The sequence below is a fragment of the Herpailurus yagouaroundi genome, unplaced genomic scaffold (genome assembly GCF_014898765.1).
Source record: "Herpailurus yagouaroundi ecotype Mexico unplaced genomic scaffold, PumYag 198, whole genome shotgun sequence".
NCBI classification, from domain to species: Eukaryota; Metazoa; Chordata; class Mammalia; order Carnivora; family Felidae; genus Herpailurus; species Herpailurus yagouaroundi.
The window spans coordinates 14,473,079-14,617,257 of NW_024412429.1; the positions used below are offsets into that span (position 1 = coordinate 14,473,079).

The window sequence follows — 144,179 nt, forward strand, 5'->3', positions numbered from 1 at the left end:
CAACCCTGTCTTCTGGATTCCAGGAACGCTTTGTTCATTCCCCCATCAAAGTCCTTATATTGTAACATTATGAAGGATCTATTCCCATCCTTCTTCCCATAGGATGTTACCTCCCTGAAGACTGTCTTATTTTTCCTTTACATTTCTTAGACTTATCCAGGACATGGAAGATGCTTATCAAGTGTTAGTTGGATGACTATATTATAAGACAGACTCTGTGTTGTAGAGAACTGAAACTGATACATTCACATTTTCAGAGCTGAAAACAGTGTGGCACCTAAGTATTATTTGTAATTATTTGCGAACCAAGCTACAACTATTTCTTATAGGCTGTAAGTAATCAAGTGCCTTCCCATATGGAGAGTTATGCATCCCTTTTATGATTCAGCCAATATGAATAATATAGAATTAGATCATTTTTTCATAATCTGCCAAAACTTGGAGAAATGGCATTCTGGTACATGCCTTCCTCTTAAAATATTTATTTGAGAATTATTTGTGAAGTACTTTTAGAAATAGAATTCTGTGTCTCTATAGAATAGCATATATAATTCAAAACCCTGCTGTACCTCAAATTCAATGATTAAATGGATAGATTTTCCTAGAGTAAATACATCTGGCATTCAATTTCAAAATAATTTATTAAATTGCAGCATTCTACCAAAACACAAAGTAGAAATATTTAAAATTGTGAACAGAACATGACCCCTTCAGAAATGTTTCTCCTGTTTTATTCTTGTATTCCCTTTGCTGCTGCTTTTTTTTTTTTTTTGTATCTGTCACATGGTGGCCAAGATGTACGCCCTTAAATTACTTTTAACAGACTCTTTAATATCAAAGTATATTTCATTATGAAACATAATGATTTTCTCTCTCTGCTACTCAGAATCTTTGATTTGCCAGTGATTGGACAAAGCTGAATTTTGAAAATATTGTTTATGTACCCTTAGAAAATGGCACTTAAATTTGTATTTTCCCCAAATTATCTTTTTAATTTTTTTAATGTTTATTCATTTTTGACAGAGTGTGAGCAGGGGAGGGGCAGAGAGAGAAGGAGACACAGAATCGGAAGCAGGCTCCAGGCCCTGAGCTGTCAGCACAGAGCCCAGCATGGGGCTCGAACTCACAAACTGCAAGATCATGACCTGAGCTAAAGTCAGACACTTAACCGACTGAGCCACCCAGGCGCCCCTTCCCCAAATTATTTTAATTTTCCCTAAAAACAAATATATATATGAGGTTTACTAGTAGCCAGGATCAGAGAGGCCGACAGTGGGATGGTGGTTGTCAGGGCCTGGGAGGAAAGGTAGAATCGGGCGTTGTTATTTAATGGGCATAGAGTTGCAGGTTTACGAGGTGAAAATAGTTCTAGAGATGGATGGTGGTGAGGGCAGCACATCCTGCATGTATTTCATACCACTGAACTCTACACTTGGAAAAATGGTTTAGGGTTGCCTGGGTAGCTCAGTCGGTTAAGCATCCAACTATTTTAAGTTCGTGTATTGATTTCGAGAGAGAGTGAGTGGGGAGGGGCAGAGAAAGAGGGAGAGAGAGAATCCCAAGCAGGCTCCATACTATCAGTGTGGAGCCCAATGCAGGGCTCAAACTCATGAACTGTGATTGCACAGACTGAGCCACAACCAAGAGTTGGGCGCTTAACTCAGCCACCCAGGCGCCCCAAGCAACCAGCCTTTGATTTCAGCTCAGGTCTTGATTTCACAGTTTGTGAGTTCAAACCCCACTTTGGGCTCTGCTGCGCTGACAACACAAAGCCTGCTTGGGATTCTCTGTTTCCCTCTCTCTGCCCTACCGCTACTCACCCTCTCTCAAAAAGAAACATTTAAAAAAAAAAGGCTTAGAATGGTAAATTTTTATGTTTGTATATTTTATCACAATAAAATTTTAGAAAAAAAAAGTTATGACAGTCACCTCAAAGTCTTTTTATCCTGGAAAAAAATGTTAATGTGAATGAAATAAGAGTTCAATGAAATTTTACCAAAATTTTGTCAGAACTCCATCAAAAACAATTCAAGAGCATGGTGCTCTAATTTCAGTACTGGCATCATTAACTCAATGTATTTATTGAGTAATTGATCCAGCTTTCAACTTAGATCTTCGATCATAGTGTAATCAAAAATAATTATTTTCACACTCCATGACAGACATATTAATATGAATGTAGAAATCCATACACACAAAAAAATAGCATATCCATGATGAATAAAAATGATAGGCATATTCTAGAAAAATATAATGACTCTTTCAGAAATTTTCACAAACCAGACCTAACAAATATTAAACTCTTAACGGATGCATCTGAGGTTTTGCATTATTATTAAAATTGTTTTTTGGATATAAGTGTTTACCTTATTTAGTTTATGAAGATTATGTTAGCTACAAGATTATACATGAATGTAGTAACTATAAAAATTACCTTTTGAATATGGTAATTATAAAAAAAGATTATTTTTTTTAAATTGAACATTCTAATTCATAATTGTTTTATGGAGATTAAACTGATAGCAAAACAGGATATTCCATTTGGAAGAAGGTATAAAACTTCTCCACTGAAAATCTATGCCTGGGGATGGATGAGGAGGGGAAAAGAAAAGGGGGTGGAAAATTATTTTGAGACTTTTGTCCTTCTCCCATTTGTTTGCTTGTGCAGTTTTCAGTTTATCGATATATTGAAAACATCTCAAAAAACTACAAGAATAACAAAACCAACCTGAGAATTAAAATTATTAAGTTGAAGCTCATCTATTTCCTCATGATACAGAACCAGACTTCCTAAAATTGTTCAGTGCTCTGAATTTTCTGTATTTTATTGTTTTTAATATTGATACTGACCAATATTTTTTGTAAGTTTATTTATTTATTGTGTGTGTGTGTGTGTGTGTGTGTGAGAGAGAGAGAGAGAGAGAGAGAGAGAGAGAGAGAGAATCTGAATCAGGTTCCCTGCTGTCAGCACAGAGTCCATTGGAGGGATCGAACTCACAGATTGTGAGAACATAAACTGAGCTGAAATCAAGAGTTGGACTCAACCAATTGAGCCACCCAGGTGCCCCAAGAGTACTACTGATCTTTTTGCTAGAACACTTTGAGTTTGTCTCCAGAAAGCTAAATGGAAAAATGTTGTATATTTATCCTCTTATCTATTAGAACAAGATTGTGTTGAGTAGGTGCCCTTTTAATGTTTATTTGTTTTTGAGAGAGACAGAGAGACAGAGCAGGGGAAGGCATAGAGAGAGGGAGACACAGATATCTGAAGCAGGCTCCAGGCTCTGAGCTGCCGACACAGAGCCCGAAGCAGGGCTCAAAGTCACAAACCGTGAGATCATGACCTGAGCCAAAGTCGGATGCTCAACCAACTGAGCCACCCAGGCATCCCGAGTAGGTGCACTTTTGGGCCTCTCTCTGTTCTCCCTATCTCTGTGGACTCTAAAGAATATGTAGCATTTATCCTATCATTTAATTATCTTACCCAGATGTGTTGCAGTATCCCCATCACCTGTCCCCTTGTTTACTCCTCATCGTTGAAGGAGGCAAGGAATGGTCATGATTAATCAAGAGTTAGGTCCCTTGCTGGTAGTTAAGGGGTTTGTGGAAGATAAAGTGAGCTTTCTCCTTGTGGAAAAAAGAAAGATGAACCAAACCAATACTAAAGTCACAAGTGCGGGAGAGGAGGGAAGATGGCGGCGTAGGAGGACGCTGGGCTCACCGCGCGTCCTGCTGATCACTTAGATTCCACCTACACCTGCCTAAATAACCCAGAAAACCACCAGAGGATTAGCAGAACAGAGTCGCCGGAGCCAAGCGCAGACGAGAGGCCCACGGAAGAGGGTAGGAAGGGTGGCGAGGCGGTGCGCGCTCCACGGACTGGCGGGAGGGAGCCGGGGCGGAGGGGCGGCTCGCCGGCCAAGCAGAGCCCCCAAGTCTGGCTTGCAAAAAGCGGAGGGGCCTGACGGACTGTGTTCCGACAGCAAGCGCGACTTAGCGGCTGGGAGGTCATAAGTTAACAGCTCTGCTCAGAAAGCGGGAAGGCTGGAGGACAAAGGGAAGGAAAGCTGCTGAGCCCCCGGACGACAGAGCTCAGTTTGGTGGGGAACAAAGGCGCTCGCCAGCGCCATCTTCCCTGCCCATCCCCCAGCCAAAATCCCAAAGAGAACCACTTCCTGCCAGGGAACTTGCTCGCTCCGCGCAAACACCCAACTCTGCGCTTCTGCGGAGCCAAACCTCCAGCAGCGGATCTGACTCCCTGCTGCTGCCACAGGGCCCCTCCTGAAGTGGATCACCTAAGGAGAAGCAAGCTAAGCCTGCCCCTCCTGCCCCTGTGCACCTTGCCTACCCACCCCAGCTAAGACGCCAGATCCCCAGCATCACAGCCTGGCAGTGTGCAAGTAGCCCAGACAGGCCACCCCACCCCACAGTGAATCCCGCCCCTAGGAGAGGGGAAGAGAAGGCACGCACCAGTCTGACTGTGGCCCCAGCGGTGGGCTGGGGGCAGACATCAGGTCTGACTGCGGCTTCGCCCACCAACTCCAGTTATACACCACAGCACAGGGGAAGTGCCCTGCAGGTCCTCACCACGCCAGGGACTATCCAAAATGACCAAGCGGAAGAATTCCCCTCAGAAGAATCTCCAGGAAATAACAACAGCTAATGAGCTGATCAAAAAGGATTTAAATAATATAACAGAAAGTGAATTTAGAATAATAGTCATAAAATTAATCGCTGGGCTTGAAAACAGTATAGCTGACAGCAGAGAATCTCTTGCTACAGAGATCAAGGGACTAAGGAACAGTCACGAGGAGCTGAAAAACGCTTTAAATGAAATGCATAACAAAATGGAAACCACCACAGCTCGGATTGAAGAGGCAGAGGAGAGAATAGGTGAACTAGAAGATAAAGTTATGGAAAAAGAGGAAGCTGAGAAAAAGAGAGATAAAAAAATCCAGGAGTATGAGGGGAAAATTAGAGAACTAAGTGATACACTAAAAAGAAATAATATACGCATCATTGGTATCCCAGAGGAGGAAGAGAGAGGGAAAGGTGCTGAAGGGGTACTTGAAGAAATAATAGCTGAGAACTTCCCTGAACTGGGGAAGGAAAAAGGCATTGAAATCCAAGAGGCACAGAGAACTCCCTTCAGACGTAACTTGAATCGATCTTCTGCACGACATATCATAGTGAAACTGGCAAAATACAAGGATAAAGAGAAAATTCTGAAAGCAGCAAGGGGTAAACGTGCCCTCACATATAAAGGGAGACCTATAAGACTCGTGACTGATCTCTCTTTTGAAACTTGGCAGGCCAGAAAGAGTTGGCACGAGATTTTCAGTGTGCTAGACAGAAAAAATATGCAGCTGAGAATCCTTTATCCAGCAAGCCTGTCATTTAGAATAGAAGGAGAGATAAAGGTCTTCCCAAACAAACAAAAACTGAAGGAATTTGTCACCACTAAACCAGCCCTACAAGAGATCCTAAGGGGGACCCTGTGAGACAAAGTACCAGAGACGTCACTACAAGCATAAAACATACAGACATCACAATGACTCTAAACCCATATCTTTCTATAATAACACTGAATGTAAATGGATTAAATGCGCCAACCAAAAGACATAGGGTATCAGAATGGATAAAAAAACAAGACCCATCTATTTGCTGTCTACAAGAGACTCATTTTAGACCTGAGGACACCTTTAGATTGAGAGTGAGGGGATGGAGAACTATTTATCATGCTACTGGAAGCCAAAAGAAAGCTGGAGTAGCCATACTTATATCAGACAAACTAGACTTTAAATTAAAGGCTGTAACAAGAGATGAAGAAGGACATTATATAATAGTGACAGGGTCTATCCATCAGGAAGAGCTAACAATTATAAATGTCTATGCGCTGAATACCGGAGCGCCCAAATATATAAAACAATTACTCATAAACACAAGCAACCTTATTGATAAGAATGTGGTAATTGCAGGGGACTTTAACACCCCACTTACAGAAATGGATAGATCATCTAGACACACGGTCAATAAAGAAACAAGGGCCCTGAATGAGACATTGGAACAGATGGACTTGACAGATATATTTAGAACTCTGCATCCCAAAGCAACAGAATATACTTTCTTCTCGAGTGCACATGGAACATTCTCCAAGATAGATCATATACTGGGTCACAAAACAGCCCTTCATAAGTTTACAAGAATTGAAATCATACCATGCATACTTTCAGACCACAATGCTATGAAGCTTGAAATCAACCACAGAAAAAAGTCTGGAAAACCTCCAAAAGCATGGAGGTTAAAGAACACCCTACTAACGAATGAGTGGGTCAACCAGGCAATTAGAGAAGAAATTAAAAAATATATGGAAACAAACGAAAATGAAAATACAACAATCCAAACGCTTTGGGACGCAGCGAAGGCAGTCCTGAGAGGAAAATACATTGCAATCCAGGCCTATCTCAAGAAACAAGAAAAATCCCAAATACAAAATCTAACAGCACACCTGAAGGAACTAGAAGCAGAACAGCAAAGGCAGCCTAAACCCAGCAGAAGAAGAGAAATAATAAAGATCAGAGCAGAAATAAACAATATAGAATCTAAAAAAACTGTAGAGCAGATCAATGAAACCAAGAGTTGGTTTTTTGAAAAAATAAACAAAATTGACAAACCTCTAGCCAGGCTTCTCAAAAAGAAACGGGAGATGACCCAAATAGATAAAATCATGAATGAAAATGGAATTATTACAACCAATCCCTCAGAGATACAAACAATTATCAGGGAATACTATGAAAAATTATATGGCAACAAATTGGACAACCTGGAAGAAATGGACAAATTCCTGAACACCCACACTCTTCCAAAACTCAATCAGGAGGAAATAGAAAGCTTGAACAGACCCATCACCAGCGAAGAAATTGAATCGGTTATCAAAAATCTCGCAACAAATAAGAGTCCAGGACCAGATGGCTTCCCAGGGGAGTTCTACCAGACGTTTAAAGCAGAGATAATACCTATCCTTCTCAAGCTATTCCAAGAAATAGAAAGGGAAGGAAAACTTCCAGACTCATTCTATGAAGCCAGTATTACTTTGATTCCTAAACCAGACAGAGACCCAGTAAAAAAAGAGAACTACAGGCCAATATCCCTGATGAATATGGATGCCAAAATTCTCAATAAGATACTAGCAAATCGAATTCAATGGCATATAAAAAGAATTATTCACCATGATCAAGTGGGATTCATTCCTGGGATGCAGGGCTGGTTCAACATTCGCAAATCAATCAACGTGATACGTCACATTAACAAAAAAAAAGAGAAAAACCATATGATCCTGTCAATCGATGCAGAAAAGGCCTTTGACAAAATCCAGCACCCTTTCTTAATAAAAACCCTTGAGAAAGTCGGGATAGAAGGAACATACTTAAAGATCATAAAAGCCATTTATGAAAAGCCCACAGCTAACATCATCCTCAACGGGGAAAAACTGAGAGCTTTTTCCCTGAGATCAGGAACACGACAGGGATGCCCACTCTCACCGCTGTTGTTTAACATAGTGCAGGAAGTTCTAGCATCAGCAATCAGACAACAAAAGGAAATCAAAGGCATCAAAATTGGCAAAGATGAAGTCAAGCTTTCGCTTTTTGCAGATGACATGATATTATACATGGAAAATCCGACAGACTCCACCAAAAGTCTGCTAGAACTGATCCATGAATTCAGCAAAGTTGCAGGATACAAAATCAATGTACAGAAATCAGTTGCATTCTTATACACTAACAATGAAGTAACAGAAAGACAAATAAGGAAACTGATCCCATTCACAATTGCACCAAGAAGCATCAAATACCTAGGAATAAATCTAACCAAAGATGTAAAGGATCTGTATGCTGAAAACTATAGAAAGCTTATGAAGGTAATTGAAGAAGATTTAAAGAAATGGAAAGACATTCCCTGCTCATGGATTGGAAGAATAAATATTGTCAAAATGTCAATACTACCCAAAGCTATCTACACATTCAATGCAATCCCAATCAAAATTGCACCAGCATTCTTCTCGAAACTAGAACAAGCAATCCTAAAATTCATATGGAACCACAAAAGGCCCCGAATAGCCAAAGTAATTTTGAAGAAGAAGACCAAAGCAGGAGGCATCACAATCCCGGACTTTAGCCTCTACTACAAAGCTGTCATCATCAAGACAGCATGGTATTGGCACAAAAACAGACACATAGACCAATGGAATAGAATAGAAACCCCAGAACTAGACCCACAAACGTATGGCCAACTCATCTTTGACAAAGCAGGAAAGAACATCCAATGGAAAAAAGACAGTCTCTTTAACAAATGGTGCTGGGAGAACTGGACAGCAACATGCAGAAAGTTGAAACTAGACCACTTTCTCACACCATTCACAAAAATAAACTCAAAATGGATAAAGGACCTGAATGTGAGACAGGAAACCATCAAAACCCTAGAGGAGAAAGCAGGAAAAGACCTCTCTGACCTCAGCCGTAGCAATCTCTTACTCGACACATCCCCAAAGGCAAGGGAATTAAAAGCAAAAGTGAATTACTGGGACCTTATGAAGATAAAAAGCTTCTGCACAGCAAAGGAAACAACCAACAAAACCAAAAGGCAACCAACGGAATGGGAAAAGATATTTGCAAATGACATATCGGACAAAGGGCTAGTATCCAAAATCTATAAAGAGCTCACCAAACTCCACACCCGAAAAGCAAATAACCCAGTGAAGAAATGGGCAGAAAACATGAATAGACACTTCTCTAAAGAAGACATCCGGATGGCCAACAGGCACATGAAAAGATGTTCAGCATCGCTCCTTATCAGGGAAATACAAATCAAAACCACACTCAGATATCACCTCACGCCAGTCAGAGTGGCCAAAATGAACAAATCAGGAGACTCTAGATGCTGGAGAGGATGTGGAGAAACGGGAACCCTCTTGCACTGTTGGTGGGAATGCAAATTGGTGCAGCCGCTCTGGAAAGCAGTGTGGAGGTTCCTCAGAAAATTAAAAATAGACCTACCCTATGACCCAGCAATAGCACTGCTGGGAATTTATCCAAGGGACACAGGAGTGCTGATGCATAGGGGCACTTGTACCCCAATGTTCATAGCAGCACTCTCAACAATAGCCAAATTATGGAAAGAGCCTAAATGTCCATCAACTGATGAATGGATAAAGAAATTGTGGTTTATATACACTATGGAATACTACGTGGCAATGAGAAAAAATGAAATATGGCCTTTTGTAGCAACGTGGATGGAACTGGAGAGTGTGATGCTAAGTGAAATAAGCCATACAGAGAAAGACAGATACCATATGGTTTCACTCTTATGTGGATCCTGAGAAACTTGACAGGAACCCATGGGGGAGGGGAAGGAAAAAAAAAAAAAAGAGGTTAGAGTGGGAGAGAGCCAAAGCATAAGAGACTGTTGAGAACTGAGAGCAAACTGAGGGTTGATGGGGGGTGGGAGGGAGGAGAGGGTGGGTGATGGGTATTGAGGAGGGCACCTTTTGGGATGAGCACTGGGTGTTGTATGGAAACCAATTTGACAATAAATTTCATATATAAATAAAAAAAAAAATAAAGTCACAAGTGCTTCACTGACTTACAGAAATGATCACAGTATTAGGTACCAGTGAAAAGAGATCCCTGGAAAACAGGGAGTTTCAGAGGCACAGAAAGAATCAGGTCGAATTACCCTGTGATCCAAAATGCAGTTCATCTGCCTGTAGACAGCATGAATGTACCATTAAAAATACCCGTGTTGAACAACACCAGGCTAAAATCTGGAATCAAGAGGCGCCTGGGTAGCTCAGTCAGTTAAGCGTCCAGCTTTGGCTCAGGTCATGATCTCACAGTTTGTGAGTTCATGACCCACATCAGTCTCTGTGCTGACAGCTCAGAGCCTAGAGCCTGCTTCGGATTCTGTGTCTCCCTCTCTCTTCCTACCCCGGTCACACTCTGTCTCTGTCTCTTATAAATAAGTAAATGTTAAATTAAAAAAAAAAAAATAAAATAAAATCTGGAATCAAGACACCACATGTGCAATTTTTTTAAATTAAAAAAAAAAAAGTTTCAAGTACACAGTACCTGGTTGTGGGACTAATTAATTGCTGCTGATGACAACATTTCCTGAGTAACATCTTCATAGGAGAATGAAAATTTAGTATTTTGAAGCCCTGATAATGTCAGGAATTAGTCAGTCCATGTCCCCCCTTTTACTGCTTTTCAAATGAAAGCAAATCATAGAAGGAAATTGAAACTATAACTGCTTCTGCAACACTTAGTTCCTCAGGGGGTACTTGGACTAAAAGGAGTGCACAACAGCAAAACACAGTTAAGGTACAAGTTCTATGAGTCATCAAATGCTGTTTGTATAATTCCAAAACATTCATAAGCTAAATTGTACTGGGATAATTTGTGAGCAATGTTCTGACCTCTAGCATTTCCAAGTCCCACTTGACTTTGTAGCTTAGGGGTATTTTTTTTTTTTAAGCAGACTGTGTCACTTTAATTTTGTGATTCCCAAGTCCATTCTGCTCCAAGCCATGTATAATTGTACATTCTTTATTCCAAAGGCAGAGCAACTAAAGATGGAGAGTTGGAGGTGGGTGAAGACAAGAAATGCTGTATGACAAAACAGAACCAAATTAATGGATATTAATTTTTAGAATACAGATACCAAAATATTCTGGTTTCCTAGAGAGATCTTAATAAAACAGATACTGATAAAAGCTTTAGCGTCAAAAACCAAACCTCAAGAACATTTTGGCTGTCCTAAAGAAATGCTACCTACGTCTTCAACTGCTTGCCATGAACATTATGAGGTTAAAATTGCACCTCAGTATTTAGGTATATCAACAAAACAGCACTTTCTTCAGGCAGAGAAGACTTCTCCAAAGTGGACAGTCATAAACCTTGTAAAATTCTAACATAGAGCTTATATAGATGGGTTAAAAGATGAAGTATGTCTACATTTTTTGAAAGAAAAGAGTACAAAAAGGTAAATTCAGTAATCTTTTGAAAAATGTTTAAATTAAGATTTTCACGGAGTGGCAAATATCGGTCTCATGATATTCCCAGCTGAATCTGGACATTATATTTCCATCAATTTCCCTCATGTACTGTTTTTCATGTAAGAAGCTCATGGTTTGATCTAAATATGTGTTTTGCCAAATACCTATTGAAAAGTGATTCAGGTTTTTAATTTCCCCAAATTTACAGAATATTATTCAGTGGAAACAGTATTTTGGACTCAAATGTTTGTACTACAAACGTTATACTTAAATTATGGATTTTAAGTGTTGTATCTTTGCAGAATACATACCTATGGGAACATTAGCCCAACAACCATTAATATATTTCCTGTAAAATATTCAAGGGTTTACACTTGACAAAGTTATATGAGACAGTTCTCCAGAATAGCCACATTTTTCATGTTGAAGAGGTAAATTCAGTATCTCAATACACCAGTAGGAGACATTTACAATCAGTTGTGCTTTTAGACAGTTGTATTACTAGGCAGCCTCAACATGTGAATAACTAATTAGATTATTTTCATGCTGTTTCTAAACCAAGCTCCTTTTTCCTTATATCTTTCTGATCTATAGAATTAGGTAATTATAAATACTGAAGTATCTTTAAAATATTTTAAAAATGTTTACATTATTTAATCTTCATAAATTCTTTTATCCTTGCCTAAATCTTGTATTTATTATTGTATTACTTGTTAAATGGTGTTACTGTAGGCAATAGCAACCTGGGGGTGAAATGTTTATTTTTACCTCTGTCTATTGTAGAGTAAATACCCTTAATAATGAAGTTTTCAGCATCCCGGTTTTTCCCTTTTTATAAATTGATAATAATTTTTCTTTTACCTAAATTGATTTCTCTTGCACTATAGAACAAATAATATTTGTGAAAAGGAAAATTTAAACTAGAAATAACATGATTATTCTGAAAGCTTCATATACTTTTCCATTCTTAAAGAAAGGTAGGTCAGTGGTAGGATTGTACCTGCCAAGACAATCTTCTATTAAAGATTCTATGGGGGCAACCTGGGTGCCTAATAAGGCATCGGACTCTTGATTTCGGCTCAGGCCATCATCTTGAGGTTTGTGAGATCAAGCCCTGCATTGGGCTCTGTGCTGATAGTGCAGAGTCTCCTTGGGATTCTCTGTCTCCTCTCTCTCTCTCTCTGCCCCTCGTGCACACTCTTTCTGCCCCCCTCCCTCCCTCCCTTCCTCTCTCTCTGACTCTCAAAATAAACATTAAAAAAAAAAAAAAAGATTGTGTGGACTATATATTGATATCTGGAAAACATTTATTAACACTTTGTCTTTTACCTGAAAAAAGGGTTTCATCACACATTTAATAGACTCAGCCTAGATATATTAACCAGAATGATATAAAAATTATAAAATGAACACTTGAATTATATATACATATATATAATTATACATATATAAAATTATACATATATATATAAAATACTGAGACTTTTTTCTTTAGCAGACTGTAGAATGGACAGCAAAAGAAAAACAAAGTTTAAACAGATCATTAATGTGGGTAATTGCCTTGAAAAAAAGATGGTGTAATCATCTGTATCAGTTTCAAAATCACACCTTTTTGTATGCATCTACCCAGATTTTCTTAATATCACTTTTTTACACAAAGGTACCATACCTCTTTAATGTGTTGATGGCAGAATCAACATTCACCAAATGGCTGGACCATTTCCAAACTGTTCCTTTCAACCACTTAATCACAACATTATAGTTAGTTTAGACCCATTATTTTCAGTTTTATTAAAAATGGACTTTCTGTTTCTAGATGAAACCTTATTTAGAATTCTAATTTCGAGAATATAAATGTTTTTACTAATTGGATTCAGTTGGCAAGATGAGCACATAAATCTATTTCTGCCTACCCAGATCCCTTAAGAAAGAAATAGATGTATGCATATTTAAATATAAATATGTGTTTTATGATACATCCTTAACAATAATGAGGGAGGGGGAAAAAAAGGAGACAATTGGCCAGATCTCTGATTTTGAGGCATTCCTGAAGGAAACAAGACAAGAGGAAATCACAATCCAAAAAATGTTTGAGAAAACTCTTTCTAGGGGCGCCTGGGTGGTTCAGTCTGTGAAGCGTCCGACTTCGGTTCAGGTCCTGATCTCATGGCTCGTGGGTGCGAGCCCCGCATCGGGCTCTGTGCTGACGGCCCAGAGCCTGGAGCCTGCTTTGGATTCTGTGTGTGTGTGTCTCTCTCTGCCCCTCCCTGGCTCACGCCCTGTCTCTTTCTCTCCCTCAAAAATCAATACACATTAAAAAAAAAAATTAAAGAAAACTCTCTTATAGGTGGATGTAGTTCTAGAGATTCTGTAAATACATAGTCAAAATACATAAGGTAGTACATGTTTCTGGGAAATCACTGGATGAGCAGTGGGAACCATGTGTGGAACGGTTGAATTATTCCTCGTTCTTTTTCCCCTCACAGTAATCTGTGGGCAGCTGCAGTTTTTACCCCAGGCTAAAGTAGCAAATATGGCTTACAAAGACATGGTACTATCCCAGATGGCTTATAATCTGAAATATAAATGGGTAGGCCACATACTCCAAAGAGAAGCTACCTGCAGGCACCTTACCCCAGCATGGCACCCTCTGCACCCCACAGTCAGCAGACGCACCTGCAGATGGGCAAGCAGATGGGAGTCTCACCTACCAAGATGAGTAGACAGCCAAGGAAGACCAAGAAAGACAGATGTCATGAAAGAAGTTCAATAATGCCAAAATTGAAGGCCTAACAACTGACAAAAGTAAAAACTTTAAAATAAAAATAATGATGTCCTCAGGAGTTCATATACGACATGAAATATTCATAGAATAAAAATAAATGGATGAAAAGGAAACAATTAGACATTGGAAATAAAAAATACCTTTACTTATAAACTTAATAAGAATGATAGGTCAGGTTTAATACATATGAAATGTTTACTGAAAACAATAAAACATGAATTTAGTTTTATATTGTACTAGGCATCTGTACTAGTTATTTATTGTTACGTAAAACTTCTCTCCCCAAAACTTAGTAAGGAGTGCAACCAGCACGTATTATCTCATAGTTTCTGGAGGTCAGGAATCTGGGCACAGTTTATCTGAATGTTTCTGGCGTAAATGCTCTCACAAGGCTGCAAAGAGGGGGCCACCTGGGGCTTCAGTCATCTCAAGGCTCAGCTTGGGAAAAATCTACTTCCAAAGTCAGTCATGTCGGTGTTGGCAGAAGCCTTCTAGTCTTTTCTGGCTGTTGGCTGGACACATCAGTTCCTTACCACATGGGTGTGCCACAAATGGTAGAGTGAGGGATGAGAGAGAGGGCCAAGACAAGCCACAGTCTTTTCATAACCTAATCTCAGAAGTGACACCTCATCACTGTTGCCTTATTCTCTTCCTTAACGGTGAGTCAGTGAGTCCAACCCATATTCCAGAAGAGAGAATTGCACGTTTGTGTGACTATAGGGAGGCAGGGCTCATTGGGGGCCATCTTAGGATTCTCAAAAGTGTCCTCCCCTCACATCATAGGCTCAAAGCTCAGAATCTCCTCTAAACCAGATCCAGGTGTGGTGCTGCTTAGGCATAGTTCCTTAATTAGAGCTCACGGAGTACTCCATCTGTAAGCTGAAGAGACAGGTTACCTATCTCCCGTACATCCAACATCCAGTGGTGGGACAGGCAAAGGAGAACCACTGTAGACATCTCTCCTCAAAAGGTGGTGGGGAATGGGAAACTCAAAAAGTCACTGCTACACAGAAATTCTGGAAAATGTTGGAAGCTGGGAAAATGTTGGTAGTTTTTGCTTAAGTCTCAAGGGCTAGGACTAATTCCCCGTGCCTCTCAGCTCCGCATCTGGGTCATCTTTCCTTTTCTTTGAAAGGTAGCATGTGTTTGCTGCTGAGTAGCATGTGTGAATGTTTACATTATGAAAGACTAGCGGATACGCGTATGTGTGGACACACACAAAAATAGTTAAGAGTTGTTTCTAGGTTATGGAATATTTTTCGTTACTGTGAATATCTGTGTTTCCTAAATTTTCTACAGTAAACATCTTCAATTTTTGTAACAGACACACACACATAAAACGTTTTTAAGCATGGAAGAAAATCACTTAATTCAATACCCAAAGGTAATCTAATGAATTCACTTTTACTACCAGAACACAAGACGCAAAATGTATAAATCACATTGCCAGTTTATTAATTCATGTTAAGAAATAGTAGCTAGCAAAAACTAAGTCAGAATGAGAGGGTTGCTTGGTGAACACTCAATCGGAGCAAAAGATAAAATGAGTAACTATATCCACACGCTGTATGTTGATCGGTGTTTCCACTGTGGTACAAACGGTGACACTGAGTCCGTCTGTCAAGTGATACATGGACTTGAGCTGAGCCGGGTTTGCCTTTCAAACCTGCTTCTGTTGTGAAAAGATCATCCCTCTTCTGTTATCCCAGTTTTCCACACGGAGTACAATTCAGCAGCTTAGATTTCAGTCTTTTAAAACACAGTTGCATTTGTATTGTCTCCCAAACCACTTTATCTCTGTATTTATAAAAAAACAAAACAAAACTGGGGGGTCATTCTTGCAAATGATGAGCACCTTTATGTTTGAACTCTTGTTGATTTTACTCTCAGAGTTCTGAGTTACTTCTTTATTACTTCAGGTACTGACTAAAAATATTTTGGGTGCACTTTCCAAATTAGTTTTTTAAGATGTAGTCACTTCAACACTGGTAGACTTTTCTTCTTCTAGAAACCTACCTACCACCTAAATAATAAGTAGTGCCTGCCTCCCAATGAAATGATTTCACGTATTTAGTGTGTTTAGCATATTGCCTGCAGGCATTAACTGTGGTAATAAGAATGCTGAAGCATTCTAAATTATTCTGGAAGGGGCATTCTAGGAGTTCACCCTCCTTCAGGGCAGCTAGAAATATGGTATCCATCACAGTGAATGTGGCATCGCCGCTTCTTCTAGAGCTCCTTCAAAACAGGATTCATAATTTCAGCATAATTGATGTGCAGGCTGATTTTTGCAAAGTGAGAAATAAAATCAGTGACCGCTAGTGTTCTGTTTTACCCTGTTGATTCAGTGGCCATTTTTCTCATACTTAGGATTAACTTTCAGATAGCTTGTAAATTATAGTGTATTTTTTAAAGCACTATGTCCAAATTTGTCATTTGTTCTGAAAATCAATCCATACTGAATATGATGAATCATGACATCATGCTGTCATATTATATATACATAGTCATTTCCTCCTTTTTGGAAGTGGGGGTGGGGAGTAGCATGATCCTAGTGCCATGGTGCATTTAGTGATTAAATCCATCAAAGAATTCTTGAAACAATTATTTTCATGTAGTGGTCAGGAACAACTAAAGGCTGTGAGTTAGCAGGCATATAATTATCCTTCAGGGGTTGAATGTCTTAGACCAATGCAGGAGAACATGGATCCCAAGAGCTCTACCAGATTATCAAACAATAAAATTGACCAGATGAAAAGGACAGCCCACCTCCTTTACTCTCCATTTTCATGTGTGAATCCCTCTAAATAAAGTCATGTAAACCTGCACAGTAAGCATATAATTCTCATGTTTGCAGATTCAGTATGAGTGCCTTTTTTCAGAAGGTCGATCTCCTGGGCACTTATGTGATTTTGTTAGAGAAGGAAATGTAAGAGTAGTGAAGTAAATATGGCTATGAAAATCCAACATACTAATGACATAGTAAATATACTAATGCCATTGATAGGTAGAGAGAGAACCAGACATTTTGTGAGTGATTTTTTTTTTCCTTTCAGTTAGAGCGGTACTACTCAAAGCATAACCTGTGGACTGATGCCAATAGGTGAGCTGAAACTACTGATCAGTCAGAGAATATAAATCAGCGCACTGTTTTCCTTATTCTTTTGCAAAACCTTGTCTCAGTGTGGACTGGTAATAAACATTTGAGACTAGAATTTTGAGAAGCAGTCAGCTAGAGTAGTAGTTCCAGTCAGTTCTGCTAGCCTGCTGCCCGTGTCATGGCCTAGGTGCGTGGTCTGGACTCTGTTGCTCATCTACTATGTGATTCTGATGGGATTCACTTAGCTGTTTTGCCTCTGGGTTTTGCCCTCTTTGTGAAGGATGTGGCACCGATAATCCCTGAGCTCCTTGTCAGAGATGTAATTCAAATTTATGCAGTGATTGAGTTTGAGTATAGAGAAAAGGCTAGGTAAATAATGGCAATTAAAAATTATACTATTAAAATGGTGTCTGTGAATGCTGTGTAAGATAACATGATTATGAAAAGTGAAACAGTCCGCCCTATAGTATTTGCATATATACTGTATTTCAACTATGTAAAAACATACACAAAAAAGGATGAACATTATTTAAAAAAAAATTAAAGCATTGGGAAACTCTGAAGCCTAGGTATTTCTTTCTCTGTTACCTAAATTTTGATAACATGGTTATATCCTTCACAAATAGAAGTGAAGAAATAGCATACAAATGTATTCAGTTCAACAGAGTACACCTCCAATTTTGGGTCTTTTTCTATATTTCTTAATGAATGTAACTGCTCTGTTTCCACCATTTGGGATATCCATCCTATGGCATTTCTCAGTTCCTTCTTCCTACACCAGGCAAGGCTCTTCCAGTGCAAATATTTGCATACTTCCAGCCAGTCTAGAGTCAAAGAAGCTGTTCATTGGACAGTACCTACGTAACCTTCTATTACATTAAAAGCGGCATAGCTTCTAGCTAAAGCATTCTCCACCTGTCCTTTGTATTACCTTCCAGTCTTCTCAGGAACCTTAAATCACTTCTGTCTTTAAAAATGAAAGTTTCCTCCCTTGACTCTACACCCTTTTCCAGCACTTCTTTACCATTCCTCTCCCTTTCACAACCAAACTTTTGAAAGAGTTGTTGGAGCTAGTTGGCCTTCTTGTCTCTCTTTGTACCTCACCCCTTCCGATCAGTCTGATGTCTTAGACTATATATATGACCATCTTCTGATGGTCCTTGACCCCCATGTATTTAAATCCAGTAAATTTTCTTGATTTCTGTGTCAATCAGATACAGAATCCACTCTACAATAAAACAGAAAACAAATTGGCTAAGGGGTCTTACATAGCTCACAGAACTCTAAGAGTGCCCGTGAGACAGGCTCGGTGGCTAAATGTCGAGGAGCAAGGCTCACCTGGGGCAGCTGGAGAGAAAATATCATTGCTGCTTCTGGTCAGCCTTGATAAGACTCTGGGCTGGATGACAGAACCTCTGCTGCTCCCCTCCATGAATAGCCAAACGCTTCTCCCACCTGACATGCAGAAAACTTACTCTCTGCAATGTGGCCCTCTTTCCCCTCTTATACGTAAATAAATCTGTCATTCATCTAAATTCCAATGAGTTATTCATCACTACATTCCCACAACCTAAGATCATATATCATACCTGAATGTCATACATCAATATTATCAACATTCCTATTTCATGATAATGAGGTTTACAATGATATTTTCAATATTTGCATGTGTGTGTGTCTTTAAAAGTAACCCCTTAATCTGGAAAGCTATCTTATAGTTTTTAGTTATGGGAAAGCTAACATTGTCTCCTCAAGAAAAGCATGCCAGGGGCGCCTGGATGGCTCATTCGGTTAAGCGTCCGACTTTGGCTCAGGTCATGATCTCACAGTTGATGTGTTCGAGCCCCACGTCAGGCTCTGTGCTGACAGCTCAGAGCCTGGAGCCTGCTTCCAATTCTGTGTCTCCCTGTCTCTCTGCCCTTCCCCACTCAAGCTCTCTCTCTGTCTCAAAAATAAATAAACATTTAAAAATAAGTTTGAAAAAATTAAAAAAAAAGAAAAGCGTGCCATTTTATAGTTTGTAGCATTAACAAATTCAAGCAATTATAACTTAGGATCTTACAGTGTTAGCTTAGAAGTCTTTAGGTTTTTGTTGAAATGCAGCCCTTTGGGCTTAAATTCAATTTATGTTGTAGCAGTTCTTACATTTCAATTCCAAGATCTAGCCCTAGAGTAATATTTACTGGTTCTGTTTCTTGTTTGTTTCCCCTTCTCTGCTCCCCGATCAGTATTGTCCAAGAATTAATGAATCGTGTCCATCAAAGATTAGTACTAATGATCTTATTTCCATAAAAACAGACTCACCACTCTGCCAGCTTTTTCTTCTGCAAGCTTGCTTGTAGGAAATGATCCATTAGTTAACAATTTAAAATAAACTAGAAAATGTTTGTCTTCCATAAATCTATGACCTAGGCCTTAATGTGTTTCAGTATTTTCCTAAAAGATAAATTTTGTAAAAATCTGTAATGAAAGCTATAATGACTACTTTTTAATCTATGCTCTAAAAACTGATGAAGAAAACTAGCTTTCTTAGTTTCATGAGATACTCACTATAAATGAGACAAGATATTTCCTCACCACCAGAATTCAGATAAACATTTAATTAGAGATACAGTCCTTGTCTTGGAGGAGATGGAGACGGAATTTGTGGGGGAGAGTCTAGAGAGGAGGTAAGTTTTCAGATAAAGAGCTGCGGAAATCTGCACAGGATCTACTTGAATTTTTGCTAGATGCTAGGCCATGAATGCATAATGTAAAATTCCACAAAGTCAAGCAAAGAAGAAGGCAAGAGCAGTATGCGAAACAGTTCCCAGGGCTCATAGTTAGGCAGGAACCATTCAAGCTCCAACTAGCCAGAGTAGATGGATAGTCCATGGTAATCACCTGGTGCATCTAGTGGGGATCCTGGTGGGGTCAGGCCCTAGTAGGAGAGCTGGACCGCATTTGGAGTGATGGCTACTCTAGACCCACACTAGCAAAGCTTGAAAAGGGGCCTTAAACGGATCATGCCAGTCTGCAGGTGGCTCAGTGGCCTGCCACAACAAAGTCCAACTACCATTGAGAGAAGAAAACAAAATTTCTTATTTAAATATGTGAGTGGATTAAGCAGCTATTTGGGCCTTATTTGGGAGCAGTTTTAAAGTTATAAATTCAGGGGCACTTAGGTAGCTCAGTCAGTTAGGTGTCCTACTCTTGATTTTGGCTCAGGTCATGTTCTCAGGGTTGGTGAGATCAAGCCGCACCAGGCTCTGTACTGACAGCTTGGAGCCTGCTTGGGATTCTCTCTTTCCTTCTCTCTGCCCCTCCCTCCTCCCTCCCTCCCTCCCTCTCTCTCTCTCTCTCTCTCAAAATAAATAAAGAATCTTTAAAAAATAAAAAATAAAAAATAAAGTTATGAATTCCATGCTTTCATAATTATGGGAACATTTAGATTTCCTGTTTCTTGTTCTTTTGAGGAATTAGTCCATTTGACCTGAGCTGTCCATCATTGGCATAAAGTTGTTGCTAACATTCCCTTATTCTTTTAATGTCTATAGGACCTGTCAGGGTACCCCTTTTTTTCATTCTTCATATTGGTTATTTGTCTTCTCTTTCTTCCTTGGCTTGAATTACTTCAGTTAACCATCCCCCACATTCATGGATGTTTGGGTCATGCCCAATGTTTTCTTACTATAAATTATGTGTTACTGTATAACCATGTGCACATACCATTGCATATTTGCAGAGCTGAATCTTCATGATAGATACTTGGAAGTGAGATTGGCTAGATCCCAAAATACCTATATACTTCTATTAGATATTGCCAAATTCCCCTGCATCATGGTTGAACAATTTTGTTTCCCTTCCAGTAGTATATGGAAAGTAGCTCTTTCTCCACAGCTTTTCTGACAGGATATGTTGTCAAGCTTTTGATTCATAAATCTGATACTTGAATGATGGTATATCAATGTAATGTAATTTGGACTTATTTATGCATAAGGTTAAACGTCTTCTTAAAGTGCAATTATGTGTTTCCTTTTAGTGAATCTGTATACATTTTTTGTCCATTTTCCATTTTTTATTAGGTTTTTGGTTTTTTCTTCTGTTTAAAAGAGCTCTTTAGATCAGCAAACTGTAGCCTTGCCCAGACTGAATACTCTGATCATCCTCACAACTCAGTATTTGTACCTTACATGTCCTCTTGGTACAGTTGTACCTTCCTGTGGAAATTAACCCTCTAAAGTTTAGCATTTGCTTAAACATTTGTCTAAACATTTGTCTATTGACTCTGCTTATGCTTATTGATTATGATTGTTATTTTTGTTTTGTTCTGTTTCTCGCCATGCAAAGTCATTTATTTTTTTCTAAAAGTTGATCGTGGCTGGCAAGATTTACCCTTCTCCCAGGTGATAAAGAAATCCACCCACATTGTCCTGTAATACTTGTATATTTTCAACATTTGCTTCTATGTCTGGAATGTGTTTAGAGTATATTCTGATGTATAATTGGAAGATTCGAGGAATATTATCCCTTTCTAAATAACTATTCATGTCTTATAACACTACCTTTTCATGTTTATTCTGTACTAAATTTCCATTCTTCTCCTCTGTAAATAGTATCAATATTGAATAGGTTCATCAAAGAAGAATGGAATTTGCAAAATAAGGAGTCAAATTATTTTCAGTTTATTTAAAGCTAGGTTACCTAATTTGAACTATGTAAATAACTTTTGGATTTTTTTTGAACTGTGTAAATAATTTTTTTGTTTTTTTGGAACTACGTAAATAATTTTTAATACAGCACAGGGGTGCCTGAGTGGCTGAGTCAGTTAAGAGGCTGACTTTCGGCTCAGGTCATGATCTCACAGTTTGTGAGTTCGAGCCCCGCGTCGGGCTCTGTGCTGACAGCCCAGAGCCTGGAGCCTGCTTCGGATTCTGTGTCTCCCTCTCTCTCTGCCCCTCCCCTGCTTGTGCTCTGTCTTTCTCTCTCAAAAATAAACATTAAAAAAAAAAATTTAAATACAGCACAGAATAAAATGTATGAACTCATTTATTTATATTGTTACTTATTCATCATTTTGTAAGTTCATGTTGTTGAAATCATCAGCCCAGTTTTGCTCTCTATTCTGTTCAGCACCCAGGTCAGGACAGGACGTGGTTTCCCACTAATGTGGGATCAGATGATGGCCCCTACCTCGCCAGGCTTCTTCTCTCTTAACTGTACTTCAAAAGGAAAGCTCAAAGAATGGATTTTAGTTCTTTTCCCAAACTGAGGTTTCCTTATGAAAGGCAAACAATCAATCAACTAGTAAACAATCTATCTTTGATACCAGCCATGGATTGCTGTATATACAAAAATCCTTTTTAAAATATCACCAACCCAATTAGTGATAAGACTATAAATTGCTGACAATATCCAATTAACTAAGGCTAAGGAGGAATTTCTAATAAATTGTATCCTGTTTGTAACATCTATACACCTAGACTGGGAAGGCAGCCTTTTTCCTGCCAATTACAGAACTAAGGAAACATTTTTTTTTGTTCCATTCTACTCTACAGTCATTTCAAAATGGTAACTGGAGAGTTCCAAATATTTCTGTAATCCATTCTGCTTTGACAGGGACTTCTGTAATGAGGAAGCTGTTGAAAATGAATAGTGTTCTGAATAACCTATTTTATGTGACCAGTTAAAACAAGGGGTGTAGAGCCAAACACAATGAAGGGGATGGGTTACCAGGAGAAATGCTCATGTGGAATCAATTTTGTCTGCCTGTTAAAACTCAGAAACACTGACTTGAGACCAGTGGAACACTGCTGACTTCTGGTTGTGCTGACTTGTGTATGAATGAACCGCCAAAAGTTAGTTATTATCCAACGAGCCCCAGAAAACATGATCGCTTGGGAAATGGAAGAGATTGTGTAAATTTGCATCACAAACAGGGACAGCTCTTTTCTTAAGGATAATAACATTCATTTCCTCCTTAAGAATTCTTTTAAATGTTGAAAAAAAAAGTCCTTCTGTTTATATTTCAGGAGTGACAAGAAACACTCATCTGAATAATCTTTTAAGCTATATTTTAATATATCTCAATTCTGACTCACCTCTTGAGGTGGGTCTGAGTTTCATCTCTGTCTTAGTTTAGGTCTGAATGTCGTCCTTAGCAATGTTCAGTAAGGGTCATTGAACGGAACGCCTTTCAGTACCTGTTGTCGTCAATCAGTGAGTACACAGAACACACATGAACACGGAGCAAGAGAACAGCCCTCGATGCTGGATGACCACCATTTGTCCCTCTAGAATATTCTCTTCTCTTCTTTAGCCTCTTTGTCCCAAGAGACTGATCTGTTTGGCCTACATTGATGAGTTTGGCCAACATGGAGCATGGCAGGGAGGGCAGAGGGGGTGATTGGGATATTTGCTTCCTGCACAGTTACCTGAGCTGCCTGCCTCTCTGGGTCTGCCTCAGATCACAGCTTTGCTCAGAAGACCTCTCCCCACATAACCCCCTGTGTCCCTACATCCTGATGACCATTTTCTCTCCTTGTCCCTGCATGACTAGGAGAGGTAGCATCACCTGTAATACCTACACCTATCACCTGTTCCTTAGGGTGCTCCCTCGTGCCTTGGGGCTTCCCCACTTTCCCCCACACCCTTTTTAAACAGCCCATTGTGAAACACTCTTTAAACCTGACTGTGCCATCAGTTACCTCCCGGGACCCTGACTTCTAAAGCCTCTTTGAAAATTTTATGGAATATCCTCAAACTGTCACAGACATGCCTGGGGCACCTCAAGCTAAGTCTGGAAAAGTAGCAGATGCTAATAAGACTTTCTTAAGGGGAGTGAGCCTGTTTGGATAAAAAGCACGTCACTGCCTTTTCTGGGCAGGGCTTGAGGAGGAACTGGAAAAGAGGTCTGGAGCAGAAGGAGATGGTTGCATAGGAGACTAGCGATACCTTTACTTATGGTAATTCTAGTAACATTTTAGTGAAGTATTTTAGAAGCCCCTTGGGCGATGTATTTGCAGTGAAGGGGATGCCCTTTTATTGCAAACCAACCTACAAACTTTCACTGCAAAGCAACATAATGAAAACTGATGGGCCATTAAGATGAAAAACAAGACACTTATCTTTAGACTGATACATAACAGGAGCTGTACATAATAGGAATGTAATGTATGCATGTTCATTGATTTTTTGGATTTGTAAACCTTCAGTTGCAAATCACAATTTTATATATTTTAAATGTTTATTTATTTGAAATTGAGAGAGAGAGAGAGAGAGAGAGAGAGAGAGAGAGAGAATATGTGTGCAAGTAGGGGAGAGGCAGAGAGAGAGAAAGAGACCCAAGCAGGCTCCATGCTGTCAGCACTGAGCCCAACGAGGGGCTCGATCTCACAAACCGTAAGATCATGACCAGAGCTGAAATCAAGAGTTGGTTGCTTAATCGACTGAGCCACCCAGGTGCCCCAATAATCTTTATATTTTAAATTTTGAATCAAATATTTCACAGCCCACATGAAATGGAAACCAAGTATTATAAATGTATTTATATAATGAACAGTATTCCTAACTGATATTTAAAATAAATGCTGGCTTTTATAGGCTTTCTCACTGAATAAAACTGATTATTTCAAGTTAATGGGGAAAAAACAGAAGTCGAGATGATGACAAGAGATTGACAAAATCATGCATCATGGATGGACTGAGCTATCCAGCCTTTCTGGAACATCTGGGATATGCCCATGCCATAGCCTGGCAGAGAGATTGGCATGAGGGCTACTACTGCAGGTTATGATCACTTCTTGGGTCCTATCAGAGCTTTGCCCTAGAAGTCTGTGCTAGAGCACATTGCCAGGAATTATTAACAGAGAAAGAAGGAAAGACTCTGGAGATAGGCAGTCTTAAGTTTAGACCTTTACTGAGTATTAGGTGGATACCAGGGGCTAATCTTTCTGGTTTCAGTTTCCCTATATATAAAATGGCAGTATCTACATCATAGGTTTATTGTGAGGGTTGCATGAGAATGTACGTAAAAGCTCAAAAATAATGATCTGATTGAGTGTATGATGGCACAGCCATTTTGGAAGATACTTCAGCAGCTTCTAAGTAAACTAAACATATTCTTACCCCATGATGCAGCAATCACACTTGGCATTTATCCAAAGGAGTTGAAAACTTATATATATATATATATGTAAAAACCTGTGCACGATGTTTAGAGTAGCTTTATTCATAATTGCCAAAACTTGGAAGCAACTGAGATGTCCTTCAGTAGGTGAATGGATAAACATTCGCCTATCCATTCAGTAGGTGAATGGATAAATCCATACAAGGGAATATTATTCAGCTCTAAAAAGAAATGAGCCATTAAGCCATGAAAAGACATGGAGGAACCTTAAACGCGTATCACTAAGTCAAAGAAGCCAATCTGAAAAGGCTACACACTGTATGATTTGCACTATAAAACGTACTACAAGAGGCAAAACTATGGAGACGATAAGAAGAGTAGAGGTTGCCAGAGGCGGGGGGTGAGGGGAGAGATGAATAGGCAAAGCACAGAGGATTTTTAGGGTAATGAAAATTCTCTTACGATATTACAATGATGGATATATGTCATTACACATTTGTCCAAATCCATAGAATGTGCAACACAGTGAGTAAACCCTGAAGGTAAACAGTGGACTTTGAGTAACCATGATGTGTCATCAGTGTAAGTTCATCATTCTGGTGGATGATGATGGTGGGAAAGATGTGCATGTGTATTGGGAGTGGTGGTATTTGGGAAGTCTCTGTACCTCCCTCTCAGTTCTGTTGTAAACCTAAAACTCCTCTCAAAAAAATAGTCGTCTAGCAAATTAAAAAAAAAAAAATTGTCTCATCCCACTTCTATCTAATTATATGATCCATTTCTCCCTAAGTCAGTAACACAATGTCAGAAGCCCTGTTTCATGAGGCTGACTTTTGCTGAGACCTGAAATGTGTGTTTTGTTTTGTTTTTTTTAGTATTTTAATGCCTTATGAATTGTATGGAATAGAGCAGTGTAGGAGCATTTTTTTCCCAACAGTATGTGAATTGCTTCTACTTTTCACACTCCTAAGTATACTAATATTTTCTGTTCCTACACGACGAATCATTATCATCAGTATTACCTGAGCAGCTAGTGACAGTCGAGCACTGCCTTAGATGCTGAAGATACATATAATAATTTGGCAGTTCCCTTATCTTCAAAACATTCGTATAGAAAGGATACAAAAGCATACAAATCAGTTCAAGTACTGTAAATTGAATGCTCACCGTGTGCCCAGCACTTTGCTTATTACAAAGATCTTTTCATTTAATCTGACACCTTTTGGTAAATTACTAGGTAATGTTATTGATTTCATAGTTGTGTGACCTAGAGCTCAAAACAGTTAGGTAACTTGCTCATACAGTAAGAGAGCAGTAATCTGAATTTTCAGCTACTGCCGTAGAGTATATACTCCCTGACAATGCTAATTCTGACATCGGGTACAGACAGTTAAGTGTTCGAACATTGCTACTCGATGTGTGATTGTGTGTGAAAACCTTTCTTATCGGTCCATAACAAGCTAAATAATGAAATCGAGAGTAAGCTTTTACAAATGTTTACAGCAAATTTGACAGAGTGATTTTTATGTCTATTAAATCTAATAGTAAAAACTAATTGGTGTTTTGTATTTCATCTTTTCTCCATCTTATTATTTATTTTTATTGTATTTGACCAAAGTACTGCTCCATGGCTGATTGGAACGTTACAAACCAAAAAATAAAACAACGGTACCCTAGTCCTTCGCTACCAATAGTGTGAGTCACTCTTCTAATCCAGAGGATTAGTGGCATGGGAAAGGATCAGACATGAAGTAGAAATTATGATGACAGTGAGAACAGCTAATAATAATTGAGTACTTATTAGGTGCCAAAGATTGTGGTTCGTTTCTCTCTCTCTCCACGCTACATACGCACACAAACCATATAAACCACATGTATGCCATACACGTGATATATACATACCTGTGTGTAAACATACATATGCATACATGTATAAGTATGCACACACAGTACCATATATAGGTACATGCATATATTTCTTTGTACAGAGAGAGTTCTCATTTAATACCTGCACAACAACCCTAAAACATGGAAGTAGGTATCTACCATGGCCATTTTACTTGATTATGTTCTGGATATTACTGCTAACATCTGCTTCTCCCCCGAGTTATTCTTAGCTAAAACCAAATGAATGGAGTTCCTTTCATTACCAGTGCTCTTCTGTGAATATATGAGGATGGAGAATAATTATGCTTCCCCACCTCTCCTGTCCCCCTAAAAGTAAAACCAATCACTTTCGTTCTTATCTCTTTTCTATATTTCAGGGGGTACTTAGTGGGAGATTGGAAGGAGCTGTGTCAAGAGCTTCAGAAGAGCATGTATTCCTTCACCATGCTTAGCTTTTCTAGTAGCTGCTACTCACTCTTCCTGGAATGAGTAAGAATGTTCTGCTGTGTGAGTGAACGGTGCTGACTGAATTGATTCCATCACTCGTGTACTTCCTGGAGTTTGGTGTATTTGTTAAAAAAAACAAAACCAGGGCACCTGGGTGGCTCAGTTGGTCGAGTGTCTGACTTCGGCTCAGGTCATGATCTCACCGTTCCCGAGTTCGAGCCCCACATGGGGCTCTGTGCTGACAGCTCTCCCTGTGCTCTCTCTCCCTGTGCTGACAGGTTCTCAGAGCCTGGAACCTGCTTCGGATTATGCTCGCGCTCTGACTCTCTGTCCCTCTCAAGAATAAATAAATGTTAAAAAGACTTTATAAAAAAACAAAACAAGAAGATTGAGGTGGTATGAACTTTATAATGGGACCAGTTTGCTGAAAATGGTTACATTAAAGGCAGAGTAGAAAACACACGGGCTTTTGAACATTTCCTGGTTACTAGATTGTGTCTTTTTTTTTTTAAGTTTTATTTATTTATTTTGAGAGAGAGCATGAGTCGGGGAGAGGCAGAGAGAGAGAGAGAGAGAGAGAGAGAGAGAGAGAATCCCATGTAGGCTGTATAATGTCAGCGGCAACTCAAGGTGAGACTCAAACTCATGAACCATGAGATCATGACCTGAGTGGAAACCAGGAGTCGATGCTTAACCAGCTGAGCCACTCGGGTGCCCCTATATTGTGTCTTTAAATGTTCTTTGTTTAGATGTCTATTAGTGTGAGACAATATACTGAATGTAACTTTGGAAAGAATAGATAGGATATTACCTCATATTCTGAATATATCTGAAGAGGTGGCAGAGTTAAGCTGTTATACAATATAGAAAGTATTGGGAAATGCAAGAGAGAATCAGAGGCAACCTACACTGGCTTGGTTGTAGAAAAAAGATTTGAGTAGCCTATAGGGATATTACATTAAACACAAATGTGGATGGGGTATATTTTGCGTTGTAGCTGTCTTCTGGAGATGCTGGCACATAATATTAATCCCTTTGTTCCCATTTAATGTGTTTATATAGACATTGATCTGTATTGAATTTCCATAGCAATTATCCCTGTTTGTGGAACTATCTCAAATAATCATTTGAATAATTACAGTTAGGAGAAACGGTCTCTGGCGTACCCTTTTTCAAATGTTGTGGTTTTGTTTTCTCTACTGACCTTTTTTCCCTGTTTACAGTTTGTCTTTTTTTTTCTTATGTTAACTTGCTTTTTTATCTGAATTGAAATAATAAGTATATCTGCTCTCTGGAAAGCAGTTCAATGATTCTCAAAATGAATATGTCACATACATTAAAGTGCTGTCTTTACTTCCCTAAGCCAACACATGATGATTCCATATTAATTGGTGGAATTTTCTAGAATGGCATGATGAAAGTAATAGAACCATGCGAAGGATTCTCCTTGTCACCATGTGGTGTTTAGGGCAAAGATTTAGTTCCATTTCTAAAACATTCACCCTAAGCTGATGCTGTTGTTCTAAACTAAAGCCAAGCCTGAATACGTCAGGTAAAGAGTGGAGTTTTTTTTAAGGCTCTACTTTACTGTATTGGTATTTTAGCTTTCTGATATTGCCAGGTAATTGAATGACCTTCCTCTTCACCTTAACAGAGCAAATCTGGTTTATGTTGGGGAACCTGTCTGCTCACCTATGCTAGAAGGACACCTTCTCCTTGTCTTGTGTCACTTACTTGACACACGCTGACTGAGCTCCCTGGTTCTCAAGCTTATTCATATGTGATGCAGTTCCTGGAAGACATGGTGCTTTTCACCACATATCATTCTGATGATGTTAACATTGAAATAATTAATTTTTAAATTTGTGTGTAAAGTTAAATACTGGCTTATATTAGATTCCATAACACACAAACATTAGTAGACACCAACATTTTAAGAAGGAAAAAAAAAGGGGATAAACTTTATGAGACATTTCTCCTCCTTACATTAACTTTTCTCCTCTGACCAAAAGAAAGAGATGGTTCTCTGTGGTTGGAATAACTTTCTCCCGCTCACAAAATTTCAGTTCTTGGTGGGAGCTTAATTGAGACACATAATTACTGTTTCGTGTGTTTCGAAATTACTAAGATGAATGGCCTGGCCTCTGCCCTCAAAGAGCTCATACTCCCGTAGGAAAAACTCACAAAAGGCAAAACTATAAAACAGTATGAAATCTGAGCTACACTAGGTACTTTCCCGTAGGCTGGTCGGGCAAAGACGGCCAAGTTTAGGAAGCTCCTCTGCGAGGGGCTAGTGACACCTGAAGGGAATGAGACTCTTGAGGGTGTCAGAGTCCAGTAATGTACCAGACTTGGGCACAAATTACAAGTCAGAGGGGTAGGTTCACAGTACTGTGTCAGCACTGAGAGGGGAGTGCTTATTTCTGCCCCAAGGAGGTAGAAGGCAGAGGGCATAAGCGAGGTGAGCACCAAAGGGGTAGAACTTCAACAAGCTCTTTGTGATTCTTTCCTCCCACTTGGTAGTTAACTAGAACGTACCACGTCTTTCTGACTCGTGGACATAGCTCCTTTACATGCCAGTCACAATGCCCCATGTTCACAACTTAGTGTGGCCTGAGCCAGTGTTTCTCAGACTTTGCTAGTTATGCAGATAACCAAGGAATCTTGTTAAAATGCAAAATCAGATCCAGTGAGTCTGAGGTGGAGCCTGAGATCCTCATTTCTAAAGACCTCCCAGGGGATGTGGTTCTGCTGGTCCATGCACCACACTGTGAATGGCAAAGGCCTGAGTTCTAACTCTTTTAAATTTTTTTTAATGTTTATTTATTTTTGAGAGAAAGAGAGAGACAGAGTGTGAGTGGAGAGGGGCAGAGAGCAAGGGAGACACAGAATCCGAAGCAGGCTCCAGGCTCCGAGCTGTCAGCACGGAGCCCGACGTGGGGCTCGAACTCACGGACCGCGAAACCGTGACCTGAGCTGAAGTCGTATGCTTAACCAACTGAGCCACCCAGGAGCCCCCTGAGTTTTAACTCTTAACGTGAGAACTGAAAAGTGGAAAGTTGGTAGAAGAGCAGAATCATAAGAGAAATTGTGATGTTCTGTGGAATAAAACGGCAGAATGCTCTGAGGACAGAAACTAGCAGCAAACTGTCCACGGTGCCCTTATCAAACAGCCCTGTTAAATAATGCTTTCACATGCGTCCAGTGAGTGCACATGAGCCAGAGCAAAAAGAGGCCCTGACTCTGATCTGCTTCTATACTTTAAAGGTAGAGGAAGACACAGCAGTAATTATATTTTAGTCTTACATATTTATATACTTATAAATATGCATGCAAATATTACCAACGTGAAGAGAGAACTGCAGCCTCAACATAGTGACATTTTAGCAAGCTTTATATATCACCTAGGAAAAGAAACACATGGACATATTCACTGATGGACTCAGACCTAACCATTCCAAGTATGCACCAGAATCACATTCTTAGCATTATTCATTCTGAGTGCACAGACATTATTTCTTGAGTTCTTCGTAGTTTTAATGTAATCATAAAAACGGTGTTTTTGAAAACAGCATGCTAAAAATTAGCCCGGTACCCCCACTCCCCCCCCCGCAAAAAGGCAAAAACTAGTTTGGATGCAACTCCTTTTAGATAAACATGTCATGAGACGAGAAATGACTTTGAAAGCTTGCTCCATTACACAAATAAATGTAGGCTTAGCTGAAGCAGAGTGGTTATCAGAAATTTTAAATTGAAGAGTGAGTTGTTTTCCTTCATGGGGAAAATACATCACAACCAGGAATAAATGTCTGTCCATGTTGAATTGCTTCCTTGTCCACCCCAGTGCTAAAGAAGGCCTCATAACTTTGGCTTATTTAGCAAATACCTTTTTGGGGCTAAACACTGAATCAACAACTATATGGCAAATCTGAATGCTTTCACTAAACATGAGAAGATGGCTGCAATTATAATGAAGTTTGATTGTTGGATAAGGAGTTGATTGTGGGGACTCTGAGTCACTTGAGACTCCGTTCATTTACATGTGATAAAAATTACAGTGTTAATGGTGAAATGGAAAACTAGACTATTTGTCTTCTTTCTTCACTGAGTAAGCCTTTATGCAGATCCCTGAGATAGGAAGATTCTACCCAATGGATACAAAAACTTTACCACCCACCCTGTAAGAAATGATCTCTCAGCAAGAAGATAGTGATGGAAATCGTCAACATCTGTAGCCTGAAAACATCATACCACACCAGCTCTCTGGCAACACTGGAACAGCCCTCTCCAGTATTATCTTGAGAGTATCTGTCACTTATTGAGTGCTGGCTATATGTATAAAAATTTGTTCCAAGTTATTTTACATAGTCAATCTGTTTGACCTTTACAGTAATAATGATATACTATTCTATTATTGTCGATCCCGAAGGGATACTATGTGAAAGGATAAAGAGCACTGTTCAAGCATGACAGTATGTCTTAGAGGTATACGAATTGTATGTAAAAATGTGAAATCTCTGCTTTGGGAAAAATATTTTTTTAATCTGAGGAGTCTCCCATATTCACCATCAAAATATGCAATATTTTGCATGTACTATGGATAGAAATTACCGCTAGATTCCCGGGAGACCAATATATATGAGATATTTTTTTCTCTTTCCTCTTAAGAGTTTTACAATTCTAAAGGGAAACAATATATAAATTAAAAAGATGAAGAATAATATTAATATAATATAATATTAATCAATGCTCACGGACAGTAGGATCTATGAGAGTGTAGAAATTGATAACAACAAGGGCTCCCCTCTTTCCCAAATGTATTTTGAAGAGAGTAGTTAGCATGGGCAGCCCATTTCAGGAACAATAATCTCATAATTAAGATATCTTCTGTCTAACCATCCAGGTAAAATTGAAGCCTCTGTAAAGCAACCTCTTTCAAAGGGTTCTCCAGCCTCCATTTGAATGCTGAAGAATACTTGGCTTGATACTAACCTCACAAGTAAATGAAGGTCTCATCTGACCATCAGACAGACTTTCCATATATGGAAGCAAGAGTCTCTGAATTGCTCGTATTCGTCAGTCCATCTTCTAACATTTGGGATCTTACAAAGCAGATCTATATTCTTTCCCACATGACGTCACTTCGGATATTCGAAAAGTGTGATTCTGATGGTCTTTTCTTCATTAGAGCAAACACCTTTGCTCTAAAAGTAGTATTCTTTGAGACATTTATGAGGGTTTTTATTTTTGTCCTCTTTCTAGTCTTCTGAGCATATTTCAATTTCTTTCTTGTGTTGATCAGAATTAAACATAACCATTTAACCAGCCCAGAGAAGACCTGTCACCAGCTTGTTTTAGAAAGTATGTTTCTGTTAATACATTCTAAGTTTTCATTAACTGTTTTGTTTACATAGTACTGTTGATTAATACCGAATTTATTGTCCAGTTGAAATCACCTGGAATTTTTCATAAGCTCCTTTTAAGCCATGTTTCTTCCCTCCTAGTCTTACAAAGTTTTTCTATATCCAAGTTCGTATCCTTATATTTACCTTTTAAATTCCATCTTGTTTTATTTTGTTCATTGCTCAAATTGTAAAGATTTTTTTTTCCATTGAGCTATAATTGGTGTATATACATTGTGTAATTTTAAAGTGTACAAGTGTTGGTTTGATATATTTACATACTGTACTATGATTAGCACCATGGCATTAGCTATCACCTCCATCATGTCACATAATTATCATTTCTTTTATATGGTGAGAATATTTAAGGTCTAGTGTCTTAGCGACTTTAAAGTATATAATACAGTGTTGTTAACTGTTAGCACAACACGGTAGCCTCCAGATTTTATTCATCTTCTAACTGCAGGTTTTATCTTTGACTAGCATCTCCCCTGTCCCTCCAGCCTCAGCCCCTGAACCACCACTCTACGGTGTTTCTACAAGTTCAGCTTTTTAGATTCCACATACAAGTGATAGAATACAATATTTGTCTTTCTCTGTCTGCCTTGTCTCACTTATGTTGCCCTTGAGGTCCATCCATGTTGTTGCAAATGGCAGGATTTCCTTCTTTCTCATGGCTGAATAACATTCCATTTTATATATAAACCACAGCTCCTTTATCCATTCATTTGTTGACACATAGATTGTTTCCATATCTTGGCTAGTGTGAATAATGCAACTACAGTGACCATGGGAGTTCATATATCTTTCCTATATCCTTTTTTTATTTGCTTTGGACATATACTCAGAAGGGAGATTGCTGGATCATATGGTAATTCTATTTTTAATTTCTTGAGGAACCTCCACACTGTTTTCCATAGTGGCTAAACCAGTTACGTTCCCACCTACAGTACATGAGTGTTCCCTTTTCTCCACATCCAACAATAGTTGTTATTTTCTTGTCCTTTTGTTAATAGACAGTCTAACAGTTGTGAGGTGATACCTCATTGTGGTTAAGATTACATTTCCCTGATAATTAGTGATGTTGAGTATCTTTTCATGTACCTGCTGGCATTCAAATGAATCTCTTCTTAGGAAAAATGCCTATTCAGTTCCTCTGCCCATTTTTTTATTGGGTTGTTATTTTTTGTTATTCAGTTATATGAGATCTTTATATATTTTGGAAATTAACTCCTTATCAGATATATGGTTTGCAAATATTTTCTCCCATTTTGTAGGTTGCCTTTTCATTTTGGTGATTATTTCTATTGCTGTGCAGAAGCTTTTATAGTCGGATGTAGTCCACTCATTGAGTTTTACTTGGTTTTGTAAAAATGGTTTTGATCACTGCATGTGATCCTGGAAAAGGGAAAAAGCAACATGAAGTAAAACTGTGATCAGGAGGAAATGAGATCAGAATTTCCTCCTTGTTTTTATTTATTTTTTATTTATTTTGTTATAGTTTTATAAAATTTTTTAATGTGTATTTATTTTCGAGAGAGAGAGAGACAGAGCTTGAGCAGGGGAGTGGCAGAGAGACAGGGAGACACAGAATCTAAAGCAGCCTCTGAGCTGTCGGCACAGAGCCTGACACGGGTCTCAAACCCTTGAACTGAGAGATCGTGACCTGAGCCGAAGTCGGACATTTTTTTTTTTTCAACATTTATTTATTTTTGGGACAGAGAGAGACAGAGCATGAATGGGGGAGGGGCAAAGAGAGAGGGAGACACAGAATCGGAAACAGGCTCCAGGCTCTGAGCCATCAGCCCAGAGCCTGACGCGGGGCTCAAACTCACGGACCGCGAGATCGTGACCTGGCTGAAGTCGGACGCTTAACCGACTGCGCCACCCAGGCGCCCCCGAAGTCGGACATTTAACTAACTGAACCACCTGGGCGCCCCCTTCCTTGTTTTTAGAAGATACAAGTAATGCCCAACAACAACTTCAAAAAGCCTTCCTTCATCACTACCTCAGATTTATGGGTTTTCCTTGCTAGCAAATTTGCCTAAGCTTTGAGGGAGCATGAGCGTGATGTTCAAAGTTAATCTTTATTCATAACAGCTTTCCCAGAACCTCTAAGAACTAAATGAAGTGTTTTCCGAGGTGGCCACTGTGAGAGGAGCAGTCTGGGCTGCCACTGTACATGCTCCCAGCCCTCCAGGGCCTCACAGCTCAGTCTCAAGTCCCAATTTCAAGCACAGGTATGTGCTTCCCTGCAAAGGAGAAACCAATTTCCCCCACCTCATTTTCCTCTACCCTGTGAAATTAAATGGTTTCTTGACAGTCCCTGGGAGGTCGAGTGGAGGAAAAAAAAAAATGGCCTCCAGATATTCAAAAGTATTTGAGAGTTTTCATCCTTGGTTATGCTCCCTGTCCAAAACTTTTTCTTCCCTTTTTTCCTTAATGCTATTAAGAAAATTTGTTTTGCTTAAAACTAGAATCAGCCGGGGGGCCTGGGTGGCTCAGCCTCTGACTTCGGCTCTGGTCATGATCTCGCCATTCCTGAGTTCAAGCCCCACGTCCGGGCTCTGTGCTGACAGCTCAGAGCCTGGAGACCGGTTCAGATGCTGTGTCTGCCTCTCTCTCTGCCCCTCCCCTGCTCATGCTCATGCTCTGTCTCTCAAAAATATATAAGCATTAAAAAAAACCCCAAAAACTAGAATCAGCGAACTCTAGAAAAGAAAAATGTAACAGTTATGCAGATTATCCCTTCTGTATGTACAGATAAACCCCAGGGAATTCTCTTAAGCACCGCAGTTTAGAAGGGCCCACAGGAAGTAGATGAGAGGGTTCCAGGACGTGAGTGGTCACTATTTGCCTGTTCACCCAGAGAGAGCCCTGTCACTAAGTAGGTCTCTAGATCGTTTTTCTTCCCCTTCTCTGTGGTGTAATTCTTTGAACAATGCAGCTATGTAGCAAAATATGACAACAGACTGTTTTTCTTATATATAGCTGTATGCCAGGCAGCCCAGGAGAAGTTCAGACTCTGAACACAGTTGATATAATACTGAATATAAATACCGAACTGCTGGTATTCAGGGACACATACAGACCGGTCAGAAAAAATAGAAGCCACCTGCTCCAAATAGTACGGGTGCTTACACAAGAGAAATCAGTGAGTAGGAAATTTATTTTTGCCGGAAGGAAAATGTTTATGACACAACACACACAATTACCTCAGAAAAGCACAAAGAAGGCATTCACCTGTGATTTTTTTTTTCCTAATGAACCAAAGGACTTAGAAGACAGTGAAAGGCTGTGCAAATCTAACATAATATTTGAACCTCTTTTCAGTGGTTTTAAATCACAACATTGCACCCAACATGGCATTTCTCTCTGAATTTTCCAAAATTAAATGTTTAACAGTGAGAAAATTAAGAATTAAATTAAATTAAATGTAAATTTGGGATAAGATGTAGGTAAGGACCTCTGGTATAAAGATGTATTGTGTTTATGTGTGTATGTGTGGGGGGTGTTTCTGAAGAAAACAGGTATAGATAAGTGCAAGAGATAATAAAATAAATACTCTTTTGCACAATACTCCAGTTAGACAAATATTATTATTTTGTTATTGCTTCACATCTTTGTAAAATAAATAATCAGATAAAATTAAAAACCTCTTCTTTTCCAATCACATTCCCATGCAAAGTCATGGATCTAGTTCATACTTTTATTACTTTACTATATATGTTACCCAGAAAAAAATAAAAGGTATTGCTTTCTATACTTATGGAAATTATGTTAATATTAATAAATATGCTAATAATATGTTACTATTGTGTCAATAATAGTTATATTAATAATAATACATAATAATAATATGTTAATACTTTGCAGGTATTTTTTCCATTCAGTGTTATTTTACGATCTCCCTGTTGAATCATATAGATCTAAGTTGTTCATTTTAAGTGTGGTTTTACAGATCATCATATAAGGAGATTGCCATTTTTATTCACTCCTGAAAAGATGAAAATGAATGTTTCCCATTTAAGGTACCAAAAATACTGTAATTAATGCCTTCATATGTGTGTGTGAAAGTTTCTCCAGTGTATTCACGTGAGACTAGAATTTGTTAGCTCTGTAGCCGATATTATTCTTCAACATGATTGTATGAGAGCTTCTGTTTACCACATCTTCTCTCAAAATTGGTGCCCTGTGACTTTTTAACTGTGGGAAAATTGATTAGGGAATCATTGAAATTTTATTCGAATTTCTCTGATTACTGCTTTTGAGCATTTGTTAATCTAATTCAGGATCTTTATATTTTCCTCTTCTGTAAACTGCCGGCACATCTCCTTTGCCCATTTTTCTCTTAGGTTATTAGTATTTTTCAATTGTGACATGTTACTTACATATTACAGACAGTAATCCTTTGTATCCTCTAGTCTGGTTCTCATTTTTAACTCTACTTATGTTATCCTTATTTCTTCAAAGGTTTTTGATAAATTAGACTATATCAAAAATAATGTTTTCCTTTTTGCTTGGTCTTCTAAGAAATCCTTTTCTGGCCTGAAAACTATAAAAGCTATTTTTGATATTTTCTTGTCATAGTTTTATCTTTGTGTGTGACACCTATTCATCTGAAGTTTATTTGTGTGTGTGTGCTCTAGCTTAGAAATGTAATTGTTTTTCATATGTAAATCTAAGTGTATCAACACCACATACTGAATTTTTTGCTGAATGGTGATGGAAGCATCCTTTAATCATGGAAGCCACGATTGCAAATATGCCTGAGTCTGTGTCTCAGCTGTGTACACATTCCATTCTCCTGGTCTACTTATGTATTCCCATGCTAATGACATATTGTCATAATTATTATTGATTTATATTACTAATATGATACCCCCACTTGTTCTTGTTTTCAGAAATAGCTTGGTCGTTTTCAGCTCTTTATTCTTCCACATAAATTTCAGAGTCCCTATGTTGAGTTCTATGAATGAATGATTAAATTAGAATTTGTATTACATTCATTGAATTTATAGAATAATTTGGGACAATTAACATTTTGAAGATATTCCATTTTCCTGCTTGAGAAAATAACCTATCTCTGTATCCAGGTTTATTTTATGTTTTTTGATAAGGCTTTATAATATTTTCATAAAGTTCTTATACAACTTTTGTTAAAAATACTACCAGTTGCTTTTTCATTTTTTAACTCATTTGCAGGTTGCCTTTCTTTCTTTGATATATTATATTTAGTTATTGGTGGTGTAATCGAAGTATATTGATTTTTGAAGCTTAACCTGGTATTCTTCTTGAACTATCTCTAATAACTTTGTTGAATCTCTTGGAATTTCTTTGTAGACAACCATGTCACTTGTAAATATTAATACTTGTGGTTTCTTTTCCAATCCTTATTTGCTTTTTCTTATTTTTTGCATTGGCTAGGAAATGAATAATTTTCAGTGTTGGATGTGATAGAGTTGTTGTCTTTTTCTTGTCACTAATGAAATTGCTTGTAAAATTCACCACTCAACAAACATTTCTCTGTTATCTACTGTGTGCCAGGCATTGTTACAACAACGAACAAAACAGACAAAAATCTCTACCTTTCTGGAAGTTATTTTCTAGTTAGTTAGACAAACAAGGGTGGATAGGTCATGCTGGGGGTGGAGTAAGGGAGGTGTAATTTTAAATAAAGAGCAAGGAAAGTTCCCCTGAAAACGTAATGTATGAGTAAGGATGAAGTTAAGCACTGAGTGCAGAACAGCCAATGCAAAGGCCCTGACACAGGATTGTACCAGGCATGGTTGAGGGGCAGCAAGGAGGCCATTGTGGTTAAACAGAGTGAGTGAGGAGGAGAGAAAAGGACATTCACTCAGAGAAGTGATGAAGGACCAGATTGCAAAAATGCTGGCTTTTACTCTGAGTAAAATGGGAAGCACTGAAAGATTTAGAGTGGATTCAGGTGGAAGAACCCTTGCTGAAATCATCTACTTACGTTTTAAAAGACTCACTTTGGCTGCTGTGTTGAGACTAGAATGGATTGGAATAGGAAGAGAAAAGATGAGGAGTAGTAAAAACAGAAGAGGGGTGGGTGGAAGGGAACAGTGAAGAGGGCTTACATTTGCTGATCTGCTGATGTGGGGGTCTGAATGAAAGAGAGGAGTCCAGGATGATTCCACAAGTTCCCCCCCACTCTTGGTCTGAATAATTAGAAAGATAAATCTTTTCATTTACTGAAAGTGGGAGAATTGTGGGAGGAACAGGTTGGTGGGGGAGGAAGGCGTCAGATTGGAACATGTTGTGACTGAGATGGCAAGCTGAGAAAACCAAGTGGAGACATCAGGTAGGTAGTTGGATATATGAGTCCTGAATTCAGGAAAGTCATCTTTACTGGACTTGTAAATTTGAGAATTCTGAACTGGAAACAGGTAGATCCTGTAAAAGTTCATCCCAAAAAATGACAGAGAAGAGTTCTAGGGACCGAATACTGTGGCCAACCAAAATTTGGAGGTGAGGGAGATGAAAAGGAATTAACAAAATAGACTGAGAAGTGACTAGTAAGATAGAAAGCAAACAGGTGAAGGGTGCTCAGTTGGTTGGGTGACCGACTTCGGCTCAGGTCATGATCTCACAGTTTGTGAGTTCGAGCCCCGCGTTGGGCTCTGTGCTGACGGCTCAGAGCCTGGAGCCTATTTCAGATTCTGTGTCTCCCCCTCTTTCTGCCCCTCCCCTGCTTACACTCTGTGTCTCTGTCTCTCAATAATAAGTAAACGTTAAAAAAAATTAAAAAAAAAAAAAGAAAGCCAACAGGTGAGTGTGGTACCCAGGAAGGCAAGAGAAGAAAGCATTCCAAAGAGGATGGAGTCGTCGCTGTGTCACAGGTGCTGATAGGCCCAGAGAGTATTATAAAAGGACTCTTAGACTGGACAATTTGGGGACATTATTACACATATAAAAACAGTGTTAGTGGAGGGAAGAGCAACCCTTCCATGTCCCTAGTTTATATAGTCTTAAATTTAGTTCTTGACTATTCTAAACAGAGAAACATGGGTTTTTTTTTACTTGAGATAGTCAATAAGTTCAACATCAGAGTTTATCAATTTCAGTACTTAATTGCTTCTTATATTTCATTCCTTCCCTCTGACTTTGTTCTCTTCTGACCGAAGTAGATTATATACCTGTTAACCGTTTAACTGGAAATGCTATAAGAATACATAAGCATTGGGGCGCCTGGGTGGCGCAGTCGGTTAAACGTCCGACTTCAGCCAGGTCACGATCTCGCGGTCCGTGAGTTCGAGCCCCGCGTCAGGCTCTGGGCTGATGGCTCGGAGCCTGGAGCCTGTTTCCGATTCTGTGTCTCCCTCTCTCTCTGCCCCTCCCCCGTTCATGCTCTGTCTCTCTCTGTCCCAAAAATAAATAAAAGACGTTGAAAAAAAAAAAAGAATACATAAGCATTGACCCATGAAAATTTTTTAGCTCCACCCCTTACATGAACATAGAAAAACATTCTTAATATGTATTTTATTCTCCAATTTAAAAAAAATCAATGCATGAAAACATAATTTTGAATGCATAAGCTCACAATGCCAAAATAAAGTACATTATGGTTTTAATAAGTATTGCTGTCAGTCACACATGACATTGTATGTATATGATTTACATACACTGCATATTATGAATAACATCATGCATCTTTTCTTTTTCTATGAGTTCATGCTATATTTGATATTATTCTACTAAAACAAAGCTTTATTTTTTTTATTTTTTTATACTCAACAAAGTGCTAGGTCAGGATTGGTCTTATTAATAGGTGACAAGCAATTTGGCCTGCTCTGTAAGGTCACAGGTAGTGTGCATCCTGTATCCTGATGTTTTTCTCATTTGACATGATATATACATTCCACCAAAGTAATTTCCCTGGATTTGAGGACTTTTCATCTTTCCACAGTTCTCTACTGACTGAACACAAATCTAGGTGGTGGAGGAAAGGGTGGTGTTGCCTTTGCAACATGGACTCCTAACAGAGAAAAAGGCACTTTGCCAATATTATCAAGATTAGGCCCCCACAGGGTGAGTCAGATGTATCAAAAAGGAAAGGAGATGCAGTGTTCTGGTTTTTTTGTTTTTTTTTTAAGTTTATTTATTTTGAGAGAGCGCAAGCACGGGAGGGTCAGAGAGAGAGGAAGACAGAGCATCTAAAGCAGGCTCTGTATTGACAGCAGAGAGCCCGATGCAGGGCTCCAACTCACTGACTGTGAGATCATGACCTGAGCTGAAGTCGGATGCTTAACTGCCTGACCAACTGAGCCACCCAGGCGCCCGCCCCCAGATTCAGTGTTTTAGAAGAAGCTGAGAGAAGACCAAAAACAAACTTGATCTTCCTCACAATGTTAGATAGTTAGAAACCCCGCAACCTGATTTGGAAAGCTCAGTTAACCTTACTGTAAACATCAGTGGAGAAACAAGTTATGTACACCTGCCACAATCATTTAAAGGTGTTCAGGAAGGGAAGCAGATGAAATCATTCTTTAGTAAAAAAAGAAGTTAAATTTTCAAACTTTATCATATTTACCTTACCAGTTGATTTTGATTATGTGGCAACATTGTGACAATAATTTTGTGTAGCAGACAACAGTGGGTAGAAGTTTGTCCCAAAAAGTGTTTAAGATATTCTCTTAAAAATGTTTTCTTGGGAATTTTTGACTGCTAAAGCTTATTCACTTTTACCTTTTCTTTTCTTTTTTTTTTTTTTGAGTTTATTCATTTATTTTGAGAGAGAGAGAGAGAGCAAGCACGAGCAGGGGACGGGCAGAGACAGAGAGGGAGAGAGAGAATCTCAAGCTTTCTCCATGCCAGGCTCCAGCGCAAAGCCTGATGCGGGGCTTGAACTCACAAACCATGAGATGTGACCTGAGCCGAAACCAAGAGTCAGATGCTTAATCAACTGAGCCACCCAGACGCCCTGTTTTTATCTTTCCTTAATTTATCTGCTCCCCCTAATTAAATTATGTTCCCTTCAGCATAGGCAACTTCTCTTTCTCTTACGTATTTCATACCTTAATGTCTTCTCTCTTCTTTCAGCCAGTTGGGTACTGAAGCAGCTGAAATGCGAAAAAGACAGCAGTCACAAAATGAAGGAACACCTGCTGTGTCCCAAGCGCCTGGAAACCAGAGGCCCAACAACACATGTTGCTTTTGCTGGTGCTGTTGCTGCAGCTGCTCCTGGTATGTGGCTTTCTCTGTATGACACTCCCCTGAGCTGGGTCCTAACTGGAATGGATACACATGTTCATTCTTGGTGTCATAGAAACTTCTCAGTCTGTCTCCTTTTCCTCCTTTACAAGTAGGGATTACTGGAGACCATCACTGGAAATAGAATATTTCCCCAGAACCTGCACTTAAGTTGATAGTAAGGTAAAGAATGAAAACTTACTTTATATCCTGTTTTTTTCCATCCATGCTTCTTAAAGATGTGGGTAAAAATAAGATTATGGGTATGTATTTGTTTAACCATAAAGAATGTTCTCCAGTGTTCCAGAAGGTGCGAGACTGTTAAGACAGTATCTAGCAGTACTGTACATCATATTCGATGTTGTGCTTTAGTTATATGGTATGTCACAGAGTGTTGATCATTCATTCACAGAGCCACAAAACCATGAGTCAGTGTGGCACTCGCAACTTCAGACTCCTGATACAGGACAGAGTATGAAGTCTAAGTCAGTCAACTAAAAGCCAGAGAACCTGCTTTCCTTTGTGATTTTATCACTGACAGGTTCTGTGACCTCATACAAATGTTTCATTTCTGCTTTTTGGTTTCTTCATTGGCAAAATGATGGAGAGTTAGCCAAACTGATTCCCAGAGTCCTGTCTAGTGCTAAATTTCCATGATTCAGACACCTCAAAGCACCTGCTCCAGTTCCAAATTCTCAGAGTGCCTTCAAACAAGAAACTCAGCAGGACCCAGAGTCCTAAGATTTAAGCACATGAGACTCCCCAGGGGATGCTAGACTTAATGGAACTTTCCATAGAACTGTAAATTTTGGGGTCCCTTAAGATCCAATTTATGAGTGGATCTTCTGGATCTCCCTGCTTATTTCAGAACTCTGAAGAAATGCCCAAATGCTTGTACCATCTTCTTGTGTATGATTACTACAGTTTCCTGACATCCATTGAGGTTATTGTTATGATATGGTGGCATAATATTCAGTCATTATGGCCAAAATAGAAGATGAAATGTATTAAACTTCACTGGTAGCCATGGTGTTGAGAAAGCTCTGTCCCCTCTACTAAACTTCATTTCCAGAAAACCATCAGACATTTCAGTAATTTGGAAGGTTTTAAAGTAGTTTTTATAAATATCAAAATTGCTTCACAGATGATGATTCTTTGTTAGGGAAAGTCCTATCTGACTCCTTCCCTTTCATTTTTAAGCCTTAACTATTTCAGATGGAGGAAATAGAGTTCTAGAGGAGGGAGCTATTTCAATAAAATTGTATATATTTTTTTCCTTTATTACTCCTAAAAAAAATTTTTTTTCCCTTTATTACTCCTAAAGAGATCATCTAGCTCTGGCCTGAATCCATGAAGTAAAGGGTAGTGATTTAATATGGTGTTTCAGAAGTCAGACTGCCTGGGTTCAAATCTTATCCTCATCATCACTATCTGTTGACCTTCAACAAGTTACATTATTAATGTCCTAAATTCTTCATACATCAAATTACAGTAATAAGAATCCCTACTTCATAAGGTTGTTGTAAACATTGAATGAAATAAAACACATACAAGCCAAGAACAGTGCCTAACACATAAGTATGTGCTTAAGAATTAGCTTGCTGGGTTATAGCACACTTTATATTGGAAGACTAATATTTGAAATAATGTATACATGTCTTTAAAAGATCAGCTTATGGATATAATATAAAAAATAATCTTGGAAAAGGAAAGGAATTTTATTGTAGATTCTGCATAAGACATCACAAATACATTGTTACGTAGTGTTGACGATTATACTTATATTTCTTATTTATACTATGCTGTGTTCTAGAAATCATATATGATTTTATTTGCCTGATAAAACTTATTTCTGAATTGTTTCAGGATTAAAACACCAAAACAGATAAGAGTACTGAAATTTTGTTGTGCTATATTTGTTTGCTGTCAAACATATTTGGTTATATTTGCTTTTATCTGGCTTACATATATTTAGTGAGACTTGCTTTTCTTCATTCTTAAAGGGCACATTGAATAACAAAACATTCAATATGAGCTTATGAACATCAAATTGTCACAGACCACAGACTATGGATGGAGAACAAAACAGCTTTTGGAAGCTGCCTTAACTCTCCACACCTCTAAGGTGACGTGTATTTCAAGTCATGCACTTGGCGCATTGGATGAGTGCTCTGTGAGGCTCTATGAGTTCTGGACTAACGTGTAATTGTCAAGAATTGTGTTTGTGAGTAATAAGTTGCGGATGCCTCAGTCTAAGCCATAAAACACACAGTCTACAAATTTGTAAGTCTTCCATATGTGATAAATGATAGGTAATTTCTAACATAAACAACTTGAAAAAAATGAAAGTTAAATTGCTTTGAATTATGAGTTTTAATTGTGACAATGTTATCTCATTGCAAATGAGAATTTCATTAATATGTGCATTTAAAAAATATCATTATTTTTATATTTTGAGTTTAAGGAAAGAAAATGTTAAAGCCTTCTTAGAGTGGAAAACAAAAGAAAGAAATGTTCTTCAAAATTTCCAGGCTAGGTCAGAGGAGCAGAACAGAAAGAAACACTAAAAAATGTTAATTTAGGGACCAAAATAAAGTTAGAAATCAAAATATGAAGGAACTGTCATTTGTAAATAGGAGCAGTTGTCATGTAGCTGGTTTTACCTCCTTTTAAGGAAATAGAATGCTAGGAAAATAAATTTCTGCATCTAGTAATAAATACAAATACCTCACCCTAGCCTTACATATTATGAGTTTTTTAAGCAACACAGTATTTCCCTCAAATTTGTATTTCTCTTTCATATGTCAGTGTCAGCTCCTCTCCCATTTTTAAACTTATTCCTGTCTTAATAAAATTACCACTGTGCTTTATGTTGGGGGATGATACAGAGATCAAGTACAACATTGATGAATATTTCCAGTTTCCTTCCAAAACCTAAAAAGTTGGGACTTAATTCATAATGACTTGTTAAGCTGATCTGTTCTCTGTCGCTTTTAAGAAACCACTTCTGGGGCGCCTGGGTGGCGCAGTCGGTTAAGCGTCCGACTTCAGCCAGGTCACGATCTCGTGGTCCGTGAGTTCGAGCCCCGCGTCGGGCTCTGGGCTGATGGCTCAGAGCCTGGAGCCTGTTTCCGATTCTGTGTCTCCCTCTCTCTCTGCCCCTCCCCCGTTCATGCTCTGTCTCTCTCTGTCCCAAAAATAATAAATAAACGTTAAATAAATAAATAAATAAATAAATAAATAAAAAAGAAACCACTTCTGTCCCCAAATCAGTCTGTTTCCCTTCTCTCCCCACGGCCTTACGTTGCAAGAGGAGAAAACAAGGGAATGTGGTTTAGAGCATGTAAGCTGTGTTACATAAAGAATCATGGACGTCTAGTCTTGGCCATAAAATGAACAGCATATAAATTTGCAAGTCTTTCCATGCATGGGACTAAGTTGTTCCTGACCAGGAGGAGAGAGAGTTTTGTCAAGACTTCCTGTCTAAAGGTTCAAGGCTACCACTGTGAAAACTTAATTTATATCAAGATTCAGACAGAGGTCATTTACTCTCTTCCCTTTTCTTGATGGGAAAGAAACCTTTGAAAGATATGGGCTCCTCCCCCACAGAACTGCTGTCTCCAGGACAGTAGGGGGCAGTGAGGGCTTTCACACACATGTGCACTGGAGACAACACCTGTGAAGGTGCATTGCAAAGTACAACCTGCTGTGGGCTCACGAAAGCAAGGTGCCTCAAGGAGATGGAAAGGTAGAGCTTTCAAAATGTATTTTGAGCTTAAAGCTAATGTCCAAATTGTCCCACAAACCCTCTCCTAACATCAGAGGTTATGGTAAAATAACCTCAACTGTTTTTTCCAAAGAAGTCTTTAATTTTTTTTTTAACATTTATTCATTTTTGAGAGACAGAGAGAAAGAGTGTGTGAGTGGAGGAGAGATAGAGAGAGAGGGAGACACAGAATCCGAGGCAGGCTCCAGGGTCTGAGCTGTCAGCACAGAGCCCGATGCGGGGCTTGAACTCACGGACCACAAGATCATGACCTGAGCTGAAGTCAGACACTTAACCGACTGAGCCACCCAGGTGCCCCGCAAAGAAGTCTTTAGGTGTGAATCCATCCCTGTTTTAATTCCTTGTTGCTCCTGGTGGTGTCCTATCAAGCAGGACAGATTTCCATGTTCAATCATAAAAAATCAGAACTCAAGAGACTTCAGCTCTTATCTCTCCAAAGTTTCCTAATGACTTCTCATGCTGTTTGGTAGAAGTAAGGGGATAGCTCCAGGGGAGTTGGTGGCCACAGTATTTCTGGCCACAGCCCTGGGCTCCCCTCTTGGCAGTTTCCAAGGGGATGGTTCTGTCTTTAGCTCTTTTACGTATTAGACTTAGGTATAAGCTTTTGTTTGAAAGAAAAAAAACGGCTGTTAAAAAAAAAAACTGTCTGGAAAATGCTGTCTCTAAGGTTCCACCTAAGGAAACTGAAGGCTTGCCTACTCTCACAAAGCTCATTAGTTAACGAAAGGCTAAAATTCAAGTCATTTAACATCCAGTCTGTTGTTTCGTCCACTTGAAGGTGACACTTCCAAACTTTTCATTTCCAGGTTTGATATGAACCATTTCCAAAGCTTTTTAGTTTCCAAGTCGAATTCAGAATCTCATGCACTACTGTCAAAATCAAATTCACAATCTCATGCGCTACTATGTATTGCCTACAAGATTTGGGCCACTGCATCAGATACTCTTCATTCTTCTCAGGAGAAACTGTCCCTCAGACTGAAATTAGCGAGCCCTGTGAAAGCTTAAATCATCTTCCTTTTGGACACGTGATTTCCCAGAGTTCCCAGACCATGGGCTACATCTAAGCAAATGTTAAGCACTTCATAAACATGTTTTCAGTTGCCCCTCCCTCCATTTTTAGCTAGTACCACAGTCTCTGTAATTCAGAACTGTCCAAAAATAATGTCCTGTTTTATACTCTGATGCTGTCACACGTTAGCTCTCTGCCAATGAAAATACTACGGTGCATGCTTTAAAAGCCAGAGGTTATTTTTCAAAAGGAAAAACAAAATCCATGTCTGCTCCATGGTAAAGAAACCACCCCCTGGAAATAAATCTGCTAACACATGTGAGGTGAATCATTTCATCTGAGGCACCAGTGAATAAACACTTTTACCTGTCACCCTCGCAGACCTGATTCATGGTACGTGGGAGCTTGAGTTATGTGCCTAGGATTTCCAAAGTACTTGTAACCAGTCCCCAAAGTATCGCTTACAAACACTTCTACAGTTTTGAAACTCCATCTCCCCATGGCGTAGTGAATTTCCTCAACAGTTTCTAGACTTACATAAACCTTAAACTTGCACCATCAAAAGACATCTACTAAAATGAACCCAGGTTTCCCACGCCATAGCCACAAAAAACCCAAAAAGTGGACATTAGGACCATGGACCATCTATATGTCACACATTTGTGAATTCTCTCATTTACAATCTATTGAATGCCTATTATTGCCCTTACAGTTGTACTTCTTTAGCTTTCGCCACATTCTCCCTGCCTCTTCATCAACAGAGGATAAATTCTCAAGAAGCAGTTGAACCTGGAAGGTCACCCTCTAGAAAGCTTGGTATTCAAACTGCCTCCGCCAGGTCTGTGTGACATATGACCAGAAGGCTACGTATTGGAAAACTGCCAGCATTGGAATACCTCGATCCTTTTCCATTGAAGGCATACCATTGGTACTCTTTTTGACTCTGTGTTTACTATAAAGGCATATTTTTTGAGTATCACATAGCAGTGTTTAGATCATCAGTGGAAAGATGGATGTGTATAAGACAAAATAATAGATGAAAATGTTATGCCCAGTCTCATTTAGAAGAATAGAAAGAATGAGCCAGAAAAGGGCTGGAGAAAGGAGGTTAAATTAAGTCAGAAGGAGGCAAGAGCCAGCTTAAAAGGATAGCCGATTCAGTGAGGAACGAAGGAAGTGTCCTCCTGAGTGCTGGGGACACCTGTGAGGACACCTGTGGCATGATTTCCCTGAAGGGGTGGGTAAGTAAGAAGGAGAGTCTATGGTGTGAGGAGCCTGGTGACGAATCACAGAGCTTTTAAGAGGATACAGACAGGTGAGGAAGGGGAAAGTCAGGTGGCATAAACCTCAGAGAATGCAGAAGAGGAATGCCAGCACCCCCCTACACCCCGTCTTGCCCTGTGGGAAATGGGCTACAGAAGAACACAGGAGAGTGTGTGGGACATGGAAAGGAAGTTCCAAAGAAAACAAGTATCCTCAGAATGAGAGAGAGAGAAGCCTCACTCTGGTGAAGAAACCCAGGGGCTGACAGGAGAAAAGATACTCTAGGTACAGAGGTTGGGAGTGCGTTCTGGGACAGGGCCCTGCAAGGACATGAGTGGGGTACGCTGGCCCAGATACCCCAGTTGACTTCAAGTCGTTTTAGGTTCAGACTCGGGGAGAATCTCTTGAATCTCAGCTGACTCACTGTATGTGGTGATGTGGTGAGAGCCATCTGGGTCTGGATGGGCCAGGATGTGGCAGACTTCTGGGATGACCTTGGCATTGGGTTAGTGCTGTTAATACCTATGGCCATGCCTCCCACCGCCCTGAACAAAGCTGAACACACGGAGGGCCAGGTAGACTCCCCAGCTCATTCTGCTGGTTTTCCTACTAGTGATTCTCCTGTTTAACATGCGTTTTGTTGTTGTTGTTGTTGTTTTAGGTTAATAACTTTAAAATTTATTATGTGGATGTATATAGTTGAATTCATAAAAGCTCACATTAGTCAGTTGGCACTGAACATTTTTGTAAACATATACTGTTTCATACTTGAAAACAGCCAAAAATAAATTGGCTTGTAGCATGTTATTTGACACATAGTAGGTGTTTAATTAATACTAGGATGTGAAATGCAGGATTGAATTTGGACTTATGAAAATGTATCACAAAAATTATTTTTAAAAACTATAGGCATAATCTCTCAGGCCTTTGTGTAATCGTGGGGCAGGTAATGCTTATTAGATTTCTATCACGTTTCTTCTTACGCACCGTTTTCCTTCATTCTCTCTTGCACACGTGCATGTGTGTGTTAGGAGTAATAGTGGTAGCATACTAGTAGTAATTGGTAGTAGAGAGGGGTAAGGGTTCTGGAACAGAGCACAAATACTTTAGTATTCCTAGGGTCTAAAGTGAAGAGGACAAAACAGAAGGCTGAAGCGAAAGGCAGTGACAAGCAATAAAATGCCTTTAGTGTCATATTAAGGAGTTAGGACTTGGTACTTTTTTGGATATAAGACATGATTGAAGTTTATTAAGTAAGGAGGAGACGCAGTCTATTGCACGTGTTAAGTATACCCTTCCGGAGGCAGTGGAAATATATGCAAGAACAAGACAAAAAAACCAAGGAGAATATTAGGAGATTTTGTAATAGCCTCAGTGAGAGATGTTGGGAGCCCAAAATAAAGAGATGATTTTATTTTTTTTTAATTTTTTTTTTCAACGTTTATTTATTTTTGGGACAGGGAGAGACAGAGCATGAACGGGGGAGGGTCAGAGAGAGAGGGAGACAGAGAATCGGAAACAGGCTCCAGGTTCTGAGCCATCAGCCCAGAGCCTGACACGGGGCTCGAACTCATGGACCGCAAGATCGTGACCTGGCTGAAGTCGGACGCTTAACCGACTGCGCCACCCAGGCGCCCCAAAGAGATGATTTTAAAAAGAGACACCTGGGTGGGTCTGTTGGTTAAGCCTCAGACTCTTTTTTGTTTTTTAATTTTATTTAAATCCAAGTTAGTTAACATATAGTATAATAATGATTTCAGGGGTAGAATTTAGTGATTCATCCCTTATATATAAGCCCCGTGCTCATCCCAACAAGTGCCCTCCTTAATGTCCATCACCAGTTTAGCCCTTCCCCCCACCCGACACCCTTGCAGCCAACCTCAGTTTGTTCTCTGTATTCAAGAGAATCACCATCTCTCTTTTTCTCTTACAGCCTCCGATTCTTGATTTCAGCTCAGGTCATGATTTCAGGGTCGTGAGATGGAGTCCCACATCAGGCTCCCTGTTGAATGTGGAGCCTGCTTGGGATTCTCTCTCTCCCCTCTGCCCCTTCCCCACTTGCATGTGCACTCTCTGTCTCTCTCAGAAATAATAATAATGATAATAATAATAATAATAATAATAATATAAAGTAAAAGGACTGGAGAGCTTACCAATTCAAGAGACACTGGATGTACTGCCAAGAATTTACACTAGACGAGGGGCACCTGGTTGACTCAGTCCCTTAAGTGTCCAGCTACAGCCTAGGTTATGATCTCAAGATTCACAAGTTCGAGGCCCGTGTTGAGCTCTGTGCTGACAGCTCAGAGCCTGGAGCCTGCTTCAGATTCTGTGTCTCCCTCTCTCTCTCTGCCTTTCCGCTGCTCATGCTCTCTCTCTCTCTCTCAAAAATAAATAAACATAAAAAAAAAAAAGAATTTGCAATAGATGAGAAACAGCAGGGACAGATAACTCCACTTGCTCCAGGGGCTAGATTGACGGGGGCCCCATCAGATGAGAGGACACACGAATAGGAGGGTGGTCAGGGCAGGGCATGTGATGAGCGAGCCCAGCTCTGTGTGAGGCACCCCAGGAGTTGGCTGTGGAATGAAGCTGTGAGCTAAGGAGGAACACCTCGGGGAGTTCCAACACTGAAAGAGAAAGCAGTGGCACTCTGCATGCACAGAGCGCAGAGAAGAGACTGTCTGAGGGTGACACAAAACACACAGCCCTAAGCTGGCACAGAAGCCATGAGACGAGTCGCACAGACAAGACACTGACCGATGTTGCTGATGCACAGCACACTGGGGAGGTCCAGTGGGATAAGAATCGTGGAGTATCTTGTCACCTGGCCAGCTGGGAGTGGGTCTGTGAGCTCTGTGAGGATCCTGCTTCTCTTGAAGGTGCACGAGGAGGAAGGATTTAGAGAGAAGAGCTGCAGACGGAGAAAAGGAGTACACTCCTCTTCAAAGGCCCAGAGGCACCCTCATCTTTCAAGGTGAAGGTTCAATTTGAAGGAAGCTGGGATTCCCTTCTTGACTCAAAGCACAATTATTCAGTTTCTAAAACATTAGGGAATTCAGCACTTTCAAATCCAGACAAAATTTATTACCTCTCTGGACAATATTTAAGAACTTCCCCTCCAGGGGCGCCTGAGTGGCTCAGTCGGTTGGGCGTCTGACTTTGGCTCAGGTCATGATCTCACGGTCTGTGAGTTCGAGCCCCGCGTCGGGCTCTGTGCTGACAGCTCAGAGCCTGGAGCCTATTTCAGATTCGGTTCTCCCCCTCTCTCTACCCCTCCCCTGCTCACGCTCTGTGTCTCTCAATAATAATAAATAAACGTTAAAAAAAATTTTTTTAAAGAACTTCTCCTCCAGCCTCCCCAGAGCAATAATATAAAACACACGGTTACAAGTTTGCTACCCCTACCCTATCCACAAAATGCGGTAGCTGTTACATCTGATTGAAATAAGTATTCACTCTTTATTTTTGTTCCTCTCATTAAAACCCTTTATTATTTCTTGTAGATCTGGTTCACTTTTTCATGGTGTGGGCATGGTAGACCTATTAAAATATGCCTGCTATTTTAGGATGTCATTCAGGAATTACTTGTTCCTTGTCAGATACAACAATAAAATCCACTTCTTGTGAATATGAAATTTATTGCATCATAGTCTGCTTAATTGGGTTATATAAATATTATAAGTTCCAATGCTATGAAATTCATATCTCTGTATCAGATGTCAGTACACTATCAATGTTCACTTCATGCCTGGAAGCATGGATTCCTAACTAGAAAGCAAATTTCTGCCATTGCTACTTTTTCTATAAAGCAACATAGATTATTTAAAAGTACAGGGCTATTTTAATCGACTAATTCTGTAAGAGTGGAAAGATAATTCCATGTGTTTTTTTCTAAACAGATGTCGTCTTGCCATATTTAAAGATTACGTACAAATTCTAACGTGTCTTCCTCATATAAAGCCTACTAACAAGGGACCACATGGGGTAGGGAAGAAACGAGCAATGCTGGAATTAGACCGAGATGGGTCCTGGTTCCATGACATACAACTGTGAAACCTTTGGCAAGTGACTTGTCTGAGCCTCAGTTTCTTCATCTGTAAGATGTAATGAATAACACACATAAATCAGTGAGTTTAGGTTTCGGTACGTTCTAGGGGCCTCCTGAATAATCCTTTATTGATATGTTTTACTTCTGTCCCCCTTGCAAGTCTCAGGCTGAAAGGAAATTAACAGACTTTGTAGGATTTGAACGCTGTATGCCTTGCGACTTCTATTCACGTACTGTCAGCAAATATAAGAGAACCTGTTCCTGCATTCTGTATCCCTGGTCCTTTTTCCCCAAATGTCACTCACATTCACCAGCACAGGTACAACTCAGCATTCCTGGAGCATGCACTACACAGCCATAGGATTCCCAGACAGTGGGATATTCTATTCTGGAGCTAAATTTCCCCACAGATCAGGATTATTGCCTTCAGTCATAATTGTTCTTAAGCATGCTTCCCACCTCATCCCATACATATTCATGCACACAGTAACTAGAACATACCAAGGGAGGGATGAATGGAGGATTGTAAGTGACCCTCTCAGCCATCAGATGTCTTTCTGAGTAGCAACTACTAGAGTTCTAACTCTTTCACTCTTCTTTGGATGACAGGCACACAAGTTAACTGAAACCAGAAGCTTGAGCTCCAACTCAACTGATGCTTTCAAGGACTTAGATGACTGCGTGCCATTTTAATAACAGTGTCTACTAACTAAATAGGGGTCCATTTGGCCTTTTCACGCCCAAGACTATTTGCTTCCCCACAGAAGCATCAACTAACTTAATTATGGCTTACAGGAAAAATTACAGTGGGTGGAAGGAAGAGCTTAAAATAGGATTTCAATCAACGTGAGAACTGAAATGGAAGAGATATTATATAAAGAACATCTAAATATTCAGTGCTGTACTTCTCATTTTTTTATAAAGGAAAGTGCCTTTTTTTTGAAGTTTATTTATTTATTTTAAGAGAGACAGAGACCGTGTGAGTGGGGGAGGGACAGAGAGAGGAAAACAGAAAATTCCAAGCAGGGTCAATGCTGCCAGTACAGAGCCTGATGTGGGGCTTGATCGTGAACTGCGAGATCACAACCTGAGCCAAAACCAAGAGTTGGATGCTTAACCTACTGAGCTACCCAGGTGCCCCAGTCCTGTACTTCTCTTAATTTTAAGGCGGGGGGGAGGGGGGAGAGACCTGTTTATACCAAATAAGAAACTTTGGTTATTTAAGCTAAACATAAACTTTATGTAATGGATCCAGATTTTAACTATGTAATAGCTTGTCAGCAGTTGGCCTTCTAAATCAAACTGATGTGTCAATGAACCTAAAAATAATTGGCTTGGAGTTTGAAATAAAAATTTAATACCAAAGGAAAAAGGGGATCTTTCAAACCCATTTTTCAAACAGAAGCATGTATAGTGAGAAATTGGTAGCAAAGAGAGAGGGGGTGAGTAGATAAAGAGATTTCTCTTCAGTTTCCATGCATCAAAAGAAGAAATGATTGTTTACATATAACCCAAACTTGAAATAAAATAGTTCGGAGAGTCTTCTCTCACAATGGCTCCTTTAAAGAATATTAAATTAAAAAAAAAGAAAGAAAGAAAGAAATTTCCTGCCTGTTGCTAGTTAGAAACCTTGTCACGTTAATTTGTTCCAAGAATGTATGACCTCAGTTCCATATTACTGCAGCAAGAGACATTAGAGTTTCAAACAATTTATTGGGATGGATATCTATAATGTTAATAGGATTATGCCTGCCTTTTTTTTTTTTTTTTTTTTTTTTAAGACTAAAGTTTTCCTAAGTCAAATGACTTAAGGCTGGGGAATATCCAGAACGTTTTCTAAATGCCAAAAGGGAAAACGTGGTGCCATTATGCACACCTCCCGAGATTAAATTTATCCCCTTCAAGTCTGATTATTTCACTCCCAGAAAACTTGAATGACTCTTCTCCAGTTCCTTAGAAATATATAATTATCAAAACTCCATCAACTCCTTTTTTTTCCCCAAATAAGGGGTAATTACTCCCAGAAACTTTTTTCATTTTCTTTTATTCAATTTGATTAAAAATTACATTTATAAAGGCAACACAGCCATCTAGTGGACAGATTTTTAACAGCTGATTATTTTACCTTTGAGAGGTTTAAGTTTGTGAAAGAAAAACTTAAGCCAAATAAAATACTTGTTTTATGACACATGATTATATTTCTCATGTGTCATAGGATTTATAGACATGATTATAAGAAGCAGGGGGGATATTTATAGAGGCAATGGTGTTTTTTTAGACAACTGTTGTATAACATTTCCAGACACAAATTTTTAACCACCATTGCCATCCCCACATACCCATTCAGAAAACCAACTTGTTTTATCAAAATGTATACATAAAAGTGATAAGGTTGAAGTCAAGGGTTTGACTCTAACTGGATTTTTCTATGTGAGAAATTATGCATGGCATACGGTTGCTTTCCCCACCTTCTGGGGCCTTTTTTTCTTCCGTGTCTTGTCTTTTCTAAGCAACGCATCACTGCTCTTCTCCTCTCTGCACTCCCTTCTCATAGTTTCCCTGCCGATGTGAGCAAGGTGTACCCCCAGGGGGCTCTTTGCAATAGCAAACCTAGTTCGCGGTCATGAGTGGAATCTCCTCATGGAGATTCTCCTCGTGGAGGCTTTGCTGTGAAAATGCTCTGTAACAACTCCTTCCTGGTAATCTCAAATTCCAGGGAATTGAGAAGTTGCTTCCTGCCAGTATCTACCATATATTTAGCCCTCTGGGCAATAACCCCGACAGCCCGATAGTGGTGGACAGTGCTTATGGAGGAGGCGTGTGAACTCAGTCAACTGGTTTGTGATAAGAGTTTTACCTTTTCCAAACACGTAAGAGCAAACAGTCTTTGTAAATAACTAAAAAGGCAAAAATGCCACAATTAATTCTTTTATATAAAGAGAAGTGGCATTGAATAGTGAAGATGAACCTGAGACCAGAAGTCAAAAGACATGAGTTCAACGCCAGCCCTGATGTGGCTTACTCGTGGGAATGCTGTAAATCAACCCTGGGGACTGTTTGCTCTTAAATAAGATGGGAATGATTAATAACAAATCCCCTGCTTACCTTACAGGACTATTGTGAGGAAGAAGTAGTCAGGTCATGTATGAGGAAGTGTTTTACAATAATGGCAAAGTATAAGGCTTTATTTCCTCAAGTTGAAATTAAAAGCTCTTTGGTAAACTTGGGTTTGTCATTTTAATATGCAGCTAATTTGCCCTTCCATTTAATAATTAAGCACGTGTGATAATTTGCCTTTTTGTCTCAAGTTTTTAGTCTTTGCTCTACAACCTTGTATAGTGGCTCTTAACCCTATCCCCATTACGAGTGAAGGAAAATAAAGCATGGAAAACCAAAATCATTGTAAAGGAGGCATAGTCTACATTCAGAGAGCACGTCATTGCCTTCTTGCCCCATTCCATAAGCACACCTCACTGCCTGTTCTGATTTATCACTCCCACCCTGAAACATCTAATCTGCCCATTTGGGCCCTTCATCCATATCATGACTTTTTTACAGCTCTCAGCCTCGCAGGTGTGACAGTCCCCCTCTGCTTGGAATTAATTCCCTTTGCCCAGGTCTCCCTCTGAAACACCTGCTCTTTGGTCAGCTCAGTCTAATCATTACCTCCTCTGCAAAGCCTCTCTCCATTCTCTCCTGCAGGAGTGTGCAGATACTGTGACTACCTAAGGACCAGTGGATGCATACCACTATTTTAGCTCTCACTGCAGCACTGTGTGATGCTTATTTACCCGTCAGAACCTTTCCGTTTCAGAGACTCTGTCTTATTCATCTTGAATTTCCAACCCAGGCAACATTGCATGGACCAGCTGTCTCATACATATTTATAAATTGTTGTTGATTCCCAAATAGAGCTGTACTATTATTTTACCATGGTATTTTTATGGAGAGAGAAAAAAAAAATGAAGCATTTAAAGAATAACCTACCAATTCTTTTTCAGAGTCCAAAGGATATTGGTTCCATTTTGCACTGGCAAATGTGAGGCAGAAGCTGTTAAATAAAAAAGAAAAATGGATTTAATGTAAGAATATTAAAATATTGAGTAGTATCTGCAGTTACCAATTACACTGGATCTTTCTTGAGCCTTGATGTCATAGTGAATTAAATTCAAGCACCAAATTGATTTCTCAGTTGAGTTTTTGTGTAAATATATGTGGTTTTGTGATCAGCCTCTATCCTAGAGTTACCATGGCTACTGCAAAGTTTTCATCTTATTTGCAGTCATTTCAAGGGCTCTCCCTAAGAACCAATTGTTTTTCTTACAAAAGTAGACTGTCTTCCAAAATAGGCCCTGCACATATCCATGATGATGAATCAGTAGGTAGGCTCTATAATGGGCAGCTGGTAATGTTTTCTGCACCCCACTAGCCCAACTCCCCTGTAAACAAAAACCCCACACACAAAGAAGGTATACATCCTTATTTTCTGAAATATACCACATGTATTTCTCGCTTCTCAAAAATGACCATTCTAGAAAATTTCTAATGGGATTTTAAATGCTTATTTTAGTGGGGTGTCTGGGTGGCTCAGTCAGTTAAGTGTCCGACTTCCGCTCAGATCATGATCTTGTGGATCATGAGTTCCAGCCCTGCATCGGTCTCTGTGCTGAGAGCTCAGAGCCTGGAGCCTGCTTTGGATTCTGTGTCTCCCTCTCTCTCTTCCCCTCCTCTGCTTGCACTCTGTCTCTCTCAAAAATAAACATTAAAAAAATTTTTTTAATTCAATGCTAATTTTAGTATACTTAGCCTAGATTACTGGCACTATCTTCTATAAAATATTTCAACTTTGACCAAGACCCCCCCGGTGAGCATTGTACATGCATTCTGTTATCTTTATGGCTTTAGTTGTTTAAAAAGCTGAAATGTTAGTTAAGAGTGTTACAAACATTGTCAAAGTGAAAAAAACATGTCTCCACATGACCCCTCACAACTGTTAAGCTTGATTTACTTTTAGAGCTTTTCTCAAGCACATGTACTATGTATATATGTTGACGTAGAGCAAATATTTCCTGTCCTTTATCACCTTAAAAAAAAACCCTCTACTATGCCACTTAGAGCAAGATCAAATAAGTCAGGACAGACGTTAGTCATTCCTAAGGCATAGATGGTAAACAGTCTAGTACCTGCTCCTTTATCATTTTATCCATTTCTCTTCATCATAAAGTGGCATTATCAGTGGTTCTTGATAATTGGGACTTTGAAGCCAACTTTTTAAGAATGGTTGTAAAGCAAAGTCAATTAAAAGGACACTTGACAATTGCTAAATGTCAGTTTCTTTCTCCAGGGCAGTGTTGTATCCGATATCAGATCAAGAAACAGAGCAAACGGTGAACAGTTAAGCACTTATTGAATATCTGTTATAAGCAGTTTTAGTACAAATGTGTGTCCATATTTTACCATCTGCAGAAATGAAAAATGTAAACAACCCAATATTTCAGGATGATCACTCTAATATGGTGGCATTTGGGATGTTTGTAAATATCACAGAAACAGATAGAAGAGCCAGAATTCATGTTCAGAAACTTGTGAGTCATGCATGCAGATTCCAGATTTGTTACTCTTACAGCAAAGAGACCATGGAGAACATTTTTTTCCCCTGAGATGTTGTGTAAAGTATAGCTGCATTTGTGTGGCACACTCTGTGGGACACTGTGGAAATGTAACAGAAATACATTCTCAGGTGGGTTATTATTGAATCAGTGAAAGCATGCTCATTTTCTGGTCTGTTTATGGTGTGTGTACGCATACACATATAAGCTCAGTAAAGCTTGGCAGAATGAGTATTAATCTATTTAAATATGGTCTTTTTAGAATTTACAAAAATCTTGTATATTTTATATATTTGGCATCATGAATTTCTCCCAGGAAATTTCACAGGATATTGTCAAGTGTATTCCTACCTCCTCCCACCCAATTTCCCATAATTACTAGAAATATGTCAAATTCCAGAGAAGCACTCCTCCTCAAAGATGCTTTGAGAAGTTAATGGATCTCCTCTCAAATGCATCCCTGACCTACACATGTTGCCACATGGAGGGCTGAGGGTTCTAGGCTACCTCAAGCTGCAGACACGTTCACAGATCCCACAGGCAGAGACCTAAATGACTGTGCCGCTCTCTCTGATTCCCACCTCACTGTTTTCCCCATGGCTGCTCCACACTGAAGGCTTTGAGGGTTCTCACCCTGGAACCGCTTCCTCCCTGCGGAGCACTAGTCAGTTTGCTGTGTGTTTAAGTAACAATCAGCTCTAGTTTCTGCTCCCCAGAATCCTTTGCAGTTCCCACTGCATTCTCTTTTCTCCAGGTAGTCCGCTTTCCCCTTCCCATCTAGTCTCTTTCAGTTCCACATTGGCCCCTCTGCCATAGATTCTGCCCTTTGCAACATTCTCTCTTTCCTTACCCTTGCCCGGTCAGAATGAATGAATTAATGAGACAATGTCTCCACTTCTGTTACCAGACTTTCCAGATTAAGACTAACGGTTTGTTGTAATCCTTCTCCCACGAACCTCCTTATTTCCACCACAACCATATTTAGTGTCCCTTTTCTGCATTCACACAAGTAGTATATTGCCTCAGTGCCTATCAGAAAGCATGTTTTTTAAAAAAATTTTTAAATGTTTATTTTTGAGAGAGAGCGAGAGCGAGCACAAGTGGGGGAGGGGCAGAGAGAGAGGGAGACACAGAATCTGAAGCAGGCTCCAGGCTCTGAGCTGTCAGCTTAGAGCCCCACGTGGGGCTTGAACTCACGAACCGCGAGACCATGACCTGAGCCAAAGTCGGATGCTTAATCATGACCTGAGTCAGAGTCCAACGCTTAACCGACTGAGCCACGCAGGCATCCCGAGCATGGTTTTTAATAGGTACTCAATAAGGATTACAGAGGTGTGTGGGAATTGGGTTCAAATTCCAACCATACAACATATTTAGTGTCCGACGTTGAGCCAACCTAGGAGACAGTTCTGTGGCTCACTTTGCTCATCTACAAAATGGGGACGATAAAACCAAAGAGACAAAGACAGTGCCTGGCACATATCAGGCACTAGGAAATAATAGTTCCCATTACTCCTCGTGGAATAAATGTATGAACAAATGAAAGACCTGTTGTCTGAACTTTTACTCTCTGACGGGCTCCCATGAGGCTTCCTGGGTTTCAGACAGAGGGATCAGTTTAATTCAGTGGGTTGACTTTCCGAGGACACTGAGTCATCCCAACCATCCTGCCTCTTAGTATCACCCATAACCTCCCTTGTTATGTCTGGTCTACACCGAGAACCTTGAGTGTTCTACCCTATAGTGCTGCTTAGCTGCAGTTTATCTGAATCCTCTTGTTCTGGGTTACTAAAGCCCATGGGATTATCCTAGCTCCTGCAATCCTGCAATATTTTCAAATTGACATCCCAGAGACCCAGAGGCCTAGTGCTCTCTGACCCAAACCCTCAGAGTGACTGCCCTGTCCCTCCCAAGACATTGAAGATTGACTAAATGGGAGGAAAGGGCAAAGACAAAGTCAAATACAAACCCAGTGGTTCAAACTTGAGTGGATGGAGGATTGACAGTGTCAGGGACAGAAAACCCGGGGTGCAGAAAATGACAATGTGATTTTAGCAAATTTTGTTTTAGAATCTGAAACATTTTATATTTTTAGCTATCAGTGGGGGAAAATAAATGGAAAACAAACTAGGAATAGAACCAAGCAAAAGTCAAAATGATGTTACTCCAAAGAGTAACATCATGATATCTATCGAATATTAAAGCATATAATCACGTGAGTACCTTAGAGATGTTAAGTAATTCAAATTATGTAAGGATGAAGTCAGAATGTAGAACAGAATCCATTTTTGAGATTATTATTTACTTCATTATTTTATTAAATCATTTATAAATTTATTATAAATTTATTATAAAATTTATTTATAAATTTATTATAAATTATTATAAATTTATTAAATCATTAATAAATTTTATTAAATCATTTTGATTCCTTTCGTCAACATAGGCTCACCCACCATTTCAAAATGGTATCACTCTTCTTGTGCTTTATATATTCTCACATCGTTGAAGATAAAATTCTTCTGCAAAATCCTTTCCTGGAATTTTTTTTTCTTTTCTTTAACTAACTGGTTTTCCCTAGACACACTAAAGTGTTATACTACCTTGCAGCCTCACTGTTAGGAATGAAGAAAGAGGAGAAAATGCAGGAAGACCCACACATACCACCAAAATGGAGAGCATCCAGGTCCTAGAGGAAAGGTGAGTGGGGTTCACCTGGTAATTGTGTCTTGTTTTGGTACACTGTTCACATCTGTTCAGTGCTGAGGTGTGAGCTCTTGAGTCCTGGTACTCCTCCAGATGGTTTTGTGGAATGCACGCCATCTCAGCCTGGGAGATCTTATTTTGTGATGGTAATTGCTTTTAATCAGGTTTTTCTATTATCAGTGTTAAGCTATCAGTGAACACACTGCCTCAGTTTATCTTTCTCTTTCAAAAAGTAATGATTATTAATGTGCAATAGCCCCCGTTGGCCCTAATTCTTTACCTGCCTTTTCTACGAATATTTTTTCTAAGTTTTTCTCTCTATCAGGGGAAAGTCTAAAACAGACACAAAAACATATGTAACTCCCCCCCCTTCTCATTTGTTTTGTTTCTTAAATTCCATATTATGAGTTGAATTATATCGTTTTTATATTTCTCTGACTTATTTCACTTAGCATAATACTCTCTAGCTCTGTCCATGTCATTGCAGAATGGCAAGATTTCATCCTTTTTATGGCTGAGTCATATTCCATTTTATATATATATATATATATATACACACACACACACACACACACACACACACACACACACCACATCTTCCTTACCCATTCTTCAGGCGATGGACAGTTGGGTTGTTTCCATAACTTGGCCATTGTAGATAATCCTGCTATAAATATCAGGGTGCATGTATCCCTTTGAATTAGTATTTTTGTATTCTTTGGGTAAATACCTAGTAGTGCAATTGCTGGATCTTAGGGTAGTTCTATTTCTAACTTTATGAGGTTAGAAAATTCTTAAATAAACCAATGGATAAGAAAGCAAGATCAGGATCAAGTTAACCATAAGAATCTCCCAAGCTGCTTCTTTCCATTTCTTTGATGTATACCAAAGGAGTGATAAATGGTGGTTTCTGAATGAACACGGCCACTGAAAACTTGAATATAAATATCTAGAAAGCCCTCAGTGTCATTATAAAGGCCCTGTCCTTTTTAACTCTAATAACTCCATTCATGGTAATAATTCATTCATAACATTTCATAGAGTATTAAAGCTTAGGAAAATGTGTGACTAGTGCACACGATACATTCTTACTTTAGATTTAGTGACAAATGAAAAAGTAGCTACCAGAAAGGAAAAGAGAAACTATACCTTATGGCTTTTTAAAATTAAAATCTGTATCAGATGCAAACAAAAAGTTCAACTTGCCCTTCAAAGTAACACATAGGCTGTCTTTATCAATTTGTAATGCATTAAGATTTGAACATTTCCAGGCTTCCTTAGGAATTTATGATGATAATGTGCATAGTGTGTGTTGCCCCTTGCTATTTGAATGCTTAGCTCCCTAACACACACTTGTGCCTAAATGAATTTTTCTTAATACCCAGAAATAACTAGTCCTGGCGGGTGATTCCCAGACCAGGCCGAACTGATGGGAAATGAGCACTAGATGGCAGCAAGTGAATAGTAATTTCTATCTAACTAGGCTAAGCGTTCTTCGGTCAAAGCTGCCTTTGATAATGGCCCAATTCTGTCTTTGCAGCCAAAACCCCACTTCAGATGAAGTGTTGTCCTGGTCTCAAAATTTTGACAAGATGATGAAGGCCCCAGCAGGAAGAAACCTTTTCAGAGAGTTTCTCCGAACAGAATACAGCGAAGAGAACCTACTTTTCTGGCTTGCGTGTGAAGACTTAAAGAAAGAGCAGAACAAAAAAGTAATTGAAGAAAAGGCCAGAATGATATATGAAGATTACATTTCTATACTATCACCAAAAGAGGTAAACATCCGGAAAATAATTGATGTGGGCTTCCTAAAACCAAGGATGAACCCGAGGGGACCTCTGTCCAAGTTGGGTGATGCATGGGGTGTGGACAGGCTCCAGGGCTTCCCTGGACACATAATTTAGATTCCACTCCGAGAATCTACCTGAATAGGTTTGAAGACTAGGTTTCCCCTCTATGCTTTGATCATTTATCTCTGGCTGAATCGTGTGGTAGGCTACTTGCTTTTCAGAACTAACATTAGGAAGCCCGTTAGACACAATTTGCTTTATACAGTGACTTATGCTAAAGTGGAAAAGAAGAGTTTACTGTGGGGAAGTCTTTCTCAAAGTGTGGTCCCCAGATCTCCTGTATGAGAATCACCTGGAGCATTTGTTTGAAAAGCAAATACTCGAGGCCTACCCAGGACCACTGAATCTGAATTTTTGGATATAGAGCCCAGGAATCTGGACTTTTAACAAGCTTTCCACACGCATACTAGTTTGAAGACTTCTGTAATAGGAGCTGTAAAAACAAAACAAAACAAAAGCTGCCATGTTTGTTGATGTTTATGATAGAATTGTTGCAGAATTGAAGAATGGGCCTTGACCCTTTAATATTCTTTGGGGAGAGATGGTAATAGCAATTCTTTTACTTATTCTAGTTATTCTAGTTTTGCCATTGCCAAAATGTACCTAATAGAGGGGACATTTCAGGCAACCAAATGAACACTTTTCCGTTAACTCTGTAAAAAATCAATTTGCTCCTGAGAAATGTTCCAGCTTCCAGAGTTTAAAGCAGGGAGGGATTGATGAGGGACGGGTTAGTAGTGTAGCCAGGCCTCAGGAGTATGGGGTGACAGACTTCCGAGGTACGCATTTGAATTGAGAGGTTCCCAGAAGGCCTTCTTTTCTCCACACCACCTTCTGTCTTTTCTGTCTCTGTGCATTTAAACATCCTGACCGGGTATCTTCTGCTCCACACTCCTCTCCTGTGCACACAGACATTTATAGAGTCCCCTAGAAATTGTGCTTATCGATGCCTCACCCAACCTGGGATGTGGCCCCCACCTGCCTTCCACTCCTCACCTTGAAATCTATAAAATGAATCAGTGTCTACTTTATAATCTTTATGTTTGGAGTGCTATATAAACCATTTCACTTCTAATGAGGTATATACCTAAGTCAGTTTTTAAAAACTTGTTAGTTAGGTTATAATTGCCGTTGGTATTCCAGACTACTCCAATAGTATTGTCTCTACAAAATGAGGAACCTGGAATTGGATACACAAAGATTTTCCTACTTTTTTTCTTTATTTCCTGCATCAACATAGAAAAAGTATTCAGAGAAACAAGGTGGCGAGAATTTTTTCTGTAGCCTCAATACATTTATTACTGATGCCACATTGTGGTTCTAACACCATTATACTTCTATATCCCAGAAGTACATTCTTCAGGTTTCTGGTCTATCTAGAACCTCAGCATCTAACCAGTTCTATGTGGATTTTATTAGCATATTAATTTCATTCTCATTTGTATTTTAATATTGCATTACATGGCAGATATATCAAAGGATCCAATTGTGCCTGAAAATGTGCTTCTCTTGCCTGTAATTAGTGTTTGGGAAGATTATCTAGCCCATTTCTTTCCCCAAAATATATAATATGTATCATCTGAAAATGCTAAATGTCTTGATTATCTGGTTCATTCTTTGCACTATTTATGATGGTGTTCTATTTTTTGTTTAAAATTTTTTTGAATATTTATTCATTTTTGAGAGAGAGAGAGACAGAGCACGAGCAGGGGAGGGGCAGAGAGAGAGGGAGACACAGAATCCAAAGCAGGCTCCAGGCTCCGAGCTGTCAGCACAGAGCCCGACATGGGGCTCGAACTCACAAGCCGTGAGATCATGACCTGAGCCGAAGTCAGACGCTCAACCGACTGAGTCACCCACCCAGGCGCCCCCGATGGTATTCTATTTTAAAATAATGTTGGTAGAAAAAAATATTCTCAGTTATTAAGTACATGTAATTCCTTTACTTTACAGTCTCTATTGGCTAGCTTTTAATTTTTATAGGAAACACTTGCCCATTGTCTTCACAGTCCTGATTTTCAGATGTCACTGATTAATGGAGTTTTGTAAAATACACAATTTTCACAAAATTAATTCTTCTTTGGGCTATAGTTTAAAGCTATCTTAGTTGTTGATTACTCACATATAAACTATTCAGTTTTCATTCTTTTTTCAAAAATAATGGAATTTTGTTTTACCCTAATATCTTCATTTTAAATATGAGTTTCACAAAAGTCATTAAAATATTATTTCCTGATCAAGATAATTTTCCTAAATTACATGGACTAATATTTAGTATAACAGCCATGTATTTTTTTCTCCTTTGTCTATCTATATTTGGGCCATTACCCACTCTTGAATATCCCCTAAACACTACACAGAAAGGCAGAAGCGAAATTCAAATTTTTATCATTTTGGTACTTATGTGTTGACTTCTAAATGACTCTTGACACAGGATCTAAATTATTGGAGAGTGTTCAGTACCTCGTTTAGCCAACAGACTGTTCTTCTCTCGACATAATAATTACACTTGATCATTGTTTAGCAGCAAAAACAAACCAAAAGTAGGTATTTGCAGTTATAAAAGATAATTGTTTAAAGGTTGTATTTCAAGCCAAGGTATAGATATATTTATTCTTGAACCATGACCTGAGTCACTGATACACTTAGAGCATGACGTGCACTTTCTAGCTACTGCAGAGCCATTTCTAAACTATTATGTCTCACTGACCTTTCTGTGCAAAAACTTCTCAATCTCTAATCAGCCACAATACATTAATAACTGATGATACTGAGCTATCACCCTTTGAGTTTTGTTTTCCAACCCTGGAGAGAACACATGCCACACCAAGGGAGCCCTGACTATATAGCAGTAAGGACACTGAACTCCTCATTCAAGTGCGTGGGATTCTGGTTCTGACTCTGCTTCATCCTAATTGTGCGGCCTGGGATAAATTAGTTCACTTCAATGATTCATTAATCAGTTGATTTGTTTACAAAAATAAAGATAAAAAGGGACACAGAGAATAGTAAACCAAATCCAGAATGACAGCTGGGAAGCTCTTACACCACTACTTCATTCTCTCCACCAAATGACACGGCTAATCGATCCTGGTTCTTACTGTTAAAGCCAGATTCAACCTGAGAATCCCCTCAACACAATATTCAAAGCAGCCATAACTGACCAATTGGAGTTGGGATCTATTTCCCATTTGGGGGCTAGATAACCAGGCTGTTCCACCTCTGGAATTCTGTACCTGTTTGTACTTATTCAAACTATGTTTTTTATTTATTTTGAGAGCGAGAGAGACATCACATGTGAGGGGGGAAGGGAGCAGAGGAGACAGAATCCCAAGCAGGCTCCATGCTATCAGCGCAGAGCTCAATGCCGGGCTCGATCTCACGAACGGCACGCGAGATCATGTCCTGAGCAGAAACTGAATCGGATGCTTAACCAACTGAGCTACACCCAAGCGCCCCTCAAAATATTCTTAAATAACATGAATATTTGAATCATTTATAAAATAATGACTAAATAACTAAAAATTGTTAGGATTCGATTCTTAACTAGAAACTCATTTTTCTTCACTAGACTCTCATTTAACCTTAATTTGATTGAGTTATCATGCTCCTCTTTGTTAAATGTAGAGAAATCTACATTCTTCGGTGGGGGGGATATATATATATATATATATTTTTTTTTTTTCTTAAGCCAGTGTGCTTGAAATTACATTTTTTATTTTAATAAAAATTACATTTTTATGCATTTTAATGATTTGAGCATTATGTTTTAAGTAGATGTTTGCAATCAGGAGACAATTTAACTCCCATTTCTTGGTATAGCATACATCTCAAGAGGGGAAAGGGCTAAATTTTAAATTTAAAAAAATGAGTAAATAGCATTTTTCAACAGTAAATTTTTAATGTGATGTTCTCAAAGAAAAAATAAATGGGAGCAGTAAGGAATAATTTAATATTAACCTTGCTGCAGATTGCAGATACTTATAGCAGCTTATATTTATTAAACATCAAAAAGACAAACCCAGCAAAATAAACAACTTTAATAAAAAGTCGATTTGGGGTGCCTGGCTTGCTCAGTTGGTAGATACACCTGCAACTCTTGATCTCGAGGTTATGAGTTTGAGCCCCATATTGGGTGTAGAGGTTACGCAAAAAATAAAATCTTTTTTTAAAAGTCTATTTGAAAGCTATTACCTACCATAAACAGCATTGAGCTATTGAGTGAATACATAACTATAAATCGTCAACACATGTAAGACATCTGAATTGAAGAAAACTATGTGCCATCAGTTTTTTACAAATCTTTTTAGTGATGGCATTATCCTTAACCTGGGCCGTAATCCAGGTCTGCTACTACTTACCATCCTTGTGACACTAAGCAACTCACTTCAGTGCTCTCTGACCTCATCTTCCTCATTTTGTAGAAAAATGGCATAGAAAAAGTTCAGAAACTGGCTAAATCTCTGACTTTCTGGCTCTCTCCCACGGGCATCTGACTAGTGGTAGGGGTTATTTGCTGCTTCTGATTTCATCCTGAATTTCCAGTTGCTGTCTGAGAGAAAAAAAGCAGTAAACCTATTTAAATTCCTAAATTATCTAAAAATGATGCACATGTGATAGATACGTGGCTTCTCTGTGTGCAGGTATATGCCTCTTCAAGCAAAATTATGTGAATTTAGAACTTTTCAGTGAATTAGTTTTTCTAAGCAGGACTCATTTTGTATTTTCCTAGATTCATTTCTTTGGGCATGAATATTATCATTCAGAACATATTTAACTTTTCCCTATGAGCCAGGTACTGGGCTAGATGTTGGGAATATGTTAGTGAATGAGGAAAACATTGGCCTGTCCTATTTATGGAGCTTACATTTTAGGAAGACAGACAAATCATGTCAAAAGCAAGTAACTAAAAACTGTAATAAACATTATGATGGGTGTGGAGGTCAATAGTATAGTTTAGAATAGGGGTTGTAAGGTAAGGTCACTCTGAGTAGGTAAAATTCAAGTTGATACAAAGTCTGAAGACACTGATCAAAAAAGTGTCATGATATGGTCCATCATTATTATTACTAACATCACTTTACATTGGGCTTACATTTTGTTATTGACAAAACGGTCTCACATACATAATTGAATGAGTCTCACAAGAATCCTTTAGCCCCTAGGACAGAGGGCGCCATCTTACAGCAAAAGAAATGGACTCTCAAAGAGAGGAACAACTGTTGTAGGGCATCAGAACTATATCTATCTGATCCCAAAGGTCTTCTGATCCCAAAGGTGTTGCCCTTTCAACTGTAATATGCTGACTAGTAGTCCCATTGCTTAGTATTTTCTTCATGACACTACTGTAGATTTCTATAAACCAGCTAGAGAATTTGAGACAGAATGAGAAACACTAACCATTACCATATGCCTGAATTTTCCCCCAGAAAAGCAAGATAACTTCCCTATCATTTGGGCCCTACCAGGAATATGGTTTTTACACTGTATCCTACCAACGATCTTTGTTCCAAGAACAAAATTCCAGTAGTCTTATTTGCAACTTATAACCATTTTCAGTAGAAACAGTCAACACAAAATAATATGACTAAAAGTACACATGGTACTAATTTATTAAAACTGATGGGAAAACAGATATTCTTTATAAAATTTGATATGAGAAAACCAAATTTAGTTAAAATTAAAAAGAACATTTCCAGTAGCAGAAGCTATCACTGGTAAAATTTAATAGGAATTTATAAGGTAAAAAGAAAAAAATCAGAATTTTACTTAGAAAAGTATCCTAAATAAAGCAGCTTTGGTAAAATTAAAAATAAAATGGGGGGGGGGAAAATGGAGGAAAAAACTTAATCATGATATCCAAAAAACTGTTCAAGGAATTAACCTGATTGAAATAAGCGGGCTCTCTGCAAGGGAAAAAGACTTCAGTGAAAATTCACCATTTTCAGTATGATTCTGCCCAAAACTTCCACAGAGTCAAAATTTCCATTGCATCTTGATGTCTGGAATGGAAAGGCAGGGTCAAAAGTTAGTATGCAATCTTCTGGCAATATTGACCTGCCTCGATGCTCTCCTCCACGGGGTAGGAAATCTGGCAAGATTAAGCAGGTATATATATACCACTGAGTTGGGTCCAGGTTTTCCCAGACCACAGTAGCAAGATTTCTGTCTTAACTCTCTCCGCTTTACCTCCACCCTCTTGTTGAACCTGTAGCTCTCATGGCATTTTCCTCCCAACTGATTTGTGGAGTTGCCAGCAGACATTTTTCTGTTTGCCTGCCACTTGCTTTTCCTCTTCCTGTCTCCTGCTCCCAGTGCGAGCGAATGCCTCCAAGTTCCCCCAGGCCTATCACCAAGTTACCTAACCTCTGTAACTGCAGTTGCCACCTCTCAACACTGCCAGTGTTTCAGCTAAAACTGCTGGTTGAATGTCGCCAAGTCCATAGGTGCCGTCTTGTGCCCCAGCCACAGGAGTAGTTCTTTTTAACTCCATTACTGCTGCACTGCACCCTTCCTTCCCCTACCTACACGTGAGTCTGTGAGGACTGAGTAACAAAAGGCTTCCCATTGCCTTCGGGTAGCTCTCGTCTTGTGCTACTCAACTTTCTCTTCCCTTAGGTTGAGTTCTTTACAGGAAACTCCTCAATCCCTTAGACTTTGGACCCCAGAGTAGATGGGATCACGAGCCATCCAGTTGTGCCTGAATCCTAGGGTGACTATGGCTCGGGCCCATGCTGGGATCCACCTCCACTAACTTGTATTATAGATGTTCCACAATCTGAAGCACAAAGATGCCACCAGATGAAACTATAGATTGTTATACCTGTGGGGTTTATCCTTGTTATTTGACCTCTCTACACCTCTTTTGACTGACAACCTTTCCAAACAAGCACATATCAAGGTAAATATTTTATTTTTTAAATAGAAATAGCAAATGAGTTTTTGTTACCGATTACTAAATGTTGAATGTATGGTACTACTTTCTCTATGATCTTTCACTACTGTTTTCAGTTTGCAAAAAAATAAAACTATGCAACGAAAACTTAAGACCTTTAATAATTCAAGGTATTTTATTTCTCTGTCTTAAGATTAATGTTTCCAGCTGCAATCAAACTATATTTAATTATGCTGTTATTTAAGAAATAAATGATCTTCTTTATCACTAATATTTCCCTCTCCATTGAAACAAAAAGTTCTTAAGTTTGAAAGGAAGAGCAAAAACATTTACAAAACCAGTTGAGTGTATTTGGTTAAGATTTCACCTTACCATAATACCACTTTTCAGTATAAGATCAGTTTAAATAGTGTCAACATATTACTATTGAGTAGAAAGACCAACAATATTTTTAAACAAAAGCTTAGAAAAAAAAAATCTATTTTTTATTACTCTGTACTTGATGATAACCTTAGAAGGCAATAACACAGAGAATAAAACCTAAATGATCCATTTCCAGAACATTTTTTTTTTAAGAATTCCTTTAAGACAATATAGTTCAGCCAAGAGATGTCTAATTTTTTTCTGTAATGCCACCGAAATTATACCGGATCACCATTTCCTGACAAATCCTCCCATAGCAACCATTTTTGGGGTGTATCAATCAACCCAATTTCACATGGGCCATAGAGCTCAAGAATCTGAGGACACCAGATGGAAATATAAGTTACTTCAGTCACCAGGACTATCTCAGACCGCAGGCTTAATCCCAAGAGTGGGTGGGAAAAGAAGCCTGACCAAAAAGTCTTTTGCAAAATGCTTGGGACAAAACATTTAAGTATCATTATAAAAGGTTTGTGTAGACTTGTCACGAGACAAGTAATATGGATCACAGTGTTCTAGTCCGTGTACAACTATGAGGACTGAGGAAACCAATCAGGACAAGTCTGTGATGGTTTGCCTCTCAGATTTTGCTAATGTCATTTCAGAGCAGAGTTTACTCCTATTCCCCAAACATGCCCTTCTTGCCATTTATTTGTCCTCAGTTCCCTTTCCAGCACATCCTACCAGCTCCAACAGACAGGATCAGCATATAGTGAGGAAAAATAACAACAACAACCACAACAACTATCATTTGCAGAATTTAATTTATTTACACTTCAAAAACAATGCTGTACTGATTACTTGTATGGGTATTCCGAATTCCTACTTGTATTTCTCCTTTTAAAGACTCTATTTCAAGCAATTGTTCTACTTAATCTTTAGTAAAGAGATCTTCAGATGTATTGCTACATAAGGACTATATAGTTCCCTGTGCCTTGCCAGGTACACTAAGACATGAAGAATACTTGGTGTAGTTTTGCTCCACTACAGCCTTCCACATTCCGGGTTTCTTTTCCACAGTAGGACTTGTTGGGATGTAATACGATCAGGAATCAGCACTCAATATACATGCTAATATTTGCCAGAGAACTACTCTCTGCCAGATTTTTACCTCGTCCCATTAAGAGAGCTACCCCCGGCAGTCACATAGTAGGAGATAAATCCTTGTTCTGGCTAGGGAATTCTCCAGGGCCTCAACAATGAATAGAAATGGTCAAAAAAACCCTGAGTGAAATGCATAGAAAAGATAAATCCAAGTAAGCCAAGATATCTGTGAACTAAATTTCTGGTTTAAAGACAAGTTGTTTTTTGTTTGTTTGTTTTAGTTCAACTTTTGAAGAAAAGTATGCGAGGCGATGTAGCCTTTGAGAAGGTAACCTCAAGATTTTAGGTAGTTAGATTTAACTCTTTGAAGTTTCTCTGAAATGTCACACACCTGTATTTACTTAATTGAGATCTTTTGAAAAAAAATTTTATTTAATGTATCTGCTCTTATTTCTTTTTAGGTCAGTCTCGATTCTCGAGTTAGAGAGGTGATCAATAGAAATCTGTTGGATCCTAATCCTCACATGTATGAAGATGCCCAACTTCAGATATATACCTTAATGCACAGAGATTCTTTTCCAAGGTTTTTGAACTCTCAAATTTATAAGTCATTTGTTGAAAGTACTGCCAGTTCTACTTCTGAATCTTAATTTTCATTAAAAAAAAAAATCATTTTGGAGGGCTGGGATGGGAAATAAAAGTAGTTCACTAACACCAGAAGCTGAGTTCCTGGAGAACTACAGTTTAGCATTCCTCAGGCTACTGTGAAAATACAACCATATGGTCTTTGTCTCCATTTTTATCAAGGTTATCCATGGTTAAGTTTGGAGAAAATACCACATAAGACAATGAATTGCCAAATTGTTTGTTTTCTTCAACACTCATTCTACTTGCAAGCAAACTGTATTTGTAGTCCTGTGAACAGTCTCCTAGTGTATCCCCCGAGGCTGCATGTACAAAGTAGAGCTGCTTCATTTGCCATGTAGCTGTTGTAATATTTAATCCAATGGCATAACTTATATCCGTGTTTAAGGACTTTTGTGCAATATGGTCTTATAGAAATAATTGCCAAAAAATTGGCTGTGGTTTGCATTTTTAAATATAATCTAAGACAGAAAAAGCCAATTTTTTAGTTGTAACAATGGTATTAAACATGCTCTATACTGTGTTCAGTACACTCATTTTGAAGCCGATATTTCTGTACTTGGAAAAAGAGCTATTTATCTATGTTTGTTGGGAAATCCTGATGGGGGATTCCTCTGGTTGTTCACTGCCAAAACTGTGGCATTTTCTTTACAGAATAGTTTGCTATGTAAAAAAAACAAAACAAAACAAAACAAAATTTAAAAAAACCCAACAAACAACAAATAATAAGAAGAAAAGAGAAAAAAGCACAAAACAATTTGAAGATATTCTATCTCAATGACAAATCAGAGTGATAATTGTTTTTAATTGTAATAGAACACAATTAATCTATGTATATATCAGATGTCCAATACTGTAATTAATTTATTAAAGACTGGCTCTCCAGTTCTAAAATGGTTGTGTAAAGTATGTACTTCAGCAAGAAAAAAAAAATACTAAGCTCAATAACTTAGTTTTGGAATATAAAAAAAAATTTAATAAAGGAATGCCTACATGTAGCATCATAAAATATTTTGATGAGTAGCATCTGTCCTGTGGCATATTTTCCTTGAAAGCAAAGTCTAATGAAAAGCTAAGTTTTTAACTGAGAAAAGTTTTGTAAGGGTTACGCAGAAGATAATTCTCTACTTCAGACCTTAACTGTTTTCATAGTATCTTCAGAATGACTTATTTTAAAAATGTTAAAACCAAACTATTAATACTCATCCATAATTGAAAGGCAGGACAGTGCTCAAATCTTCTAGCTGCCATATTATTTTTTATAAGTACCACTAAATCTTTAAGACAAAATACTTGCCTGACATTGGCATATACTTTTGACATTCAAGAAAACAGTATCCTATCATGCACACACACAAAAAGTCAGTGTCATATTTATATCAAGGTGTTACATTTGAATATTAATATCCCCTGGAGGCTATTTTTTTAATCTTAAACTTAATAAATATAATATTGAGTAACCTAACATGAAAGTTTTAAAAATATTTATATCCACTGAGAATACTGGGCCTTATATTAAGGATGATATTAAAATTATAGGTTTTCTTTGCCATTTTTTAACTACCTCTCATTTTTTAATTTATTAAACATTTTTAAAATAAAAAAGTTTGGGGTTTTCTTTTTAAATTTTATTTTACTTGAAAAGCTGGCATCGTAAGTTTCTTTTTCCATAAACTTAAAACATTTCAAGAATTGTTTTTTTAAGTGAATTTGATTTTCTAATTTATATAGAATTCAGGAGATATGGTTAAAAGGGCTATTATCTATTCCCTATGCAAATATTTTAACTGTTGCAGTGTTTGACAAAATGGGATTAAAAAAAAAGTTTGCAGAGTAGAAAACAAAATGTTCTGTTTACACTGGCGTTGCTGACTATCCTATCATATTCAGCACTTTTAAATACATTATTTATGAAAATGTAGTTAAAATACAAGATAGGAAATATTTATAATAATCATTTCTTTTAACAAATGCCTGTTTTTGTCTGAAAGTGTTAGTGTGTTAAGACATACTTTATCAATGTCAGTAGATATTTACTATTTGAATAGTTTTCAGTAATATGTTAAAGAAAGATAGCTATGAAGATGTTTACAAAAAGTCCTATTTTTTCCAAAAGAGTGAAGAAAAACCTAAAAGAATCATCACTTCTATTGTGAAGTTCTATTGTTCCTAAATTATTTAATTTTTTCTTGATTAGAATTGAGTTTATTATGCTTCTATGATGTATACACATATATGTTGTAATATCATACTTGTTGCTATGTTTGAGGCACAATAAATTGGTGCACATGACTAGAAAATATGTAATATACTATGATACACAGCATGCGTCAATCTTTTTAAATGTAGACTTTATATTCTTGTTGTTACTATATATGATGGTGACCTGCTAGTCATAAGTTATCTTTATAAGATACTTTGGACTATTAGATGAATTGTCTGTTTGACAATACCTTTAATATTTTACCAAATGTAAAAGATAAGGACCCTTCTAAAGAGTCCTAATCTCTAACCTGGGCATTTGTAGAATACAGACTTTGAAGTTAGTGTATCCTTTTGAAACCTGATTAGGAAGTTGCATTGAGAATGATTCTAGACGAGATTTACACATTGGATATTGGTAACCATGTTATGTGAGCATTTCTGTGCTAAATTCCTATGGAGGGGGGAGGGTTTCTCATTTAATTTCAAATCGTTCAAAGTTTCTATCTAAGAGTATGTATATTTGCAACTCTACCAATTTTTAAAATATGGTATAACTCCTTCTGTTTTAAATACAGAGCTATAATAAACAAAAATCCCCCAACTGGTGTCTATGCTACCATTCCAAGAGCACAATATTTGTTATGGTAGAATTTGATTTTTCCTAGTGAATATATTCCTCCCAGGGGAAAAATTAGCACTTTAGAAAGTACACTTTGTGTTTCAGATCGTCAGGACATCTTTGTGTACTGTTAAAATCTGCTAATGCACACAGAAAGAGCTTAATGCTCTTTCTATAGTGTCTAAATTCAGATGTGTCTATAATGGAAAGAAAAGTAGAGGATATAGATCATATATAAATACATGTAACTAAATTGGAGAGCCAGACTTCTTCAGAGATGGATCTTGTAACATAGATCACACTAATAATGGCCAGATGATGCTTCTTCTTTACTCTGGATAATTGTTATTATGTTACCCAAAGGTAATAAAGATGCCCCGACAGAGTTAGAGGGCAGCTCTAAGCACAATGGGTGTGCTGGCATATGAACAATAGCAAAACACAATTTTGATATCAACGTTATGGAGCGCAAAAATCAAGACCATAATATGGTCTTCTTTTTTTTTTTTTAATCTTAAAATATGTACATAGGATGACCAGTTCTGATATTTGGTCATGGTGCATGGGTGTTTATTAGTATCCTTTAATGCTGCCTAGGTTCTTACTTACAGAATGAAATGTATATCATATATTCACCTGATAGTTCAGTTTTGCAAAAGGACTATAGAAATAGGTAAATAATATTTATATATTAGGGGCAAAAATACATTTTCACCCCATTAAGCTGATTTAAAATAAAACCCAATTCTTAATTTTGAACTTACCCATTTGTTTCTATACACTTTTAACATATTGAAAAAATGTCATATCATAACTGTGACAAATTATATTTGCAAAAAATACAACATATCAGATGCTTTGAGGAATAAATATACAAGAAATAAATTTTAAATACAATCAGAAATAGGAAAATAAGAACTCTCAAAAGCCACCTACAGTTTCTTAGATCTTAAAATGCCTATATAGAACCCTAAAACATTAATTTTAAAAACTTTGCACTGGATACATTGGCAAATTATTTTGAAAGGTAGTAAAGATATTTTCTTGTCTGTGTATTTATATTGACAGCTTATGACCGTAATTTTCAAAATATTAAGCATTTATATTTGCATGTTCTTTTCAATTCTTTTTAAATTTCTGACCAATGTAAAATGCTTATTCTTCTGAGAAAACAGTATTTAATCTGTAGAAATTTTAGTTATTCCTCACTTGCTACAACTGCAAATATTTATCAATAAAACTGATAACCAAAAACTTGACTTCTCATCTCCCTGTAACATTCTTAATAGTATCCTTGCAACACACGATTGTGCACAGATTGATCTTTTTGTTCCCAAATGCCAGACTTTAATTTTAAATTTGATTTCAAGTGACATGTCTGTGTCATATGACTTTGGGCAAATATTCTATTGAACCTCTCTGAGCCTGTTCCCTCATCTTCAAATGAGAAACAGAATACTTTATTTACAGGGTAGGCATGAGAATTAAATAATGTAAACATGGAAAGAATGAAGTGTTACATATAACATTATTATTTTATCAGTGTTCTCCAGCTCAATAATTATTCCTATTTCAAGAATGTTATGAATTAGATGCCACTATAATGCACTTTTCCCATATTCTTTTGAAACCATACTTTAAAATCTGATTTAATTATTCATCCAAAAAAAAACCACAAAAAACCAACCTGGGCGCCTGGGTGGCTCAGTCAGTTAAGCGTCCGACTTTGGCTCAAGTCATGATCTTGTGGTTCATGAATTTAAGCCCCGCTTCGGGCTGTGTGCTGACAGCTCAGAGCCTGGAGCCTGCTTCAGATTCTGTGTCTCCTCTCTCTGCCCCTCCCTTGCTCGCACTATCTCTCTCTCTCTCTCAAAAATAAGTAGACATTTAAAAAAAAAAAATCACAAAGAGAAAAAACTGCAACCAAGCTGATTTTAAGATGGAAGATTATATGAATTTGTTCCTGCTTTGTTCAATAGTATGATTCACGCTCAGTTTTCAGTTCATGAACATCACACTGAATCTACAATCAAGAAGTAGGTTTCTTTCAATGATACACATACAGATATATGTATATAGATGTGTGTATGTGTATAAATTGTATGCTTAAAATAAATGCTTAAATAAGATAAATCATTTGAAAATTTTATTTCCAAAGGGAAAAAACAGTATTCCCAAGGGCAGGAAGAATATAAACATCAAATAATTCGCCAAATAAATATGTGGAAGTAAAGCTAAAAACTAAGTTATGAGAGATGGGCCATTAGAAAACATGGATACTGTCACTGGAATAGAAAGCATTCTAGTATGATTTTGTAACTAATTTTACCATGAAAATATGAAAATTAAAAAAATGGTTGTGTTCATAAAATTTTTCATTAAACCTTTTATTTTAGAATAGTTTTAGAGTCACTGAAAAGTTGCAAAGATAGCACAGAGAAGTTCTATATACTGCACATCTATTGAGACATTTGTCACACCTCATGAAATATTGATGCATTAAGTCACGCTTATTCAGATTTCCTTAGCTTTTACCTAATATCTTCTTTCTGTTCCAAGATCTCATTCAATATACCCATTTACTTATCATGTCTCCTTAAATTCCTCTAAGCTCAAACATTTTTTGTTGTTGACCTTGACAGTAGTGAAGAGTACTGGTCTAGTACTTTGTAAAATGTCCCTTAACTGGAATTTGTTGATGTTTTTCCCATGATTAGACAGGTGTTACCAGTTTTTGCAAGACCACAGAAGTAAAATGCCATATTACTATCATCAAGACTCATCACTGTTCATATTGACCTTGATCATTCAGTTGAGGTAGTGTTTGTTAGGTTTCACTGCCACAGAGCAATACATTATTTAATAAGTTATGTTAGAGGTAATTTCACTGGACGTTAACGCTGAGCTTAAAAAAAATTCTGAGCAGATTTTTCAGCACTGCTATTAGGTTCCATTAAATACTATGAAGAAATTATAATAAACTGGAAAGTGAAATGGAAAAATGAAACTCTGAAACTGTTAGCTTGAACATTCACTTAATGGAGGTGAAAGTGATTTTTTTTCCCTTGAACTACCTTCACCTTATCCTCTACATCTTTGGGTAGTAAAGATTTTAGTTTAATCTTCAGAAGAGGTAATTTAAATTAATAATCATTTTGCTGAGTGTTTTTCTATATTGCCCTCAGTTGAATAATGAACACTGATTACTGAAACATTGTAAAAGACTTGATTTTTTCCCCTTTGCTTTAACCGATTTGTCATACAGTTTCTTGTATATGGTTTTAGGATGTTTGCTAAATATAAAAAAAAATTTCAGTGTGCTTGGTTCTGTAAAATTTATCATATCGAATGTGTGCAATTGTTTACTACCATGTTCATTGTACTTAATAATTTATATCCACATTTTGTACTTCACTAATATTAGTGGACCATGAAGAAGTTTTGAATGCATGAATGCAGCTTGAGACACCATACTTGGTTATTTTGCAATGTCAGAATAATTGTAGGTACTTATAAATTGAATAGATAATCCAGATTATTTTCCTCCAATTTAAGTTGTTTTGGGTTTTTATTCCCCCATCTTTGAATTTATTTTATCATTTTACCTATGTACAAATAATAGACTTCCTGAAAATGCTAGAATCTTCAACATGTAATAATAGAATTTGAGCATGACAATAATGTAAGAAAATTCAAAAGTTTCAACCTTTTCTTTTTGAGTTTTCTAAGTAAATCAAACTACAGCTGTTTTCATTTGATTATTGTGGAAACCTATGGATATTATTGTAAAATACACATGCATCACACTTTTTAAAAATGTTTTGAATTAATAAAGAATTCACCAATGTATCCTTAGACAAGTTACTGTTTCCTCATTGGTGTAACACTATAGGAGTAAAAGGTACACTTATTTATATTACCTAAATTGCTTATGCTTATGAGGGAATATAATAATTTCGGGCTGGATTCTTTACAGTGTTCCATAAGGTTATTGCTTATTACATTTTTTTCACCTTTTATAAATAATAAAGTATATTCTTGAAATGACTTGTTTCGAGAATTCAGCTGAGAGATTTATCACATTGAGTTCAAATGGCTTCCACCATTTGTGTGTTTTTTTTTTTTTTTAATTCAAAGTTGAGTTTAGATTTGGGAAATAATTATTTCTAATAAAGATTAAATGACCTGATCGGTCCTGTTCTATACTCGGATCAGAATTAAAATAAAATGGGTTTCAACCCACTATCTTAAAGAACACTTCTATAAAGTAATGTGGCTTGAATACACCAAGTGAAACGAGTAACTGAGATGATTAGTTGGAGTTTTTAAGTAGCAAAACCTATTTCTGGTCTGTATTATTTGGAGAGACATCTCATCCCTCCATTTCACTTTATATTTGTATGTGGAGCTCCGGAATGAATAGAGGCAATGCAAACGCATTCTACAAAAATTTTATACTTCATCTCAGTAGTGTTGAGTAGACGACTTAAGAATGACTTAACCTTGTCAAGGGCTCCTGTATTTACCTTTTTTTTTTTTTTATAAATCAATTGCAATTTTCAGTATTTCAGCTCTCTCAACAGGGAACACAGTAGACCCTGAGCAAGCCAGTTAGTGGGAGTTCCCAGTGAGTCAGCCCTTGTATCCCTAGGACTGTCTTGATTATACTTATTCCCTCATATCCATCCCACTGGTGGGTTGTAGAAAGATCTTTAGAGAAATGCAGAGCATTACGCCAATAAACCTCAGTATCCCTGGCACCAATCCGCTATCTTAAGGTTTTTGGAGAGAGAGAGATGGAGGCTGGGCTACCGAAGGTGGGACTATTAAGGCTTTGCTGCGCTGTGGTTTATAGGAACATAGAATCGCTCAATCTCTTTTAAAAGTAGCTAGCGATAACTAGGAGTGAGACCGGACTGGCAGGAGACTCGGGTGAGGAAGGAAGTTGTTTGAAAGCAAGTTACATGGCAGATAGAGGACAGGAAAGCAGATTTTGAGAAATCACTTTTACAGGTTGCCTTTGAGTACACTAGTCCTGTCCTCATTAATACGAGCCTTTACCCACCGCCGGAAAGAGAAACTTAAGCAGAAACGAAGGAAGAGGAGTAAGCACACATACACACACCGATGCCCATCCTACAATTCACTCTTGGAGACGAAAGGCCTGTGTTCTCAGCCCCGGTAGCGGACTACACTGCCCTCCGCTGCGGTACTCGAAATCCTCATTCAGTGCTTGGAAAATAAATCCTCGACGTCAGAAAACCGGGTGGCAACCTGCAACATCCCCCTTCCTGTCCAACACAACGCCCTGGTACATCCGAGACCTTTCCGACCGCGCTTCTTGGAGGGGTCTCCCAGACTCACTCCCATCGCACCCCGCTCTGCCCCCTTCCGGCCGGCGCGCGCGTGGCGACATTTAAACGCTTGCCTGGAAGTTCCCACCCAGGCTTTCGGGAGGCCCTTTAAAACTGGCGCGTGCGCTGGGGTAGGTACGATCAGTTCTCGCCGGGTTTCCAAACTCCGAGCAGTGTCGCGAGATTCGCTATCCGAAACTTCCGGTTCTAGTCCGCCTCGGTGATTGCAACTTGGCTATGCGGTCTCGGCTTCTGTTTAGTGCTGCCCGGTGTCTTCGGGCGCTCCGGGCTATTAGCCCAGCCCGTCGGCACCTAAAGTGCGGCAGCCTGCCGCTGGAGGAGCTGTTCGCCCCCGGCGGACCTTTGCGGACCTTCCTGGAGCGCCGGACAAGGTGTGAAGCCCAGTTGCAGTTCGGGGGGTCTGAGCTGCTGGCGGTGGCCAAACTGCTGAGCGAGAAGGAGCAGGAGCTGCAGGAGACCGAGCATTTGCTACACGGTGAGGGCCGGGCCTAGGGGAACGGGATTCAAAGCCGATTCTTGACTCTTAGTTTGCCTCGTCAACTAAGCCGCTGGTCAGGTGTCCATAGCTCCCCAAGTTAGAAGTTCTTTACTCCGTTGCAACCCTTTTTGGCTTGGGTCGGAGGTCAAGGCATCACTGTGTGCGCTCTGACTCCATCCTCTCTCCCTTTTGAGCCCCTGTGCTCCCTGGACAGGATGCTCCGCCCCCTTTTACAAAATTTAAATTTATCGATTGTCTACTGGCGGAAGATCTTTAGCTTACCAGGGACAAATAAGGGACCATCCCTGTTACGTGCCTGACAGCAGGGTTTCTGAAAGGGACCAACTGGGATAGTGTCAAGAGAGGTGCATGCTAAAACTAGACTTTGGACTCAGAATCTGAGACCTAGAAATATGCGTTTTTAACAAGCTTCCCAAGTGATTAGTGTGCATTCGAATCTGGATGGGTCCTAAGTTTCTGCATTTCTACAAGCCCCCCCCCCATGAACCACACTTTGACTAGCTTGACTCTAGAGAAGATGTATTCAAGGAGAGAAAATTAATACTACAGCTGAAAAGTGAGAACAGATAACTGAATAAACACCTAGGGAAAGCAAGGAGAACTTGTTGGGAAGGTCTTGTGCAGTGATAAAGTTCCACCCTTAGAGGATATTAATAATGGTTTAACCTTTATTATTTTACCGTACTTCAGGCTTTGCTTAACTATTTTTATGTATTAAATCACCCAGTTCACATATCAAACTGTGAAGTAGGTACTGTTAGCCTCATGTGACATAAGAGGAACATGAGGCATGGAGGTAAAATAACTGCTCAGGCTAAACAGCTTTTAAGGAATGGAGTTTGGATTGGACTGACTCCAGATCTCATGTTTTTAATCCTTGTACTCTTTGTTAACCAAGAAAGAAGAGAAGTTACGGGGAGTGGCAGGTTGAAACATTTTGTAAAGGTATGAAATACTAACCTAAAAAGGTTGATTTTTATCCTGTTGGCAGAAGGGAGCCAGCTGAAGCTTTTAGATTGGGGAGTGAATGCCAGAAATGGCTTACTTGCTTAGAAAGCTTTCTGTCTGGTAATCTGGAAGTCAGCCTGGAACGGGATTGCGGATGCTTGGAAAACAGAAGACTGAAGTCTAGTTGAGACTTAAGGAGAGTCTAAATCAGGTGATTTAAGAGAAAATGTGGCTTCCCAGAGTGGGGTTAAAAAAAGGATTACTTAACCATACTAGGAAAAATACTTTGCAAGAAAAATAAAATTGATTTCATAGCTTAAGCCAAGCTTAAAAACCAAATGGATATACGGGTTAAATATTTTAAAAACCTAGCTGTAAAGAAGTAAACAGAATGTTAGAAAATTGTTACTGGCAGAACACAACTCAGCTTAATGATAGAAAATATCATTTAGCAACTCCTGAATTCTTACTTTATGTCAGACACTACTAATTACCCAGAAAATACAGAACTAGTTTTTAGGAGCTTGCAGTCTAGGGAAGAAGTAAAAATATATGTGAACAAGTGCTCGTTTTAATTTCTGCAATAAAGAGCAGTTATAAAAAGCAAAAGGAGGCATTTAAGTGGATTTCAAAGAGAATGCAGGAGGTTGCCAAACAGTACGAGAAGGGGATTGAAGGCAGAGGTGGCCAGCAAGAAGAAGAAAGTACCAAATTGGAAGACATGATGTAGCAGGAGCATAGAGTAGGTATGGGAGTTGATAATGTCACAGAAACTTGAAACCAGAAACATGGTTCAGAATGCTGCATGACAAAGAAACTGGATTTGTTCCTACAGACTGTGAGAAGTTAGCACGTTTTTAAGCAGAGAAGTGACTTTTTTTTTTAATCATTTTTGAGAGAGAGAGACAGCACGAGTTGGGAGGGGCAGAGAGAAAGGGGGACACAGGATCTGAGCAGGCTCCAAGCTTTCAGCACAGAGCCCGATGTAGGGCTCGAACTCACGAACTATAAGATCATGACCTAAGCTGAAGTGGGATGCTAAACCGACAGAGCCACCCAGGCACTGCGAGAAATGACATCTTTTGAAAGATTAATGTTGTTGTCAGTGTTTGAGAATGAACTGGAGTATTCTCCAGGGACCTTGGTGGCTGAAAGGCCAGTGAGAAGGTAGTTGAAACCGTGCAAGAAAGAGGTGGTGATAGGCATGGGCCACACTCACAAGACATTCTAACAATAGTCAGGATTTGGTGGCTTACGTCCCGAGAAGAGTGAAGGAGAGAATTCTAAGAAAAGTCTTAGGCTTCTGGGTTCAGAACATGAATGGTACTGTTAACTAAGATGAAAATATAAAAGTTGGATAAATTTTAGGAAAAAAAGATGTTTTGTGCCAAACAGGCAGCCATATTAAGCCAGGAGTACCTGTAAGGACATTCAGATGAAGAAATTCAGATAAAGATAATGGTCTAGAGAAAACACTACTGGCAGAGGAGAAAAACTGAGCCTGAATAATCGTATGAGAACTCAGCATATATTTGACAAAGTAAAGCTTAGAAGCAGATGAGAATACTCAGGAAGAAGTGGTTGAGAAAGAAACAAGACACTAACAAAGGTAGAAATACACAGTATCGGAGGAGCAGGCAGGACAAAGCTATAAAAGATCGAGAAAGAAAAGGCAGAGCTTTGGGACCCTGAACAAGATAAATGAAGCTGTAAACACCAATTCAAATGTCAAGGGATTGTTGATACTGGACTTAGAAAGGGCTCACCTTTTCAGCTCACACTGAAATAAGCTTTTACGTTTGGCAATTTTATCATGGGTGATTTTAATAAAAACGATGTCGGGGCACCTGGGTGGCTCAGTCAGTTAAGTGTCCGACTCTTGGTTTGGGCTCAAGTCATGATCTCATGGTTTGTGAGTTCAAGCCCTGCATCAGGCTCTGTACTGACAGCCTGGAACCTGCTTCGGATTCTGTGTTTCTCTCTCTCTCTCCCCCTCCCCAACTCATGCTGTCTTTGTCTCTCTCAAAATAAATAAATAAAACTTAAAAACAAGATGTTATTAATATGATTATGAAATCCAGTGTGACAACTAGAGAACTAAATGAGAATTAACACGAGAAATTGTAAACCTGGCATTGAATCCAGGAGTTTGGGACGGAAAAGCAGGGGGGTGACAAGCGTTCACGTGAAGGGTTGAAGAGAACAAGAACCTTTACAGCAGGGAAAACATAAACATATTGGTAGACAGAGGAGAAGGCAGGCATGTGATAGGTGCCGAGTGAACATGTTGATTAATAACAGTGAATCAGAAAGAACTAGTATATTTCCACTGCCTACGAATAACCCCAGTCTAAACCCTCCAGAGCTATGCTGTCTGGTAATAGTAGCCAGTGGCCACACAAGGCTACTAAGCACCAGTAATGTAGCTAGTGTGAATTGAGATATGCTGTTAAGGATAACAGATTTCAAACACCTAATATAAAAAATAATTTTTGATATTTTAAGGTACGTGTTGAAATGATAATGTTTTACACATACTGGGTTAAATAAAATGTAGTATTAAAATTAAATTACTTCAAGACCTTATTTCTAATCCCCTTAGCCTTACAGAAGATGCAGAACTGAAAGTCACCTTAGAGGTCATCCAGCCTAGCTCCTTCACTGTTGCTGAGATAACAGAGATTCAGAGAAGTTGGATATGTTGCCCTGAGAGAATCCTAGCAGCTGAACTAGGACTAGAATTCATTTTTCCTTTGTCTAATTCAACACATTTGCCATTCCACCACATTTTTCTGTGCAGAATTCCTGCCCAAATAATTTCCTGCCTTTCCACCAACACTCCGAATACTTGCTTATCTCATTATTGCTGTTGCCATTTTCTCTCCTTGAGTTAATGCTTCTTTCCTTTTTCTGCCCATCCCAAAAGTAAATGCAAAAACAGTCCTTTAGTGTGCTACTATTTTAATACTTAATCACAAAGTGTTTTAGATTGTAATTCTGTGTGAGTTTTCTCCCCTAGAAAAATATAAAGAAACTAAAATTATCTAAAATCCTGCCTTGAGGGCAGGTCTTACATATTATTATCTCCAGTTCCTCCAAACTGATACTTTGGAAGAGCCTGATCTTTCAACAAAGAAAGCTATTTGTAATAACTAAAGAAATTTCCCTTCTCTCCTTTCTATAGGTCGCATATTGTCCATAGGATAGAGAAATGAGAAAATATATTTTGTAAGGTAAAAATGAAAACTCAGACACTATAAGAAAGTAAAAGCAAGTTGGGTGGGGGAGTACTTCATATAAACCTTCTGTAAACATTAGGGAAGATCTAAATGTTTGGTGGATATTTTATATTAATGAAATATTAGGTAAAGAGATAATAAATTTCTATTTTTTTATACAATTTTTTAATGTTTATTTTCAAGAGAGAGATAGAGCATGAGCAGGGGAAGGGAAGAGAGAGAAGGAGACACAGAATCCAAAGCAGGCTCCATCCAGGCTCTGAGCTGTCAGCACAGAGCCCGACATGGGGCTCAAACTCATGAACCATGAGCTCATGACCTGAGCCAAAGTCGGATGCTTAAGTGACTGAGCCACCCAGGCACTCCTCTATTTTTTAATTCAGTTTGGTTTAACTGATGGAAACTTTAATTCCCCTTCTGGTCTGACAACTCAGTGAATTTGTTGTTGTGTAGTCTAAGTTGGAAAACTAAAACCATATTTGTTAACATGAATATTTCATGGGGGTAGAATTATAGGATAGTTCAATAGGTTCTTTATATTTTTCTGTAGATTCTTTTTTTTTTTTTTTTAATGTTTATTTAATGTTAGACAGAGCATGAACAGGGGAGGGTCAGAGAGAGACGGAGACACAGAATTTGAAACAGGCTCCAGGCTCTGAGCTGTCAGCACAGAGCCTGATGCAGGGCTTGAACTCACGGACCGCGAGATCATGACCTGAGCCGAATTCGGATGCTTAACCGACTGAGCCACCCAGGCGCCCCATCTGTAGATTCTGATGCTTCTGTCATCAGCAAAAAAGTTTGTTGTTTTTTCTTTTAAGCTACATGCTGATGAAAACTAATGCATACAGTGCTACTTTTAATTAATGGCAGTTATGAAAAGGACAAGAAAGATATTTTTCCCTTTGGCTACAATAATAAAATAAAGACCTTGAATTCTGTTTAATTCCTTAATTAAGAAAAACTTAACCTACTGCCTTATTTCCATAGATGAAAATGAAGACTTAAGGAAACTTGCAGAGAATGAAATAACTTTATGCCAAAAACAAATAACTCAGCTGAAGCATCAGGTATGGTATCTGCAAAGAATAAAGATTTTGTGCTATTACTTCTAATGAATTTTATTGTAAGTTGATAAAAACAACTCAAGAAGTAACTAGCTTGTTAGTACTCAGAATTATAAACTTTTCTAAAGCAGGAAAAAGTATACTCCGGGTGGTGCAATTTTTATCATAATAAAAGGATCGGACAGCTATGGAAAGAAAGGTGACTGCCATATTGATACGAGTTTTCCAAAAAGCAGTGGGATAAATATCAGTATTCTACTTCCCCTCTTTTGGTTTTTTAAAAGAGGTGAGGGGTAGATGGTGAGTAGAAACAGTTACAGAGCGGTGGTAGATTGTGAGCTCCTTGGCAGCAGAAATATTGTTCCTATCTTTGGCGCTATGAAAGTGCCAGACCTAAGATCGACCCTCGGCTTTTAGAACTGAATTATACTGCTTTAGTTTTACATATGGGATAATATATAGGCATTAGATGAAGAGTAATCATTATTTTAATGTTTATTTATTTTGAGAGACAGAGTGTGAGCAGGTGAGGGGCAGAGAGAGAGGGAGACACAGAATCTGAAAGCAGGCTCCAGGCTCCGAGCTGTCAGCACAGAGCCCGTCTCAAACTGGGGAACAGTGAGATCATGACCTGAGCGAAGTCGGACGCTTACCCAACTGAGCCACCCAGGCGCCCCAATGTAATCATTATTTTAAATTAGACCTAGTCTTTTATGCAGATTCTGTAAAGCAGAGCTTAAAGATTTATAGTAGTTATCTCTGAGGATGTAAGTAAAAGAACATGCTATGGTGAGGAAGGAGCCCAGGAAAAAGGGGTGCTTCATTTAAAGATTACATTTCTTCTCTAGTCAAAAGTTAATGTCCTTACCACCCATTCCAGAGGGAAAGTTCCACCATGAAGTGAAGTCTCATATAATTTGCCTTCTTCCCATTTTCTAATATTTTTGTGAAATACAAGGACATATGTATTAAAGGTTTCTGTTCATGGACTAGTAGTTAACAAACACATAAATTCAACTAGTTACTCAAGATTTGAATGACCATGATGTACTGGCATCGGCTAGAGAGATGGAAAAGTAGGAACAACTATAGCTCCCAACCAACATAAAGTATGATACTTCACAATTCAGGCAGACCTGGGTTCAAATTCTAGTTCTTCCACTTTCTAGTTGTATGTTCTTGGCAATGAGATTATCCAACTAAATTAAGCTTAAACTTAGTTTTTACATCTTAACTAGAGCAAGATACTATCTTCCCAAGACTGATTTCAGAATTAAAGTATATAAAGTGCTTAACAGAGTGCTTGTCACATACTAAGAGACCAGTAAATGTTGGTAGCTTTTCTTATTTAACTCACCTAACGAAAGAAGCTTTTATTCTGCGTCCTCTTAATTAGTACATACTGAAGTGTGAAAGGTATATTGTCAGGGAAGGAGGACTGATCTAGGCACCTTGATTTGAGTTCTTCTGCCTGCTCTGCCGGAAGCTAACCTTTTTCTTTTGCAAGTCATTTAGTCTCTACAGCCTCATTTTCCTTTACATGCAGAAGGACCAGATCACACATCATCTCTAAGGGCCTTTTCAGTTCCAAAATTACAAATTTCTCTTCCAAATTAAAGAAACTTAAAAAAATAGAAACATACAATTTTAGTCTTTTTTTTTTTTCTTTTCTGCCATACTAGGCTATAGATTTCAAAACAATAAGAGTTAGGATCTTCTTTTGCATCCTGCACACAGTATAGTGTCCTACTCACAACAAGCTCTGAATTATTAACCAAACAGAACTGACATAAAGTTTTACATAAACACCAAAAATAAACAAATTAGACCCATAAGTTTTATCTGTACCTTATAGCATTTATAATATAGTTGTAACATTATATTTTTTAGAAGTTATGCATTACTATATGGTTCTAATTGGCAAGATGGTTGAAGAGTAATCAGCAGTATTTGTTTAGAGAAACTTTAAGTAATTCACTATTTAAATCCTGTTGCATCTTGGGGCGCCTGGGTGCCTCAGTCGGTTGAGCATCTGACTTTGGCTCAGGTCATGACTTCACGGTTCGGGAGTTCGAGCCCTGCGTCGGGCTCTGCTGAAAGCTCAGAGCCTGGAGCCTGCTTTGGATTCTGCGTCTCCCTCTCTGTCTGCCCCTCCCCTGCTCATGCTCTCTCTCTCTCAAAAATAAACATTAAAAAAATTTTTTTTAAATCCTGCATCTAATCATTTAGTGGTTTTTTTTGTTTGTTTTTTTTTTTTAAGTTTTAAATAATTCCTAATTATAGGAGGGGTGATATTTTTGTATTTACAGATTATCTTACTTTTGGTTCCCTCCGAAGAAACAGATAAAAATGATTTGATCCTGGAGGTAACTGCAGGAGTTGGGGGTCAGGAGGCAATGTTGTTTACATCAGAGATGTTCGATATGTATCAGCAATATGCTGCATTTAAAAGATGGCATTTTGAAACCCTGGAATATTTTCCAAGTGAAATAGGTAAGTACACTGTTTAATTCATTTGGGGGGAAGAACAGATTTAATCTATCTACATGTGTCATATGATGATGTTTGGAGAGACCATAACTAAGCTTTAGAATTTATTGGTTAAGGAAGCTTACCTGATTTTATGTTTACCATTCACTTAGTAATTTTGAATGTAAATATACCTGTTTTGAGTGGGCCTATAAAATACTAGTCATTCACTACTCACCACTGAATGATTAATGATCTTTTAAAAGTGCTCTTTTACACGTTATTGAATCAATTCATTAATACCATAAATACTTTATGTTTAGTGATTATTAGCAATAAAGGTATTAAGTGTTAAAACACTGGATATCTAGACTTGCTAAAGTATTTCAATGCTTTTATATTCTGTATGCTTATATTGGTTTGTAGCTCTTTTAAGTATATTTCAAGATGGTGGAAGTGATGATCAGTTGTTTATAAATGGCAATAATAATTGTTCACTCAATATTTTCAAGGTGGCCTTAGACATGCGTCTGCCAGCATTGGGGGTGTAGAGGCCTATAAGCACCTAAAATTTGAAGGTGGTGTACACAGAGTACAAAGAGTGCCAAAAACAGAGAAGCAAGGTCGCATCCATACCAGCACCATGACTGTGGCAATCTTACCCCAACCGACCGAGGTAAGGCATCAGTCTCCTCTCCTTGGAATCCTGCGCTCAGCACAGTGCCTTGCTCCCAGAGTAACAACTCACTTCACTGAACTGAATAACTCCTTTGCTCATCTTTGGCCTTTATCATGTATTTTGAGGGTTTAATAATCTCTTATCTCAGTCCAAAAAAAATCTTACAATAGATAGTAACAGTTAAAGATATATAAATGATCTAATGTTGCACTATTTATTAATTTTTGTCCGCCACTAAGTTTAGTTATTTTAAGACCATCTCAGTAGGAGAAACAGTATTACCCTACTTTAAATAGGATTTAATACTGATTACCCTTCATAATGATTTTTGTTTTGTCTGACTTTCCTAGAGTGTAAATAGAAGAATTCTATTTTAACAAGGGTTAACAGAACTGCTACTTCATAACCCAGTTGCATTAAAATGCAAATACATTGGGCGCCTCGGTGGCTCTGTCGGTCAAGCATTAAGCATCCAGCTCTGGATTTCAGCTCAGCTCATGATCTCATGGTTCATGGGTTTGAGCCCAGTGTCGGGCTCTGCACTAACAGCACAGAGCTGCTCAGGATTCTCTCCCCTTTTTCTCTGCCCCTCCTCCCTGCTCTCTCTCAAAATAAATAAACTTCAAAAAGATGGAAGTATATTGTTACTTCAATATTGCTATGAGTAACATTGCTCATAATGAGTATACTTTATTCTCACAAGCAAATTCTCAGTCTATATGGTATTTGTAAAATAAATAAATTACATCCCTTTTGCTGAAAGTGATAGGAAATATATGACTTGTTTTTCAGGATGAAGTATGAATGATTTGAGGAGAAGAAAGTTTAATTGAGGTTTCTTTTAACTTGGAGGAAGGTGCTAGTTGACTCTTTAAGTTCCTTTCTTTAATCTAATTTATACATGAAGCCTAGATGAGGCACAGAACAGTTAAGGAAGAGCCTGATATTAGTTGCTTTGGTTTAAGTATTTTGAAGACAGAAGTAGTTCAGGAAAAGATGGACTGAAGTCCATATTTAATGCTTCTAGCAACCATACAAGGAGCACATAGGGAGACACAGAGGGCCTGTGAATGGTAGGAGTCCTGTTGTCAGGGTGCGGACCTGTTGCAGAAAGGTCCGTAGTAGTTCATGAAATAGAGCTTTTTAAAATCTGGTGCTTCTAATGGCAACTTCCAGGACAGAGCATTATGCTGATGTCAGATCCCAGCTATGTATGACTTCTTGGCTTTTTTGCCTTTTGCTGTTTCCATCTGCCTGTCCTAAGTCCCCCTTTATTTAAAATTAAACAAAATAAGCCTTCCCATAATTCTTAAGCTAGCAGTGGTTTTTTTTTCCTGTGTTAAAGTCTTTTTTAACTCAGAAATAACCCACAAAAGCTCACTTTAATTCCTATATTCACAGTTCTAGTATTAGCTAAGTTCTTCTGTTCATGTATTAAGGAAGAGGGTAATTAACAGAGAAGTCCAGTTTTTGAGGATTAGGGAGGGTTTGTTTTTGTTTTGTATTATATTTTGATCTACTTTTCCAAAAAAGAGATGTTTTAAAAAATGGTATCCTTCCAACTTTTCTATCCTTAAAATTAAAACTTCTCAATCTTATAATTCTATGACATGTAATTATACACATAAGTGGATAGTTCTTGCCCTTGAACAGTTCACATACATGTGATATTTTTAAATCCCAACTTTGCCTCTTATGTATAGATCAATCTGGTAATTAATCCCAAAGATTTGAGAATTGATACTAAACGAGCCAGTGGAGCTGGAGGACAGCATGTAAATACCACGGACAGTGCTGTCCGGATAGTTCATCTTCCAACAGGTATGTCCTTATTTCTTCAACATAAAACTTTGAAGAAAGAAAACAAATTCTGATTAACTTGACTGATTTTCCATTGTAATAGATCCTCAGTTACCAGAATATATACTACTCAAGATTATTATTAAATACTTTATTTAGATTAGAATCCTTAGATGAAACTCTGCAGGATAATTGCAAAAGCCAGGAAGACGGAGGGACCTAAGCCCAGAGAATTTCCGTACAGGTGACAATGAGGAAAAGGTGTGGACAGTCTTGCAGGTAGCTTCCTCAACTTCATACTTGGTAAATGTCACTATTAAAAGAAAATCCAGGGTGCTTGGCTGGCTCCATCTGTAGAGCATGCGACTCTTGATAGCAGGGTCATGTGTTCAAGCCCCATATTGGGTGTGGAGCCTATTTAAAATTTTTTAAATTTAAATAAAAAAAATCCTCAGAATGAAGTCACTATCATGGGTTCTTCTTTATCAGAAAATGCTCAAAATCACTAGTTCCTAGCTTTCTTTGAAGAGAGGAGGACATGGACTTCCTTGCGAAAATGAAAGCTTGGACTTGCTTTCTCAGAAACATGCTCACATGCAGAGTTCTGCCCATAACTTCCAGGGCTGCTGCTCCATGAAGTCCATCCACAAACCTCCAGCAGTTCTACTGGAGATACACAGGGGAACTATGTCTAAATATTTCTTAAGTCTTCAATATACTCAAGTGGAACTAAATGTGATTTACAATTATTACTGCAGTGATTTACATGTGATAAAGAGCAGATGGATAGCAAACTTCAGATACCTAGAAAGAATACACTGTGACTGATCTCAAATAGGCAGAATTCCCATGGATCAGTAGTGTTGAGCAGGAGTGATTGGTAGGTTTTTCCTTTTTAAAATTTGAGGAAGGCCTCAAGTTAAACTTTAAGATGATGTCTTATATAATATATACTATATAAACAGGAATGGGAAAACTAGATGAAACTCCTCACAAAAATATTAATTGTGCCTATCTCTATTAGGACTAACTTTTTTTTGTTTTGGTGATGACAAATAGCTACTTAAAAAATATATGGTTGCTAGTTAAGGGTATGGAAAAACAATCCTTATTAAATGAGTAATGATTTTTGTTTAGTATGTGTGCCTTCAATATGAATGTATTTGCACTATAACTCAAGCTTCAATTTTTAGTTTTCTGAGAACTCTGTAAAAGTTATTTGTTTAGTTTATAGTCTTCCTTTATTAGAGTTGTTTTTTTTCCTCATAAAGGAAGAAGAAAAAGAAGGAAAAAGTATTTCTTGATAATAAATGAAGAAGATTTTCCTATTAAAACTGTTCAATTCTCATGACACTATTCAGGTGTTGTTTCTGAATGCCAACAAGAGAGATCTCAACTGAAAAATAGAGAGATGGCTATGAAAAAGCTACGTGCAAAACTGTACAGCATGCATCTAGAAGAAGAAACAAATAAAAGATACAGTGCTAGAAAGATTCAGGTAAAACTTAATTTAAAACATGCTCTGAAGGGGGTGCCTAGGTGGCTCAGTCTATTGAGCGTCTCTTGATTTAGGCTCAGGTCATGAACCCAGGGTTTTGGGATTGAGCCCTGTGTCGAGCTCTGCACTGAGCTTGGAGCCTGCTTCGGATTCTCTCTCCCTCTGCCTCTTGCCCCTTCCCCGCTTGCACACTCTCATGTGCTCTCCCTCTCTAAAATAATTTAAAAAATGCTCTGAAGGATAAAAATATAAAAATAAGATAACCCAGTTTTTATATATGCTGAAATTATTTCAGTGTATTTGTCAAAATAAGGAAAGAATTCAAGTAGCTCAACAGAGGGTTATAGGTGTTTCATAATAATCTTAAACCTCTGCCCTCGTTTCTATATTCAAGGGCTTTGTTTCCTCAGATTTTTTTTTTAATGTTTTATTATTTATTTTTGAGAGAGACAGAGTGAGAGTGGGGGAGGGGCGAAGAGAGAGGAAAACACAGAATCTGAAGCAGGCTCTAGGCCCTGAGCTGTCAGCACAGAGCGTGACCTGGGGCTCGAACTCACGAACTGCAAGATCATGACCTGAGCCGAAGTCAGACACTTAAATGACTGAGCCACCTACCCAGGCGCCCCTGTTTTTCTCAGATTTTTAACCAAAGTTACTAAAAGAGGATATATGGAATCCCCATTTTGAATCCTTTGAAAATTATGGGAGTTGGAAAGCAAACTGAATTTATTTTCTTCCTGTTTGGCATTTAATTTTATAACCACCTTGCCCTTTATTAATTCCTTTTTCTGGGAATTCATCACTGTCCTCATTGAAAATGACCAGATCAATTCACAGATATATATGGCTACCATTTGAATGCTAACTCTGTGCTAGGCTGTATGTTTATGTCATCACTGTGTTGTAGGTATTATTTGTATTTTATGGATGGGGAAACTAAAGTTTAAAGTTTAAATAAATGTCTGAAGTTGTAGAGCATTGAAATGGCAGAGAGAAGATCAAATGCTATAAATCTGTCTCACTTTAAAGCCAGTACTCTTCTTTTTCTATTACGTCCCATGTTATTTGAGGATTCAAAATGTTTGAAACTTGGTTCTTGTGTTTCAGATTATAAACAAAGAGCTTAATCTCCAGGTAACTTAAATTTGTAGGTTTAGTTGCTTTGAATCTAACTGTATCTTATGTCTTCATATATATCTGTATAGGTTGGAACCAAAGGAAGGTCAGAGAAAATAAGAACATATAATTTTCCACAGAACCGGGTCACAGATCACAGAATAAATAAGTCACTTCATGATCTTGAAACTTTCATGCAAGGGGAATATCTACTGGATGAACTTGTACGGTCATTGAAGGACTATGCTGATTATGAATCTTTAGTAGAAATTATTTCCAAAACATAATTTATTATTAAAGACTTATAGCTTATAAAAATTCTACCACAGCAGATTACATTGTGTGTAAATACTAGTATTCTCTTAAAAAACATGAGTTAATACATTTGGAAGTAATGTGTGTATTTTAAAGACATAATTTATATAAATCTCTCAATATATTAGTAAAAAAATGTACAATACAATCATGACTCTGCTTATATATTTTGGACTCTTATGTGAAGTATACAAACAAAGCAAAAACAGTATTTTGTTTTCTTTACTGTAAAATGTTTAGCAAATGATCAAACATAAAAGAAATACAATAAATATTGTATTAGTCAAAGTCCAGTCAAGAGACAGAAACCAGACCATGAATTTGAACAGGGATAATTTGGGTACAAAGAATTTTTAACTGGTAATAGGATAAGCTATAAGGGGATAAGCGAGAACTCATGCACTGTGAATGAGAGAGAGTCCCCAAGGAAAGAACACCCTTCGAAGGAGCTTCCCTTCCCCCAGGGTAGAGTCAGGACTACTGGAGAGAGCATGGCTTTGGCCTACTTGATGACAGAAAGGTTCCCTGGGCTGCCCTGAGCCAGAGCTGGTCTGCAGGTGGTGGTGGATCAGGCCTTACAAAGAGGACCTCAAACCCTCTGGAATGATAAACAAGCAGTCTCCCACCAAGGTGTCAGAGAAACTTGTTGGACGGTTAAGTACCAGTTTGTGTCTGCATTAGTCAGGGTTCTCCAGAGAAACCGAACCAGTAGGATGTGGGAGATTTATTAGGAGGAACTGGCTCATGTGATTACGGCAGGTGGCAAGTCCAAAACCTGCAATGTGACCTAGCAGGCTGGAGACAGCCACAGGAACTGATGCTGTGTTCCAGTCCAAAAGCAGTCTGCTGGAGAAGTCTCTCTTGCACAAGGGAGGCCAGTCTTTTTTTTCTTTTCAGGCCTTCAACTGATTGGATGAAGCCATCCACCTTATGGAGGACATTCTGCTTTGCTCAAAGTTCATTGATTTAAATGTTAATTTCATGTAAAAAACACCTTACAGAAACCCAGGGTAATGTGGACTAAGTATCCTGGCACCCTGTTGACACATGGGCCAAGAGCACCCCCGCCCCCCGCAGCTGTGCCCTAGATGAGAAACGAGAGAAGCCTGTCCCTCCACCACCCCCTACTGACAAAACTTGGTACCAAACAGGTCCAGCTGCAGTATTCGGAAGTGGGGTGATGAAGGGTAAATTTGTTGCTGAGAGGCAACAATTTGGTAACTGACCTAAATACCCATATGCATTACCTAGTTTCAATAATTGATACGTTTTCGTGTATTCTTGGTGTTAGAAGTTACAAGTATTGTTACATTGTTAAATATTTCCACTTGCATTGTTAAAAATAAGGATATTGTATTCTATTATTAATATGTATTCTATAATATATTCTACTTAATCATTTATTAGCACATGTAACAAAATTCTCAGTAGTTCCCTAAAATCTTCAAATACCCAATTCACATCCTCCCAATTCTCCCCCAAATGCCTTAACTGGCTTCTTCAGACCAGGATCCAACTAAGGATCCCACATGGAATCTGCTGGTTACATTGTGTAAGTTTAGAATAGCCCTGCCAACTGCTGCCCCCTCTTTTTTCCATGACATTGCAATGAATTTGCATTTGAGAAGATCAGGCTACTACAGTATCATTTAATTCAAGTCACAGTATTTCCTACAAACTGGAAGTTGGAGCTTAACACTCAGCTAGTTTTGCATACTCTCTCCCTTTCCTCTGATTTAGCATTTTTGTCATTAAAATATATACCAAATAAGCCAAGTTTGAATGCTCTGATGTGCTGAGATGTATTTGATTCTCTAAAACACATGCACAGATGAGAAAAATGACTTCACCCTTGTGAAAGGAGAAGAATTTATTGTTGAAAGTGAGCTTAAAGCTAAATCAGTATAATATTTTTTTTTTAGAATTAAAGTTTATTTACTGTGAGTGAGCCCATGTGCAAGCAGGGGAGGGGCAGAGAAAGGAGAGAGAGAATCCCAAGCAGGCTCCATGCTGTCAGCCTGACTCTTGAGGCTTGATCTCAAGAACCAGGAGATCATGATGTGAGCCAAACAGTCCAATGCTCAACCGACTGAGCCACCCAGGTGTCCCTAAATCAGTAGGTTCTTTATCAGTATTTTTTCATCATAAGATTTAAAAGAAGTTTAGTGGCTCTTATTTTCCATAGGAGTCCTGGTTATGATCAGCTCTTTTCTGAGAAGACAGACTCCAGAGAATTGGGGTCTAAAAGGGAAGAAAGCCTGGGAATGTCTGCTTGAGGCTACACAGCTGTGAAAGACCTCTTGGTGTTGAGGGCAACAGAGATTAAAAAGTGCTTACTGTGTTTGATAAAGAAATACGAGGGGTGCCTGGGTGGCTCAGTCGGTTAAGCGTCTCACTTCGGCTCAGGTCATTATCTCACAGTTCGTAGGTTCAAGCCCCACATTGAGCTCTGTGCTGACAGTTCAGATTCTGTATCTCCCCCTCTCTCTACCCCTCCCCAGCTCATGCTCTTTCTCTGTCTCAAATATAAATAAATGTTAAAAAAAAGAAACAAACAAACAGGAGGGGCACCTGAGTGACTCAGTAGGTTAAGCATCTGACTTCAGCTCAGGTCATGATCCCACAGTTCGTGGGTTCAAGCTGTGTGTGTCGGGCTCTGTGCTGACAGTGTGGAGCCTGGAGCCTGCTTCAGATTCTTTGTCTGCCTCCCTCTCTCTTGTGTGCACATGCTCACTCTCTCCCTGAAAAATAAACATTAAAAAAACCCAAAAAACAGGAGACATCCCCATGGTTCTTCCATGGTGTATGTGCTGCTTACTGCAAGGAAGAGTAGTAAATTCAATGTGTTTAACTACAAGGAGTGGAAGGGAGAGTAGGGGAGGGGAAAGAACTACAGGAAAGGTCAGTTACCCATAAAGAGAGAAAGGCTGGAAATGCTGATTCTAGTTTTTGAAAACATGAAATTAAGGACTACAATTATGAGAATACCTCTATCTAGTAGATAATGTTAATTTTATAGTAGTTACAACAAAGTAGAATTTCCAGAGAAATAAAATGACTTAATTATTAAGGTTATATGATGAAAGGGTGAAAGAATTAGAAGACATTCCATTAATTCCCAAACTGCATGCGTTTCTCTATTTGTTGAACCTACAGTAATCTAAATTCTTATAAGCATATGTTCTACACAAATTTAAAAGTATATCATTGTGAGGTAATGTGTTTCCTCTTTCTTAAGTCAACCTGTATTAGCCAAATTTCCTCTAGAGCCCTAGCTTGTACTAACCTTCAGAGTAATTTGTTTCACCTTATTCTTTAAGAAATAGCAGGTTTACTATTTACTGAGAAAACTCAGTAAAGACAGGTATTAATTTTAAAACTGGCCAAAGGTTATCAAATACATCAGAGAATTTGAATTTCCCTTGTAACATTCTGTTCATGAAGGACACTCTACCTTCACAAGCACATTTGATGAAAATAGCTTTCCATGACCTATGCAACTCAAGAATACACCAAGACTTGTTAATTAGACCATAGGCAATCCTGCATAAGGTCCATGTAAGATGTGTTTCCCAGTTTGTGTCTTTTAGGTCTTTCGGGTTTCCTTTTTGAATGAAAGGGATATATCTATGTTAACTGAATATTACAACATATTATTACTTAATTTCTCTTTACCTGTTCTAATAGGCGATAATTAGAAAAGTTGGACTGAGATTGTGAAGAGTCTTGACTATTGAATTTCATTCTGTAAACAAGAGAAGCTCTTAAAAGTTTAGTTATCCGCACCCCCCCAACCCACTCCACTTCCTCACTCCCTGCCCCATGGGAAAAGGTCTGATAGCTGTATTAATGAAGGTGGAAAAGAACTTTTGATCAATTTTTAAACTTCCTGTCCATTAGAACATCACGGTTGGTTGGTTAGAGAAGAAATCATAATACCTAGGTAATTCTAACAATGTTAAGCTTAACACATGCATCAGTAGGTGTATTATAAACACATGCAGATTAATTGACAAATTCTGGTATGAATGGACACTGGCTTCCACTTCACTCACTAATATAGCTACTACCAGAATAACAAATGTAATTTTTGGAACCCAGGGAAGGATCAGGGTAGAGCAACAGTCATGGCATGAGGCCAACTGGAACCCTAAGTCTAATATTTAAGGGCTTCCAAATCTGTAGCTGTTCGTATAAACAATGCATCTATACAGCTATCTTCCCTATAAACCATGCATTTTGTTGCTCCCACTCCCTTTGCATGTGCTGTGCTCTCCACCTGGAACAGACTCTTGGCTTACCTCAGCAGAAAGATTTCGAAGTCCAACCTAAAGGGCACCTTAGCCTCTAGGCAGAATTAACTGCCCTTCATTGGCAATTCCACAGTACTTTACCATACCAGGATGACAACATTTATGGCAAGGTAACACCAGTCTCAGGACTGTGTTTAATAAGGAAATGGGAAAGAGTGGGTCAGGGACTAGAATAAGCATGTGTCGCTAGACCTCTCACATTGTCTCATGAATGGACAAAAATATGTTTTCTTCATTCTTGTCTCCTCAGGACCAAACATTATGCTACAACAGGCACGAAACAGGTGTGTAAAAGTCAGTTATAGCGAAAATATTTGTCCAGAAATCTGATGTGTTATTCAGACAAAAACAATTTCAGAGTGGCCTAGAACAGCAGTTAATCAAAACTTACTCAGCTGTAATAGCAATTTTGAAGATGCATAACCAATCACTATGTTTAAAATTCAACGTCATATTCCTCCATAACCCATTTCTGTTTTTTTTAATGGCACTACCATTCTCCCTCTCTCTCAAATTTAAAATGTAGTCATCTTTGATTCCTCTTCCTCACATACACTTCATTGCTAAATCCTACTCTCCTCAACACTCTAATCCTCACAGATTTTATTACCACTGCTCTTGCCCACAATTACTTTTCTCCTGGACTACTTTTATGGTCCCCTGACTTCTCCCTCCATCCTAGCTGCTCTCTAGTTCAGGTAACACAACAGCCAGATTCATCTTCCTAAAAAACAAGGCTCTGATTTTGTCACTCTTTGGCTCAAATGCACTGCTTCTGCTTATTAAGCAGGAACTTAGTAAGTTCCTACTGCCTTCCAAATAAAACTCCATGTCTTAAGTGTGCATACAATACATCCATATCCACATCCAGCGTTATTTCATATTGGCCTGTTTTACTCACTACCCCCATTAGGTCACATCAAATTCATTTTTTCTGATAACTGCACTTGCATTTAATTTTTCCCCCATCATGTTCTTTATGCCAGGCCACCCTCCTCCCCAGTCCTTCAAAAGACATCCCCAGCAGCAGTGGTTTTCATCTAGAGGCAAGCTTGCCTATAGCAGACATTTGGCAATATTTGGAGGCTAAAGATGCTACAGTGCACAGGACAGCCCCCAAGAAATAAGTACCTGGGCCAAAAAGTAAACAGCGCTGAGGTTGAGAAACCTGTCTAACAGATTATTCCCTTATCCTAGTATATAAAAGTAAATTCTCTGTCCTCTAAAAATTCTCAGTGTAACCAGATGTCTCTGACTTATCCAGTGTTGCATTATAGCTATATCTTATACACCTTATCTCCTTCCCTCCATGCTCATGATGCTTTTAATCATTTACTGAGCATCTGTTATGTCTATTAGGTGGCAGGCCCAGATAATAAGAACAAGGGCAGGTACCATGTCCCAATTATTTCCAGATACTCCATAATATCTTGCATGTTGTAGGTCTGCAAATAAGAATTTGCTGAGGGGCACCTCAGTGGCTCAGTTGGTTAAGCTTCAGCTCAGGTCATGATCTAATGGTTCCTGAGTTCAAGCCCCACACTGGGCTCTGTGCTGACAGTGTGGAGCCTGCTTGGGATTCATACTGTCTCTCTCTCTCTCTCTCTCTCTCTCTCTCTCTCTCTCTCTCCCTCTCTCTGTCCCTCCCCCATGTGCATACACATGCTCTCTCTCAAATAAACTTAAAAAAAAAAAATTTGCTGAAAGAGGGCAACTCTCTCTATGCTTCATTTTGTACCTAAAACCTCAATAATTCTGAAATTAAAGTGCAGGAAGAAAGAGGTACATACATCTGTTGATATCTAGTAAAATTCAAAATGGCCCTTACTAAGTTTCTCACTAAAAATGAAATTAACAGATGCTCATGAACCTACTGAACAAATTATTTGTCAGTTAAAAATATTTCAAAATAATCAATATTTCAGTAGTAGTCTAATAGTTAAAATCAACATTAAATAATAGGCTGAGAAAGAATGTGATAAACTATTCCAGTATACAATAAAATATGCTTAGCTATGTATATTGCTTTTTATTGCTACAGTAATTTTAATTTTCCTAATAACAGATCTTAGCCTTTTCCTGAAAAGATCAGTAACTGTTGGAGAATACCTTTTAAACAGTAGTTAAGGTCCAATATAGTACAGGTGCTCAATTAGTTTAATAAAAACCCTTTCTCCCCTCAAATTTCATACATTTGTCCACATCTGAAAATAAAAGAGGAGTAAAGATCCCAAAGGTCAAATGGGGAAGTAATGTGAAAATGTACTATAAAATCAGGCCTACCCAGCAAAGGAGTAAAGTACAAGGACTTATCCAGCAGAACAGGATTGCAGGGGCACCTCAGTGGTTCAGCTGGTTGAGGGTCTGAATTCGGCTCAGGTCATGACCTCACGGTTCATAAGTTCAAACTCATCGGGCTAGCTGTTGTCAGCCAAGAGTCCACTTCTGATTCTCTATCCCCTTCTCTCTACCCCTGCTCCACTTGTGCCTTCTGAAAAATAAACATTGAAAGAAGACAGAAAAAGAACAGGATTGGAATTTTTGCTTATGAGCTGTGTAGTTCTCTGAGAATTAACTTCCACTTCCGAAAAATTAAATAGTGCCAAGGTTATCGTGAGAATTAAAGACTAACATTTACAAAATGCCTAGAAGACAAAAAGCTACTATAGTTTTAACATCCATTCAACAAATAACTCACTCCCCTGCTGAAATCCCTCCAACAACTACCACTGCAATCGGAAGAAACTCTAAAGTCCACATGTAAACCTACAAAATCCTACAGGATCTGGCTGCCACCTCTCTGACCTAATCTCCTCTAGCACTTGCTAAATGTGCTCTAGACATCCTTATCTCCTTGGAACAAGCCACGCACTTTCCATCTCTACCCTCTGCTTATTAAGCGATCTTTGCAGTGCCTACCCAACAGATCTTGGTCCAAAGCCTCCCAAACCCTCCTGACCACCCAGAGTCATTAATCTATGCCCCTACTGCCCACTCCCTGCCCCATAATCTAGTTTTATATTGCTCTTTCCTGAACTACAATTGTTAACTGTTTCTTTCCCATTAGCATGAAAACTCTTTGAAAATCAGGGCTTTTGTTTTTCCAACCATGTATCTCCAGGACCTAGCTCCAAGACGGGGCTAAGGCAGGCGAGTGGGACACATCACTCAGATGCAAAATTTAAGAGGATGCCCAAATGCCAGTAACCCAGAAAAATATGAATTTAGAGCAACATTCTTAAAGATGAAAAGTAATGTAAAACACCATGACGAACTATCATAATTATGCATAACGACGGGATCCAACCAGCATGTGCAAAATTCACCCCAGTCCCCGCCCTGCCTCACTAGGACTTGCCACCGATATAACTGAGCGATTACCGTAAATCGAGTATTAACTCTCTCTAAAGCTGCAGAAAAGCAAGAGGGAGAACCCAGAAGAACCAGAAGACAAGGAATTGGACTTTTTGGAGCTTACACCCTGTAGCTTCACCGCGCTGTGGCCAAAAGGCTGACGGCAAGGCACGCACTGTCACCAGTTAAATGCACACTCGGGCTGAAAAGTTCAGCAGGGCTAATACTGTGGTGCCAGTTGTCAACGAAAGCTTAATAAATACTTCGACCCATTCCTGACATCACTAGAAAATCATTCCCTTGGCCCGAGGCTTCCAGCCCTAGAGTGTGGGGACTGAAGCTCTCACGGCAAGACGTTTTATAAACATTTATTTTTGGAGCAGGACTGCTGTCTCTCGCGCTTGGCCCCTGAGGTAAATAAACAAAAACCCAGGAAAGCGTAGATACAAGTCTAATAAACTTAACGTCCGTACAAAGTAGCGGTGGCTGGAGAACTCTGGTTGAAAAGACAAATAAATAGGCTTACAAGACAGAAGCGACTGTCCCACCGCGGCAAGGCCACGAGGACACACAGCCCCAGGTCTTCAGCCAGGGCAGGTGCGAGACCCACGGTGCGCGCGCCACCGCGGCCCGCCCCTGCGCCTGAGAGGATCGCGCAGGCGCCAACCCGCCAACTCTGCAGCTACCGCCCGCCAAAGGCGCCTGCGCAAACGCTGAGGGTAGAGGGAGGGGCGAAAGTGAGAGGGAGAGAGGAGCGCGCCTAAATCCTAGAGAGGCGGGCTAAGCGGCTACGGAGGGCTGGGGGCAGGGCTTGTCTTCCGGAAAGTCTGGATTCCCGGACGACCGGAGTCGCCGCTCACCAAACACCCACTTGTATGCTGCTCGAAGAAAGTCGGCCACGCTATATAACCATGGGAAATCTTCGGACAGAAGCCGGAGCTGCCTTCAAGATGAAATTAGGACTCGGAGAAGACCCGCGCGCAAGACGGAAGGAAGCGTGGCGGGTGCACGCATGCGTGGTAGGCTACCTCCACGTGCGGCCGGGCCGGGGCCTCCCCGCGCTCAGAGGCCCCGCCCCCAAGCCCGTCCCCTGCGGGAGCATCTTTCCGGACGCGCGGAGCCGGCTGGAAGGAGGAAGGTTGGGCCTCGGAGCTCGGCCCCGCCTCTGCCGCCTCTAATTGGGCGTGGGTGAGGGCGCCCCCTCCCACCGCCTTCCTATTGGAGCGCGCGTGCGAGCAACGCACCCCATTGGGCCGTACGGATTTGGGCACCAAATTCAAAGATTTTAAAAGTACCAGCTGGCGCCTTTTAGGAGATACAGCTCTGTGAAGCGGACGGCCTGGTCCTCTCCTGAGGCAGCTGTTCCCTCACCTGAGGCAGGCCCCCGACTTCCACTGGCATGAGCCAGCGCCCCTGCCGCTGCTCTCCACGGCCCCCCTCCAGCTCCTGCCGCTGCAGCTACAGCGACCTGACAGCCGCCGGGCGCCCTCGGCCCTCAGACAGTGAGTGTGAGGAGAGGGTGCGGGAGCCCGCCTTCCAGGAAGGGTATGCGGGGTTAGGGGGCGGCTGCTTCCGAACCCGACACCCTCCCGAGTCCGAGCGTGCGCCTCACGCCGGGCCCGGCCGGGCCTGGCCGGGGCGGGCGGCCGCGGCGGTTCCTGCGGCCCCGGGGAAGGAAGCCTGGGGCTCGGGGAGGGGAGGCCAGATGTGCCGAGGCGGGTGGCGGGCCCGGGTCCCGCCTTCCTGGACGCCAGCGCCCAGGGAGGTGAAGGTCTCGGCCTTTGAGGGCGCCCTTCTCCTCTTGCAGGATCTACCTATCCTCGTCCCCACCCGGCATGAAGAGGCGCCAAATGCCCCTCCCCTCCCCCACCCCGGGGCCCGGGGGCTCTGACAGGGCTCGCGAGCCGGCGGCCCCCGGGGTCTGGCCGGGCGCCTCAGCCCCACTTCTTGCGCCCCTTTTCCGTATTCAGCCCGCAGCCTCGGGGCCGCAGTCCAGTGCCCCGGATTTTCGCCGCCTCACCCTTGCTGGCGGGCGCGGGAGATCCTGCTGGCTTATCTCCCGCCTCCGCACGGCCCGCGCCCTGAGGGGCCACCTCCCCGACCCCCCAAGGCTTCGCCTGGGCTTCCCCCCTGCCCGCTCCCGCCAAATGGAGAGACCCCCTCGCCGGGCCGGGCTGTACCGGGACGTCCGAACAAAACCTTTTTCTTTTTGTCTCGGTTTTCCCCTCTGCCCGGTAACCCGTTCCCCAGGCCTGGCTGGGGTCCGGGCGGGAAGCACTTTTTACTGCAAAACCGTGAATTTGCCCTCCGGTACCTGATTACCTGAGAAATGAAGAATTGGTTATTTTTTCTTTTTTTTCCTGCGCTCCTGAAGCCCTGGACAGCCCTTGATTCCAAAATTCGGATAGAGTGGAAGGCCCTCGAACGGTTATTTTTACCCTCTTTGTGGCTATCTGAAAAGAGATCCAAAGGCATTTATTTTTGCCTCAGAAATTACCCCCAATTTTTTTTTTTAATTGGTTCGACTTTGTGAGATTGGGCAATCCCTGCAAGATGCCGCTTTCATTAGAAAAGGAACTTAGAAGACTGGAAGAAAAAATAATACCTGGCTTTTAACAGGGTTAGGTCTATTTCTAGAAGATCCTCCCTCCTCCGTCTCCCTGTGACCTTCTGAAGCTTGATGGCTTTAAGAAGTGTTTTTTTGTTACTTCCAGTTTGCCTGGTATTATCACTTGGCTCCTCAGAATATTTGCCGTCTCCAAGAGTTTGATCTCCTGTTTACAGAGTTGAGAAAATGAGATTAAAAATTTAACGCAGCCAAGTATTTTTGAAGGCAGGCTTTTCTAAAATTTTCTTTTAGAGATTACGGCTGATTCCCCGTTTGTGGCTGCAAGCCTTGGGGGTCTCAGATTCTTAAGGAATAGCCATGCTTAACATCGCGCACGTGTGATTATTTTCTAGGTATTGGGATTGTAGAACTTAATCATTTAACGTTGGGATAGTTGTAAAACTTTTTAAGCATTGTAGCCTATTTATGGTATTTTCGTATGGAGTGTCACTTCTGCCTTAGAAAGTTAAAATGGAAGGTCAAACTTTGTGCAGTTAACTACAATACCACCTTTGCACGATTGGACAGTGAGTGAGTAAATGATGTTTAAAAAATGCAGTATATCGAGTCTTCAACGACATGAGGCAGATATTAGTACCTCCATTTTAGAAAAAAATGAAATGTCACAAATCTAGTCAAGGCTGAGGAGGTATTTTTACTTGAAGATGGATCTGATTCCTAGGAAAAGTATGTAATCTGTAATACATAGTGTGGAACGTATTTTGCTATTTTTAAAACATTCATGATTTTCAATAAAAGGATTACAAAGGGATTTGGCTTAAAAATGTGATAAGAATACCATATGTGATGGGACTCTGCCATACATGTAGTCCAGTTTTACATTCTTAACCCCATTTTGTAGATGAGAATACAGAGGCTTTAGAAGTTAACTGCCTCCCTTTTCACCAATTCAGCAAATGGTACTTTATAGCTTAGATGCTCAAGACTTAAACCCCAGGGTACTTTTTTACTCCACTTTCCTTCATTCACATCCGAAGCATCCACAATTTCTGTTGACTGTATTCTCCTAAATACATCTCACATCCACCCAATTATCTTCATTTCCACTGCAGTCATCCCAGTATCAGTTACCCAAACTGCATGGACTCCTGTGATCTACACTTCTAACTAGCTTTCCTCTTTCCGCTTGTACCTTCCTACAGTCCATTCTCTACAGCTGCAAGTCTTTTGACAATGTAAACCAGATATCTGAACTCAGAACCCCTCAGTGCTCTTTATTACACAATGAATAAGATCCGGTCTGCCCTAAAATTGTACAGGCCATTCTACTCTCCCAACCTTACAGTATATTATATAATTTCACATTTTAAAACTAAACCTACAACCAGCATCCAGATTTTGGAACCAATAAAAGGAACTAGAGTTCCGTGGAGGAACAAGTGATTCTATGGCTGGAACAGGGAAAATAGAAGATGAGCCTGGAGCATCTTGTGCCAGAAAGTAAGAAATGCTCCAAAAACAAAATAATGGAAGTATTTCAAGTGGGTATGAACTTACACAGTGGTGAAAGCTGAAACAATTTGAGCAATAACCTAATGTAGTATTGGATTATAACCCAAAGACTATGAGCCTATATGTATACTTTATTTATATACACACACACACTTTTATCTCACTTTCCAGGATTAGGTAATGGAATGGACACTAAATTTATAGTCAGGAATGGTAATCTGTCTCTCTTAACTACCTGTGAAATTGTGGGCAAGCTACTTAGCTGAGCTTCAGTTGTCCTTATTTGTAAAACTAAGATAATAACCTCTTCACCCTACATCAGAAGGTTGTGAGGATCGAATGTTTGAAAACAAATTGGAATTGTAAACTTCTAAACAACTATAAGACGCTTGGTACCTGGGTGGCTCAGTCAGTTGAGCCTGAGACTTTGGCTTGGATCATGATCTCATGGTTCCTGAGTTCAAGTCCCATGTCCAGCTTTGGGCTGACAGCGCAGAGCCTGCTTTGGATTCTGTCTCTCTCTTCCCTTCCCCCACTTGGGCTCTCTCAAAAGTAAATAAGCATTTAAAAACAATTGGAGTGCCTGGGTGGCTCAGTCGCTTGAGCATCTGGCTCTTTGTTTTGGCTTAGGTCATGATCTCACAGTTTGTGCGTTTTAGCCCCATGTAGCCCCACATCGGGGTTTGCGCTGATAGCTTGCAGCCTGCTTGGGATTCTCTCTTCTCTCTCAAGTAAATAAACTTAAAATTTTAAAACAATTAGAAGATGAATGAATCATCATTAGCTCTAAATTTTAAAGAACTTCATGTTCAAACAGTGGTGTTGAATGCAGGGTTCTATGGGATAGTTCAGTAACAACTGTGCTAACTAAAATGAACAGGAAGAATGCTTTTGAAAAGAATTAAGAGTTTCTGAAGTACGTTTTTCATGCCTCTTCCTTTTAGGCAGCTAAACAAAATAAAAGGTTTGTCTTTGTAGGTGTCTTTGCCCTCAGATAAAATGTGGTCATATGTAAATCATACTTCATTCTTGAGGCAAAAATTAAAAGTCTGTCTTGGAATATTTTAATCTTCCAGGTGAAAGAGAACCCCTCAATAATTTATTCTAGCATTATGATTAATGTTGGTGTTAGCAAATGTTGTTTGTTCTTTATTTGCTTTTTGTATACTTGAACTTAGTTTGAAATGAGTTTTTAGGGCAAGTCCAAGTTTTAGTGGTGTTCTGAAGTATATACTGTGTGTCCTTCACTGTGTTAAACATTGGGAATTTCAAGAGACTACCTCCCTACAGGTGTTCTTTTAGTACTTAAAGGTTTTGCTCTAAATAAAAACTGTAAAATTTAACATGGACAGATTACCAATACTTAGTACAGACTAAACAATCTGACTGGTACATACACTTAAAAGATAGATTGTTACCTACCTATGATTGGTTTGCAGGGGTAATAGTAGGTGTAGAATACATTTGAAGCATAATACTATTCATATACTCAGCCTTCAATAATGTTAAGTAATGTTCCTGAATCAATCTACTGTATTCCTTCCCAGAATTGTGCTTTTGTTCAGGTTACCTTCAGTGAATGCTTTCTCCAGCCTCTACTGCCTGACAGAATCCTAGCTATCCTTTAAAGCAGTAGTTCTCAACTGAGAAATCAGACGTTTTGACACCACTGCCTCTCCCTACCCAGTATTTGTCAGCAACTGGTGATTGGAGACATTTTTTATTGTGCCACAGGGAGTAGAGGCTGCTAATGACATCAAATGGGTAAAGCCTGTTAAACATCCTAAAATATAGAGGGCAGCCCCCAACAACAGAACTATCCAATCCAAAATGTTAGTAATGCAGAGATTGAGAAATGCTGATGTAAAGATATTAAGTGCTGCCTGTTCATTTGTAGCTTAGCTGATTTCTTAGTTGAACAATTAGTTGAACTAATTGCATAGTTTGTTAATAGTATCATAATTTGTTGTTTTTCCCTCTTATGCTGCTTATAAATAACAAGCACATTATCTTCTCCAGTTATTTAAGACAGCTGAACAGTAATGCACACCTGGTTCCCTACCACCCTCACATTCTTATATCTTGTCTTACACCAATTATAGTGTCACTCTTACTTACCAGATCTTCTGATTGGTAGCTGAACTATTAATTCTTCTGACTCTTTGGTTAATTAGTTATGAGAAATCTTCATTCAATAATTGAAGATTGCAGTCTCTAGCACATACTAGGCAAGATAAAGGGAGATGTCCCTGTGCGTGAGTTCACTATCCAGTAGGGCAGACAAACATCTTAAATATATCAGACTGTCACCCTTACCACTGATCCAAATAAAACTTAAGAGATGAGAGCTCTGGGACTTCAAGGAGATTTTAACTTAAGGGTATTTAAATTTATTGACTTTAGTTCTTTCTTGAGTAATTATTGTAAGGCTTATAATAATTGCTAGTGTTTCACTCATATAAAATTATTTTGATTCTTACACACTTTCCCTCTCCATTGGTCTTAAACATATTTACTGTCATTGGTTTGGGTTATGCTTAAGTCAGAGCTGATTTTAATGCCATTTCAAGTTCAGGGATTGTAGAAGTGTTTGTGATTACTATAAGGATTTCTCTGACTTCAGACCCCACTCGATGCATCACATTTCCTTATTTGTTCCATAAGCACAGATACCTATTAAATAGTCCCCTTTTCCAGTATTTTTTACTCAGATAACAGACTCGAAAAGCCAAATATTACAATTATACAATTGTACAATTATACTGCTTTTAGCAGTCTTCCGAGGTACCCTTTTAAGAATAAAATGCATGTACTTACTAAAAGATTTAAGTAGTATTCATTGTCACATCTCAGTAATTAAACTTGGATTCTTTCACAGGTATATAGTGCTGAGAGAATGCAAAGTAATTAAACCTCTGTATATCCCAATATAAGAAGTAGAAATGTATGAAATTTTTGTCATTTAGTAAGTGCTTTGTTTTGTTTCTTGTAGGTTGTAAAGAAGAAAGTTCCACTCTTTCTGTCAAAATGAAATGTGATTTTAGCTATAACCATATTCATTCTGGACTTAAGTTAGTGAAGCCTGATGATAGTGGAAGACAAGGTTCCTGTACTCCTGCATATTTGGAAGGTTCTTATAAAGATTGCATTAAAGACTATGTGAGGTTATCAGATATTGGGTCACCAATCGTGAGCCCCAGGATTGTAGAACTTGAATCTGAAAACGAAAACAAGCTCTTTCATAACAAGGAAAATCAGCATGTGCCACAAATCCTTGATAGTTCAAATGAGATCGAAGAACTAGAGACCAGTGGACCTTATGAAGACAGTGGCTATACTTCATTTTCCCAGCAAAGTGGCTTCAATGAACATGAAGAGAGTAGCCTTCCCTTGGAAAATTTCAGTGACAGTCCACAGTCCTGCCTGCTTCAGATGCAAAGCCCAGAGCAATATCCCAGCAAAAACTTGCTGCCGGCTCTTCACTTTGCCAAAATGGTTTGTTCAACGTTAAAAAAGAATGCCAAACGAAATCCTAAAATAGATTGGGAGAAACTGAAAGAATTTATATTCAGTGGAAATTTTGGACTGCAGAATATAATTGGAAGGAAAATGGGCCTAGAATATGTAGATATTCTCAGTGAACTCTTTCGAAGGGGACTCAGACATCTCCTAGCAAACATTTTAACACAGCTCAATGATATGGACTTAATCAAGTAAGTATGGTTGCTTTGAGTGTTAGTATAATCCACTGAACATTTTTGTTAAGATGGCTCAGCACTACCAGCTCATACAAAGACAGAGGGAAGTCTTTTATGTTGTTTGAGGTAATGACTGCCTGATAGCTGGTATTTGACCACTTGTATGCCACTAAGATGAAAGAAGATTTTTAAAGTAAGCATTTAATCCAGTTATTTCAAATTTCATATTTATACTATTAGCAAACTATTTTTGTTAAATTGGGATTTTTGTTTCTGAAAATTACTAATACTTAAGCTACATCATACCTACTTAACTATAAAACAACAGCCTAGTTCTGGTGTATAGGTCCAGTAGGCTTTATGAGTTCTGTCACACTTGAAAGTATGAAATAGTTCCTGATGTTTTTAGGCCATTTTTAATGTAGGGCTCCCCTAGGTTTGACAGTGATAAAAATAGGGAAACCCACAAGTGGATCTGATTGTGACTGTTTCCTTAGAAACCTCGTATTTCCCTTTCTTCCTCATTCTACCAAATATGAGTTAGGATGAGGTGACAGAATTAAGGTAATTATAATATAGACTATTGGATTAGATCCCACTCAAACAGGTGTGTTTTTGGCATTTTTGGAAAAGTTGTTAGAGGTACTTATCACTGGTCTTTATGAAAAATAGCTAAAGCAAAATAGAAGTATTAATTTTTATAGTTGGCTACCTTCTTGAGGGATAATTGGCATCACAGCTTCTTTGTTAACAAAAATGGATTTTTGAAATTGATGTCTACTAATAGCAGTTATGTCCTAGAATACTTTGAAATTTGTCTACAACTTTTATTGATATCGAATAGCTAACATAGTGTCATATATATATACTAGGGGCAACTTATTTGATGTTTGCAGATATTGTGAAAAAATGAAGTATCAAGGAATGATTGCAATGGTTCTTAAGCCCAGATGTACTTAGAATGACTTGATAGGGAGCTTTTAAAAACAGGACTCTGGCCCCCATTTTAAGCCAGTTAAACCCAAATGCCTAGGCATGGGACATCCTTAAATCTTAAATGCTGTAGGCAATTCTAATGTATAACCAAGTTTGAGAAGCACTGCTAATAGAAATTTCTTTTTTGCACTGTTAGTATTTCTGTAGTGTGTTCATTCCTCTTACCTCTTTGTGATGCCTTGTTTCCTTTATAACCTTTTACTTTTCCAGTGTGTCTAAAGTGAGCACAACTTGGAAGAAGATCCTAGATGATGATAAGAGAGCATTGCAGTTGTACAATAAAGCCATAGAGAGAGTTAATGTAAGTCTTTGCAGTTGATGTTTTCATTTTAAAAATATCTTAGAACATTACATTAAAATATAAAAGCTCGTGCTCTTTACCTTTACAAATGGGGGAAATAGGACAGATAACAGGTAATCTGGAAATCCTTTACATTCACAAGGCATTTCAGCTTTTCACTAGAACTCATTAAGCAAAATTCAAAGACAAGGGGAAAGGAATTCCACGTAAGCCATTATTTCTTGGATTCTTTCTAGAAATGGAATGTCCAAAAGTACAAAAGGGAAAATTGGTCAGTTCTCTAATGAGAGTTGACCATATAGCTAATTTTCATTGCCATTTGTATTTTTTCAGTTATCAACATATTAAACATTCTTAATGCAGAAGAGAATTTATCTGCCTTCCAAAATACTTGGTAAATTTCAAGATGTTTCTGAGAATATCTGTACATGAATGAAATTTCAGGCCTAGCAGTTGGCAGACTTGGGTCTAAATTTTGGTGCTGCTACTTACTAGCTGTATAACTTTAGACAAGTATTGCTTAAATTCTCCAAGTTCAGTTTCTTTATTGATAAGGTTAGTATTAATGAGAAGTTTTCTAATCTAAAAGGTTGTTTTGAATCCATGCATGACATTGAAGTGATACTTAAACATGACTATTGTCATTTATTGATGATAAGATAAAAGCAATGACTTTTTGTTTTGGCATCAGTACTTTATAAATCATGTATCTGGGGTACCTGGGTGGCGCAGTCGTTCAAGTGTCTGACCTTGGCTCAGGCTATGATCTCGCGGTTCATGAGTTCCAGCCCCCAAGTCATCAGGCTGTGTGCTGACAACTCAGAGCCTAGAGCCTGCTCCAGATTCTGTATCTCCCCTTCTCTCTTCCCCTCCCCTGCTCACTAGCTCGCATGCTCTCTCGCTCAAAAATAAACATTAAAAAAAATTAAGTACATCATGTATTAAATGCTATATAGACTCTAAGTATTTAGTGCTTTCTCACAATTTCTGGTTTGCAGTTTCTGTCAGTATTATCTGTGTGAATAGTTGTATGTGGCTATATTTAAGCATATGCAGGTAAATTGGGTATAGGGATAAATCTTTTACATTCTCATTTGCCCTTTTTTTACATGTACAAACAATAAAAATGCCTGATTGTTAAGAATATAGGAGGATATTTTTAAGTCCTATTAAAATATTTTTTTTAATTAGGAAAAGAACATTAAGTTTTCACCACATGCTTCAACCAGAGAATATGTTATGTTCAGAACCGCTTTAGCTTCTGTTCAAAAATCAGCAGCCCAGGCTCACCCCAAAAAAGATGCTCAAACCAAGTTAAACCATCCAGGTGATCAGAAAGGTTCTACTTACAGTCGACACAATGAATTCTCTGAGGTAATTTTTTGTTTGTCAATAAACTAGAAACTTATGGGGCCTTTATTGTTAAAAGGATTTAGAGTAAGAAATGGAGAACTTTAAATTTAATTATAGCATAAGTAGAACTACTAGGGAATTATTAATGGAGATGTTATCTTCTGTCCCCCTTCATTCTGGTCTCAAAAATGTTAGAAACAAACAATTTATAACTCAAGTAATCAAGTTAGGAAAGTACACAGAGATGTCTTTCTATGCAAAAAATAATAGCTACCATTTGACATTGTTTATGACCACTCAGTGATGTTGAGATCTAACTTGGAAATGCTAAGGAAACCTTGATTTTTAAATTTCTTACCAAACTTGTTCAATACTACATTTTGCAATTGCTGCCTTTTATATCTACGGACCAGAACTAAACTGGAAAAGGCCAGCTTTCAGAAATTGAAGCCCTCCTATTGTACCTTCAAATCATTGGGTAATGTGTATTGTAAGTTCTACTGAACACATGGAAAATTTGGCAAGCTTAATTTAAAAAAACATAACGTCACCTAAGTGCATCTTTGAAATGTTGACTGCCTTCATGCTGGTCAATAAGTATAAATTATAGTTAAGTTTTATTTTCTAAGTGTTCGTTACATAATGACTAATACAACCTGTAACGATTCAAACAGCAGTTATTGAGCATCTGCTATCAGGTAATCCATGGATAAGAAAACATGGTACCCTTCATAGCCTTGTAATCTAGAATGGAAAATGGCTACATAAAAATAAATGCCATATAACGTGATAGGTGCCTTAAAAAATCTAGAAGTGAAAGAGCAACCACCTCCTAGTAACACTAGAAAGACTTCACAGTAAAGGTGACATTTAAGTCAGGCATTGACATGTAAGTAGCATTCATGAAATAAAAGAACATGTTTAAAGGTAGGATTAGGAAATAGCCACTGGACCAGTTGACAAGTGATATTATCTCACTCATTGAACAGTGAGCTCCTTAAAGGCAGGAATTGACTTATGTGTGACATTGGTCCTTTATTCATGTTTTGGGGAAGCCTCAGAAATGCCCTTCTTGTTTTTACCAACTAAATTACATTCAATTCTTAACTAAAATTTGTTTATGGATTTTCTTTCTAGGTTGCCAAAACTTTGAAAGAGAATGAAAGCCTCAAAGCCTGTATTCGCTGTAATTCACCTGCGAAATATGATTGCTATTTACAACGGGCAATCTGCAAACGAGAAGGCTGTGGGTTTGATTATTGTACAAGGTGTCTGTGTAACTATCATACCACCAACGAATGTTCAAATGGCAAACCCCTAAAAGCCAATTATAAAACAGGTCCTCTGCCCGGTACCAAAACAAGCAAGAAGAATTTACGACGATTGTGATCTCTTGTTAACAATCAGTTGTACCTGATTATGAAGGTTAGTTAGAAAATGTTAGGTTTTAATTTAAGAAAAGTAAAATGTATTGTAATTTCCAATTTTGTGTTGAAATCAATGTAGTACGTGGGATTTTCTCCCCTTGAGTAAAGACAATATACAACTTAAAATATTTTACAATTTAATTTGAAAAAGTTTAAAATTATCAGTATAAATCAGAAAATTTAAATATTTTAAGAAAAAAGGAAAAGTGGCTATCTGATGTTTGTAATTCAGGGATAAAATAAAATTGATTCAATTTTATGGTAAAGGAAGACCATGTAATTTTACCTAGATAATCTTAAATAGATATCTTGTTTACCATCTATTAGCATTTGAGACATTTTATTTGCCCTACCAAATTAATTCCTATTGCAGTAACTTCTGGAGTCTGTTAATTTAAGTGTTTTGTCATCTTTCTTTAACCTCTTTTTCAGTGTGTACATTTCCCAAAAAAGTACCCTTTGTGAAATCTTGCTTTTTCCTATTTGTGAAGTCTGTATGTTTTAATATTTTTGTACATAATGTAAATATTTCTGTATTTTTATGTCAAAGTAAAAAAATAAAGATCTCTTTTGTATACATATACATCTAAATGTAAATTTTGTACCTGTTATGAATAAAATTGTTATAAGCTTAATAAATAATGTGAACCTTTTATTTTGACAAACATTTTAATCTTAGAAACAGCTAAATTAGGAAGCTATAGGAGACTGCATTGTAAAGTAAAAATGTTATCTTTGACTGCATTCAGAACACTTGTTTTAATAAGAGCCCAGGATAAAGATACATATTTTTTTATTCCTTAATTCTAAAGTTGAATATATTTTGGTTTCAGTTATGGATATGATGAAATCTAAGAGTTTGAACTCAGACAAAAAGTCCTAAAGATTTAAGGGTGGGCCTCAGATTCTCAATAGAGCTTTAAAGACCCTCAAGGCTTTTGCCTTCCATCTCTGCAGAAGCCTAAGGTAGAGGATTTATCTTAAATGGGTTTATGGGTGTGTCTTCTCTAATAAAATAAAGCCTCCAATGAAATTAGCAGTGACTTAAGCAGCTTTATTGAGGAAAATTGACAAAATAGACAACATTCAAAGTATAATTTGACATTTTGATATGTATATAAATGTGTGTGTATGTATATACATATATTTGACATATGTCTATACACACATGAAGCCATCACCACAATTAATGAATGTAAGTATAACTAAATTTCTGCCCAATTTTTTTTAATGTTCATGTTTTGAGAGAGCACAAGCAGGGGAGGGGCAGAGACAGGAGACAGAATCTGAAGAAGGCTCTAGGCTCTGATCTGTCAGCACAGAGCCCAAGGCAAGGGTCAAAATGAACCCTGAGAGTCTACGGTCATACCATCCTGAACGTGCCCGATCTCGTCGGAAATAAGCCCTGAGATGACCTGAGCTGAGGTCAGATGCTTAACCAACTGAGCCACTAGGCACCCCCTCTTTCTGCACATTTGTAATCCCTCCTGCCAGTCCCCAGGTAATCGCTGATCTGTCAATGTTGATTAGTTTGCCTTTCCTAGCATTTTATAAATGGAGTCAAAGTGTGTACTCTAATTTCACCAGACATTAGAGATTCATCCATTTCGTGTGTACCAGTAGTTAATTCATTTTTCTTACTAAGCAGTATCCTGTTGGGTATATCAGGTTGTTCATATATTCACCTTTTAATGGACATTAGCTTCCAACCACCCCCCACCCCCTTGTTTTTTTGCTATTAGAAATGAAGATCTTGGGGCCCCTGGGTGGCTCAGTCGGTTAAGCATCCAACTTATGCTCAGGTCATGATCTCGCAGTTCATGAATTCCAGCCCCGCGTCGGGCTGTGTGACAACAGCTCAGAGCCTGGAGCCTGCTTTGGTTTCTGTGTCTCCCTCTCTCTGCCCCTCCCCTGCTCATACTCTCTGTCTCTCTCTCAAAAATAAACATTAAAGATCTTGTAAACAGTATACAAGTCTTTGTAAGATAGGTAGTATGCTTTTATTAAATAGTGAAATGCTTGGATTATATAAGTAAGTGTATGTTCAACTTTTTAAGAAAATATCAATGCTTTCCAAAGTAGCTATAGCATTTTACCTTCACCAGCAGTGTATGGGAGTTCCATTTATTTCATGTTCTCAGTAATACTTGGTATAATCAGTCTTTGTAGCTTTAGCCATTCAACCATTGTAATACAGGTGTAGTAGTATATCATGGCTTTAATTTACATTTCCCTCATAACTATGTTTAACATCTTTTCATGTTATTTGCTAACCATAAATTTTCTTTGGTAAACAAATGACTTGAGTTTGTTTTAATATTGGTATTTGAGGGTATATATTCTGGATAGGAGTGCTATATCAGGGTATAGCTTATCTTTCATTTTCTTAGCTGTGTCTTAGAGTTTTTATTTTGATGAAGTCCAAGTTACCAATTATTTATCTTTTATGGATCATATTTTCAGTGTTATATCTAAAACCTGCCTAACCTAAGAGCATACAGATCTCCTATACTTTCTTCTAAAAGTTTATAGTTTTTAATTTCACATTTAGGTCTATGATCCACTTGAAGTTAAATTTTGAATATGGTATAAGAGGTATGGACCAAAGTAAGTATCCATTTGTTGACAAGACTACCCTTTCTCTACTGAAATGCCTTACATCTTGGTAACAATCCATTTTACATAAATATGAACTATTTCAGGACTCTCTTCTGTTTAATTGAGCTTTGTCTGTTGAGTTCCAATCCACACTGCCTTGATAACTAGCTTTAAAATAAGTTTGAAATCAGGTAGTGACATTTTTTTCTTTTTAAAAAAAAATTAATTTTTAAGTTGTCTATTCTAGGGTCCTTTGCATTCCTACATATATTTTATAATTAGCTTGCCAGTTTCTACAAAAATACCTAATGGAATTTTTACTGGGATTGTAATGAATATTATTCTATTGGGTTAGATAAGGAGAGAATTGACATCTTAACATGGAGTTTTTCAGCCCTTGAACATAGTACTATTTGTATCTTTAAAAACCTCTCTTAGCAGTGTTTTATTATATATGCAGTGTTTAATTATATATGTCTTTCACATCTTGTGTCATATTTATTCCTGAGTATTTTATATTTTAATACTATTATGAGTATTTGTTTTTTAAAGTTTATTTACTTATTTTGAGAGAGAGCAGGGGAGGAGCAGGAGAGAGAATCCCAAGCAGGCTCTGTACTGACAGCAGGTCTCAGTCTTCATGAACTGAGATCATGACCTGAGCCAAAATAAAAAATCAGACACTTAACCTACTGAGCCACCCAGGAGCCCTGTAAGTGGTATTTTTAATTTCAGTTTTCAGTTGTTCATTGTTAATATATTGAGATGCAGTTGGTTGATTTTGTAGCCTACAACCTTGATAAACTCAGTTATAACTGAGAGTCCATTAGATTTGCAATGTAGATGATTTTGGCTTCTGAATATAGTCTGTACTATAGACTTCCATTATAATCTATAGGTTTTTTTATTTCTTTTTCTTGCCATATTATATTATTGGCTAAAACCTCCAGTAAAATATTCAATAGAAATAAAAAAGGAGACATCCTTAACCTTGTTCCAGATGTTAGGGGAAAAGCATTCATTCAGACTGATGTTAGTTGTAGGGTTTTTATAGATCTTCCTTAGTAAGTTGAGGAAGTTGCTTTCTATTCCTAATTTGTTGAAAGTTTTTAGGAAGATTGGATGTTGGATTTTGCCAAATGTTTTTCCTCCACCTATTGATATGCTCATATCGTTATTCTTTTTGAGTTTCTTAACATGAATTTTACTGATTGATTTTCAATTGTTAAAGCAACCATGCATTCCTGCAATTAACTTCACTTGTTCATGATGTGTTATCCTTTTTAGATATTGTTGGAATCAGTTTGCTACATATTAATACTTTTTGCATTATATTCATGAGGGATGTTGAGCTATAGTTTTCTTACAATGTCTTTGGGATATATTCTCTGCTTTTCAGTTTTCTGGATGTTTGTGTAAATTTCATGCTATTTCTTCTTTTACTGTTTGCTAGAATTCTCCAAGGAAGCAATCTGAGTCTGTAGGTGTTTTTTGTTTTTTTTATGGGAAGGTGTTTAAAATATAATTTTTTCAGTAGATATAGGACTATTCAGTTTATCCATTTCTTCCTGGATGAGCTTTAGAAATTTATGTCTTTCAAGGAATTTTCCTATTAATCTAATTTACTGAATTTATTGGAATAAATTGGTCACAATATTACCGTATTATCCTTTACTATTTGTAAAATATGTAGTGATGTCCATTTCTTTCATTGCTGATATTGGTTGTGTCTTATTCCTTTTACTCATCAGTTTAATGAGAGGTTTATCACTTAGATTGATCTTTTCAAATAATCACGTTTTAAAAATTTTTTTAAATTTATTTTGAGAAAAAAAGAGAACAGGAGTGAGTGAGGGGCAGAGAGAGAGAGGGAATACCATGAGGTACAGAGATAGAGTGTGTGGAGCTTGAGACAGGGCTCTAGCTCACCTGAAGTGGGACTCGAACTCACTTGAAGCAGGGCTCTCACTCACGAATTGTGAGATCATGACTAAGCCAAAGTCAGATGCTTACCTGACTGAGCCACACAAGTGCCCCTCAGATAATCAGTTTTTTATTTCATAGATTTCTCTCTCTCTCCTTTCCATATCATTGTTTCTTGTTCATTTGTTTTTGTTTACTTTGTTCTGTAAGTAGTAATTAATTTACTCTTAATTTGCTAGATTCTTAAGATGGCAGCTAAGGCCATTGATACGATCTTTTCTCATACAGGTGTTTAGTGCTATGAATTTCCCTCTAAGTTTTGTTTGAGCAACATATCACAAATTTGGACATGTTATTTTTGTTCATTTATAAATGCATTATAATTTTCTTTTTTATTTATTTTTTTGACACAGGTTATTTAAAAGTATGCTGTTTACTTAATATTTTAGAATTTTCTAGATATCTTTCTTTTATTGATTTCTGATTTCATTGTGGTCAAAGTTACTTTATTTGACTTGAATCCTTAATTTATTGGCAAACATGGCCTAGAATATTCTCTGTCTAGGTAAATGTTTCATGTCTATTTGAAAAGATGATAAAATTTGCTGTTCTTTGGTATAATGCCTTAATTTCTTTTTTAAGTGTATTTATTTTGAGAGAGAGCATGTGCGCACATGAGCAGGGGAGGAGCAGAGAGAGAGGATCCTAAGTAGGCTCTGGAGCAGAGATTGAGGATCCCAAGCGGGCTCTGCACTGTCAGCAGGGAGCCTGACACAGGGCTTGCACCCACAAACCATGAGATCATGACCTGAGCCAAAACCAAGAGCTACCCAAGCGCCTCTGGTGTAATGTCTTATAAATGTCAATCAGTGTTTTTCTATTTTATATATCCTTTCTGATTTCTATTTACTTGTACTATTACTGAGAGATGGGTATTGAAATCTCCAATTGTAATTGTGGATTTGTCTATTTCTTTTTGCAAATCTATCTTTTTTTTTTTCTTTATGTATTTTGCAGCTTTCTGATTAGCTACATAGACACTTAGAATTGGTATGCCTTCTTGGTAAAATACTCCCTTTGCTGGAGCACCTGAGTGGCTCAGTTGATTACGGTTAAGGCACCTGGTTTCAGCTCAGGTCATGATCTCAAGGCTTATGGGTTCAAGCCCCATTCCAGGCTCTGCACTGATAGTGCAGAGATTGCTTGGAATTGTCTCCCTCTGTCTCTGACCCTCCCCTGCTAGCATTCACTCTCTCTTTCTCTCTCTCAAAATAAATAAACATAAAAAAATATATTCCCTGGGGCACCTGGGAATATATTAAAAATATAAGTATATATTAAATTAAAAATATATATCTATAAATTAAATTTAAAAAATATTCCCTGGGGCACCTGTGTGGCTCAGTCGGTTGAGCATTCGACTTCGGCTCAGGTCATGATCTCCTGGTTCATGGGTTTGAGCCCCACGTCAGGCTCTGTGCTAACTCAGAGCCTGGAGCCTGCTTCAGATTCTGTGCTTCCCTCTCTCTCTCTCTCTCTCTCTGCCCCTCCCCTTCTTGTGCACTATCTCTCTCAAAAATAAGTAAGTAAGTAAATAAATAAATAAATAAATAAATAAATAAATAAATAAGAAAAAATGTATACTCCCCTTTTCATTTTAAAATGACTTTTTAAATCCTTGATAATATCTTTACTGTGGAGTCTACATTGTCTACTATTAAATAGGCACTCCAGATTTTTGTTGCTGTTGTTGTTTTAACTAATGTTGGTCTAGTATATCTTTTCTATCCATGTACTTTAACTTATTTTTGTCTTTGTATTTGAAGTATGTTTCTTCTGGGCATCATATAATCAAGTATTAGTTTTTTAAGAAATCAATAATCTCTGCCTTTTAATTGGAATAATTAGACCATTTTCATTTAATGTGATTATGATATGGTTAGATTTTACCAGTTTGATATTTGTTTTCTATTTTTCTCATCTGTTCTTTGTTTATATTTTTCTGCTTTCTTTTGGGTTGAGTATGTTTATGATTTTATTTTATCCCAACTTGTTACTTAATTAGCTATAATTATATTTTGTTTAATATTCCACTATAAGGATATACCACATTTTGTTTATCCATTCACCAATTGATAGACATTTGGGTTGTTTTCACTTTTTGGCTATTATGAATAGTGCTTCTATGAACATTTATATATAAGTTTTTATCTGAACATATGTTTTTGATTACCTTGGGTTTACTTAGGGTTGGAATTGCTGAATCACATGTTAACTCTGTATCTAATTTTTTAAGACTTTTTTTTAAGTTTATTTATTTATTTTTGAGAAACAGAGAGCACAAGTAGGGGAGAAGCAGAGAGAGAGGGGGAGAGTGAGAATCCCAAGTGGGTTCCATGCTGTCAGTGTGGAATCCGATGTGGGGGCTCCATCTCAGAAACTGTGAGATCTTGACGTGAGCTGGAATCAAGAGTCAGGCACCTAAACCGACTGAGCCACTCAGGTACCCCCGTGTCTAATTTTTTTAAAGAACTGCCAAACTATTTTTCGTAACAGCTGGCTGCATGATTGTAAATTCCCACCAGCAATAGATGAAGGATCTAATTCTTTTTTTTCTATAGTCTGGGTGATTTCTATTCATTTTTCTTGTCTAATTGCCGTGGCTAGAATCTCCAGTGCAGTGTTGAATAGAAATAACAAAAATGGACCTCTTTGACTTCTTCATGAACTGAAGACATTCCTCTCCCTGTGTCACCATTCTGTACTGGGGGTTTAGGAGACAGATAAGTTATCCCTTTAGTTCACAGATGCTTACATTGAAAAAGAAAAACTATACTGTATTTCAGGAATATGCCTAAGGGGCCTCATCTACACCAAGACCAGAGTTAGGTAATAAGATTCTGGATTTTCAGCTGAAGCCATAATAGATTTTTGAGAGTTTGTGGAGAGGACTAAGTGTTAATTTTCACATAAAATGGATGGGACTGTTTTAGTCAGCCCTAAAATGTTCCCCAGTGATTCCAGCTTCCTGATATTTGCACCTTTGCTTTACTGTACTGGATCAGGTTTTGTCACTGTGACTAATAGAAAACAGCAGAAGAGATGGCATGTCACTTCTGAGACTAGGTTGTAAAAGACATTGTGATTTTTTTACCTCTCTCTCTCTCTCTCTCTCTCTCTCTCTCTCAGGTCACTCACTAGAGGAAGGTCAAGTGCGAGCAGCTTCCATAAAGGCCCACACTCTGAGACACTTAGGTCTTTGGAAAGTCCCAAGTGAAGAACTGAGGCTTCCTGCCAATTGTTAAGGTTGAGTCTTCTTGAAAGCAAGTCCTCCGGTTCCAATCAAGCCTTCAGACAATTTTAGTCCCTGCCAACATGCTGAGTGCAACCTGAATCATGTACTAAACTTCTCCCAAGTTCTTGACTCCCCCCCAAACTGTGGGGTAAGCAATGTTTGTTGTTTTATGCCTGTAAAATTGGGGATGATTTGTTATGTAGTCATAGATAACTATAGGGAGTGGGCAAACCATTTTAGGAGCACTGGGCAAGAGAAAGATGAAAAAAAGTCTTTTCTCACACCCTTTTTTAGACATGTAATTACGTGGTCTAAAATCAATACTGGTTCAAACATAGGATGATAGGCCACCTTGCAGCTGTGTAGAATATTCCCTAAGGAAGGAAGCCATGCTCTCAGGCCAGAAAGGGTTTGGGACTGGTATGATCACAAAAATGGACTATTGTAAGTCTGCTACAAAAGGGAGAATGAACACACTTTAATATGTAGTATTTTCATGGTTATTGTGATATATATATATATATATATATATATATATATATATATATACACATATATATATATACACATTGTGATATATTGTGATATACACATTGTGATATTGTGATATATATAGCACATCAGCACTGAATCCTAGCTTGCCTTTAGCCAAGGTTCATGTTGCACTGATGTGGCACCCAGCGTTTAGCACTTCTAAGTCCTCTGACTGGGAAGTCTGTTATGCCCAGTTCACATATCTTGAGGACCTGCCAAAAAGACTGCATACGAGAGGAAATAATGATAGTTCCTTGACTATCACCGAGTAGTTTCTGAAACTCATAATCTTACCCAGATTGTTTGGTACTGTTCCCTTTTCCCCAGATTCTGTTTCAACAATGTAAACAACACACTGCCACAAGATGGTGCTCTTTCAACACCACACTTTTGAGTTTGTTCATTCACATGAAGTTTAATATAAAAATGCATGAAATAATATGACTGTCCTTCTATGCAATTTGTATTGTCAAATTAAAAAATAAAGTCCACAACATAGTGTTAAGCAAGGATAGGTAGATATAAACTCTTTACTTTTTGATCTCGAGTTGTAAGAACAGGTCTTGCTTATCTTCAGCATCTTTATCCATTATTGATATCGAAAGCCTAGATCAGTACTGTTCAGTGCAGTAGCAATGTGTGGCTATTGAACACTGAAATGTGGCCCATCCAAATCCAAATTGAGATTTACTGTAAATGTAGAATATTCACCAGATATTGACGACTTGGTATGAGGAAAAGCAAAATCTCCTTAATAATTTTTACTTTGACTACTTACTGAAATAATGATATATTGGACACACTGGGTTAAATAAAATTCTGTGAAAAGAAATGTTTAGTGTGGCATCTAGAACATTTTAAATGACATATATGGCTCTCAATACATTTCTATTGAACAGTGTTGCTCTAAGATCACATAACAAATAAGTATCAGAGGAGTCTTTTCTGGCCCATGACCTAAACAGGTCACGGTATAGTACCCTAATACCCAGATCCACCATACATTCTAGTAAGTTAAGTTCTAGATATGGAGATGAGAGGGCATTTACTAGAAAAAGAAAGACTAGAGGTCTAAATCGACATGGATCATTTTTTTTAGAATGCCTTCCACTCATGGGTTTGTGGTAAGTTGCTCCTCATCTCAACCTCTGTCCCCATCCTTACTCCCAAGTACCTGGTTACCTGTCAGGTGTCAACACAGGTCAGATCTTTGTATTCCCATCACCCAGAAAACGCTAAATTCATATTTGTGGAATGGATGAATTGCAGGAACCACTGGATGGATTCAGGCTGACTTAGTCAAGGGAATGCCGTGGAACTTGTACTTTGCCTCCACATCAACAGTAGCACCTGCGGTGACCCTTTTCAGAAGCGTCCCTGCTCACTTTCCTCAGGACAAAGCTTTTCCTTTCTCCCTGAACTTTGACAGGACCTATCCTCTGAGGTTTGTAAAATACTATTCTGCTAATGCCTTTTTTGTTTTGGTTATTGGGGTTTATTTTTTGGCCCCAAATCCCTTTACATATTGGACACAGATGAGAATGAAAAAAAGAGCACAAGAGTCCAGCTGTACCTTGTCATTGGATTTCAAAAGGATTATAGAATAGACAGTGAAAAGAAGTTACTGTCATTCAGGTAAAAGTGGAAAGGAAGGAACCATCCCCTTTCTTGTAAGTGCTGATGGCTGAACACCCACTGTATTTTGTTACTATAGTTCTTTCTATGCTGCCAATATGCAGAAGAAAGCTCCACCTATAAGCAGAAGAGGCCACATTGTCATATAGTAGATAAACCTGAACTTTTATTTGTCCAAAGCACCCATGGGATAGCTGTGTCCCAAAATGTGGAAAGTACAATAACAGACATTTTTGGTTTAGAATCCTGACTCTCCACTTACTTTTAACATTGGGCAAGTTTTTAACATCTATGAGCTTTAGTTTTCATATTTATAGAGAGGTAATAATGCTTACCTGATATTGTTAACATAATGATTACATTAGAGAATGTAGGTAAAGTTCTAATACAATATCTGGTACATAATAAATAAATGTAGTTGTAATTTGGGCCAAATGTAGTTTTTTTTATTTGGGCCAAAATATTAATACTGGATGTTTATGATAGTCTAAATAAAGAAGGTCCTTCCTAAATCATTCTATAATTTTGATAAGGTGAGAATAATCTCATGTTAAATTTTCCATCACCTATAGTTTTTACTCTTGAGAATTTAGGTTTCTTTTGTCTTCAGTAGATAAGCAGACAAAGTCACCTTATTGGTAGAAAATAATTTTGTTAAAGCATGGATTGAATAAAATTTCATATGACTTCAAAGCTCACAGAAGTTTACAGTTATTCATTTACTTGTTTATTAAAAAACATTTATTGAGTACCTTCTATGTGCAAGGCAGTATGCTGGGTGAGGTCAAATTCAGTCTTTCTCAACTAGGGTTCCAGGGGAGAATTGAGTTTTAATAACCTAAGGCATCTATTGTATATAATAAATTAACATTCCTCCTAGGCATTTAGAATGGCACCAGTTATGTATGAATCTTCCTTGTAGAAATTAAGAAAATAATCACTCAAATAATTCATGTTCTGTGACTCCAACACAAAGTCCAGTTGAGAAAGTCAAAGGGGTAAGAAGAAAAAGAAATACTAAATTAACTATAGTTGAAACAAAAAAATACAAAGTAAGCAAAATATAGCAAGAGAATGGAAGGAAAATTACTTCTAACAAAAGCATCAGAACAAAGGAAATACTGAAAAAATCTTGGATGATAATAAGAATTACCTTTTTTTCTTGTTCCTCCCCTTCCCCCCTTTTCTTTTTCCAAAGGTGAAAAGGTGAAAATATTTGCCATGCCCTGTGATGAATTCAGAAAAGAACTGGTCACGGGGCTTATGTGGTTTCAGGAGCAGAGGTAAGCTCTGTAGGAGAGGTACAATAACAAATCACTGTATGGATTCCAAGCGGGAATGCGGGACAGCCTTAGAAGTCCCTTTACTATAAAGTCTCCCTTATCCCCCGTTTTCTTCACACAATAGGAAAAAGTGATAGAGCTGGGAAAAATCCGGTGGAAGCTGTTATTTTGTTTTTGTTTTTTTTCTTTGTTTTGTTTTTGAGAGGGAGGTAGAGGGCCCAAGTTGAGCCAGTGGCAGAGAGAGACAGAGACAGAGAGAGAGAGAGAGAGAGAAGCGGGACTCAAGCCCGGCTCCTGTTCACCGGATGCGGGGCTCAAGCTCACGTGAAACAGGAGTCATGCTCACCCGAAGAGGGACTGGAACTCCAGAACCTTGAGATCCTGACCTGAGCTGAGCCAAAGTCAGATGTTGGCTCAACCGACTGAGCCACCCAGGTGCTCTAGAAGCTGTTTTTTAAAGACGTCAGAATAGGGCAGCAGAAGAGGAGAGTACGAAGTGATATTAGAGATTTTGACAACTCGAAAAAGCACGTGCTTTGTTGTCCTAAGTTCACGACACATTATTTTTAAGGAATAGTATTAAGTTATTATTTTTTTAAGTAAACTTTTTTTTTTTTTAATTTTGAGTAAAAATACTTCAGGATATTTAAGAACGATTTTTTTTTCTTCCCAGAGGAGGAGTTAAAAGCTCTCTAAGTGAGAGGTAAATGGATCATAGGAAAATAAAAAGGGTAGATAATGGTAATATCAGTGGGTCAGCCTACAAAAGGATCAATTTTTTAGTCTTAGAGCATATTAGATCATATTCTCTCTCTCTAGATAAATTAATATCCACGCAAAGTCCCAGATTCTCAGAATGTGGACACACAATTACTCATTTAATACCATCACCTTCTTCCTGAGAGAAACTGTAAGGAGCAGAGAGCATGGTTGAGGGCGGTGGTTTCTCACCACTCCAGAGAATACCAGGAATTAAGAGTCTTTCTGACAATCTCCTGGCCTCCAGCAACAAGGTGCTTATCACTGCTGGGACTGAAGGAAGAGAGAATAAGAGGGCGACACTCCCCACCCTCTTCTGCTGCCTGAGCACAGCAAAGGTGTCAACATCTCTGACTGCATATAAAATGCCATGTGGTTGGCAATTTGCACCAGTCAGCTTACGTTTAAGGCCTATTGGCTTTGACTACTTGAGTGTATAGTCTGATAAGCAAAGAAATAACATGTATTCTGCACCTGCATTTGCTTGGGGAGTGAAGGGTATGGGATGCAAAGGCAGCCTTGAGGCACCTGAGGAGACCATGACCCAGGAATTCACAAATACTGAAAATTCTAGTGGTCCAGTAAAGGAAATGCCACATTTCCCATTAGCAATTCATTCCTGACAAGATAGTGTGCAATAGCCTCAGGTTCATGTTTTTTGACCTGTCTACAAATACTTTTTTTAACTGAAATTATTTCTAGTAAAATTGATAATTCTGCTGTTTATCTCTTGAAATTTTATCTCCCAATTTTTTTGGACACTTGTCACTCTGGAGACTTATTTGTGTGTAGCCAGGATGGGAGGGATCTGCATCGTGTTCACTACTCAGAGTCTTACTCAGCATTCTTGTCTTGTTCCTACAAGATTTTCTTGCCATTTTCATAAGCCTGTAAACTTTTCAAGAGCCAAGAATGTCAGTAAACTTGCTACTTTCTTCTCCTCCTGCAGCACTTAATGCTCCTTTTCTTTCCTTTCTTTGGTCTTCCGCCAGAGGGCATAATAAACCTATCTAATACACAGCCAGACCTGGGCGTATTTAATGCATGAAGTGAAACTTTTGAATTAGTTTTAAATGGCTCTAATTTCATTACTCTAAGGCATTGTGGTGAAGAGTAGGGTCTCTGCAACCAAACTCTCTGAGTTCAGATCCCAGTCCTGCTACTTACCAGCTCTGGGGCCTGGGAAATGCCTTCATTTCCTCTCTAAACGTCAGGGTTCTCATCCTTGTAAAGTGAGAGCAGCCTGCCTCACAGGCTTGTGGTGAGGATTACGTGAGTATAGACACCTGCATAAAGCACTCAGCACCCTGCCTGGCTTTGGTTAAGTGTTATGGAAGTGACAGATATTAGGAAAATGTATGCAAATGGAAGCTCTCCTGATCTAGAGCTCCTAGAGAGCTCTAGACAGTAACTAAATAAAGCTAACTATTCCCATTTTAGAGTGTCAGGTCGTGTGTGCCAGGCCCTACTTATATGCATTATTTCCACCCAACAGACAAATGAAGGAGAAGTCTATGTCCATTTGTTCAGTGATCCACTCCCAGGGCTACAACAGTACCTGCACATTGGAGGTGTTCGATACATAGGTTTTAAATGAGTGCAAGATATTTTTGTTACCCCATGATCATAGGTAAGAAACCAGCCTCAGGAGTTGATGTACATCCTCTACCATCACACAAGTAAGTGGGATATGTATATAAACCCCAATTCTATCCAAAGCCTATCCTCTTTCCATGGGGTTTTCTTTAAGAAAAGATGAGAGGATTCAAGTCTTGAGGAAAATGAACTTTGGTGGAATATCATAAATGAACTGCCAGGCTGTGCTTTTATACCGTTTTAGCAGGGAAAATGGAAGACATTCCTTTTAGTAACACTTTATGAGGATTGTTTCCTCCAGAATTTAAATGGTGCTTAGCAAAAAGTCAACTTACCGACCATTACTTATTCCCAAGCACGTCTAGCAAATATTCCTAACTCATGTTTTCCCTAAGGCATTTTCAACCTATTTTCCATAACTGATATAGAATAAACAAAATACAAAGGAAAAAGAACTTCAAAAGCCTGATTACACTTAAATTTTACTATAAAAATCGTTATTTCTTTTATTGAGATATAATTGACATGTCATTATATTAGTTTCATGTGTACAACATGATTCGATGTCTGTATATATTGCACAGTGATCACCCACAGTAGGTCTAGTTAACTTCCATCACCACAGTTGCAGTTTTTTTTCTTGTGAGGAGAACTTTTAAGATTTACCCTCTTAACAACTTTTAAATATACAATACAGTATTATTAATTATGGTCACCATGCTGTATAGTACATCCCCATGACTTATTTATTTTATAACTGGAGGTTTAGGCATTTAAAAAAATTTTTTTAATGTTTATTTCTTTTTTGAGAGAGAGAGAGAACATGAGCAGAGGAGGGGCAGAGAGAGAGGGAGACACAGAATCCAAATCAGGCTCCAGGCTCTGAGCTGTCAGGGCTCGAACCCCCAAACTGTGAGATCTGACCTGAGCTGAAGTCGGATGCTCAACTGACTGAGCCATCTAGGTGCCCCAAGAAATTTGTGCCTTTTAATCCCCTTCACCCATTTTTTCCACACCCTTCCTGTCTACCTCTGGCAACCACCAATCTCTTCTCTGTATCTAAAGCTTGTTTCTGGTTTTGGTTTTGGTTTTTGTGTGTTTTTTCTTTGTTTTGTTTTGGGTTTTTTGGTTTTGTTGTTGTTGTTGTTTTTTAAGATTCCACATAGAAGTGAGATTATATAATATGTATCTTTCTCCCCCTGGCTTATTTCACATAACATAATGCCCTCAGGTTTAATCCATGTTGAGGCTAATGGGAAGATTTCCTTCCTTTCATGGCTGAATAATATTGCATTTTATACATACATTTCATTGTACCTATAATTTCTTTATTTTTTATATATATTCTTTATATTTCTTTATGAAGAAATATACTCATTGATAAACACTTTGGTTGCTTCCGTGCCTTGTCTATCGTAAATAATGCTGCAAGAAATTTGTAAATGCTGAATTTATACTTAAATTTACCTTTTGGAGGGCACAGTGGCTGGTTCACAGTTCATGCTCACTTTGTGTTTGTCGAGTGCCTGTGTGTGGGAGGGAACAGAAACAAATAACTATGACTCAGTATTCTAGTCCCTTGGTATACCACGTGTGGTCTGCTGGCCAGCAGCACCCAGAAACTTGTAGAAATGTAGAGTCTTTATATGTGCCTGTGAATGTCTGAGCCACATCCTTCACTAACCCCACCAAACTGAGTCCCAGGGAAAGGAGAGGCAGAACCTTGCTTTGCCTATCAGAAAGGCAAACAAACACTTCCTTCTTGAGATGTTTGTCAAGGACAAGCTTGACATTAAGAAATATGGGAAGTGATTTCCTTTGTCCTTCAACATTTTCATTCTACATTGAATGGACTCCAGAACTCAGACCTCAAGCTGGCACATGAAGCCCTATTTTTAAGCCGCACTTAAAAAACAAACCACACAAGTGTTTATGGTTAGCCATGGAACATGAGTGCCATTTAGATGCTTTGTCTCTTGGAAAGTATATTCCAAGGTTTTGAATAGCCAGCTCAGAAACTCCTATAACATAGTCCTCTGTAAGTCGGGAAGTACCTAAACTAAAAAATGGAAGGGTGGGGAAGTGAAACAAGAATATTGTAGAGATAGGAATAAGTCTTCTTTTCCTGAAGTGTTTAGAAGAATATATTTCAGCTATCCCTAGTCCTATATTAGATTTTATGTAAGCCTTTATGTTTCTCCTTGTCTCCTTACAGTTCCTACCTTTAGCGCTATTAAAAGTTATCTTGTGATTTGAAAAAAAAAAAAAAAGAAAAGAAATGTAGAGTCTTTGTTCAGACCTACTGAATCAGAATCAATATTTTAATTAGATTCCCAGGTGATTTATATACACATTAAGTTTTGAGAAGTGTTGCTCTAGCCAATATGATTAATTGTGGAAAACAAATGATTGATTCCCATTAACGAATTAATTAATCACATCTTATTGAGTATGTTTCAAAATGCAAGGAACTGGAAGAAAACTTATGCCAGGCACTATAAAACTTCAAAATATTTTTTGAGGCGAGGAGGGAGAACTCTGTGTAAATGTGTTAAAAAATGGAAACTACAAACATTTATTTTTCCTTTTATGGGAATTGTACCCATCATACAAATTTAGGGTAAGTTTCTGCAATTTTACTAAATGATTTCTTATGTGGATTACTTCTATGAAAGTTTCCATTTCCTTTTATTTATGGGCTTCTATAGCCTGAAGTCACGTTATCATCCATATTATGCTTACACTCTACGTATGAATCATCAAAATGTGTTCTTAAATCCAAGGTAGAGATGGATAGCCAAGCTTAAATTCATGGAACTGTCATTCTTTGTAACAGATATCTCATGTTAGGTTATACAACTTTTCTGCCTTTCTGAAAAGGCAAAGAAATCTGCAGTGATTATATATAGATTTCAGCTATATGTAAATATATTATAAAAACATCTCTGCCTAGTATGCTATATAATACACAAATGCACATATTATATATATTATACATGTATACATCTATAAATATCACTTTAGTGGTATTTAATATACACAGTATATTTTATATGTAGCACCACTAAATGTGGACAGTTTTTAGAAAGTTTGTAGTATCATCTTAAATCTTTTCATAAGTTTGTAGGCACAATAATTTGTCATAGTAAAAATAGATATTTGTCTTTATAAATACTTTAAAAAGTTGTAACACAGTAACAGCTCTGAAATATTTTGGTAGATTTTTTTTCCTGTTTAGTATTTAACCATCTGTATAGTCCAGTACTATTAAAAATTGTTAATATACTAGGAATAGTAATAGTAATAAAGCATGATTAACAACTTCTTTCATTAAATTATCCATACATATATTTTTCATCTGCAAAATTGAGCACTTTCTTTTTTAAAAAATGAACTTGATCACTATCCTTCCATAAGTCACTAGCTCCTCTGTGATGTGAAATGAACTCGTTTGTTATATAGAATGCTTTGATTAGATATCTCTGAAATTACCTCGAGTTCAAAACCCAAATGATAGCATTTCTTTCCCTTTAAGTCTCTATGAATTTGCACAGAAGCATAGATTTTATATCTCTAGCGTTCTGTCCTTCAAAATCTAATTGAATAAAACACCAGCATTGGTTAGCTCATTGTTTGCTTGAGGACTCTTTCGCTTCTACTAAAAGAAAAGGGAAGGACACAGAGCAGCAGCTGCTGCAATGTGTTCACCTGAAAAATACTGGCTTTGACCTTCTATTTTATATTTACTTCCATAAAGCGGGGGCTTTATTCTGCAGAAAATAGTTTTGTGCTTGTTTATGAAGACAGCTGTGCCCATTTGCTCTTCCTCTCTCCCTCGTGTATACTATTATAGATGCCGGGTCCGTAGAAACTAAAAGGGATCTTTGGCAGTGTTTGGTGCTTATTGAAGCCATTTGGAAATGTAGTCAAATTGGAGCATTTACTCAATAGCCATGGAAAATATTTAGGAAGCAATATTTCTGTTATACATATGTTTAATATATTCCTGTTTTATTTTAGTTGAAAATGGTTTCAGTGAAGCATGGAATTCATATTCAAGGAGCTCATCTTATTATTCAATATCTGTAAGAAAAGGGAACACCAAACACAAGAAAAGGCACACTTAGATGTTATTTTTGTCAGTGAAAAATATTCCATGGGAATTTGATCTCTCAGGATTGGTAAGCAAAGCATTTTCAAGGGATTTCTAGTAACAAATTTTTCATGATATTCAAATCAATAGCAGAACACAATGAACATTTTCACTAATGGTAAGACCATTTTAAGAACTTCTTGGGGCGCCTGCGTGGCTCAGTAGGTTAAGCGTCCAACTTCGGCTCAGGTCATGGTTTCACGGATTGTGGGTTTGAGCCTCACATGTGGCTCTGTGCTGACAGCTCAGAGCCTGGAGCCTGTTTCAGATTCTGTGTCTCCCTCTCTCTCTGCCTCTCCGCCTCTCTCACTCTGTCTCTCTCTCTCTCTCTCTCTCTCTCTCTCTCTCAAAAATAAATAAACATTTAAAAAAAATTTTTTAAAGAGAGCTTCTTAACTAGACTCTCTGTTACCACTTGCATCAAATTTCCACCAAGTGTAAAAAGTGAAATTTACAAAAAGCAAATCAGATTATGTGCTATATTCTCCCAAGGAACAAAAATCTTCGAAAAAAAGTGATCTCATCCTCAAGGAGGTTTCAATTTACTGATTACCTTGAGAGAGACTCTGTAGTTGTGCCTACATGGTTCATGGGTGTTGTTGATCTGTGCATTCATGTAGGGCTCAGCACTCAGGAGATCTAGAATGTCTTAATGCTCTGTTCTCAACCCCTTGAAATCCTTAATAATTTTGCCTTTGAATTTACTTGTTGTAACTGAAGTCTAATGGGACAATTCTGTCTTATTTCTTTAAACTGGTTACAAAAATATCTTCTGCACCTTTTTTTACTTGTTTTCAGTGGGCAAGAATATCTAAATTACTAATGTGCCATTATCTGCCATCAAAGTCCTGCTGGATAGATATTTGAGCTCAGATTTGGTTTCAGTAGGACTTAGATATTTATTTGTTCTAAGTTTATTGTTTTGAACCAATTTTATAGTATGTATTTTATTTGTTTTAAAATCCATTGTCATATGGGGTGCCTGGGTGGCTCAGTAGGTTAAGTGTCTGACTCTTGATTTCGGCTCAGGTCATGATCTCACAATTCGTGAGTTCGAGCCTTGCGTCAGGTTCTACGCTGAGAATGTGGAGCCTGCTTGAGATTCTCTCTTGCTCTCTCTCTGTCCCTGCCCTGCTTGCATTCTCTCTCTCTCAGAATAAAAAAATAAACTTTAAAATAAAATTCATTGTCATAAAGGGAGTCATGATGTGCTCTTTTAATTTTTTTAAGCTTTATCTACAGTTCTTTTTCTTTTCCAGTCCTGACATAACTTATTTGAGAACTCCCTTTTGTCTTTAAGAATCCTGTTGAAAACAAATTTTTAATCACTTAATCACCCTTTGCAAGTAATCAGCTTTTAACTTTGGGAGCTCTTCCTTTTATTTCTATCTTAATTTCTGCTCCTGTCCTTACAATTTCCATTCTTATATGTCTTTGCATCTCTGCCACTATTCTGGTTCTATATTCTTGAGTTAAATAAATAAATCAATTTCAATCTTGTTTTTTTGCTTTTTTTTTTTAACATATGCAATGAGGGCAATGTATTTTCTTCTCACTATCACATCAGCTATTGGCCAAAAGTTTTCATATATATTATTGTCACTCTTGTTTCATTCTAAATGTTTTATTATTCCCATTACTATTCATTTTTAGACCCACAAATTATTTACAAATAAATACATTAACATTTCTAAATGAATAGAATTTTGAGTCTAACTTTTTGCTCATGTTTAACTTTATTTTACAATAGAAAATATAGTGAAAAGGTACATATGTGAGATGAGACTGATTTTTTTGAGATTTGCTTTGAGGACTATTATGTAATCCAATTTTATAACTCATCAATGTTTCTTGTGAGTCTCCTTTTATTGCCGATTGTTTTTATTTTTATCACCTAGTGACTGATGGGATTAGAAGCTGAGTGTTAATTTTTCTTAATTCCAGTCTATTTCTGGTTTATCTTTACACATAGGATATAGGTCCCCTGACTCTACAAGTCCCAAGCTTCTTTCGCAGAACTTGGGCACCAACTACTGACCCTATCTCTTTAAGTTTGCCAAAATCTCTAGTCAGTTTTTCAACCTCTCAGTAACCTCTTCTGGAACCAGTAAATAATACTAGAATCAAATCATGAATGTCCAGGTACTCATGGTGGCTTGAAGACCTTTTAAAATCTCAAAGGATAAAATGTGTTTGCACCTACATATTAAAGTTGCATTATTTCGTTATTTAGTTATATACAAACACCGGAAAATTCTGTATGTGCAGGGATAGAATCGAGATACTGAGATTTATTTAAAAGTGCCTATTTTTAATCCTCACAAATGGACCAGTTCTTTGTTTGCTATATTACTTGGGGTAAAAAAGAAAACTTCAATAGTTGAGCGTCTCTAGATGTATAAATAAGACTTGTAGAATAGTTTTAAAAATATATGTCACCTCAAGAGAAGGTGGAAAATCCTACCAATAAGTATGAAATGCTTGTGCATATATACATATATATTACTAATATTAGTTCTAATATATGTTCCAATATAGTTAAAATACACAGTTCTAATGACGATTCTGTAGAAAGACTCCTCCTCTAAGTAAGTCCCCATGATGTTGTCCTTAAAGGTGTCTGTCTCTCTTTATTAGAGTTAAGTACAGGAGGGCGCAAGGTAGAGGGAGCCAACCCTGTAGCAACTCAAGAAGGTCTAAGGACAATGAAAACAGTGTGAAATGCCTGCCTGGGGAGCCTGATATCCAAGAAGAAAAAAACAATGAAAACATTATCTCAGATATTACCATAATCCTCAGATGTTACCATAACCCACTGTACCATCTGATTCAATTAAATTGTACCTGAGAGGAATGGAACAACAAAAAAAAATTGATTATCATGTGAACACCACAATCTTATTTACCTTAGAATTAACCAAAAGATTCTATATAGACTACAATTATTTCTCAGCAATTACTTTCTCGTATTCTTTTCCTCCTGTTTATTTACTGTAGGAAAGTGGTAATTTCAAGACTTGGGTTTGGAATTTGGGCTGGAGAAGGGAGTGGGAGACGTATCAGTCTTCTCTATTTTGGTTTTAAGTATGTAGGTTTCCTGATGTAGCAATCATGTACTTTCCTTGTAGTCTAGTTAACTTCATAGATGTCTAGGTTTGGGGAATCAAGACTCAACTAAAGACAAATTGTGGTTTGTTTTCTTTTCATTTATAATGTGTTTCCTTGAGGTGAGTTGGGTGTGAATATTTTCACTTCACTTAAAAAATAAACTGTTAACTGAATTAAATACTTTTTTCCTTAGTTATTACATTCCTCCAAGGTAGGAAAACCTTCTAGAGAAACCAAATTATTATCAAAAGAGTGCTTGTGGGGGCACCTGCTTGCTCAGTTGGTAAAGCATGTGATTCTTAATCTCAAGGTTGTGAGTTCAAGCCCCACACTGGGCATAGAACTTGGTTAAAAAAAGAGGGGGTGTGGTGGTGCTTGTGATTATTTTAAGTTTGGTATTAAGCTGTGAGGGCATGATTCATGCTTTTACACTGTTGGGAAGTTGGGTGCTTTTTCCATGGACATGGAAAATACCTAACGGTCTAATTCTTATTGTTTGGATATTTTCCTATATTTCATGCAGCCTATTTCCTAAACTAATTGGCATTATGTATCACAGTTTACCTCATGGTATAGTTCCCTTCCTATGGCTCTCTGAGAGGGCTTCTGTCACATTAGTTATACGTGTACTGGCGTCTCTAAGAGTGAATTATTTTTTCTGTCTTTCAGTGTTCTCTTTACATATGTTATCTCAGGATTTATTTCCCCAATCCTAGCCTAAGGTATGATTTATTTAATTAAAAGCTTTATTCCTATGGACTTATCAATGAAAGCACTACTTATTGGGATCTAGCATATTCTGCCTGATAATCTATACCTGGTGTCAAACATAACTTTCATTGAATTGAATTGCTGTAAGAATAAAACTTTCTGCAGGTTACATAAAAAGTCGCTTTCTCCACAGAATAGATGTGGAGTAGATATGTGAACAGAGGTATCAGCAGGTGAAGAGCTAGTTGAACAATCATCATAGAACCAGAGTTTCTTACAGGATGCAATCTTTAATGCTCTCGAGTCTGATTAACCTTCCTTCATGATTCTTCTAGGTATATAGCCATTTATACCTGATGTATCTGCCATGAGAATTTTTCTATTTTACTTTAAGAAATGAGAATAATTATGGCAACTGACATAACTGAGTGCCTTCTGTATGTTAGGCAGTAAACTAAGCATTTTACATGGTATAGACTCATTTGAACCATTTAACCCCTTTTTCCCCTCCAAAAGCCCCTCAAAAACTGGTACTTTTTTGACACTCATTTTTTAAAAAAATATTTATTTATTTTTGGGAGAGCACAGGCAGGGGAGGGGCAGAAAGAGGGGGACAGAAGATGGGAAGTTGGCTCTGTGCTGTCAGGCTGACAGCAGCAAGCCTGATGTGGAGCTGAACTCACAAACTGGGAGATCATGACCTGAGCCGAAGTTGGACGCTCAACCAAATAGCCACCCAGGTGCCCCTTGACTCTCATTTTAAAAATGTTTTTCTTGGGACTCACAGAGGCTAGGTCACTTAAACCCAGGTGTGTCTGATTCCCAGACAGTACTGTTAGGTTTGATACCCTCCAACCAGCTCTATCCATGTCGGGTACCCACAATCTTTATATCCTGCTCCCTCTCTTCTCTGCCTTTCCTAATACAAACTATCTACATCTATCCAGAAGGGTTCACTTTGACAGTAAACATCAATTTAAGTCAAAGTGTCTTGTCTTTGGAGAACTCATACTTTTGGTCTTAACCCTAACTGAAATAATAGATCTTGTGGAATACATTTTTGGAATTGATGAGAAGATATTTTAGGAACAGGAACCTTGCTTGATGCCTCTGAAATCATACCCCACGGATGTCCATCTCCTTTGTCTATGACTAAGACTGACCTTTAATAAAGACTATTGGTTTCTTTGCTTTCCACTCCTGGGGCCATGAGTGCCATCTCAGTTGAAAAAAGAAAATAAAAGAACTCAGGCCACATATGACGCAGAAGTGAGTCATAGGAAGAAAATGATAATGTATCTATTCCCAGATGACAATTATATTTAGGATAATCTACTTTTCATCAAAATACAGGGTGCAGACAGAGTTATTTTTTATTGCTTTTTCAAATACTTCATAATGTACTTCAGAAATTTTTTATGATAGCTTTTTAACAAAATTTTAAGAGAAATAGCCATGTCAGATAAAATTATATTTTAAAATGTGATTTAGCATCATGTAATTGGTTTCCATACTGATAACTCTTTTTCACATATGTACACATAAGAACTATGTGTCAATTTAGGAGAAATAATGTCTATTTTTCATTTTTTCTGGAATTTTCGTTTTATACTAAGTCTATCTCATATTTTTAAGTGCTTTCCCAGTTTTTCTTAAAATTCATTCAAAATGTGTTTAGTATAATCTTTTGCTGCAAGACACTATTGATTTAACAACTTACAGGACAAAAGACTACTAGGTGGAAATAATTGAAGATGCTGAAATATTGAGCATATTATTAAAAGTGACAAATTAATTCAGGCAGATTGAATAATGCAAGCATGAATGAGATCTGTGCATATTATTATGAGATAATACATCTTTGAATAATTCAGACCTTAGTTATCATTAAAGTTGAAAGAAAAATAAAATTATGTTAACATCCTAGAATACTCTTAATTAGCCTGATTTTCTCTTATGATTATAATGTAATAACAAAAATACATTATTAAATACTTTCATTTATTATTTTTAAGTGTTCATTAAGATCACATCATTAATCACAAAAGTCAGAATTGGAAAGTAATAAATAAGTAGATAGACCAAATATTATCCACAAGCATTATTTAAACAGATGGAGTCTAGTAATCTAATAATCTACCAAATTGTGTTTTTTTTTCTTCCTGAATTTTGAGTATACATTTATTTTTAAAGCATATGTTTCTAGTTGTTAGAAGTGACCACATATTTCTGTTTTGAAATGTTCTTCTAATATTAAAATTAGTTTAAAAGATAAAGACCATAAAAAGCTTTAAATATAATAATAAGCACTAGAGTGTCCGGTTAGATGGTTACAGGGAAGATTATTAACTTGATACAAATTGACCTTTACAAAATATTTGGCTTCAAAATACAGAGGGCTGGGGAAAAAGTAGGCAGAATAGAGGTTGGGAGAATGCAGCCCCAGTGATGTCACACATCAATCATTCATTTATTCAGGAGTTTATTTTATACAAGTTGCCCGATTCTATTAGGCACAGGGGAGTCATCTATGAAGAAGGCAGATAGAGGCCTTCCTCTTATGGCACCTACAGTACCAAGTCGGTGGGGGAAACAGAGAATTAAACAAGAACAATCCAGTGTGATGTATTTTATAGATCATTATCCCCACCATACCTGACCATGAGTAGAAATATCAAGGAAGCTGCTATAGACTGAATTTTTGTGTCTTCTAAAATTCATATATTGGAACCTAAACCCCAGTGTGATGATATTTGGAGATGGAGCATTTGTGAGGTGGTTTGTTTGGTCAGGAGGGCAGAGTCCTTGTGAATGAAATTAGTGTCCTTATAAAAGAGGCCCCAGGGAGCTCCCTAGGCCCTTCTGCCATGTGAGAAGAGGTGTCTGTAAACCAGGGAGTGGGCTCTCACCAGACTCCAAATCTGCCAGCTCCTCGATCTTGGGACTTTCAACCTCCAGAACTGTATGAAATGAACTTCTGTTGTTCACAAGCCACCCAGTCTATGGTATTTTTGTTATAACAGTGAAAACAGACTAAGATAGAGACATAACCTAGTGTAGGGGAGAGTCTAGAAAGGCCTTCCCTTCATCTGAGATTGAAGAGCATATAGGAGTTTGGTAGATGGAAAAGAAAGAGGAAATGTTGTCTAGACAGAATATGTTCAAAGGTCAGAGGAAAGAAAGAACACAATGGTAAGAGGAACCAAGAGTGGTAGGTAAGGCTGGGCACTCATTCTCCATTTCCGGGGTGGGAGGTGGGGGTTTCTGGTTTCTGCATATGGGATGCATTCAAATGCCAATGGTAACCTTTTACAGAAGGGTTTAAACAGGAAAATGGTGAGGTTAGATTTGCTCTTTTGGTAGATTTGTACTGACTGCTTTATGTAGAGTAGATTAGATTTTTTTATTGTAAAAATGAGAATAAAAAGAAGCCAAAAGAATAGGCAAAAAAAAAAACAAACAAACAATTTTTTTTTCTCTTCTAAGAGGAAAAGATGCCAGGAACGTACATCTATAGGATGATCGGAAATTGGATCTACTTGAAATGTTAGCATTGGCTTCAGAAAAACAACTATATGCTGTATGTAACCAGTCACCATATACTAAACTTAAAGCTTTTTGATACCCAATGCAATATGAGTACAAAGAAAACTAGAGTTGAATTAATCAGTGATTATTAACAGTTGGTTATTTATTCCTTTAACAAATATTTATTTAATGTCTTCTCTGTACCTAGCATTGTTCTGGGCGTGGGATGCACAGTGAACAAAATGGATGTGGTATCTGCCCTCATGGAATTTGTAGACTATACATTCTGAATCAGGAGGTTTATAATTTAAAAATGTTAAACTCAGCCATATAACTTTGTTTATTGCAATGGCCTGCCCAACTTGCCATTCTTCACAGTTCTAAAACTTTTGGCCACTGAGCCTATTTAACCTCCAACCCCATGTCTGCATTCCCTTCTTCCCACAGAATTAATCATGCCATGTGTTACAGGAGGGACCCTCGTGCTGGGCATTGAGGACCCCTGGGTCAATAACTCTATCTTGCTGTGGCTCTTGCTCTGTCCTTGGTACCATGAGTCCTGGTGAAGGGATTTCCTGGTTTGTACTTGAAGAATTGGACCCCCAACCTTCCCAGTGCCTTGGTTTTCTGTCAGTGGTCAGTTGTCCACCACTTAGATAGACACTATGGTTGATAACCACGTGGTAATGATATTGATGATGGTGGTAGCTGGAGGAGCAATTATATACTGCAAGCTTATCTTTATCAGCTGCTATTACCTTTACTCGTACCACTTGGCTCATATCACTTACATTTTTAACGTTCTGTCCTTGAACACATCTCTTAATTTTGGTTCTGCCTCCCAGGCTTATGGATTGACATGTCCATTCTGGAGTAACAGTACCATAGGCTCAAGTTGTTGTCCAGTGTTAAATGATAATGAGTTACTATTTCTTCTAACGGAAACTTTGTTTGTTTGTTTGCTCTCTCTGCCCCTCCCCCACTCTTGCTCTGTCTCTCTGTCTCAAAAATAAAATGAACATTAAAAAATAAATAAATAAAACAAAAAAATAAATAAAATTAAGCCTAAATAGCTAGCACCAATTCAGTATCAATGCTCCTAGTTTAAATATTTAGAAATTCATTAGTTGATTAATTCACTAAGTACTTATTAGACAATAACTGTGTGACAAGCTCTGGCTGGGCTGTGTTCAGGAGCTGCTAGTCCTTCTGGTGAGGACTAATATCCAACGTTTCATCTCATGGCCAGACAAACCACGTACCATTGGCTTGCAGGCTTATAAATGGCTTGTGGAGGTGATTTATACCAATCACTAAATGTTTCTAAACAGATAATATAGCGCATTATATACTTGCAAATACTTTCAAAAATTATTAAGCCCCCAAAATTGCTACTTTGGGCTTCTGTATTTTTGCCATGTCCGTGTCCAAAGTACTGTGTCCCCTCTCTCCACACCATTGTTGTCATTTCTTTTCATCACTTAAAACATAATAATTTTTTTTTCAATTTTTTTTTCAACGTTTTTATTTATTTTTGGGACAGAGAGAGACAGAGCATGAACGGGGGAGGGGCAGAGAAAGAGGGAGACACAGAATCGGAAACAGGCTCCAGGCTCTGAGCCATCAGGCCAGAGCCTGACGCGGGGCTCGAACTCACGGACCGCGAGATCGTGACCTGGCTGAAGTCGGACGCTTAACCCACTGCGCCACCCAGGCGCCCCCATAATAATTTTTTTTTTAATGTTTATTTACTTTTGACAGAGACAGAGACAAAGCATGAGCACAGGAGGGGCAGAGAGAGAGGGAGACACAGAATCCGAAGCAGGCTCCAGGCTCCGAGCTGTCAGCACAGAGCACGACGCGGGGCTCAAACTCACAGACTGCGAGATCATGACCTGAGCCGAAGTAGGACGCTCAACAGACTGAGCCACCCAGGTGCCCCTAAAACATAATAATTTAAGGGGTGCCTGGGTGGCTCAGTGGGTTAAGCATCTGACTCTTGATTTCCACTCATGTCATGATCTCACATTTCATGGGATCGAGCCCCATATCAGGCTCTGTGCTGAGTGTAGGGCCTGTTGAGGATTTTCTCTCTCTCTCTGCCCCTCCCCCACTTACACATGCACTCTCTCAAAATAAGTAAACATTAAAAATGTAATAATTTAAAATGTATTTATAACAAATCGATCAACAGATGCATTCTTTACCACCAACTCTCTATATAGTGCTAATAGGCTTGAGAGATGCTTGGGATCCCCCTTCTACACATTCCAGGCCAAAAGCCATCCTGTGTTGTATGTTTTGGAAGAGAAAAAGTTTAAGACATGGTGTTTTGATTTTTAGGAATTTATAGATAAATTTGAGGGATATGAATAATATGAATAGTATGTATGAAATAACAAATAGTACACATGTACCTAAATGCTGAATTTTAAACTATTCTGAGATTCTAGGAAGAGGAAAACTAACAGGGACTTGATCTGGGTAGAGGATGTTGGGTTACTAGGAGTGAGAAGGATGCAAATCAGGGAAGAAATGAAACATGGTCTGGAATTTGAGGGATGGGAACTGTGATGGGAAGGAGACATTTTCTGGGCAAGAGGGGGAAGTGTATATAAGAGAGCAGGGGAGAAAGAAGGAGTAAGAAGTATGTTCATAGGAATGACCACCTCAGAGTGCAGCACACTACTGGAGAATATGTATTGTGAGTTTATTGGAAAATTAAATTTGGATACTTTAAGGCCCAAGTATGAAAGACTCTGGAAACCAAGTAAATAAATGGTTTAGCTAGACACAGAGGGCGTGAGATGGATTAATGTTGATGGCTGTGTTCAAACAAGGTGGATCATGCAATGGTAGTTCAAATAAATACAACCAGGAAGATTGCATTTGGGAGCCATTCTCTTTTCTCATTTGAATCTGCTCAGAAATCCTGTGTACACACACACACACACACACAGACACACACACACAGACACACACACACACACAGCCTCCATGTAAACAAAGAAAAAGAACAAAGATGTCATTAAATAATAATCACGTATTAAGATGCATCGGTGATAGTCATTTTTTTTTTTTTTTCATAATGGGAAGATTTCTCTCTGCCTTATATACTTTTTACCATAAGTCTTCAGATTCTGGTCGCTTAAAAAGCATTATACAGTAAAGACTGATAAAAATATAAAAGGCAGGACAGATACTCATTTTCAACAAAAAAATGGGACAAACGAAATACCATTCTCAGAAAACCTTTCACTCTTTTCTATGCAATCTATTTAGTATCAGAAAGAATGTGGCTACTATCAGAGGTCTTGTTACTACATGATGATACTCTTTCCACATGCAGAGCAAATAACTTTCTAACCATATTCATGAACAGAGACTTTAATCTCTTTTGGATTCTTTAAGAGACTGTGCTCCAAAGGTGATGTGGAGTCTAGCTTGCCACAAAGCATCTCTAGAATGTCAAATGCCGTTGATTGGATTTGTGCAGCCCAGATGATAGACACCATTCAACAAATTGAACATAATATTGTTGAAGCTCATGACAAAGAAGGAAGGACAAAAGGGGATTAATTGTCAATTAGGATCTGAAGAAAACATTTGTTTATGGTTACTCACATTTTTAAAGGTTACTTAGTTATATTCTAAAAGTCTGGAAATATTAAGCATTCCTTATTTCTTTTCAAAAATGAGGACAATAGGAAATTATTACTATAAGGAATACAACTTTAATTTAATGTTTTGACATGAAAGTATACTGTAGTAATAAATTCTAATTTTTACTAGAAAAAGATGAAGGAAACAAATTGCTATTAGATAGCAGTCTACCCATTTTGTGTATTAAATGACAATTTGTATGCATTCAACACTGGTCAGAACATTATTCATATAATGGCTAGTTTTACAGGCTTCTAAATTTTAAAGCAAGATATAAAACTTGAATAGGATTCGGGGGAGAACAGACATCAGCATTGTTAGAATATTAATGCATAAATCCCAAGAGAGGAGACTAAAGAAACTAAAATTACTTAATCTGGGAAAAAATTTTTCAGATATGTGATATTTTCTCTAAGAACAGAATAAGAAAAAAAAAGCAATAACTAAAAAGATTTTGAAATAGGTATTGGGAAAAAACAAAAACAAAAAAACCTTCCTGGGGTGCCTGGGTGGCCCAACTGGTTGAGTGCCTGACTCTTGGTTCTGGCTGGGATCATGATATCCCAGGTTATGAGTTGGAGCCCCATGTCAGGCTCTGTGCTGATAGTGCAGAGCCTGCTTGGGATTCCCTCTCCCTCTCTCTCTGCCCTTCCCCCTGCTTGTGCACGTGCACGCTCTCTCTCTCTCTCTCTCTCTCTCTCTCTTTCAGAATAAATAAATAAATAAATAAATAAATAAATAAATAAACAAACTTAAAAAAATTGTTTTAAAAAAACTTCCTTACAATTAGTGCAACTAGACAGTTAAAATGTTATCCTTTTTTGGAGATATTTTAAAGTAAGATGGAATCATGTTCATTCATTCATCCATTCAACAAGTATTTATTGAAAAGCAACTAATGTACAAGATAGACAAGATCCTTGGTCTCTTAGATCTTACATTATAGCAGGGGAAATAGACAGTAAATAAAGTAATATGCTAAGAATTTCAGATCTTGGGAAGTATCGTGAAGAGAACAAAACAAAGCAATGGAAAGAAAGTGGCCACATTGGGAGTTTGTACTACAGACTGGCAAGTTAGGGATGACTCTTCTGAGGTGGCAACATTGGCACTGGGACTTGCTGACAGGGAAACAGATGTGCAAAATCTAGAAGAAAAGCGTGTAGGCAGGGTGAATGGCAAATGCAAAGGCCCTGAGGTGGGCTTAAACAAAGGAGACTCTTGGGAGGCAGAAGGCCTGCGTGTGCTGAGAACAGGTGAGGAGGAGGAGGGGAGGCGAGGAAGGAAGGGTGAGGTGGTTGAGGCTGACGCTGCAACCTGTCTGCAATTCCAAGCCCAGAGGAGAGCTACAGGGTGGTTGCAGGGCAAAGAAGTAGGATAGGCAGGCTTTTCAGTTGGCTTTACCACTGTGACTTGAGAATAGCAACCCAAAGGCTGGTTTTTAAAAAAAAAAGTTGTTTTTCTTCCATAGAAAAGAAGTTATTCTAAATTTAGATGTAGAAGCATTTAGTTGTCCCCAACTAAATTCAGTATCCTAAAAACAATACCTTAGTCTATTAAAGAAATGTTGTGTCTGAAAAGACTACAGGAATCTGGCTATCTTGTGAGCCTAGTTAGATATCCTTTCTAAATACCATTCCCAGACAGTGTTTTCCATCTATTTCCCATTGCTTTAAGATAAGAGAGAATATGATTTGGGCGTTGAATTTTCCCTTGTGAGTAATACTAAACATTACGTTGAGTAAAACTACTGTATTTTATTTTCAGTGTAAATCTGTTTTCTAACATCAGGTATTGAATCTGTACCTTTTGTAGGAAAGTATGGATATGAAATAATCATTTAATATTTAGTAAGGTAGGGAAAGAAGAAGGGGGTTACCAAATATTAGTGCTTACAATCTCTTTTTCACATTGTCTACAGCTTCACATAAAATACCAAGAAAGAGTGACTCTCCTGAGGTCATGGGGGGTACATGGACTGGAACCCTGGAATCATGAATTCCCAGAAATCTTCTAGATTTTCTGGAACCAGTCAAACCTAGTGCCTGAATAAAGACTTTCTACATGATCCCTAATAACTTTGGCTTTAGTTTCATAAGCCTCTTACTATCAAAATGAGGTTGTTGTTGTTGTTTTAATTATGGGAAATAGATCTGTGCTTTACTCCAACCTTCACCTCTATTTACCTAAATGGCATTTATTTCCAGGCCTCCTTTGGGTGCTTGAAGAGATTCAGTTAAAGGACAAAGAATGTGACCATATTCACTACCATTCTTCTGATTTATCATACTCTGAGGAGGCACAGGAAAGTCAGAGCCAATCAATAGAGTCCTGATATGATCAATTATTTCTTTCTGACTATACCTTAAGCTTTTGTCATATTTATCGTTTCCCCCTAGTGCTTACAATAGTCATTTATAAATAGTAGATTTTCAGCACATTTTGTTGAGGGAATGAGTATGTATTGACATTTAGTATTCTTTATGAAATTCTTAGTTATAAAAAATAGTATAGGCTCCTATATTCTAGAAGAATGATAGTAAAATATTTATTCTACTATTTATGTTTTATATAAATTACTACCAAAAAGGACTTGAGGAAGCTTTACAACAATTCACTGAAGCAAATCAGTAAAAATATATTGGTAGCTTCTGTGTGCCTGGCTCAGCAGGATGTGATGGGGATACCAGAATGGATGTGGTCTTCTCTGCACCCAAGGAGCCCACTGCCTTCTGGAGGCTAGCAATTAACTATAACTCATG

The 144,179-nt window shown here is 38.2% G+C and overlaps 3 protein-coding genes across 5 annotated transcripts; all 3 read left to right on the plus strand.

Moving 5' to 3' along the window:
* Positions 1-41,745: 41,745 nt before the first annotated feature.
* Positions 41,746-75,776, plus strand: RGS17 (regulator of G protein signaling 17). The gene is made up of 4 exons (XM_040448840.1): positions 41,746-41,988; positions 60,327-60,416; positions 61,963-62,197; positions 71,096-75,776. Exons 1-4 carry the CDS (start codon positions 41,870-41,872, stop codon positions 71,282-71,284), a joined length of 633 nt encoding a protein of 210 aa, XP_040304774.1. The 5' UTR covers positions 41,746-41,869; the 3' UTR covers positions 71,285-75,776.
* Positions 75,777-79,668: 3,892 nt separating this feature from the next.
* Positions 79,669-93,129, plus strand: MTRF1L (mitochondrial translation release factor 1 like). Of its 2 annotated transcripts, XM_040448838.1 has the most exons (7): positions 79,669-79,953; positions 85,155-85,234; positions 87,541-87,724; positions 88,213-88,376; positions 90,083-90,200; positions 91,541-91,677; positions 92,883-93,129. In XM_040448838.1, exons 1-7 carry the CDS (start codon positions 79,695-79,697, stop codon positions 93,078-93,080), a joined length of 1,140 nt encoding a protein of 379 aa, XP_040304772.1. In that variant the 5' UTR covers positions 79,669-79,694; the 3' UTR covers positions 93,081-93,129. The 2 variants fall into 2 exon arrangements, with proteins under 2 accessions (XP_040304772.1, XP_040304773.1); XM_040448839.1 differs by lacking the exons at positions 91,541-91,677; positions 92,883-93,129 and adding an exon at positions 90,339-91,494.
* Positions 93,130-102,157: 9,028 nt separating this feature from the next.
* FBXO5 (F-box protein 5) lies at positions 102,158-113,266 on the plus strand. 2 transcript variants are annotated; one of them, XM_040448836.1, is made up of 5 exons: positions 102,158-102,277; positions 107,849-108,569; positions 109,761-109,851; positions 111,043-111,225; positions 112,342-113,266. In XM_040448836.1, exons 1-5 carry the CDS (start codon positions 102,175-102,177, stop codon positions 112,591-112,593), a joined length of 1,350 nt encoding a protein of 449 aa, XP_040304770.1. In that variant the 5' UTR covers positions 102,158-102,174; the 3' UTR covers positions 112,594-113,266. The 2 variants fall into 2 exon arrangements, with proteins under 2 accessions (XP_040304770.1, XP_040304771.1); XM_040448837.1 differs by lacking the exon at positions 102,158-102,277 and adding an exon at positions 102,303-102,320.
* The last annotated feature ends 30,913 nt before the right edge of the window (positions 113,267-144,179 follow it).

Excerpts from the sequence above, each read along its gene's own strand:
- RGS17 (XM_040448840.1), top strand. The coding sequence starts at position 41,870 with ATGCGAAAAAGACAGCAGTCACAAAATGAAGGAACACCTGCTGTGTCC. Across the intron at positions 60,417-61,962 it reads ATCCAGGTCCTAGAGGAAAG|CCAAAACCCCACTTCAGATG; the intron begins GTGAGTGGGGTT and ends CTGTCTTTGCAG. Across the intron at positions 62,198-71,095 it reads CTATACTATCACCAAAAGAG|GTCAGTCTCGATTCTCGAGT; the intron begins GTAAACATCCGG and ends ATTTCTTTTTAG.
- MTRF1L (XM_040448838.1), top strand. The coding sequence starts at position 79,695 with ATGCGGTCTCGGCTTCTGTTTAGTGCTGCCCGGTGTCTTCGGGCGCTC. Across the intron at positions 90,201-91,540 it reads GATAGTTCATCTTCCAACAG|GTGTTGTTTCTGAATGCCAA; the intron begins GTATGTCCTTAT and ends GACACTATTCAG. Across the intron at positions 91,678-92,882 it reads ACAGTGCTAGAAAGATTCAG|GTTGGAACCAAAGGAAGGTC; the intron begins GTAAAACTTAAT and ends ATATCTGTATAG.
- FBXO5 (XM_040448836.1), top strand. The coding sequence starts at position 102,175 with ATGAGCCAGCGCCCCTGCCGCTGCTCTCCACGGCCCCCCTCCAGCTCC. Across the intron at positions 102,278-107,848 it reads GCGCCCTCGGCCCTCAGACA|GTTGTAAAGAAGAAAGTTCC; the intron begins GTGAGTGTGAGG and ends TGTTTCTTGTAG. Across the intron at positions 111,226-112,341 it reads GACACAATGAATTCTCTGAG|GTTGCCAAAACTTTGAAAGA; the intron begins GTAATTTTTTGT and ends TTTTCTTTCTAG.